Source organism: Pleurodeles waltl, chromosome 2_1, assembly GCF_031143425.1.
Source record: "Pleurodeles waltl isolate 20211129_DDA chromosome 2_1, aPleWal1.hap1.20221129, whole genome shotgun sequence".
Lineage (NCBI taxonomy): Eukaryota > Metazoa > Chordata > Amphibia > Caudata > Salamandridae > Pleurodeles > Pleurodeles waltl.
The window spans coordinates 173070296-173214474 of NC_090438.1; the positions used below are offsets into that span (position 1 = coordinate 173070296).

At 46.4% G+C, this 144179-nt stretch overlaps 1 protein-coding gene across 4 annotated transcripts; it reads left to right on the top strand.

Moving 5' to 3' along the window:
- Positions 1 to 74444: 74444 nt before the first annotated feature.
- On the top strand, positions 74445 to 109408 carry LOC138262184 (uncharacterized). 4 transcript variants are annotated; one of them, XR_011199211.1, is made up of 3 exons: positions 74445 to 74666; positions 74877 to 74975; positions 75394 to 77637. XR_011199211.1 is itself a non-coding variant. In XM_069212008.1 (2 exons), the coding sequence occupies exons 1-2, from the start codon at positions 74624 to 74626 to the stop codon at positions 82714 to 82716; spliced, it is 804 nt and encodes a 267-aa protein (XP_069068109.1). In that variant the 5' UTR covers positions 74445 to 74623; the 3' UTR covers positions 82717 to 83016. The 4 variants fall into 4 exon arrangements, 1 of the variants encoding a protein (XP_069068109.1); XR_011199212.1 differs by having other exon boundaries at positions 75427 to 77637; XR_011199213.1 differs by lacking the exons at positions 74877 to 74975; positions 75394 to 77637 and adding an exon at positions 109162 to 109408.
- The last annotated feature ends 34771 nt before the right edge of the window (positions 109409 to 144179 follow it).

The window sequence follows — 144179 nt, forward strand, 5'->3', positions numbered from 1 at the left end:
GAGCTCGAAAACATATGTAGATAAATTTGCATACTTTTCTGGGCATGACACTACAATGCAGAGTTATATTATTTCAAATTATCACCATCCAAATGTGGACAATTTTGCTACCTGACACCAAATTAATCTATTCAGATTCCTTTGTTTCCTGTCTTGCTGTTGAAGGTTATGAACACTGGATGTCTGGGGAACACAAGATTGGCTAATTCAGAGTAAGGAAGCTTTGTTTAGATCATGCCTTATTCCTGTCCAAATTACAGTTTTAAATGACACGGTTAAACAGACATCCTGCCTAGGGTTAGCAAAAATATAGGAAATGAAAGTGCCCAGTATCCCCACACCAGCCAAATTCATCAATTTGCAATTATTCTTAAATGTCACAGAGGACGACCTAAATGCTTGGGTTCAGGATGGTCTCCATAATTCTACACTTTCAAGTCCCACAGGGTTGTTATTGTGGCCAATATACACAAATGGGTGTCTGGTGCATTTTGTTAAATTCCTCAAGGGGTTCAAGATTAGTCGGCCAGAACCTGGCTATGTCTCGGGTCAACACTCGGGCATTATTACCACATACAGTGTAGGTAAACTGGGCCAACAATGGTTATGCACTAACACCTCAGCATCAGTTAAAGAACATCTAAATCTCAAATCAGAGGAAGTAGACTTGCAGGATTTCTGGGGAGGTCCACGAAAACCCCACTCTAAACAGTTTCTGCATGCCATATCCAATGAAATATGAAAGCTTTTGCAAATGGAAGCAGCTGCACGTTTAAGGCAGATAGATAAGGAACATTTGCAAAATACTTTAGCTGTTGTTGATAATCACATGAATACTATATCTAGCAGAATATACACCCTTAATAACATAGGCCCTCATTATGACTTTGGCAGTCTCAAAGCGAGACTGCTAAAGCCATGGGTGCCAGAAGACTGCCAGTGCTGGCGGTCTTCCTCCCGCCATAATATGGATACTGACAGATTTCCACCACATTTAGGGTGTTGTGTGTGGGTGTGTGGTATCTGTGTGTGTATGAATGTGTGTGTGCATGTGTGTATGCGTCTGTAAGTGTTGTGGTGTATGCGAGTGAGTATGTGTGAGTGAATGCGTGTATGGAAGTGGTGGTGCATGAGTGCATGCATGGTGCTTGTGGGTGTATGTGTGCCTGATTGTGGGGAAGGGGGTGGAGGTGAAGGGGTGCTGTGATTCTGGGGGGCTAGAGGGTGCTGTGATTCTAGGTGGGTGGGTGGTGGGGGTGTTAGGTGATTTCTGTGGGGCCTTCTACCGGTGACAGGGAAGGAATTCCCTGTCTCCGGTAGCCCTACTGCCATGGTTTTTATGGCTGTGGTACTGCCGTGGAAAGCATGGCGGTAGGCCGGCTCATAATACCGCTGGCGATCATGTGTGGACCACCGGGTCGGAGATGCACATCTCCGGCCCGGCGGTTCATACCGTCATGGCGGTATGAGTGGAGATGTGGCAAGCTGGCTGCGGCATACATGCCAGCCTGTTGGCGGTGATACCCCCACTTTATCCCTGGCGGTCAAGAGACCACCAAGGTCAAAATGAGGGCCATAGTGTCTTCTGCATTTGATATCATACAGAATGACATGTCCCATTACACCATGGACAAATTCAGGTGCTTTCCATCATGCAATTAGGTTGGACATTACAGATTCACCGTAGCAGAGACATCATCAACAGTATGGCTGATACATGGTGTTATTAATCTGCCAATTTCCACCTTTTGTTTCACGAAATATTTGAAACATTTTCTTGTGGGCAGATATGAGCAGATAGGTGATAGCTATATTAAAGAAGAGTGGGAGTTGCCTTTTTAGTTCAAATGTCTTAACAGCGAAACAGAGGGCTTTTTGAGCATAAGCCAATGAGAGCCTACTGTTAGGTATTCAGTGATCTGAAAACAAATGGCTTTTGCAATGCCCGGGTCACAAACTTTCCATGCTTTCTGAAGGGTACTCCCATCCCTTTGATTTGTCCAGCATTTCATATAGTTTCTAATGGAGGTTACGTGGTTCTGAATGATGAGAGCTGCTGCAGAATGAGACCAGGAACTGCCTATGCAATTTCAGTCTCTCAAATTGTAACTTGTTGTGGACATGTTCTACCCCCCAAGAAATAAGAGTAGCAGAAATGTGGCCTCACATTGATACTACTAATGTAAATTATGACGAGCTGAACAGACTAAAGGAGCTACTGTTCCAAAAACAAGTGGCGTTGACATTGGCCAGAGAGAAGTATGTTCTCCAGATAGAAAGATCATCAGCCAAGATACAATCCCTATTAAAAACCAACTTCCGCAAGCACTTTGGAGCGCTGGTTTCCAGAATATTCATTGCCTTGGCAACTACTGAGATCATGCACTTCTTTAAGGCTGTTGGGTCTGAATTTGTTTCCATCTTCTAGACTGTCTTCGGAGTCATCCCATCAGCTATTCATTCACTCTATTCAAGAGTGTTTGGCGGCTTTCCTGTGACTTTGGCACTGATTGGCGGGATACTGCTGCTGCTATTCCTACTACACAGTGGTTTTGCCTTCTCAGCCAAGCAGAGAGATGGAGCTACTACCACATGCCAAGCTTTTCCATGACCGCATGGTACAGTTCTTTTGTACTTCGTTGCTGGAAGAATTGGAGCATGATTGGTCACTGTCATTGCGACCGGTCCTGAGGTGCATGCAACCTGTCTTTCATTACACCTGGTGCCTCTTCGAGTGTCTACCATCGGTGTGTTTTGCTGTTCTGCCAGTGCCTCCTGTGAACAAGGAACTGCTGATGTTCCCATTGAGGGTTCATTCATGGTCGTGCCCCATGAGACAGAGGCTGATTCATGAGGCCATTTATGAGCCACCACTGGTGAACTATTTGGCTCCACCAGGCACCATGTATGATGCTGCCTTTGCCGGTGATGCTGCGCTTGAGGCTTCTGCGCACTTCTGCTCCATGGATCCGTCTGCCAATCCCATAATCGATCTGACATCTGATGATGTGGAGTAATTCCTGGGTGCACTCCCATTCGATGACTTTGGAGAAATTTTTCAAGATAACGATTATTGTTAAATGATTTGACCATTGGCCGTATTCAAAAGTTTAAAAGTTCGTGCCAAATTGCCTTTTTTATCTCTTTGTACATTTTTAGCTTGGTTTTAATTAGTTTTAACCTGTTTTAGCTCAGAGCATTTTAGCCTGGACTCATGCACCTTCTATAGCATATTAGCATCCTTGTTCTGGCAATGGGGAGGGTGTAGTGAATCTCATTTAGCTTTTATTGAGACTCAGGGGGTTAGCTTAGGCTTTTGCCTTGCAGGCCTGTGCCACGTCACCTAGTGACTTTAAACCTACTTAGCTTGCTGTTTTAGTCCATTTATTTTACGATTTCTTATAGGATGGATGGTATTGTTTATAGTCAGAGAATGTTTTGGTTTACATTATTAGTGCAACTCTCAATGGCATCACTATCTGCGTCATAATCAAGTGATGTACAAAGGTATTCACATCATGGTGGTCATTAAAACCCCAGCGGTCTTTTTACAGGACCGCCGAGGGACCGCCGTGCGGAAGACCGCCAGTAGTGGCGGTTTGCCGCTCGGCGTATTATGACTGTTGGCTGCTCTCCGTCCTTTTTTACGCCATACTGGCGGGCGGCGGGGAAGTGGAGGTTGCTCCACCTCCACCGCCACGCCAACAGAAAACCGCCCAGCGAATCACGTCCTGTGATTCGGCGCGGCGGTGTTCTGTTGGCGGTGTGGTGTCGGCAGAGCAGCCCCCATGGCTCCCGTCCCCTCCCGGAGGATCGACGGACAAGGTAAGTCGATCGTCCGTTAGGGGAGGGGGTGGGGGGGCGTTGTGTGGGTGCATGGGGGTGTGCATCTGTGTATGTAGAGGGGGGGTGTGAGTGCGTGTATGCTTGCGGGTGTGTTGCGTGTGTTGGGAATGAGTGCGTGTATGTCTGTATGTATGTCTGTATGGATGTGTGCGTGTATGTCTGTATATGGGTGTGCGTGTCTGACTGAGTGTGTGGATGTAGACATGTATGTTGGTGTGTGTGCGTGTATGTGTGTTGGTGGTGCCTGCATGCGTGTCGTGCGTGTGTGAGTTATGTGATGTTGGGGGTCGGGGTGGGGAGGGGGGCCCTGCCACCTTTGGGGGGTGGCAGGGGTGGTGGGGGTGAGGGGAGGGAGTCAGGGTGGGGGTGGGGGAGACCCCTATCAGTGCCAGGGAATGAGTTCCCTGGCACTGATAGGGCTTACTGCCATGGATTTCATGGCGGTTCCTACCGCTGGAAATCCACGGCGGTAAGCCGGGTCAAAATACCGGCGGCGGTATTGTGACGGCCGCCGGGCTGGAGACCCAGGTCTCCAGCCCAGCGGGCGGAACGGTGAAGCGGCGGATGACCATGGCGGTAACCGCCATGGTCATAATACTCAAAAAAAGACCGCCAGCCTGTTTGCGGTCTTACCGCCGCTTTAACACCGTCCGCCAGGGTTGTAATGACCCCCCATGTCTCTTTCTCACTTACATGTGCCAGGAACATAATGTACACTTGTTGGGGATTATTTACATAATTGCTGCCACAAGTCTGCCTCCTTATCCATTGTTTGGGAACATACCTGTGTCAGGGATCCTACATAATCTGTATAAATACATCTCACACAGACAAGGTTATCAGAGGGATTACTTCCAGATGCCATCTCTGCTGCACGCCACCTTGCTGCAGGACTCAGCCTTCGTGTCACCACGGAGCCTGACCTAGAGACCTTATTCCAAGGTAACAAGGGTTGGGGGCGCTTCTCATTGACATGGTATTGACAGATTAGTTTTATCACACCTAGGTCTCATTAAGCTAGGGATTAAGTTCTCTATGCAAGGGAATTTTTCATCTCATGTTTATAGCAAGATGGTGGGGAGTTTTGTATTCACAACTCCCATTTTCCTAATTATGCTTCTTTTATTGTTCGTTATCCTAATTATTGAGACTCATTCATTTTAACGTAGATTGCAGTCTTTTCAAAAAACCTATTGAAAACTTTCCTGCATCTCCTTCATTGCATCTGTGTGACTGAGACTTATTGCTAAAATAAGAAAAGGGTAACTTCTGTCCACCACAACTCCCCTGAGATGTCACACTCTAGAATCCATGCGTAAAGGCTGGCAGAAATAACTTTTTTTTTTTGGTAAGGTACTGCTTGTGAGCTTGGAGGGTTGAGCCAACAATTGCGAACTTGTTGTAGGATTGGCTTGGTCACCTACAAACAAAAGTGCTGTCATCCTTAAACCAGCAGTCTCGCCTAGGAGTAAGAGTCCCCCCGGACACCAATATCCATTCTGGATTGGAAGGTCAGACATTTTTGTTGTCTACTTCTTTTTGTGTCCTGTTTTCCCCTTATACATGAAAAACATCATTATTTATTTTACATGGCACTGGATACTATTTTGAAGCGCACACATCCTGAAGTCATGGATTTCAAGTTTCACTTATATGTGATAGTGGAGGTAGAGGGGGCAAAATGAAAAACATTATTTGACTAGGATCGTACATTTTGGTAAAGTTGAGAAGCTGGGATGATCCTGACCTTTACTGGTTTCACATTGTGCTATTTCACCACCAGATTAATATGTTTCACTTCCTCTACACCCACCTTACCAGCTTTAACACCCCTCCACAAAAGCAACTCTGCTGAAAGCAGAGCAGCCCTCATACACATAAATGACCATTTATTTTGGGCCCCTGGAGTTTGTTAGCAAGTGTCCATGTTATGGTTTTTCACGTCAGCTGATCCCACTCCTCTTCATAAGAGCCTACGGGTCTGATTTAGAGTTGGGTGCAAGGGTTACTCAGTCACAAACATGATGGAGATACAATTCACTGTATTATGATCTCCTTTGGCTACAATCGGATCGTAATATGGCGGACCGGATATTCATCACATTTGTGACAGAGTAACCCACTCTGCCAAACTTTAAATCATGCCCTATATGAGCAAATAGGTAAGCACTATACTCACGCACTTGAACATTTTGAGTCATCCTTTCATTGGACAACATGTAATGAAGTGGCATATTGTTGTGAGCCATGGGTAACCATATGGAGATGAGAGACAACAGTGATATTAGCCACAACCACATAGAGCTGACATTTTGGCCACTTTTTAGGAGCATGAACATTTGGTAAATTAATTATTAAGTGTACTTACCAGGGTCCCGCATCCACCCAGTGTGTAGTGCCAGACCAAATGCAGCAGCGATCGCTGTGGGCTTTGGTATCTTGGACAACGTCACAAGACTTACAATGATATGTGTGTTTTCAGTTCACATTCTAGTTGACACATGTGATGTACAACATTACGTAGTTTAGTTTGAAAGTTTGGGACTGTTGATGGATTCTATGTAATAAATGAATGGGTTGTCTAATCACAATGTAAGAGTTTTGATCCTCTCCTGGCCATATTTATGCACCAGTTTGTGCTGGTGGTATGGGTTTCATATGTCCCATGATGATTCCTCCCTGCTGGTGAAGGCACCTCTGCTTAATGGGTGACTGTACTCTGGCTGTATGTGGGAATAAATGGAAAAAGTCACCAGACATAACCAAGGTTGAATATATGCAACTTGTCACATATTTACACCCTTGCATCTACATGCCAACAGTAATGGTGAGTGAATGTGACACAAAATGTATTACCATTTACCAATGATATATACCAGCAGTGATAGGCCACTGGTTTGAACTGAAGAATTTGAAGTTGCCATTTACATCTCAAAGGACCCTTCGACGTGTAGTGCAATGGTCTAAATGAGACACATGAGAGTCTGACTCACCAGGCAATTTACACATTTTTGAGACAGAAACCATGGTCACAATTGTAGTGTGTTGCAGATATTTGACATTTGGGGCCGTATTTATACTTTTTGACGCAAAACTGCGCTAACGCAGTTTTGCGTCAAAAAAATTAGCGCCGGCTAACGCCATTCTGAAGCGCCATGCGGGCGCCGTATTTATTGAATGGCGTTAGCCGGCGCTAGCAGACCGGCGCTGCCTGGTGTGCGTGGAAAAAAACCACGTACACCAGACAGCGCCGGCGTAGGGGGAAAATGGCGTATGGGCGTCTTAAAATGGGGCAAGTCAGGTTGCGTCGAAAAAATCGTCGTAACCCGACTTGCGCCATTTTTTTTCGACGCCCATCCCCCATCAACATGACTCCTATCATTGTAAAGATAGGAGTCATGCCCCCTTGCCCAATGGCCATGCCCAGGGGACTTATGTCCCCTGGGCATGGCCATTGGGCATAGTGGCATGTAGGGGGGCACAAATCAGGCCCCCCTATGCCACAAAAAATAAAAATAAAAATACTTACCTGAACTTACCTTAATGTCCATGGGATGGGTCCCTCCGTCCTTGGGTGTCCTCCTGGGGTGGGCAAGGGTGGCAGGGGGGGTCCCTGGGGGCAGGGGAGGGCACTCTGGGCTCATTTTGAGCCCACTTGTCCCTTAACGCCATCCCTGACCCAGGCGTTAAAAAGCGGCGCAAATGCGCCGTTTTTGGCCACGCCCACTCCCGGGCGTCTCTTTTGCCCGGGAGTATAAATACCACGTAAAGGCCTGGGAGTCATTTTTTAAGACGGGAACGCCTCCCTTGCATATCATTAACGCAAGGAAGGGGTTCACGCTAAAAAATGACGCACACTCCGGGCACTTTGGCGCCCGAAGCGTCTAACGCCAGAGTATAAATATGGCGTTAGTTGGCGTTAGTTCTGCGTCGAATTTGCGTCGAAAAAAACGACGCAAATTCGGCGCAACCAGAGTATAAATATGGCCCTCGATGTCATTGTTAGATTCATCACATATTTCCTGGCAACATGTTGCAGTCATCACTCACAGGCAGCCCATGGAGCAGGTGGGGTGTCTATGATGGAGAGGACATCCCTCTCAAGTGTGGCGAGCTGGAGTCGGACTCCAGTTGGTCCAGCAGTGAGAGCTCTGGCCACCTCTATCCTGCTGTACTTCTCCTTCACCCACCCCTGAGCATTCTGCCACTTCTTCTTGAGGTCTGTGACTGCACGGACATCCTCCCTCAATGCTGTGACTGAGGTAGCCAAATGCTGCCATAGGGCTGTGTGGCACTGGTGCCGTAAGGGGGAAGACCATGTAGTCGTTTGTAGTGCCTCACTATGTACTTGAGTAACATGGTGGTCTCCTCCTCAGTATAATCTTTCTTTCTCCTCAAAGTCAGCATGTTTTCCAGTATTTCCAGGCACAGCGCAGGCAGGCACAGTGTCAGTGTGGAAAGACCAGAGCCTTGGATGTGTGCTGCTTTTATGTGGTTTGGTTAGTGCAGGGTTGCAGGCAATGTTAATAGTCTGTAGGTGTGTGAAATTGCAATAACTCCTCCCAGAGGGTGGAGATTCTGCTCCAAGTGCAGAGACTCCTACCCGAGTATGGATTCTCCACCCGAGTGCGGAGAATCTGCAAGAGTATAGAGAATCCGCCCCCCGAGTGCAGACATAAAGATACTACTCGTAGAGCCCTTTGTGAATTCTGAAAGTCATAAACTTAGACTTTAGGTCTAACTTTATACCAAAAGTCTAAGCTTACCTTTGTGAATCAGGCCTGAGATCTCTACCTGTTCCCAATCAAAAGTTATCATGTAATAAGGCACCTCAATGCAAGTCTATGGGAGAGGTAGACCTTATAGTGGTGAAAAACAAACTTAGAAGTTTTTCGCTTCCAGGACATATAAAACTTAACCCCACATATTCTTGGAGCTTACCACCTGCTCTCCATAAAGAAGGTTGATGAGTGGAAAATGGCTTTTTAGACACACTTTGAGACCTATGAATAATGTATCATCGTCTTCAGCTTTATCAATGCTCCAGCAGCTTACCAGAGATTCATTAATAGCATATTCTCTGACATCCTGAACCAGTTTATTGATTTGTATGTGGTTTGGATCCTGGTCTTCTCTGCTTCCCTTCCTAAATATCAAGTCCATGTTCCTTTCAATCTCCTATATCTCAGGAAAAACATCTATCCTCTAAAATTTAGAATTATGAGTTTGAAAGAACAGAAGTGGAGTATTTGGGCCATGGCCTCTCAGATAGTGGATTTTCTATGGACACTCTTAAGATGTCTGCAATATTGGACTGGACAACGCCTAAGTCTATCAAGGAGTGCCAGAGTTTTAAGGACAATCTAACTTTTAAATACAATTCATAAAGCACTTTGTCAAGTAGGCATATATATATATAGTGAATAGGTATATATATCTTCCACTTTAAAGGAGGAGAACCTAAAAAGGGATTCTCTTGGATCCCTAAAGCACAGTAGGCATTTCTCAAGAAAGCGTCACCCACACTTCTCAGACACACTGATCTGTCTAGGCAATTTATAGTGGTTAATGATGCTTTAATTTTGCTGTTGGTATTTCAGCTCCAGGAGGATTAACTAAAACATCCTCTTATGTATTTTTCCTGCGTTCTGAATTTAAATGGTCAATGGTATTCATTTCTGGAATGCAAGCTCTTGGCCTTTAAGCATGCTTGTATGGAACGGCAACATGTTTGAAGGAGCAGTCAACATTTTAAAGGTTTGAATGGACATTGAAAACTCCAATCTCTGCAGTGCTTGCAATGTGGAAACAGTAGGTAAGCTGGGTGTGCCTACATCATTACTCAATATGTTTACTATGTTGCTCACATCCCTGGCACTCAGAACATTTGTGCCTATGTTTTGTCTAGGTCAGACAGTTTGGTTGAGAATTCTGAGACATCTGTCCTTTTCTGTCAATCAAAGTTCTTTTTACTGTGTGAAAGAGACACCCTTTTCCGGAAGACGTTGATGTTCTACAGAGTCAAATACCCTTGCCCTCCTTCTATAATCCATACTATTCCTAGCAGACCTTTTTCATTCTAACTAAGAGTATTCAAACAGAGAGTCTGGAAGCATTTCATGACTCACCAGTAGCAGGCCATTTTCAAGTGAAATAAGCCTTACAACTTGCCTGGCATCCCTTCTGAGCGCTATGATCTAGAATTTTGTGTTAAATCCTGTTCTTCTCATGCTTAATCAAATGCAGTCCACAACCACAATAAGCTCTTTGCCTTTCTCCAGCCTTTGCCTGTCCCTCCTCATCAATGGAACACAATTCCCACTGTCTCCATTGTGGATTTATGACCTTCGGCAGATAATGGAGTGATTGCGTTTTTATAGGCCTCTTTTCCAAAATGTCTCAATTTTCTTTGTTCTGAAAGCTTGTGTATGGCCAACATGATGGTAATGAAATATCTGGCTTTTATTTTCCACCTGCATGGGATCCCCAAGGCTATAATCTCAGACAGAGGCTCTAGATACATTTTTCAAGGTTCTGGCACTAAATTAGCTCTACCTTAGATATCCTTCAAACTCCATACTCAGGTTATCATTTGCAATCTAATGGAAATCTTGTACAACAACTCTGTTCACTCTAATACCAAGATCTGTATCCAGAGTTGCCATCTCCTCAATTGTTTACTTCTCTTGGCTGTTGCTACTTATTTCCTAGACACACTTGACTCTAAAAGAAAGTGATTTCCCATAATTTTCAAGATTCTCTAATTGCTATTAAGTGTAGAACCAGTAGATTAGGAAGATCAGTCCCAAAAGTCAAGGTGGGGAAAAGGTCTAGCTGTCTTCCAGGTTTTGCCCTCTCGAACATTGATGTCTGGTGTTGTCCTTGATTTTTTGGTCACTTTGTAATAACTAAATAAATAAATCCTAATACTTTTATTTTCTGACTTCCTAACTCTTTAAAGGTTCATAATAACTTGTATGCCTTTTGTACAAGCCCCTTTGCATTGTAGTGCTCCATTTCTACCTCTTATGGTAGATCAGGAAACAGAATATGATGTAGCAAGATCTGTGATTCCCATACTTTCAGAAGTCAATTACCGTTTTAGTTTTTCATTCACTGGAAAAACTATCCTGTAGTGAGCATTCTTGAGGCCCTGTCCCTTTTGTCCATTCCCACGATTGGTCCATCCATTTTTAATGTGTTTTGTGACAAACATGGGGGCTCAGAAGGAATGTATGCTGCTGCATTTGCTGCATCCTGAGAACCACAGCACCTTGTGTGGTCCTGCGGTTCCTGGGGCCCAGAAGGCAACAGCTGAAGCCAGAAGCTGCAAACATTGCGTCTCACCTAGGGCTGCCTTCCCTCGTGCTTCTAGGCTCCTAGCTGATGTTTCTTGTTCCTCCAGCCCCAAAATGGCAATCACCTGCCTCAGGATTTGCAGTGGCCTTTTAAAGCTAGTCCACAGCTATTCAAGTTCACGTTGCTCCACATCTAAGCCAGTTAATGTTTTCATTCTCTTTTCTTTTCGTTTTTCATAATGGCTGTTTCCTCCTTGATTCTTTTTTGGTTTTCCCAATCTTTTGTGGTTTGTCGGGTGATGTTTGATTGGTGTGTTTAGATGGTGAGTCACAACAAAGCTCTGTTCCTTCCTTTGTTTCTTAGATCCCTACACTTGCTCCTGAATAATTCCACTATTAGATTACAGCCTCCTGGTTTTCTTCAACCATCTGAAGTCTTATTGCAGCAAGGAGTTTTTATATGCCTTGTTTACGCTGGATTCAGTCACTTATCACTTGTCCATCAGACAACACATGACCAGGAACACCTCTCTTGCTCTAAAGTGTACAATGCCTCCCTAAAGCTGGCTGTAATATACTGTGTGGTGCATATCCTTATAATGAAAGAGCTTCATCATTGGGAATAAATCACAAATGAAGGCTGGATTAATAGGTGTTATTCTTTTCTTACAAAAGTTGTTTTGATAATAAAGGGCAGGCCTAACTCTAAATTTGCTGTTTCCGTGTAATTTACAATAACATGAATACAGTTAAATTAACGTGACATCAGTTTGTAAGGCTTAATTGTGTAGCTTCATTAATGTTCCTAGAGTACATATTGTACATAGTTACAAACTACTATAGTTGTTATATAACATTCTTTCAATGCAGGATATCATGCATGTGCAATGGTGTGCAACAGGATTCACCTTTGCATCCAGTATATGGAACCTTCCACTGTTGAGGCTGCAGTGCAAAGAAAAGAGATGTACTTCTTTAACTGTAAATAAAGAGTCAACAATTCTGAACTGCTTGTGAAGCAGTCAAATGATGTCAGTGTATCTCAAAACATTGTGACTGTCTCTCAAAAGCCCAATTGTGATTAAATCGTAATGATTTATGCTGGTTTTATATGCATGGGAGTGTTCCATTGTGAATGCCAACTAAGTAACATTTAGGGCTTTAGGTTTTCAGCAGCACTGGAGAAAGCAACTGTGCATCATCTGGGCAGTTAAAAGTTATTTATACTCAATATATGTTTTAGTGTATTGAGAGTGAAACGTTTGTCCTATATGTGTCTTATATGGCATTACAATGTGATTGTGAACACAAAAATATATTCTTCTTATATATTCATATGTTGCAGTGTATGTATAAGTGCATGTATTGAATACGCCACTTTCTACTTATATCTTGCATACCATTTCTGAATTTAACCATTAGTCACATAAACAATGATGAAAAACAAATTAACATCTCATATATCATTTCATTTTCCCTTTCTGCCTTATCACCATCTATGCCATATTAATTCATCTCTACTTGACATTTAGTAGTTTGCAATAAAGCTTGATGTAGAAAGGAGTTGTGTGCATTAGCCGTATGGTACATATATCAAATGTAGTCAGAACTGTGATACTTTTTATAATTTTTTACTTTTGATAGTTTGCATTATTCATAGTGTTTCTATTACAGTATTACTGTGAGAGACGTTCAATAATACATTACACAATCTCAATGAAATGACTGTATTTTAGAGAAAAGTATTTTGTCAAAGATGTTGACTATTTAGGGACTTTAATTTAATTATATGAAACAAATAATATACTTGTTGTATATCAATGTAGAATTTAATTTGAAATGAGTCCATAAATATTAAATGTTAAATATCTAAGTTTTGCCTCTTAACGTATATCATTGATATTCCTCAAGTGGTTACTCCAATATACAAGTATGTTTAAGGTCAATAGCCGAATATGCTAAATACAAATCAGTGAATAAGTATTGCAAACTCATCTATGAACATAGATCACATTGCTATTGAGGCCTTCTACCAAAGACCCAGACTTAGAATCTTGCTACTGATTTTCAAAGCTTCTAAAACCTCATGCCTTCATCTACCTTTCACATAACCTAAGCCATTCCAAACTTGCTATAACAGAAGAACAAATTGCATTCATAATAATCTCATGCAACAGTCAAGTGCATTAAATGTAGGGGTTTGCTATATTCTAGTTTCTCCATGTCTCATGAAGCACTCTGAATATATTCTTTACTCGTACGTGTCATATAGAGTAGATCCAGCAGGGAAGGAGTAGTCCATCATTTAATTCAATTATTATTAGGTTGTTCAAATTGTTCATTTCATTGAGTTCAAAGTATGTTTGTGCAATTTATGTACTCATATGTGTTCTTTCTCCAATAGTTGATCATCTAGCCCTCCACCATGGTCATTTATTTTGGCCTTCTGTAAGACAGCTGAGATCTAATTGAAAATGCTCATGAAGAGTGGCAATATTTTTTTTAATCCACTTTTTATCGGTGATGGATAATGCCTCTCATTCTATTTTCCCTATATATAATAGGTCATTGGGGAATCAGAAAACATATAAGGCATTTTCGTTCTTCAGTGGCTAAATGTCACTTGTCTCTTCTCTATTACTCTGTGTACCAAGATCTTTCTAATTTCATGAATGTTCAGATACTGACGTTATGATTGGGGAGGACATCATGCTTTTGCAATGGTCTAGCTTACTTTTCATTTAGGTATCTGTGTCCATACCTAAGATTATTAATTTTATTACCTTTATTGAAAGGAAATACTGTTCAATGCGGTTCAATGCCTCTAGTAAGTTATTGAAGAGCTAGGTTAATTTGAAGACAATGTTGGATTCAGGGTGAGAAGAATTTAAGAGAACATTGAAATGGGTAGGAAAGAGCATAACAGTCTTAGATTGAGAGACAATAGTAAATTGTCCATTGCCTGGTCCTAGAAAACTGAATACAGTTGTCAGTGAGGCAGGCAAATAGGAAGAACAGATTTTGGCTGAGTACAAATAAATATAAAAGTGAAATTTTAGGATGTGTGACTGGGTTTGAACATTAGATTAAAATGTTTACATGTAGTTAGAAATGTATCTCTAAGTATTAAGAGATAGCTGCTAATTTGGGGGGCAATTGTCTAAAGATAAAGGAACAGAGCATGTCACCTTCTGTGACACACTCATCTGGTCCCAACCCCAGGGACGACACTGGAGCTGATGCTGGACAGCCACTCCCTCTCAGGATGATGTAGGACTCAGGGACAGTACTCCTAGTTACTGCACCATCCTGAAGGGGAAAGGGGGAAAGGACAGAGTGAAAAATAAACTTGTGGTACAGGATCTGCTCAGTGATGGTACTACTCTGTTTAACAGAATGTATCGCTTCTGAGAACTGCTTGGTATGTGAAGGTGGATGTTTACTGGACCAGTATCTCTGGTTTTGTGAAGACGCCATAGACAATTACTTCAAAATCATGCCATAAGATTGGAAGAATAAGATTATTGAATGGGAATCTTCCGAGAATCTCAAGGAAGGCTTGAAATACTTATTGAGCCTCTGACAGTCCTGGGGTGAACTCGAAACATAGATTAGAGTTACTGGCACTCCCAAGGTTACCCTCAATACATGGATTGGAGTTAGGGACACTCCCAAGGTATACTAGAAACAAGGGTACTCTCAGTACATAGGTTAGAGTTTAGTGAAACTCCAAAGGTGTGCTAGAGACAAGGTTGCACTCGGAATTAGGTTATACTCAAAACAAGGTTGGAGTTACTGACACCCCCAGGATTTTACTCAAATCATGAGTTAGAGTTACTGGCACTCCCAAGGTTACACTAGGTACATAGGTTGGAGTTATGGACACTACCAAGGTTGCACTCAGTACGTAGTTTGGTGTTACTGACACAAGAAGCACCACATAAGCCAGGGTCACAGAATCATCAGGAAGGCTTGGAAGACTAAAGTCAGGAGTTCAGTAAAGAGACAAAGCATATGCAGAACTGGAATGCTGGAAGATCTGGACGACCGAGGGGGTGAGTTCAGGGACGATGCTTGCACAAGACGGGGACAAGGCCAAGCCCCGATGCAGGTTCATAGGTGGTATTTAAAATCAAAGAAAAGAGTGTTCCAGAAAGGCACTTGTCTCGCATAGCAGCATGGATTCTGCCAATGAACCTGGGAAAAAGTAATGTGTTTCATACAACAGATCGGAGGCCTGGCAGGTGCAAACAGTAAAAGGAAACAATTAACAAATAGAACAGAACCCTAGTGCATATTGGGACAGTTCAGTGAGTCACCAAGGAAGCATATTCACACTAAAAAGTCATGTGATAATCTGCAGGTGCAAAACAGACTAAACGTGCATAGCAACAGAACAGGAGGGTCCATGGTGCAGGCTTCCTGGGAGGGGAATCATGGGGTGCTCAAGACTGGAAGGTGCCACAAGGGAATCATAACTTGCAGTACTTGGGTAGGGAGGCCCCACAAGGGTGAGCTGGCATGAGCTCAGAGACTAAAACCCACCTCACATAGGGCACAAAATAGAGTTGTGACACCTTCTTTCAATGGGTTGTTGAATGATGGCTTAAGGTGGACTATCACCAAATACCTTTATCTTTTGAGTTGAGGTCAATGGCATCTTTTGTTATGGCATTTGGCAAATACTAATCTCTATGAATGTTGCTTGGCCTTGGTCGACAGTTTGTGTTTCAAAAGTGAATGTTAAGAGCTATATTTAAATTACATAATATACTTGCTTTCAAGAGCTATATTTTGATAAATGCAAAACAGTAAGGAAGAGCATAATTTCCCTATGGAAATCTCTCTTACGATATCACATTAAGGAAAGGATTGTACACTTTTCCCCAAGTGTGTTGAATATATGCATTATCGTTTACACCTGACAGGATCAAGCTGAGGTAAAATTCGAGATCCTTATTTGATGTATGCATACTGCACATAATCAATATCTTTGGTTCCTTCTATGTTTACAAAAACTTTGTCCATGCTTTCCTATTGGATTTGGTGTCATGCCAACCAGTTAAACATCTTGTGTGCAAAAGGATGGCATTTAGATTGTGTAATATAGAGGTCAATTATTTTACTCACATAAAACAACACATTCTCCATAAAACAGCTCTCAAACCTTATGCTTCTGTCCTTCAACGTATTTCTGCTTGTTTTGTATGTGATAACAGTATTAAAATTTTTGCTCCGTGAACACATTTCTTAATACTAGTGGGATTAAATACCTTATTTTTCCTCTTTATAGTCCACAATATATCATTTCAATGTCCTATAAGGTGCATCCTACTACAGGTTTTTCACCTTTCTGGTTATTCAAAGGAGTCAACCCTGTGACCGAGGTGGTTCCTAGGTGGCTTTAACAACAGAGTGGTTCAAATTACAATTCGATTGTTTTTAATACAGTGGGAATCTAAATATGCAAAAGAAGATTACTTATATTTCCTGAAACACATCTGTATTAGTAGAAGACAGCCTAAGAATGTGGGCTGTCATATTCTTGAAATCAGTAAGCTTAGTTGTTAACTGACCTCTAATATTCTTATTCCCCACTTGTCATAGCTGGACTCGTGTTCATTCAAATGTTTGCATTTTGGGAATTGGGAATGTTAGAAGGCCTTTTTGACATAGAAGTAAACATCATTACTCTGTGCCACGGAGGTGTTTCCGTGGGTGTTCCAAAGCCACATCCATGGATTTGACACATTCCCAGATTTACAAGAACTTGTAAACCTGGGAATGCGTCAAAAAGATACACCTCCCCAGGGGAGGCATAGCGAGGAGAAAAATCCTTATTTCTCCTCATTTTTATCATTCTTCAGCACACATGGAGTATATTTGTGGAGTCCTGAAGTGGAGAAGTGTGGCACAATGGTTAGAGTGGCAGACCCTGATGCAGAGATCTGGTCTAGTACCAGTGTTGAATTCCCATCTCAGTGGGTCTTGGGCTCAATAGTTCCCTTGGTCCAGATAATTCTCGCCTCAGTCCCTAATCTAGTTAATGGGTCCCACTCTGTAACTCTGGGCAATAGCTTGCTTAATCTCCACAACAGCCCTGCCACTACTTGGATGCCTTGCTTCACCCTGGGGCTGTCCAGGAGTGGGTGCTTCACAGGGAAAAGCCAGGAGGGGTTCCACAGTGGTATGTGTACAGTACCTTGAGACCCTAATGGGTGAGTAGTGTGCTATACAAGTGCGAAGTTTACAGTTTATTTATGAGCCGTTGCACTACCGATGTGTCACTTTTTGTGATGGAACGGCAACTCAAACCTTGAATTTGTTGCTGGCCTTGAATGGCCTCATAGATATGGAGTAAGAAAGGCAGTGCAAATTGCTGTGTTGCCTTGCTCTGCGCAAAGGAAGCATTCCATGGGCATTGCAGTGGGTGTTTCCATGCAAATCCCATGGATTTTGATGCATCCCCAGATTTACAGGACCTTGCAATCCAGGGAATGTGCCAAAACCTCATGCCTCCCTAGGGGAGGGGCAAAGAGGAGAAATATCTTTATTTATTTCTCCTAGTTTTTTCCTCTTTCTAGAGGAAAAAGCCTCCCAGGACTGTTTTTGTGCAGGAAAGTGTCCCTTCCTTCACAAACACAATCCTGCATGCAACACAGGCACTGTTGCACTGTGGTGCAAGGTATCTGTGTTGACGCTATGCTGCCAGAAGTGTACCAGCTCAGAGGTAAAGGACAGGAATGTGCTGTATTTGATAAATATGGCACATTCCTGTCCTTTCCCTGTGACAAAAGGTGGCGCAGCAAGGTGACTTGATGGGCTGACCTGAGCCACAAAGCCCATAAATATGAGGCTCGGTTGAGGCTCGGTTTCTCAGCGAGGAAAATAACAGATGCTACTGTTAGGCAATGTATGGTTTTCATTTTACTTCCCTTCGACCTTCGGAAGGTTAATAGTCGCCCTTGCCAGGATCCAAACTGAGGCATCCTCCATTTATTACAAATTATTGGCTAAGCTTCATGTTTACACCGGAGATATAGAACAATATTTAAATTTCATATGTCACAAATGTGGATTGTTCTATGTTTCATGAAAAATTCTGTGCAATGAAAGTCAACAATATTGTCTACTCCTGCTCCTAATCATACATTTACCAAATAAGAAAGGCTCAGGTAATAATGAGACTGCAAAATACCATGGGGGTCATTACAACCCTGGCGGACGGTGTTAAAGTGGCGGTAAGACCGCAAACAGGCCGGCGGAAAAAAAAGGGAATTATGACCGTGGCGGAAACCGCCAACAAAGACAGCCACTTTAACACTCCGACCGCTACGGCGGTACAGACAAGCAGCGCGGCGGTCACCGCCAACAGACAGGCGGGAGACAAAGTACCGCTAACAGTATCACAACCTACCAATCCGCCACCTTTTCCGGGGCGGATTCACCGTGGATAAAAACACGGCGGAAACAGCCATTTCAAAGGGAAAACGCTCACCTCAAACACTCCACGAGGAAGGAGGGCACCATGGAGCCGGAACTCCAAATACTCCCTGCGATAGTCTTCCTGCTTCTGTACGATGACCATCAACGGCGGCGCCGAAGACAACGGTGAGTACTGCACCTATGACATAGGGGAGGGGGGAGGCAAAAGTCAGGGACACACACACGCAACACCCCTACCCCCACCCTCACCCACTACAACACACACACCAATGCATATCCAAACAACACAGTAACAACAATCAACCCCCCCGTAAGAATGCAAAGACAAAAGGAAATGAGTGCAACCATTGTAATGTATAAAAATACAGTAAGCTAATATATACAGATATATATACACATTCTACAAAATATACATCACTATTAGTAGTGCAGGTATGCACCATTCAATGTCCGTGGACCACTGGCCCCAAAATGCATGGGCGAGGCCCACACTAGATCCCTGAGCAAAACGGAGAGAACACTGCTGGGGCATCAGATAGAAATATAACAGGCACCTCAGGGGGAAGAGTATGGGGGGCACCTCAGCCGGATGACATCACCACGCCAGATCCACGAGGGGGCTCCATGCCCATTGAAGTATCCTGGGGAGTGCAAAGCCACAGTCTCACAAGTCTTTTCAGTGGGTGGTTTGCCCACTGTACCATCCTCGGGAGTGCAAAGCCACGTTCTCTCAAGTCGATAACAGGCTCCACTGGTTCTGGAGGGGGCTTGGTGCCCAGAGTGCTTCATCCTGTTAAGGACAGACGGAGTGGATGCATGTCTCCACTGGTTCTGGAGGGGGACTGGTGCCCAGAGTGCATCACTGTCCCCGTGACGGTCCCTGTTCCGTCACTGCCCCTGCCGCACATGGGCTAGCGGTGCTTGAGTTGGCGGTGCTTGCCCTGTTCAGCGGTGCTTGCCATGGCGGTCTTTGCCCTGTTCAGCGGTACTGGACTTTGCAGTTTCTGACCTGTTCAGCGGTGCTTGCCATGGCAGTCTTTGCCCTGTTCAGCGGTGCTTGCCCTGTTCAGCGGTGCTTGCCATGGCGGTCTTTGCCCTGTTCAGCGGTGCTTGCCCTGTTCAGCGGTGCTTGACTTTGCTGTCTCTGACCTGTGCAGCGGTGCTTGCCATGGCGGTCTTTGTCCTGTTCAGCGGTGCTTGACTTTGCAGTTTCTGACCTGTGCAGCGGTGTTTGCCATGGCGGTCCCTCATTGCCCAGGAGGGCTGTGGCTGCCGGGGCCCTTCTGGGCACTGACTCTGGCGGTGGTCTCCGGACCAGTGACGATGGGACTGCCCTCATGGGCACTGACTCTGGCGGTGGTCTCCTGACCACTGACGATGGGACTGCCCTCCTGGGCACTGACTCTGGTGGTGGTCTCCTGACCAGTGACCATGGGACTGCCCTCCTGGGCACTGACTCTGGCGGTGGTCTCCTGACCAGTGACGATGGGAATGCCCTTCTGGGCACTGACTCTGGCGGTGGTCTCCTGACCAGTGACGATGGGGCTGGCGGAGGCCTCCTGGGCAGCGGGGATGATGGCGGCCTTCTCTGCCGTGCTGCTCTTCCCAGACTTTGGCACTTTCTTCTGCCCCTTCCCCATCTTGGGAGGAGTCACAGCTGAGTCGACACTCCCCCCGGGACCCTTGTGAGCGGCTTTGTCGGCTGGAGTTTTCCCCCTATCCCATCGGGCACTGTCCAACTTCTGGTGCTTCACAGCGAGGGGACTGGCTGTGCTTTGGCTCCGTGTCACACTGCCTGCCCTGGTGCCCGGTGCACTCCACATACCTCTAACAGGCACCATTGGTACCGGAGATTTTTTGGCTGAGGTGCTAGTACGGGACCTATGAATCGGAGGGGGGGGTGGTGGGAAAGAGGTCAACGTTGCTCAGGAAAAGTTTCTGACGAACACTTGGACGGGTAGCTGGAGGGGGTCTGGGAGTGGAGAAAGAGGAGGTGGTTGTAGGAGGTGTAACTTTGGGTGATTTGGGTGCAGGTGCATGTTCTGGAGGCTGTCGTGAGGTGGATGGATGTTGGGTGTGTGTGTGCCCGCGTTTGTGTACTTTGGGAGGGGGCGTCACAGACACACTGGGAGAGGACACAGGGGACGTGTAAATGGTAGTGGGGTGGTGAGTGCAGGTGAGCCGGTTGTGCTGGTGGGTGTGCTGGTGCGAGTCCTAGTGGCTGTAGTGGTAGTGCATGCAGGTGACAGTGTAGACGACACTGGGAGGGAGGAGGGAGACGAGGAGGAGGGGGACACAGTGGAGGCAGTGGATGTTGCTGTGTCTGTATGTGGGTGATGCTTGTGTGAGTGCCTGTGGGATGTGTGGTGCCTATGTTTGCCTGAGCTTCCCTTGTGTGTTGACGTGTGTGCAGGCTGGTCTGATGGTGTGCTTGGGATAGGCAGAGGTACAGGGGATTGGGTCTGGTCTGGGTGGAGGAAGTTGGAGGGGGAGGCTAGACACAGGGACAATGGCTGCCATCAGTGCTGAGGCCAGAGATTGCAGGGTTCGATGATGGGCAGCCTGACCAGAATGAATGCCCTCCAGGAATGCATTAGTGTGTTGCAACTCCCTTTCTACACCCTGGATGGCATTCACAATGGTACACTGCCCAACAGTGAGTGACCTGAGGAGGTCAATGGCCTCCTCACTGAGGGCAGCAGAGGTGACAGGGGCAGGGGCTGAGGTGCCTGGGGCGAAGGTGATGCCCACCCTCCTGGGTAAGCGGGCACGGGGCACACGCTGAGGGGCTGCTGGGAGGGCGGTGCTGGTAGGGGGGGTGGCGGCTGTACCTGTAGAAGTGGGGGACACAGATGTTGCCGCCACCACAAGGGAGCTCCCATCGGAGGACGAGTCCGTGTCACTGGTTGCTGATCCGGTGACCGACGTGAAGCTCCCCTCGCCCTCCGTCCCACTGGTGTATGCGGAGTCCGTGGTGTGGCCCTCCATGGCCATGTGGGATGCAGCCCCCTCGTGCACCGGTGCCACTGTACCTCCGCCTGATGATGCTGATGCACAAAAGAACAGGGAGAGCACAAAAAGGGGGGGGACAGAAGAAAGACAGGTTGAGTGCATGGCTTACCGCAGCCCCCTGCACTACGCCGCCCTGTTGGGCTCTACAAATGCAGTTCCTGGAATATGGCCTACATGGCTATGGTGGACATCTGCACACATAGATGACACAGGGGCATGTATACCTGTACTTGGCACTCTACAGAGGTGGGGTGGAGTGGCACATGGCCTGCATTACGGAGGGGCCTAGCCTACGGAACTCGCCCTGGCCTAGGGACACCCACAGCCCTCCTCCCCCACCCAGACCCCTCCACTGCGCGCAGAGTCAGCTGAATGAGAGTGTACTCACCCCCTTGTGTCTGCTGTGATGCCCTCAAGCGCCCATCCAACTCAGGGTCGGCCACCGCCAGGATCCGGAACATCAGGGGGGTCATGGTGCGACGGGCACCCCTCCCACGTTGGGAGGCCATCCCCAGCTGAGCCTCCGCTGTCTTTTTGCTCCAGCGGCAAATGTCCTCCCATCTTTTACGGCAGTGGGTGCTCCGTCTCTGGTGGACCCCCAGGGTCCGGACGTCCTTGGCGATGGCACGCCAAATATCCTTCTTCTGGTGGGCGCTGACCTACATGACATGGACAGGGAAAGAAGAGAAGTCATTACCAACTGCACCGTCGAAATTAGTGGCCCACATCCCTGCCCTTGCCATGTGGCACATGCATTCACAGTCCTTCATGTTCCCAGAACTCTGCCCCCTTCCTTCTTACGACCAGCCCTCTCCAGCCAGGCATAGCCCATACAACTTGCACCCTATGTACTCACCTGTTGGTCTGGAGGACCGTAGAGTAGCGTGTACTGGGGGAGGACCCCGTCCACGAGCTTCTCCAACTCCTGTGCAGTGAAGGCAGGGGCCCTTTCCCCAGATGCACGTGCCATTGTCTCTTCCAGACCGAGGTCACAGCAGCACTTGCAGTATAGGTCCTCTCGTGTCGAAGATCAGGTATCGAGTGATTCAACAGATAGAAAATGGCTGTCACATCCGCGGCGGTCACGTCCGCGGCGGTGCGTATCATCACCGCCGGCGCACTTCGTCATTGGCTCCTGGGACCAATAGGATCCAATGTTAACCAATGCAGCATTGCAACGCAGTCTTCGACCGCCTGCCGCGACGGTGTACAACGCCAGCGCAGTTACCTCACATCCCATTGTCCCACTTTAGAGGTCAGGCAGCCGCCATTTCAGGTGCCCACATGGCTTCATTTTCAACTGTGTCACACATACCTAGGCCTGGACTCAACACTCCTACAGACAACTTTTTAGATTATGTTTCGTGTTCTGTGTAGCTGTGGGTACATACCTCTGAGTTGCTTGACTCTGTGGTCGCTTTTGTCCTTCCTAGGCACCGTCAGCTGGGACATGTGAGGAGATGGCGGAATCCTCCGGTGTACCGACCGCTGGTGGACCTGTTGACAATGGAGGAGCGACATTTAATCATCACCTACAGGTTTGACCATGCCACAATCCAGGAACTGTGTACCCAGTTGGAGCCAGACCTGATGTCAGCAATCCACCATCCCACAGGAATCCCCCCTCAAGTGCAGGTGCTATCAGTGCTCCATTTCCTTGCAAGTGGGTCATTTCAGACAACAGTGGCCATGGCATCAGGGATGTCCCAGCCTATATTTTCCAAGGTGTTGTCCAGAGTGTTGTCTGCCCAGCTGAAACACATGAGGAGCTACATCGTTTTCCCTCAGGTGGAGGATTTGGCTACAGTTAAAGGTGACTTCTATGCCCTTGGACATATCCCCAACATCATAGGTGCCATTGATGGGACCCATGTAGCTCTGGTCCCCCCCCACAGGAGTGAACAGGTGTACAGGAACCGGAAGAGTTATCATTCGATGAATGTACAGATGGTATGTTTGGCAGACCAGTACATCTCCCAGGTAAATGCTATGTTCCCTGGCTCTGTGCATGACGCCTACATCCTGCGGACCAGCAGCATCCCTTATGTGATGGGTCAACTCCAGAGGCACCGGGTGTGGCTATTAGGGGACTCTGGTTACCCCAACCTGTCATGGCTACTGACCCCAGTGAGGAATCCCAGGACCAGGGCAGAGGAACGCTACAATGAGGCCCATGGGCGGACTAGGAGGGTGATCGAACGCACCTTCGGCCTCCTGAAGGCCAGGTTCAGGTGCCTCCACATGACAGGTGGTTCCCTATTCTACTCACCAAGGAAGGTGTGCCAGATCATCATCGCCTGCTGTATGCTTCACAATCTTGTTTTGCGACGCCAGGTGCCTTTTCTGCAGGAGGATGGTCCAGATGATGGTGTTGTGGCAGCTGTGGAGCCTGTGGACAGTGATGAGGAGGAAGCAGAGGAAGAAGACATTGACAACAGGGACTCAGTCATACAGCAATATTTCCAGTGACACACAGGTGAGAACACTTTCTTGACTACTGCAAGTACTTTCACACTTCTACCTCTATCCTGTCTGTCAATTTCAAGCAGTATTTGGTAACTGAGTTGTACATTTCCGTTACGGTTTCACAGGTGTGGTTACCAACGTGTGTCATCTGCTTGCATCTTTTATGGACTTGTGATGTGTGACATAGGTATGTTGACATTACTATTGAGAACGGATTTTGTCACTGTAATTGCTAATACACATTTTATAAATCACAGACTGACTCCAGATTGTTTTGTGGTTCAAGGGTGTTTATTGAAGTGCTAAATATTGGAGGGGGTGGTAATATGGTGAGGGGTGATGGTGGAGGAATGTCCATGGCAGAGTCCAGTCTATTACTCTCACAGGTGCATTGCCCATATGGGCATAGGAAGTGGAGCTGGGGCAGTTCCAATATGGACAGGGTTATAAAGTGGGACAGTGGGATGACAATCAGGGTGGTCTCATTTCTTGGCGAGGTTCTTGCCATCGTGCTCTGTCCTGTTCCTGGATCTCAGGGACCGCTTGCGGGGTGGTTCTCCGTCTGCAGGGGGTGGGGTGCTGGTGTGGTGGTCCTGTGGCGGGGCGTCCTGTCCACTAGCGCCGGCGGAGGTGGTGGGCAGTTCATCGTCCATGCTAGTGTCATGGGCCCCTTGGAGTGCCCCTCATGGTGTTTATTATGGCCTTCAGCACCCCTATGATGGTGCCCAGGGTGGAGCTGATGGTTCCTCCCTGAAGCCCAAATACTGTTCCTCGTGAATTCGTGGGTTGTGATAGCATGGGCGTGTTTCTGTTGGCGTGACGGTGTCGGTTTTGTTTTCGCCAGTTTATCACTGACCTTTGGTGTGGCGGACTTGTGTGGGTGTCTGAATTTCGGCGGATTCTGAGATGTGGGTCATAATAGCTGTGGCGGATTTCCGCGGCCGCGGCAGTGTGTTGGCGGTCTTCTGCACGGCGGTAAGCGGCTTTTACCGCCAATGTTGTAATGAGGGCCCATATCCGGTACTATTGCAAATTGCAGGTGCGCTATTATAAAAACTGTCTTGGAAAGGAATCTAAATATTTTGGGCTCATTCTGTTGTGGGGTATGTACATTAATCCTACTTTCCATCATCCAAAATGAAATTCATAAACCTCTGGCAGGAGATCTCCCCCTCTGCTTTTCTTTTCTGCTTTCCTGTATGGAGATCTTTTCCCCGGGTGGTGAAGATTCCCACCGACAGAATACTTCGGTCCCACATTCAGTCATAGGAAGCACCACCAATTCATTTCATGGGGTAGTGGCTCGTATGTCTACATCTAGGTGTAAATCTACAAATGAAAATGGCGGATTCCATCTAATTAGATTTATACCTGGATGTAGATCTACATGTGTGGAGATCTCTACAACAAACTTACTTTTGTTGATAGGGGGCTTAGTATTTAAATTATTTTTTTCCATTCATAAATGAAAGGAAAGAGAAAAGTTAAGACAAATACACACCATTTTAATACTAATTGTGATGTTTGTGTCAATAAAAATGTAATCAGTAAATTAAGAAGAACGTGATATGAGCATGGCGGAAAATGTAATGCATTAATATTAATAGGTGACTCAATCAACATCGTCATGTTAAGATTTTTTATGAACATTGCTGGATACTTTTATTAACTATAATTTGTTTTTAATGATTCTATCTCCATGAAAAGGAACCACACAAACATTGCATTCGAATTGCTCTGTTATTGCTTTGTGAATAGGGAATTTGCAAATAAGTAAACAAACAAAAGCACGAAAAGTTCGATGAAAAAAGTTGTATTTCTCATCCACTTCTTTTTGTTTGACTTTCCTGGATGGGCATGTCAAGCTATCGCAGTAATTTGCTTCCAATACACATTTTAATTAAAAATCTGCATATTCTAATGTGGTTTAGAAATGAACGGGTACGCGAGCAACACATCAAAATACAGGAGATTTATAAAATTCATTAATTTCGCATTTACATTGAAAATAGCAGAGGATCATTCTTATCTGTGTAGGAGCTCATCTAGGTTATAAGAACAGTGATATTGAAAATAAATGAAATTAGCATATGTTTATTAACAGTGTATTTGTAAAGAAGACTATTTTTCCATAGCCCAGGTGAGCACTATCTCAAAAGAATACTAAACATGTGTGTTACAAATTTGGATTTTCGGGATAACTTAGCACTGCACATTCGCTGTATTTATTTATTTATTTATTTATTTATTTATTTATTTATCTATTGATGTAGTTATTATTTATTTATGTCTTTTGTATCTAGTTGATGTTTTGTTTAGCATTGTTTACCACATACAAGGTCCAGAAGGCATCAGAGTGATTAATCAACATAAGATATTTCTGGTGTTTGGAAGAAACGCAGTTTTCCATTGTACCACACCATGTATTTGCAGTGCCCATCCGTTTACCTTTTAGATGTAGGTAGAGATAGCTTTAGGTGTTCCCAGAGTTTATGCCATCAACACCAGTGCCTACACAGGGAGGCGCTTTGGGTCAGCCTTCTTTTGTTACTGGCTCATTTTGGCAAGCCCTCTTTAGGCATTAATTTAAAATTTGTCAATAAAAAATGTCAGTCATATCTTGGATCAGACGAGAGTGGAAATTCAGTCTCGCATTTAGTTATTGGTTAGTGGGTTTTCATAATTCACCTTCCTAAACCATGTTTCCAGTTGCAGTGCATGAATAGTGAAGCAAAGCAGGTATGGTTTTCAATGACGAGGCTCCATAGTCATCTTGATGTTCCACGAGAAGTGATTTTACATCTAAGCATTACTTAGCACCTATTTGTAAGGGTGCTAAGTAAGAAGGGCGGTGGTATCATATTTAAAAGTAAAATCACATTCTAGGGCAAACTCACGTTTAGGTGCAACATTTCCATTGGAACCACAGCAGTAGCAGTATGCAATCATTTCCAGCAGCACAAATGCCATTTAGGAACAAAACACATTTAGCTGCAGTCTCATATTTAGATGCAAAAAATACGTTTAAAATCATCCTTCATGCAACATGACATGGATTGTCCTCTTCTAATGTTTTTTCAAACTCATGCTGATGTTGCATCAGGGGTAATCTGAACATGCTGGCAACTAAGTGGCATAGTTGTGACTCTTCCTTGCATTCGTTTTTACTTTCGTTTTTGTGGCACAAAAGCAGTGCATTCCTTGCAACAATGCCTATGATGGCATGCAAAGCTACTTTGTGTGGCTTTGAATAGCCTCATAGATATGGAGTAAGATATGGAAGCATAAATCGATGCATTGCCTTACTCTGCTCAAAGGTGGCGTTCCACAGACGTTCCGGTGGGTGTTCCCACGCAATACCCATGGATTTTTGATGCATTCCCAGATTTACCAACGCTGGTAAACCTGAGCATGCACTAAGACCTTACACCTCTCCAGGTGAGGAACAACAAGAAAAAATATCTTTATTTCTCCTCGTTTTATCCTCTTTCTATGTGTGCTGCAAAGACAGGAATGCACAATATTTCTTAAATACGAATCATTCCTGGCCTTTCCAAGTGACATAGTGCAGAGCAGCAAAGTGACTGGCTGAGCTGCACAGTGCCACTTTTTCGTAATTCTAGCCCTTGATGTGTTGTCATATTGTTCCCCATCTGTTATAACTAATGTGCCATCCTTCTTACTCTGCACCACAAGTACTTTTTACATCCAAATGTGATTTTGAACATAAATGTTACTTGTCCAATTGTTTTCCGCACCAATGAAGATGGTGCACCAAGTGTGATTTTGAGTCTCAGTCGGCTAGCCTACAATTGTTTTTACAGGTTTTACGCATTATGTGCCATTTTATTGCGACTATATTTTTTCACTGTACTGAGTGGTACATTAAGGCCCTCATTACAACCCTGGCGGTCGGTGTTAAAGCAGCGGTAATAACGCCAACAGGCTGGCGGTAAAAAAAATGGAATCACGACCATGATGGAAACTGCCAACACAGACAGCCACTTTAACACTCCGATCGCCACGGCGGTAGCAACAAACACCGCAGCGGTAACCGCCAACAGACAGGTGGAAGACAATATACCGCCCACTCGATCACAACCTGCCAATCCGCCAGCTTTTCCGGGGTTACAGACACACTGGGAGAGGACACAGGGGACTTGTGCATGGATGTAGGGGTGGTGACTGCCCATGAGGGGTGTGTTGTGATTGGCGTGCTGATGATGGAGGTAGTGGATGAAGATGTAGTGCATGCAGGTGTGAGTGGAGACACTACTGGGAGGGAGGTGGGTGATGAGGAGGAGGGGGACACAGTGGAGACAGTGGATGTTGGTGTGTCTGCATGGGGATGGTGCTTGTGTGAGTGCCTGTGAGATGAAGTGTGGAGCTTTTGTTTGCCTGAGCCACTTTTTAGTGGTGATTTGGCTGAATGCTGGTCTCAAGGAGAGCTTGGGATAGGCTGGGGTTGAGGGGATTGGGTCTGGGTAGAGGAAGTTGGAGGGGGGAGGCTGGAGACAGGTACAAGTGCTGCCATCAGGGAGCTGGCCAGAGCCTGAAATGCTCTCTGTTGGGCCGCCACGCCAGAGTGAATGCCCTCCAGGTATGTATTTGTTTGTTGCAAATGCCTCTCGACACCCTGGATGGCATTCAGTATGGTTGACTGCCCAACAGTGAGGGATCTCAGGAGGTCAATAGCCTCCTCACTGAGGGCAGCAGGGCTGACTGGAGCAGGGCCTGAGGTGCCTGGGGCAAAGGAGATGCCCACCCTCCTGTGTGAGCGGGCACGGGAAACACACTGAGGGGCTGCTGGGAGGGCGGTTCTGGTGGGGGGGTGGGTATACCTGTTGTTGGGGTGGGCACAGAGGTGCCCACCACTGCCAGGTTAGCTTCCATTGGAGGAGGAGTCACTTTCTGTGGTCTCCCGTCCTGTCCCTGTTGTGATGCTCCCCTCTCCCTCCGTCTCACTGGTGCCCTCACCCTCAGTGGATTCGGCCTCCAGGCCCATGTGGGATGCAGCTCCATCCATTGCCGGTGCCTCTGCTCTTCCACCAGATAATGCTAATGCACATTAGGACAGGGTGACAAAACAAAAAGGGGGGGAGAGACAAAGGATACCCTTGGTCAATGGCGGCAACAACACCACCGTTGGCAGACACGACACACACACACACACACAGGGAACAGCCATACGCACTAGGCAATGCACTAACAGTCACAATGCTGGTCACCAGCCCATGGACAGGGATACCTAACGCCAATTGCAGCATACCTGAGACCCACAGACCTCTATCCAGTAGTGGATCCCTACTACCTTGGTTGGAGGAGGTTTACATCAGACCCTGCCCAACATGGGACCTGCCCTGAAATGTCCAACCTGGCCTACGGGCACCCACAGGCCCACATCCCCCACCAGGATGCCAACCCACCACGCGCAAGTGGTATATTGGGGTACTGTACTCACCCCCTTGTGGCTGCTGTGATGCCCATAAGTGCCCATCCAGCTCCAGATAGGCCACAGCCAGTATGCGGGCCATCAGGGGAGGTCAGGGTTTGACGGGTACCCCTTCCTCGGTGGGAAGCCATCCCCAGCTGGGCCTCCGCCATCTTCCGTACCCAGCGTCTCAGGTCCTCACACCGTTTGTGACAGTGGGTGCTCCGCCTGCCATAGACCCCCAGGGTCTGCACATCCTTGGCAATGTCACGCCATATACCCTTTTTTTGATGGACACTGACCTGCAGAGAAATACACATAAGAAAAGGCATCAGTCAGACCGTCCTGCCTGCTACACTCATGGCCCACCATAGCCCTCACATTCCTTCATGCACAGACATTGCCCACCATACATGCACCACACTGCCCAGGGCCCTTTCACCAACCCCCCCACATGAGGCCCTCACACACAGCACTCCATGCATTCATGCCCCATGCATCGTGCTCACAGTGTACTCACCTGGTGGTCTGGAGGCCTATACAGCATTCGGTAAAGGGGTAGGACCCCATCCACCAGTCTCTCCAACTCTGCAGCAGTGAAGACAGGGGCCCTTTCCCCAGTGACACGAGCCATCGTCGGTTTCAGACACAGGTCACAGCAGCACTTGCAGTGTAGGTCCTCTCCTGTTGAAGGTCAGGCAGCAACTGAGTGAACAGATAGAAAATGGCAGTCACGTCAGCGGCGGTGCGTACCGTCACCGCCAGCGTACATCACCATTGGCCACTGTAACCCATAGGGCCCCATGGTATCCAATGAGGAGTTGCACAGCGGTTCTCGACCGCCTCCCGCAACAGCGCACAACAACAGCAGAATTACCTCATTTCCACATGTCCCTCTATACAGGACAGGCAGACGCCATTTCAGGGGGGAACAGACCCTTGCACCTAACTGCGTCACAGCACACATAGGCACCGTTTGGGCCTATCCAACAATATACTGTTACAGTCACAACATGCAATGCAGTGTAGTGTTTGTAAATATGGAATACTGACCAGCTGCTCACTGTTTTGCCCCTGAGATTGCAACCGCTGTGGATGAATAAGAGATGGAGACATACCCTGTGTACAGACCCCTGGTGGACTTGGCTGGAGGAGAGGCACATTACCCTCACCTATAGACTGGACAGGGCCACAATAACAGAGCTGTGTCCCCAATTGGAGCCTGACCTGATATCTGCTCTCCCTCAGCCCACCGGGATCCCCTCTCTTGTGCAAGTCCTATCTGTGCTCCATTTCCTGGCAACAACTGTCTCCTTCCAAGTGACAGTGGGCATGGCAGCAGGAATGTCTCAGCCAATGATCTCAATAGTGCTGACCAGAGTGTTGCCTCCCCTGATTAAACACATGCACAGCTACATCGTTTTCCCCCCAGTTGGAGGATTTGGCCAGAGTGAAAGCTGATTTCTATGCAGTGGGACATACCCCCAACATTATTGGGGCTATTGATGGTACACATATTGCATTTGTGCCCCCCCCAGAGAATTGAACAGGTGTTCAGAAATCGAAAGAGCTTTCACTCCATGAATGTGCAGATAGTGTGCAAGGCGGACCAGTACATCTCCCATGTCAATGCAAAGTATCCTGGGTCTGTGCATGATGCCTTTATCCTGAGGAATAGCAGCATACCATATGTGACGGCTCAATTCCAGAGGCACCGGGTGTGGCTAATAGGTGAGCCCTGGGGCCCACCCAGTAGTGTTGGTGTATGGGTCTGGTGTGGGCCCTAAGGTTTAGTATGGTGCTAACAGTTGTCCCTCAATATTTGCAGGTGACTCTGGTTACCCCAACCTCTCATGGCTACTAACAGGGGCAGAGGAATGTTACAATGAGGCACATGGGCAAACAAGAAGAATCATAGAGGGGACATTCGGCCTCCTGAAGGCTAGGTTTCGTTGCCTCCATCTAACAGGTGGATCCCTGTACTACTCATCCAAGAGGGTGTGCCAGATCATCATGACATGCTGTATGTTGCACGACCATGCTTTAATTCGCCAGGTGCCGTTTCTGCAGGAGGATGAGGCTGGAGATGGCCAGGTGGCAGCAGTGGACCCTCTGGACAGTGAAGATAAGGAGGCAGAGAATGAGGATGAGGACAACAGAAGTGCAATAATACGACAATACTTCCAATGACACACAGGCAAGACACTGTAACTTCACTTTTCATTGACAGTTTGGTGTTTGACATTGTCACTTGCAGGCTGATTTTCCCACTTCTATGTCTGCCAGCATCACTGCAATGGTGACCAGGGTGGTGTTGATGTCCTTCAAGTCCTCCCTGATCCCCAGATACTGTCCCTCCTGCAGCCGCTGGGTCTCCTGCAACTTGTCCAGTATCTGGCCCATCGTCTCCTTGGAATGGTGGTATGCTCCCAGGACCTTGGTCAGTGCCTCCTGGAGAGTCGGTTCCCTGGGCCTGTCCTTCCCATGTCTCACAGCAGTCCTCCCAGCTTCCCTGTGTCCTGTGCCTCTGTCCCCTGAACCGTGTGCCCACTGCTACTGACCCCAGGTCCCTGATCGTCCTGTGTTTGTGGGGTGGCCTTGGGTCTTTGTAGTGGTGGACACACTGCTGATTGACGTGTCCTGGGGACAGGGGTATGGGCCCGCTGGCAGGGTACTGTGCTGGTGTTTCCTGAGGGGGAGTCTCTGTGGTGGTATGAGACTGTGCCTGGGTAACCGACTATCCAGAGGTCCCTGATGGGCCAGGTTGGTCATCCAGATCCAGGCGTGCAAAGCTGCTTCACTGTTGGCCTCTTCTAGGGGGTGACTGGATGTCGCTGGCACCTCTTCTCCGGTGACGCTGGGTGGGGGACCTGTAGGGATGTAAATGCAGTGTTATTGTTTCTGCGTGTGACATCTTGTGCTTGGGTGTGTTGCCCTCTAAGGTTGTTATTGCCCGGGCAGCTTTGCCTTGTGTGAGTACCTATTTGTTGGGCTAGGTGATTCTCGACAGTGTGCATGCAGTGGTGATAAGTGTCCATGCAGGTCTGTGAAGGGTGTCCATGCATTGGTGTTACATGCAGGTATTGGGATGAGTGGGTGGTGATGGTGGGGTATGTGGGAGGTGGTGAAGTGATGGGAGCGAGGGCGAGGGTGGGGGATGGTGATGGCATGCAGGTAGGGTGGGTTATAGTAATAGAGATTTGACTTCCCAGAGTCCAGTCCTCCTACTCCTGCCAGGCCCTCAGGATGCATGATTGCCAAGACTTGTTCGTCCCATGTTGTTAGTTGTGGGGGAGGAGGTGGGGGTTCACCGCCAGTCCTCTGTACAGCTAGTTGGTGTCTTCCGGCTGTGAAACACACCTTCCCCCGTAGGTCATTCCACCTCTTCCTGATGTCATCCCTTGTTCTGGGGTGCTGTCCCACAGCGTTGACCCTGTCCACGATTCTCCACCACAGCTCCATCTTCCTTGCAATGGATGTCTGCTGCACCTGTGATCCGAATAGCTGTTGCTCTACTCGGATGATTTCCTCCACCATGACCCCTAGCTCCTCCTCTGAAAACCTGGGGTGCCATGGGTGTAGTGTGAGTGGTGTAGGTGAGGGTGTGTGGTGTGATGTGTTAGGGTGTGTGATGTAAGGTGCGTGGATGATGTATAGGTGATGGTGGTGAGTGGCTGTGGTCTTGTCTGTGGTCTTGCTATCTCTCTAGTGGAAATAGTTTTTAGTCGTAAAGGGCTGTGGGTAATGTGGGTGGGTGTTTTATAGTGATGTGGGTGTGTGGGTGTGGTGTGTGTATTGGTGTCAGGTGTGTGTTATTCAAATTGTCCAAAGTGGTGTACTTTTGTATGTGTGTGTGTATTTTGGGCATGGCGGTATGTAGCGCCAATGGTTTACCGCCATTGAATGTCCGCTGCAGTGATTCGTGGGTCATAATGCTGTGGGTGTAGTTCTGTTGGCGCAATGATGTGGGTTTAGCTACCGCAGTTTATCAGTGACCTTTGGACTTGCAGACTTGTGTGTGTGGCTGTATAGTGACGGCTTGCTATGTATGTGTAATAATATGGGTAGCGGAAATCCGCTGCGGGGGCGGTATGTTGGCGGCAGTCAGCATGGCGGTAAGCAGTACTTACCGCCAATGTCATAATGAGGGTCCTAATGCTTAAATGGTTTAGCGTATCTTATAGTTCAAAATTCCAAACCATTATCCCTGTCCTTATTCTGTTCCTATCCTGATGTTGGTGCCTGATGTAGATGTCCCACTGACGAAGTAGATGTTGTTGATGATTACTGACGTATTTTGGTAATGTACATCTGCAAATTGGTATTTGTCTTTTGTTTTCCAGGTACCAGCAATTGCTTATTTATTGCTGCATATTTTTGATAAACTTCAGCTAAATTTGTGTTACTAAACATTTTACATGAAGCCCAACATGATAATGGTGATTAGTGGTTGGGGAGGGAGGCATTTCTCACATCCTCATGATTCGTCTTTGATATTTTATTTTGTCTTATCGTTATTCAGATATATTCAATTTCTCTTGCTCAGATTCTATTTCTATGGTTTTGTGTTATAACAATTGAGATAATTTGTCTTGTTGCATTGATTACACTCAGATATATACGGCGCTCCAATCAGCTTTTGTTGTTTCTCTATATGTATCATTTGTGTTTGAGAATTATTTTTGTGACTTTAGCATTGTTAATATAGGGAAATAAATTATGAACTTCTTAATAAACTGGTTATTGAGGTTAAACTGTTTCCATATGTTATTTATGATGTTTATGAACTATTCCGAATGACATCCCCTCAAAACAAATTCAGTTCGGTTTATCGACCTAGTATGTGAAATCCACTATTCAGTCTTAAATATAGCTAGGATTTCTCTGCGTTAACACTTGCAATTTTTGAGTTATGCAAATCGCAAATTGCAAATTGCAAAACAAAATGTACAACGGTGCCTCAGACACTGTTTGCAATTAGTAAATGGATCACAAGGGACTTGCCTCATTAATAATCTTGAGGCAGGTTGCAAGTTGTGACCTATTTGGGAATGGCCACACTCACAGGGATGGTGGCCTGCTGGGGTCAGCAAACCACCATGCTTGTGAATGCTTTTTAAATAAAGCACTTTTTTTTTTTTTATGCAGCGGTTTTCCTTAAAGGAAAATGGGATGCATTTCAAAAATAAAAGTGAAACATTTCCGTTCAATTTTTTCAGAGTAGGCAGTGGTCCGTGGGATCACTGCCTGCTCTGAAAAAATGTTTCCAGCCCCCTTTCACTAAGGGGAAGGGGTTTCAGGGGAACCTCTTCCCCGTTGCTAATGGGTTACCACCAATTTGAAATTGGTCACAAAACAATCACCCATGGGCCTGCGAGTTGCTATTAGAAAGGGTCGCCCTGGGAATGCCCCTTCCTAACAGCGAGTCGCAATCCCTATTTTGCAAGTTGGTAACAGGTTACCAACTCTCAAAATAGGGATAGTACATCCTACAAGGACATTTTGCAGTCACAAAATGAAATTTTTGAAAATGCAAAATCATGTACATCTGTCCCAAGATGTCTTCCATGCATATCCTTCCTTTCATTCTCTTGCTGGACTGACAGTGAGGATTTAAAAACTGAGGCTACTTTATATTGTGTACCACTCCCATGGAGAAGGAAGAGACACAGGACATGACAGATTTGGACCAAATGCTTGCATTAGTAAATATTTCCAAATAACATTGTTTCATGATGGCTGGAAGGGTTTGGTAAGCTACGGTTGATAATATATTGTTTTGGGGCTCATTCTGCATCATTGCTTGCATTTCACATAATGGATTATACATACTTTCATTATCCTTTTGATAACTTAAGCCCAGCCTCTCTCTGTACTTTTGAGACTAGTTAGTTTTACTTTCTGAGACTAATCCTCAAATTCTTTTCATTTTCTTATCAACACTTCAGGTCTATCTCTTTCAGCTGAAATAACCTTGAAACCTTGCCAATAACCAGAAGAATACTATTGCCTAGTGTTGGAGGAAGCACGTTCTGGTTGGCTGAGCGAGGCACTAGCCGGGCAGAACCTGCCACTCTCATCAGGCTTGGGTTATTATACTCACTGTATAACCTGTGCACACCCTTGGGTAGCTTGGCAAAGAGAAGTCAGTGTTATCACAGAGGCAGTGTATAAGCCATTGGCGCAGTATGTCCACACAATAAGTACATTGAGTGTCACAAACAAGACTTCACACGAGGTGTATGTAAAATAATTTTGTATTCAGCACACACATGAATTAACACCACATGAACATCAAGTAAATATGGGCATAAATCAGTCAGAAAGATCACTAGTATTACAAGGGCCTATCAGTGTTATAACGATGTCAACAGTATGTACAAGTGAGAAAAACAATACTTTTCCTCCCTGCACCCACATGTGGTACTTCTGCATTGGCTTCAAGAGACCCATCCCAGCAATCACTCCAATTCAATATAAAATAGTCATAGGATGCATTCCTGTTCCCAACTATAGTAGCAATGTATACATACAGAGAACTATGACACTTTTGAAATAACTCCACCGCCTAGGCTGCACCAATAAACGTCAATGCCAACCGCTATTGTAAACAACATGAATGGCAATGCTGTCGTGCAGTGAAGTCAAGCATAGACACCCGCTCTCACACTCTCACCCCACACCGCTACGTGGTGCCACAGATATCATTCATGCTAGAATACACACACTCGTACACACTACCTTCCAGCACCCTAATGTGGTGCTCTGACAGCCAGAAGGTGAGGTGTAAATGAGTTTGCAGACCCCTCTTACATCAAAACATTCCTCTGCCCTCCTGCCCACTCATAGTTGAAAGGAAGCAACCTTTCCCCAGATACTAGGCTTCTCGCAGCTGGTGGTTACGCTTAGTCAGGATTCCAGGGCAAAGGTACAGGGAAAGAAAAAGAGACTGGCTGATCAGGCAACAGTTGGCAAATGGAGGTGTGATCTCCACTCAGGAATTTCACTCAGGGGTTTCCACACTGGCCTTCCGACGTGGGCCCAGGACTGCAAAGCACAGGGAGAAGGTTGCCTTGGGACATGCTGTTCACAGTGGCACCCAGCCAAGCCAGACCCTCCATTTCACAGAGAGTTACCAACCCAGCGCCTCCCAGGACAAGAAGCACCACACCTGGGGCACAAGGACTTGCACCGCCCCAGGCATTCCGGTTGCACACAAAAAGTTTACCAAATTCCATGCCCTCATGGTATGGGCATAAGGCCTGGTGCGCGATGACCTGAGACACACCAGACACTTCCGAATGCACATGCAAAGTGCTCAATGCAAGGCCTCCCAGGGATGAAGCACAACGTCTGGAGTGCAATGGCTTGAGTTGCACCAGACAATTCTGCTTGTACACAGAAGTTCACCTAGGCCGCACCAGTAACCATCAATGCCAACTGTTATTGTAAATAATGTGCACAGCAAAACTGCCATATGGTGAAATCAAGCTGAAACACATGATCCCACGCTCTCACTCCACACCACTACACGGTGCCACAGATATCAGGCACGCTGGCATACATGCACTCGGACACACTCACTTTCAGCACTCTAATGCAGTGCTCTGACAGCTGGCAGGTGACATGTAAATGAGTTCACAGACCTCTCTTGGACCCAAACCTTCCTCTACCCTCCAACCTATTCTCGCCCCATTAGCGTTAGAAATGAAGCAACCTTTCGCCGGATACTAGACCACTGGCAGATGGTGGTTACACTTAGTCAGGATTCCGGGGAAAAGTTACAGGGGAAGAAAGAGAGAATGGCTGATCAGGCAACAGTCGGCAAATGGAGGTTTGGTCCCCACTCGGGAAGTTCACTCAGGGGTCTCCACACCAGCCTTCTGGCGCGGGCCTCAGTCTGCAAAGCACAGGGGGAGTGTCAGCTTAAGACACGCTTTTCACAGTGGCACAGTGGCACCCAGCCAAGCCAGACACTCCACTTTACAGGAAGTTGCCAATCCAACATCTCCCAGGACAGAAGGCACAAGGTCTGAGGTGCGATGACTTGCACCACCCCAGGTGTCCCATGTGCCCTCTTGGTATGGGCGCAAGATCTGGTGCACGATGACCTGAGTCATACCTTACACTTCTGAATGCACACGCAAATTACTCAATGTAGGACCACCCAGGGATGAGGCCCAATGCCTTGCCTCTCTGGAAATAGGCACAATGTGTGCTGATCAATGATTTGAGTTGCACCAGACAATCCTGCTTGCACATCGCACATGAAAATGTACCATTGCAGTGCCTCCCTGGAATGAGGCCCAAAATCTGGTGCTCCATTATTTGAGTCACACTAGACAATCTCACTTGCACATGAAAGATTACCAATGCAATGCCTCCCTGGAATAAGGCACAATGCCTGATGCACAATGGCTTGAGTTGCACCAGTCAATCTGGTCACACACACGAAGACGCAAGTTCAGGAGTACTGCACAAGGTAGATTGCGGCACTGCTCCAGGTACATCTCCCACACCCAAGGGTCTCAACCAGTGACAAGGGCACTGCATGCAATGACCATGCAGTTGGGTAGCTCACAAGAGAAATGCAGCACACTCAACAACAACTGGCCACGCGGAGTCTGGCAACGAAATGATTATGCATGATGTTTTCCCACGATGAAGGGCCACACACCTTAAATGCAGACAGTACTTTGCAGGATCCACACCAGGCAAATCCAGTCTCCAGAAACTATTCTTAGTTCTACGCTCACACCGCTGCTACCAAGTACAATCCAGCAGATGATGTAGACATGTAGGAGGGCACCGTTCTCCTGATGACACAGTAGAAGGTGTAGGTCCCTCGCAGGAGATCTTTGATGTCCCTACAACCTCCACAAAGAACAGGAGGCAATCCAACAAGCTTTTGAGAGCACACTTCAGAGTGTCACACTGCAGAGAGCAGTGTATCCTGGCCTGCCACAATGCAGTGAGGGTATGCAATCCTCTCCCAGGACTGCACTCCTGCAAATGCATCTCTAAGTTGCTGAATTATGGTACTCATAGTTATACTCAAGTGTGCCTTTGAAGTTGGGGTTTGTTCAAAGGGGTCACAATTGAAGCACAGGTGTCTCCCCTAAATTTCGGTCCTGTCTGCCAGGGGGCCGTGGAATGCAGATCTTTATCTTTAGTGGTGCCATGATCTGGCTCTGATACCTCCAATCTATCAAGCCAGGACCTCATTCCCATTGCTAAGTGTTACAGCTGGCACTTGGCAATGCACAGATGTGTTTTCTCCGAGGCCCCAGTGGAATAGAGCGTGAATTAAAAAGGCACACAAAAGGGATTTTAGAACAAGGAGATGCCCACTATCTAGAGGTGTCATTTCCAAGTTATTACTGACAAAACCACCTTTAAGATGGAAAGGGTTTGTGTTAGAAATGGGGTCCTTGGTTGGCAGTCAGGTTACCCACTGTCCAAGCACGGACCCTCACTCTAGTCAGGGTAAGTCACACACAATCCAAATGATCCTGTGCCCACCCTCTGGTAGCTTGGCACTGAGCAGCCAGGCTTAACTTAGAAGGCAATGTGTAAAGTATTTGTGCAATAAATCATGCAATAACACAGTAGAAACCCACAAAAATACACCACACAGTGTTTAGAAAAATATATGATATTTATCTGGATAAATGCATGTCAAAATGATTAAGATGCAATCAGTATATGTTGAAAATATTACTGTAGAAATGATATAAAGTGTCTTTAGTCTCGTAAAAGGTTTGCATTCACAATCTCCGCAAGGAACAGCAGAGGAGGAAATGCACGGAAAACAGGGAGGTGTGCGTCGATTTCTCGGGCCGCACACAGCGATGCGTAATTTATTTTCCACACAGGGAAGGCTTTGCGTCGATTTCTGGCACCTGGTCCTGGATCCTCTTTAGGTTGCGGGGTTTTCAGAGACCCTCGGGGATAATGCGTTGAATCCGGTCCTGGCAGGACAAAGTCACAGGGGCTGCGTCGATCCGGTGGGCGTTGCATGGAAATTTTAATTGCACTGCAGGCGTTGTGTCGATTCCTCTCAGGAAGTCGGTCTGTGCCGTTCCAGCTCGGCTGTGCGTCGATCCAGTGGTCCGTGCGTCAAATTTCAGGTTGCTACGCTGGCGCTACGTCAATCTTCTTCTTGCGAAGTCGGGCTGCGTCATTCTGATTCGCGTGCGGTGATTTTCTCACCGCAGTGCAGGCTGTGCACCATTTCTCGCAGGATGTGCATCAATTTTCACAACAGCAGGACTCTTCTTGCAAGAATGAAGTCTGAACCTAGCCAGACGTGGATTGTAAGGCACAGAAGGATTTAATTTAAGTGCAGAGAAATGCTCACTTTCTAAAAGTGCCATTTCTAAAGTATTAATATTAAATCCAACTTCACCGTCAGCAGGATTTTGTATTACCTTTCTGGCCATACTAAATATGACCTTCCTACTCCTTTCAGATCAGCAGCTACCACTCAAACAGTATATGAGGGCAGCCCTAATGTTAGCCTATAAAAGGAGCAGGCCTCACAGCAGTGCAAAATGAATTTAGGAGTGTACACTACCAGGGCATGTAAACTACACAGGTACATGCCGTGCCTTTTGTCTACACAGAACCCTGCCCTATGGGTGACCTAGGGCCTACCTTAGAAGTGACATATATGTAGAAAAAGGGGAGTTTTAGGTTTGGTAAGTACTTTTAAATGCCAAGTCGAATTGGTAGTGAAACTGCACACACAGGCCTTGCCATGGCAGGCCTGAGACATGGTAAAGGGGCTACTTAAGTGGGTGGCACAATCAGTGCTACAGGCCCACTAGTAGCATTTAATCTACACGCCCTGGGCACATATAGTGCACTTTATTAGGGACTTACAAGAAGATTAAATAATCCAATTGAGTATGATCCAATGTCATCATGTTTAAAGGGAGAGAACATATGCACTTTAGCACTGGTTAGCAGTGGTAAAGTGTGCAGAGTCCTAAAACCAGAAAAAACAGTGTTCAAAAAGTAGAGGGAGGGAGGCAAAAAGTTAGGGGTGGCCACCTTAAGCCTGTCAGGTCTAACACGTGTCCCTTCCAGCTGAAAGTGGGGAGAGCTACCCAACCTCCTGGGAGCTCTCATCGCTAAGACAGAAGTATCTGAAGAGACCATATGCATTAGCGTGGTCAATCCCCGTGCTATGCTCCACCAAAAGTTCATCCCCTACAGGGAAATGGACCACCTCAAAAGTTTAGGATTCTCCCCCCTCATCTGCATGAGCCATCTGAGGGGCCTGTGGTCCATCTGAACCCGAAAGTGAGTCCCAAACATGTAATGTTTCGGCTTCTTCAGTGCCCAGACCTCAGCAAATGCTTCTCTCTCAATAGCACTCCACCTCTGTTCCTGTGTCAATAGTCTTCTGCTAATGAAGACTCCGGGTTGGTCTAGGCCCTCCTCATTTAGCTGTGCTAGAACAGCCCCTATGCCATGCTCTGAAGCGTCCATCTGCACAATAAATTCCTGGGAGTAGTCAGGGGCCTTAAGCAGGGTGGCCGTGCACATGGCTTCCTTCAGGGATTCAAAGGCTTTCTGACAAGCCTCTGTCCAATTCACCAACCTAGGTTGCATTTTGGAAGTTAGTTCTGTCAAGGGTGACACAATGGATCCATAGCCCTTGACAAATCTATGGTAGTATCCGGTGAGGCCTAAGAACGCTCTCACCTCTGTCTGTGTTCTAGGTAGTTGCCAGGCCTAGATAGTTTCGATCTTGGGTTGGAGTGGCTGCACCTTGCCACCACCTACTTGGAGTCCCAAGTACACCACGGAACCCTGACCAATCTGGTATTTACCTACCTTGATTGTCAGGCCTTCCTGTTGCAGGGCCTGAAGCACCTCCTTGAGGTGGAGCAGGTGTTCCTCCCAGCTGGAAGTATAGACGGCTATGTCATCTAGGTAGGCTGCGCAGAAGGCATCCTTGCCAGCTAGGACCCTGTTAACTGACCGTTGGAAGGTAGAGGGGGCATTTTTCAACCCAAAGGGCATCACTCGGAATTGGTAATGGCCCTCAGGTGTGGAAAATGCAGCTCTCTCTTTAGTCCCCTCAGTCAAGGCGATCTGCCAGTACCCTGATGTGAGATCAAAAGTACTGAGGAATTTGGCAGAGACTAGTCTGTCTACAAGCTCATCAGCTCAGGCGATGTATGTAGTGATAGGCTTGTAGGAAGAGAATGGAATGTGAGTAGATGAGCATTCTAGATTGGATAGAGAAGGGGTAAATGGACCGGAGGCTGGAGAGTGAAGAGCAAGCTGGGAGTTATTACATTACCACTGCGGTACAAGAACATATAACTGGAATAAAGGATTTCCAATCTTTATTTGCATGCGGATTTACTACATATTTTGCGATGAGGGACTCTGCGCAGGGGGCTCAATAACTCCCAACCCCTGGATCGGATGTGAGTAGCAAAAGAAAAAAAAAGAGAAGAAAAGGAGAAAAAAACAAGAAAGAACATAAGGAATGGAAAAAAAAAACTAGTGGTAAAGAAGACTCGAATCCTGGTAACCGTGAGTTCACTGTATATGTGCGATGCCGGATTGAATAGACATTACAGTAATTCTTAAGGATCGTTTTCCTTTTCATCTTCGCTTTCCTTCAATGAATTATATGGTAATTATTGAAAGTGCCAAATTGAAATGGACTTTGACTTCATTTAATCAGTCTGCACGTCAATCAGGGGCGCGCAACGCATCTTGAAAATAAACAATAAAGGAACAGTCTGTTTCTGACGTGTGCCAAAGGGTTCAATGGCTGCTCGCAGCTCTCATACAGACGCACTCTGAAAACAATAAAAAACAAGCTGATCGCGTGTACTGTGCACGCGAGGCGCGCGTGCATAGAGGCGCGCTGAAAACAAGACACAAAACAAGCTGATTGCGTGTACTGCGCACGCAAGGCGCATTGAAAACAATATAAGCATTTGGAAACATGGCATTTGGAAAGACGGCAAGGGCAAAGGAAAAAAAAAATCAATATATGCGCTTACATTTCTACAGAAGGAGGCACTGACAACTGGCTGAGCATTCATGTGGAGTTGTTTCACCGTCAGTATTACAGTCGATTGAAGTAGAGGAAGGACTAATAGAAACACTGGCTACAATAGAAACAAACAGAGGACTACAACATGGTTTATTTAATACCTGTGTGAACTATAGAAGGCTACAAAGGATTATTATTTTAGATAGTTATTTTAGATTGTTGTTTTAGCTGTTTATTTTTTATTATTAATTTAGATTGTTATTTTAGTATTTTTTGATAGTTTGTTATTTTATACTTTTATTGCAGGTATGGCTGAACAGAGCATTTCTGCACTACCATGCTTCTTACCTTTACCTGGTGAGCCAACAATCACGTGGAAGAACATTTTTACTACATACTTATTGGCAATTGGTGGGGACAAGTATAGTCCTGTCAGAAAACAGGCAAATGTATTACGTCACTTAGGTACAGAAGGAAGGAGGATCTATGATGATTTGCCTGAGGTATCCTTAGGTATGGGTGAAGGACAACCCATGAATTTGTATGAGATGTCCTTACAGATGCTGGAGAGACATTTTACACTAAAAATAAACATTGTGTTTGAACAAAATAAGTTCTTTTCTCATTTTCCTGGTCAGGATGAGGATTTAATGACTTATGTCACAGCATTAAGAGGATTAGCAGTAACGTGTGATTTCCGTGATCTAAGTGACTCTCTCATATGTGATCAAATTGTGCGCTGAACATACAATAAGAGGGTGAAGGAGAAATTATTATCTATTGATCCTTCGTTACAGGAGTCCATACAAATAGCGAGGATTATGGAACATACTGAAACATGGATAAAAGAAATTGAGGCCAAGGTTTATATGAAGCAGTCAGACAAAGAAAATACAGTTGAGGTGAGAGAATTAAAAACAAAGAAACAAGAGAAGGCTGTTGGAAGTAATGGAGTGAAGGTCATGGAGAAGAAAAGTTTAAATATCTTATGTTATAGGTGTGGGTGTCCGGGACACATCGCTTCAAGTGTTATGTGTGCTGCACATACTTTAATATGTAGGATGTGTGGAAGAAGAGGTCATATGCCCAAAGTATGTAGGTCAAAAGGAAAAATTTTAAATAATAGTATTAAGTCTGTGAATAATATACATGAGGGGCATGAAGAGATTGTACTAACTGTTAATGGCATGTTGGAAACTAACCAGCAAAACGTGGAGTCAAAAAACGATAAAACCTTGAAGAAGGAGAGCTCATGTATATCTGGAGAAGCCTCATTGTGACATAACGCTTGAGTTTGAGACTGTAAGCATATTAGTAGATTCTGGTAGTTTATTTACTCTAATATCCAAGGACATATATGAAAAAGTTCTGAAAGGGAAAATTGGAGATTTACAATGTGCAGATGTGAAAGCAGTTAGATATGGAGGGAAGAGAATCAACATTTTGGAATGAGATGGATTGACAATTTATTCAAGGGCAATGGTGTACGTGGGAAGGTGTACGTAACTCGTGAAGGATCGAATTTATTAGGATGGAGACATCAGAAGGACTTAAATATTGTATTAGATCCGAATGCAACTGAACCAGTTATGATTGTGGAGAGAATGAATGTAGGATATATGGGGACTCAAGAGACAGAGATAGAATGGTGTGAGAGATTAATGGAAAAGTTCCCGAAAGTCTTTACTGAAAAGTTAGGTAAATTGAAGAAGTTTACACACCGCATAATTTTAAAGGAAAATGCAATTCCAGTTGTCCACAAGGTAAGGCCAATACCATTTTTGATGAAGAGACCACTTAAGCAAGAGCTTGACAGATTATTGGAGGAAAAAATAATCGAACCAATAGAATCTTCGAAATGGTTGGCGCCTATTGTCTTGGCACCTAAAGACGGAAACAAGATTTGTTTGTGTATTGACTTAAGAGACCTTAACAAGAACATTTGCGTGGATATAGAGCCTTTGCCAAACATCACGGAAATGCTGAGCATGATGGGGGGGTGGCAAGGTATTTAGCATTTTAGACATGTATGTAGCCTACCATCTGGTTAACCTGCATCCGGACTCGTGTCCGTTGACTTCTTTAGTCACTCCTTTGGGTGCGTATCGTTACTATAGAATGCCTTTTGGGCTAGCGTCCGCATCAGCTGTATTTCAACGGATAATGCAGAATGTTTTTGATGGTTTGGAAAATGTGTTGTGTTTCCAAGATGACATTATAGTGGTGGGGAAGTCTTTGAAAGAACATGATAAGCTAATAGAAAGAGTGTTAGAGAGAATCGAAGCTCATGGTTTGACTGTGAAGAGTGAGAAGTGTCAGTTGAGGAAGGATCAAGTGAATTATTTGGGTCAGGAGGTGTCTGCTGAGGGGATAAAACCCCAAAAGAGCATTGTGAGGGCAATTAGTGAAGCTCCGGGGCCATGTAACAAGGACCAACTAAAATCATTTCTGGGGTTAGCAGAGTATTGTTCGAAGCTTGTGCATGATTTTACTGAGGTTGTTAAACCCATGAGGATATTATTAAAAAAAAGGGGCAGTGTTTGAGTGGGGAACGGAGTGTGAGACAGCATTTAGGAAGATTTAGAGTTCTATTGTCAGTGCTCCTACACTAGGACATTTTGATGTGAGTAAGAAAACAATCTTAATGACTGATGCTAGTAGTGTAGGGCTGGGAGGGGTTCTCATACAGATGGTGAACAATGAAGAAAGAGTCATTAGGTTTGTGTCTCGTTGATTACAGGGGGTAGAACGATCATATTCTGCCATTGAGAAGGAAGCATTGGCTTGTTGTTGGGGTATTAATCATTACAGGTACTATTTGTGGGGGTTGCCTTTTGTACTTCGTACAGAACATAAACCTCTGCTACAGGTTTTCAAATGTGGTCGGGGTTTGGAAGGAACTATGACACCGAGGATTTCAAGATGGTTGATTAATGTTATAGACTTCAATTTTGTTGTGGAATTTGTAAGAGGCAAGAAAAACATTGTGGCTGACTGTCTGTCGCGCATGCCAATTGAGGAGTGTCCTGAGGAGGTCTCACTGATGTGTGAGATGGAGGTGGAGGCGTTCTCAATAGATGGGGAACTGACTTTAAGACAAAAAGAATGGGAGGATGCCATGGTGGGTGATAAGGAGTATGATGAATTAAAGAAGTTCATAAGTGGTCCACATCAAGATGAAGTTGACTTACATGAAAGTTTGAAACAATACATAGAAGAGACAATGAGCTAAGGGCCATATTTATACTTTTTGACGCAAAACTGCGCTAACGCAGTTTTGCGTCAAAAAATTTAACGCGGGCTAACCCCATTCCAACGCGCCAGCCGGGCGTCATATTTATGGAATTACGCTAGCCGGCGCTGCTGCCTGGTGAGCGTAAAAAAAATGACGCGAACCGGGCAGCGCTGGCGTAGGGAATAATGGGGGTTGTGCGTCAAAAAATGGTGCAAGTCAGGTTAGAGTCAACCTGACTCGCGTCATTTTATGACGCACAACCACCATGGAAATGACTCCTGTCTTAGCAAAGACAGGAGTTCATGCCCCACTGCCCAGGGGACTTCTGCCTGGGCATGGCCATTGGGCACAGTGGCATGTAGGGGGGCCCAAGTTAGGCCCCCCTATGCCACTTAATTTTTTTTTTTTTAAATACTTACCTGTACTTACCTGTACTTACCTGAGATGGGTCCCCCCATCCATGGGTGTCCTCCAGGGGTGGGCGAGGGTGGCAGGGGGTGTCCCTGGGGGCATGGGAGGGCACCTCTGGGCTCCTTCCGAGCCCACAGATCCCTTAACGCCTGCCCTGACCAGGCGTTAAAAAATGACACAAATGCGGCTGCGCGTCATTTTTTAAGGCCAGCCCCCTCCCGTGCGTCATTTTTGCACGGGAGTTTAAATAAGGCGCAAAGGCCTTTGAGTCATTTTTAGCGAGGAAACGCCTACCCTTCATCTCATTAACGCAAGGTAGGTGTCCACGCTAAAAAATGATGCAAACTCCAAGAATTTTGACGCTAGACGGGTCTAGCGTCAAAGTATAAATATGGAGTTAGCTTTGCGTCGGATTTGCGTAAAAAAAAACGACGCAAATCCAGCGCAAACAGAGTATAAATATGCCCCTAAGTGTTTATGGAGAAAGGGTACTGAGACGTGGGGAAGTTGTTCCTCCTAGGAAGTTGACGATGAGGTTGATAAAGATAGTACATGAAGGTCATCTAGGGAGAAGTTTGACTAAGAGGAGATTAAGATAATTTTATTGGTGGCCTGGGATGCATAGAGATGTGGAGCGGATAGTGAGTGAATGTGTAGTGTGTGGAAATAGTGATAAAGACAGAACTATCAGACAGCCACATTTGGGTTGTGTACAATTTCCAGCAGGACCATGGGAGAAGTTGGCTTTGGACTTTATAGGTCCGGTGGATAAACTTGGTAGGAGAAATCGGTTTCTCATAGTCTTAGTAGATTACCATAGTAAATGGTTTGTAGTTAAGACTATGGAGCATATCACAACGAGCCATGTTATAGAGTTTCTCAAGGAAGCATTTGTGGAGGAAAGTGTGCCAAAGAGTCTGGTTACAGATGATGGTGTGCAAATAGTGTCAGAAAATATGAGGGAGTTTCTCACTGGATTGGGAATTAAGCATGAGAAAGTTGCATTGTTCCGTCCACAGGCTAATGGGTTGGTGGAGAGAGTGAATCAAATTATTATAGAGAATATTCAACTCTCTTTAGCAAGTGGACTAAATTGGAGAGAGGACTTCAACGATGTTGTGGGCACATAGAGTAACACCGCATTCGGTAACAGGAGTGTCACCATTTGTTGCTCTTAAAGGAAGAGAACCAGCGACAAAGGAATCCCCCTGGTGGTTGTGTGAAAAGAGACAAGTGTGGGTGGATCATGAAAGAATGAGAGCAAGAGTGTTGGATTTTCAGGAGCGTAACCAGCTGAGTTATGATACTAGGAAAAAGGTGAAGGACACTGGTGTAGAAGTAGGTGATTGGGTGGCAGTGAAAAGTTTTGGTGTAGTAAAGAAAGGTGAGAGCAAGTTTTCTAAACCACAAAAAGTAGTAAAGGTATCTAATATGGTGGTTAAGTTGGATGATGGGAGAGACAGGAGTATGGCAAATTTGTGCAAAGTTAAGTAGGTGGATGAATTTGATTATTGAGGAATTTGCAAATTGTAAATAGTATATGTTTTAGATTCGTATGCGTTTATTAATTGTTAGGATGTGTAATGGGGATATGTGTCGTGATAGGTGTGTAGGAAGAGAATGGAATGTGAGGAGATGAGCATTCTAGATTGGATAGAGAAGGGGTAAATGGAGTGGAGGCAGGAGAGTGAAGAGCAAGCTGGGAGTTATTACGTTACCACTGCTGTACAAGAACATATAACTGGAATAAAGGATCTCCAATCTTTATTTGCCTGCGGAATTACTACAGTGGGGTGAGAGTCAGTCTGTGTTACTGAGTTGAGACCCCGGTAGTCCACGCAGAACCGGAGTTCTGGCTTGGCTCCGGATGCAGCAGTATTAAGTGCCAGCAACACAGGGATGGCCCAGGGACTACTGGGCTTCTTAATAAACCCTTGGGCCAGCATCTTGGCAAATTTCTCCTTGATGCTGGCGTTCACCTTGTTTGATAACCTGTAAATTTAGTTCTTTACAGGGGGGCTGTCTCCCATGTCAATATCATGGACACACAAGTGTGTGAGTCCAGGAGAGAGGGAAAACAGAAAAGAGAACTGCTCCAATAATTCATAGCAGTCTCTTCTCTGTTCTGGAGTCAGGAAGTCAGAGAGATGAACCCCCTCCACTGACCCATCACTTTCTTTGGCAGAAAGGAGGTCAGGGAGAGGGTCACTCTCCTCTTCCATGCCCTCATCTGTCACAAGGAGCATACTGACCTCAGACCTCTCAAAATGAGTCTTCAACCTGTTATTGTGGAAAACCATCAGGGGGTTTCTAGGGGTTGTGATGTCCACCAGGTAGGTGGCCTCCCCTTTCCACTCCTTAATTTCAAATGGGCCAGTCCATCAGTCCTGGCGACCTCTAGGCTCTACTGGCTCCATTACCCAAACTTTTCATCACCTCTTTACTGGCCTCAAGGTTACTCTTGGCCAGCTTCCAGAAGCACTGTGTCTGGTTGCGGAAGGCCAGCATGTAACTGACCACCATCTGGGAAGGAGTCTTGGGAGCTTTCTCCCAGTCCTCTTTCACTATGCTTAGCGGTCCCCTGACAGAGTGACCACAGAGAAATTCAAAGGGGCAGAACCCCACCTCTTTCTGGGGCACCTCCCTATTAAGCAAGGAGAAGTCATGGCAAGAGGATGTCCCACTTACGCCTCAGGTAGTCCAGTGATCATGCCTTTTAGGGTCTTGTTGAATCTCTCAACAAGCCCATTGGATTGAGGATGGTAAGGGGTGGTAAACCGGTAAGTTACCCCACACTCATCCCACATGGACTTCATGTATGCCTCTGTCAGACACAACCTCCTTTGGGAACCCCCACAGGTAAATATTCCCATCAGGGCTCTGGTCACCACTGGTGCAGTCACTGTTCTCAGAGGGATTGCCTCTGGGTAGCAGGTGGCATGGTCCACCAAAACCAGGATAAACCTGTTGCCTAAGGCAGTTTTGCAGTCCAAGGGACCAATGACGTGATGCCCACCATTTCATAGGGGGTGCCAACGACGTGGAGTGGGATCCGCCTTTTCCCTGTCTGCCCACTGACCTGGCAGGTGGGGCAGGCCCTGCAGAAATTATCTGAGGCTACCTGCATTCTAGGCCAATGGAAGTGGGTTACAAGCCTGGCAAATGTCTTGATTTGGCCCAAATGTCCTGCCAGGGGGATGTTGTGAGCTAGGCCCAGTAGTAAGGCGCGGTAACACTGGGGAACCACCAGCACACGTGCTGCCCCAATGGCGGGAGCCTTAGGTTCACCGTAGAGGAGATCATTCTCCCAGTATATATGATGATCGCCAGAGGCTTCACCTGCTGCTTGGGCTGCGGCCTGTTGCCTCAGACCCTTAAGAGTGGGGCACTCTTTCTTTGCTTTGCAGAATTCCTCCCTGGTTGGCCCACACTCTACTTGCCAGCCAGTAAGTTCAAGCAGGTTACCCAGGTCAGTAATATTCTCTCCAGTTGGCTCAGAGGCCTACTCCTCTGGGACCCCATCCACCACCGTGGGATATCTGAGGTGGGTTTCCCGCCCCTTTTGCCCTTCCTCTGTGCAGCTCTCTGGGTCATTGTTTCAGGCTCCAGATGCCCTTGACTCCCATCCCCAGCAGCCATGGACCTTGTAGTCATGCAGACCCACTAAGGCAAACCTAACATCTCGAGGTGGGATCTGAGCTCTACCTCTTTCCAGGCAGTATGCTCAAGATCATTGCCAAACAGCTAATCTACAGGCATGGCAGGACTCACAGCTACCTTTAGAGTACCAGAGACCCCCCCCCACTCAAAGGGAACCTGAGCCACCAGTAGGTAACTCTCACGATTGTCAGCGACTATGACCTGGTGGACTGTAGTAGGGATTATCTGCTCTGCTGACACCAGCTGACTCTTGACAGTAGTCATACTGGCTCCTGTGTCACACAGAGCCTCCACCCTTTTCCAATCAATGGTGACCCACTGCTTATACTTGGAAGTATTGGCAGGCATGTGGGTTTTTGACACCATTTCTTTATCTCCCAGGGATACTAGGGACACCTCTATCTGCTCCCCAAAACTAACTGGGTCTGCCTCTCCCTGAGCGCTACACCAGCCATCCCAGGTGTCTGCCCTCCAGTGGTGGGCTGTGCCCTCTTGGGACACTGGGAGTCGACCTTAGAGTGTTCATACTAGTAGCACCTTAAGCATTTGGGGATAAACTTCCCTAACTTTTTATCAAAGTACCCTGGTTTCTTCACAAATTTTGGCGGGGACTGGTTACCGCCCCCCCCCCCCTTTTTTAATTGTTTTGAGGGCCTTTTGAGAGTTCCTTTTCTTTAACTTTTTCTCCCCCTCTCTCTTCTGTTGGGAACCCTGACCACCTTTGTGGGTGTCCCCCCCAGCTACCTTTTTGGACACTCTGGTGCTATCCTAGAGGTCCACCTCCTCAGCAAGATTTCTGGGATCAGTCAGATTACTGTTTACTAAGTGCTGGCGCAACTCTGTAAAACAAATGCTGAGCATATGCTCTCTCAGAATCAAATCATATAATCCTTTGTAATCATTTACTTTGCTGCCCACACTCATCCATTCAGTGCCTTATTGGAGAAATCAAAACAGTCTACCCAAGTTTGTGTGGAAAATTTGGTGCTGTCTCTGAACCTCTGATGGTATTTCTGAGGAGTCAGCCCAAAGTTGGCCAGTAAAGTGGCTTTCATGGGTGCATATACATTTTGATCCTGTGGATCTAGTGTAAGAAGTGTGTCCCTCCCCACTACTGGTACATAAAATCAGAAGGCTGCCCCCCATTGCTCCCCAGAGACCACATGAGCCCTTAGTGCAACTTCATAGGCAGACAGCCACGTATCAATGTCATCCCTCACCACATAACTTGGCACCACACATTTGGGTATACAAACCTTCTTTTCCCCAACAGATCCTGCATGTATGCTGCCACCATCACTGCTGGACTCAGACTGTCTTGCCTTGTTATCCAGCTCCTTGAGACTCAGTTCATGAGCCAACAAAAGTTTATTTTCAGCCAGGGCTCTCTCAGCTGCAGCTTCAGCTCTCTCAGCCTCTTGGACTTCTCTCTCTGCCCTCCTCTCCTACTGTTGAGCTTCAATTTTTAACCTTACCATTTGTAATTGGAGTTCTCTCTCCTCTCTCCTTTCCTCTGCGGCCAGGCCCTGATCAGAGACACTACTCCCTGGTTTGGTAGGGGGCACAATCACAGTGGTAACATCCTCCACTAATGGCAAAAAACCCTATGAGGGACCATCCACTGGACCCTCCTTTCAACATTCTCATAAAAATGGGCTTCTACACAGGCCCTTAGCGCCAATTTGGAATTCCTTCTTTCTGGAGGTCTTTTGGGTAGGTACTCCCATATCCCTGCAGAACCCTTTCAGCTGTTTGACAGTATATGTCTACAGCATGGCTAGGTCAAATTCTTCATCTCCAGCTTGAGACCCAGTCATAGACATGTTGAATGAGGATTTTAGTTAGAAATGTCAGGTAGAAAACAAAATTGCTGAAATAGATAAAAAATCAAGTTGACCTTCAACTGTGGGTAGGTTGTGATGACTTAGCTATTGTATTTCACTGCACAAATACAAGTCCTACCCTCACTGCTGATCACCAGTGTTAGAAATGGGGTCTTTGTGTGGCAGTCAGGTTACCCCCTGTCCAAGAAAGGACACTCACTCTAGTCAGGGTAAGTCACACACAATCCAAATTATCCTGTGCCCACCCTCTGGTAGCTTGGCACTGAGCAGTCAGGCTTAACTTAGAAGACAATGTGTAAAGTATTTGTGCAATAAATCATGCAATAACACAGTAGAACGCCACAAAAAATATATAATATTTATCTGGATAAATGCAGGTCAAAACCATTAATATGCAATAGGTATGTGTTGAAAATATCACTGTAGAAATGATAGAAAGTGTCTTTAGTCTCTTAAAAGCAACAAATGTGTCTTACAAGCACAAAGTACCTTGTTTCCGTTCAAAATCTCCGCAAGGAAGTGCAGAGGAGGAGATGTGTGGAAAACAGGGAGGTGTGCGTTGATTTCTCAGGCCACACACGGTGATGCGTAGTTTATTTTCCATGCAGGGAAATATTTGCGTCGATTTCCGCTCGGTCCTGGATCCTGTTCGGGTTGTGGGGTTTTCAGACACCCCGGGGACGATCCATTGAAATCCAGCCCTGCAGGACAAAGTCACAAGGGCTGCGTCGGACCGGTGGGTGTTGCATGGAAAATTGTACCGCACGGCAGGTGCTGCATTGATTCCTCTCAGGAAGTCAGGCTGCGTCGTTCCAGCTCAGCTGTGCGTCATTCCAGTGGGTCATGTGTCAAATTTCCGTTCGCTACACTGGCGCTGCGTCAATCTTCTCCTTGCAAAGTCAGGCTGCATCATTTTGGTTCAGTGTGCAGTGATTTTCTCACAGCAGTGCAGGCGGTGCGTCATTTCTGGCAGTCTGTGTGTCAATTTTCACCGCACCGGGATTCTTCTTGCAGGAATTATGTTTTTTTGGTCCTGAGACTTCAGGGAACAGGAGGCAAGCTCTATCCAAGCCCTTGGAGAGCACTTCTCAGCACAGCCAGAGAGCAGCAAGGCAGCAGGGCAACAGCAAGGCAGCAGTCCCTCTTAGAAAGCAGTCAGGTGAGTCCTCTGGGCAGCCAGGCAGTTTTTCTTGGCAGGTTGCAGCTTCAGGTTCTCTTCTCCATGAAGTGTCTCTGTTAGTAGGGGCAGAGGCCATGTTTAAATACCCAAAGGTGCCTTTGAATTGGGGGAGACTTCAAAGAGTGGCTTAGAAGTGCACAAGGTCCCCTTTCAATTCAATGCTGTCTGCCAGGGTCCTTGTAGAGGGTTTGGCAGTCCTTTGTGTGAGGGCAGGATACTGTCCTTTGACATGTAGGTGTCAGGCCCTCCACCCTCCCAGCCCAGGAAGACCCATTCAATATGCAGATGTATGAAAGTGAGGCTGAGCATCCTGCATTTGGGGTTTGTCTGAGTGAATGCACAAGGGAGCTGTAAACTGAACCTAGCCAGACGTGGATTGTACGGCACAGAACGATTTAAGTGCAGAGAAATGCTCACTTTCTAAAAGTGGCATTTCTAAAATATTTTTTATTAAATCCAACTTCACTAGGCAGCAGGATTTTTCAGATCAGCAGATACCACTCATACAGTATATGAGGGCAGCCCTAATGTTAGCCTATGAAAGGAGCAGGCCTCACTGCTGTGCAAGACGAATTTGGAGTTTTACACTACCAGGACGCGTAAACTACACAGGCACATGTCCTGCTTTTGTCTACACAGCATCCTTCCTTAGGGTTTACCTAGGGCATACCTTAGAGGTGGCCTATATATAGAAAAAGGGGAGTTTAAGGATTGGCAAGTACTTTTAAATGCCAAGTCAAATTGGCAGTCAAACTGCACTCACAGGTAGGCCTGATACATGGTTAAGGGGCTACTTAAGTGGGTGGCACAATCAGTGCTGCAGGCCCACTAGTAGCATTTAATCTGCAGGCCCATGGCACATATAGTGCACTTTATTATGGACTTAGAAGTATATTAAATAATCCAATTGGGTATGATCCAATGTCATCATGTTTAAAGGGAGAGGGCATATGCACTTTAGCACTGGTTAACAGTGGTAAAGTGTGCAGAGTCCTAAAACCAGCAAAAACAGTGTTAAAAAAGTAGAGGGAGGCAGGCAAAAAGTTAGGGGTAACCACCCTAATGCTGTAAGGTCTAACACTGGGTCCTCCCTATTTTACATCTTTGAAGCCATATGTAACACACTGATTACAGAACATGGGAGTGTGGGGACTGAAGTTATTTTTGCTTGTAATGACTGAACAGATCTGATGGGCTCATAAAATTGGTGAATGTTGTGTTTGTCTGTTTCACCTTTCTCTAATTCCCCATCCATCCATTTATAAAACATCTCACCATCTTCTCCCACCCCCATATTGTGTGTTAGGTTGTATTAATTTCCACTATCAATAAATCTCACATTTGGTGGGGCAACTGTTACAAGAGGAGATCAGTAGTACCAAAATGGATATTTGCCTCTCCCTTCTCCCCTAACTAGGCATAAAGGAGGCATCATAGTGCAGAGACACAATTACAGCAATGTATGTCCAAGGATATATAATGTGATAGTGTGGAATATTACACCCCATGTATTTGTAATCTACTGAAGTAACCTTCTACTGAGTCCTCCTGCCTCCTCCTGAGACATGAGGCTTCATTATGCTTATTTTAGTAAGTAACAACATTATGGCCCTCATCATGACACTGGTGGTAAATCCTGCTTACCGCCACGCTGACGGCCGCCAACTTACCGCCGCGCTGGCAGATATCCGTTCACCATATTATGACACACACACACCAATCCGACAGAATACAGCCTCATACACAAATCCACCAGACCAAAGGTCAGTGATAAACTGAAAGTCCCAGAAACCACACTGTTATGCCAACAGAACAACGGCCATCACATTATGACCCATGAATCACCACAGCGGACATTCAACAGCGGTAAACCATTTGGCGGTGCATAACGCTGCGTTCACAATGGACACCCACAGACAAAACAACACCCCGTTGGACAATTCAAACAACACACACCTAACACCCATACACACACCACACCCACACCACTATAAAACACACACCCACATTACCCACAACCCCTTACGAATACACGTCATTGGCTCGAGACTGACACCAAGACTACTGCGACAACAAAAGCCACGTATCACTCACACCAATACACACCTCACGCACTCCATGTCACACACCCCAACACATTACCCAACACACCCTCACCAACACAAATCACATAACACCCATGGCACCTCAAAGGCACCCCTGTTTCACTGAGGAGGAGTTAGGGGTCATGGTGGAGGAAATCGTCAGGGTAGAGCCACAGCTATTTGGAACACAGGTGCACCAAATATCAATAGCAAGGAAGATGGAGCTATGGCAGAGAATTGTGGAGAGGGTCAACGCCGTGGGACAGCACCCTTGAACAAGGGATGGCATCAGGAAGAGGTGGAACGATCTACGGAGGAAGGTACGTTCCATAGCAGCAAGACACCAGCTTGCTATACAGAGAACTGGCGGTGGACCCCACCTCCTCCCCCACAACTCACAGCAGGGGAGGAGCAGGTATTGGCAATACTGCATCCTGAGGGCCTGGCCGGAGTTGGAGGAGGACTGGACTCTGGTAAGTCAACTTTCAACAATTATCACCCCCATTACCTGCATGCCATCACACACCCAACCCTCACTCCCATCACTCCACTCCATCCCACACACTCCACCATCATATCGCACTAATCCTAATGCCAAGCCCTGCATGCTGTACAATGCATGGACACCCCTCACAGCCCTGCATGGACACTCATCACTAAAGCATACACAGCATAGGGAAACTAATAATCCCACCATACACCAACATACACAAGTAAAAGCTGGAAGGGCAACACCAACCATAGAGGGAAAGCCAGGGATGTACAATATGTCATACACATGAAGCATAATACATCACTTACATCTCCACAGGTACCTCTGCCAATGTCACTGGAGAGGAGGTTCCATCACTATCCAGTCTCCCAACTGAAGAGGCCCACAGTGATGACAGTATCCCTGGTCTTCAAGATCTGGACGATCTACTTGGCCCATCAGGAACCACTGGACAGCCGGTTACCCAAGCCCAGTCACAGACCACCACAGAGCCTCCCCCAACATTACAGCACCCACCCAGCGTCCCCAAACCTCTGTTCCCAGGACACCTCAATCAGCAGTGTGCCCACCTGTACATGGGCCTCAGGCTACATCTCATACATAAGACAATCAGAGACCTGGGGTCAGTGGCAGTGGGCACACAGTTCAGGGGACAGAGGCACAGGCCAACATGTACACTGGGAGGACTGCTGTGCACCAGGGGGAGGACAAGAGCAGGGAACCAACTCTCCAGGAGGCACTTTCCGAGATCCTGGGAGCCTATCTACATTCCCAGGACACGATGGGCCAGATCCTAAACAACGTGCAGGAGAACAGGTGGCTGCAGGTGGGACAGTATCAGGGGATCAGGGAGGACTTGAAGAGCATCAACAACACACTGATCTCCATAGCAGGGGTGCTGGCAGACATGGCCAACATTATGAGGGAGGCAGTGTCACAACAGCGGGCCCCTGACACTATCAAGTAATCTGAACAGCCCTCCATTTCCGCTGCAGCTAGTGGCCAGGAGGCCCCACAACAGGACCAACAGGCCACCAGCACCTCTCCCCCTGCAGAATGTGAACCACCCCGCAAATGTTCCCTGCAAACCAGACAGAAGCCAGAGTCACCTGCCAAGACCACCGAAAGGAAATGAGACTCTCCTGATTGTCCCCCTTGTGTCTCACTCAGTCACCTTGTCCACCTTGAACTGCCATTGCTTCCCTTCCTAGGTCCCCTTGGACAATGCACCTGTGCTACGAACAGACTGGAACAATAACCTGGACTTTCCTCCATCATCACCCCATCCCATTGCACTTTCCTCTCTATATATTACCACTACAATAAACAACCTTTGATCAAATTCGACTTTGAGTATGCCATGGTTTTCAAATATGTATTGATTGAAACAGCTACAACCATTGCAAATGAACTGTACATAGAATGAACATTGAAATAATGACCTGTAGCTGACTGTTGTGATCGCACCAGGAGTAATTGTCAAATCACCAACATCTGCAAAATGAATATGAAGAGGTAACAGTAAGTGGGCAAAGAAGTGTGAAATACCAGCAGGCCAATGCCACATAGAATACAACCAATGTAATTGAAATGTAACGTTGCACTGTCTCACTTGTGCGTCATTGGAAGTACTGACGGATCACAGATGTTCTGTTGTCAACATCCTCATCCTCTGCCTCCTCATCCTCACTGTCCACAGGGTCCACTGCTGCCACAGGGGCATCTCCAGTCTCCTCCTGCAGAAAAGGTACAATGTGTCTGAGGGCCAGGGTGTGCAACATGCAGCAGGCCCCTACTATCTGGCAGACCTTCTTGGGTGCGTTGTACAGGTATCCATCTGTCAGATGGAGGTACCGGAACCTGGCCTTCAAGAGGCCAAAGGTCCTTTCAATGATCCTTCTGGTTCACCTTGTGCCTCATTATAACGTGCTTCTGCTCTTGTCCTGGCATTCCTCACAGAGGTCAGCAGCCATGATAGGTTTGGATAACCAGAGTCACCTGCAAATATTGAGGGACAACATTTAGCCACACACTATCCTATATGGCCAACACCATAGCCATACACCAACATATACTGGGTGGGAACCAGTTCTCACCAATTAGCCACACCCGTGCCTCTGTAGTTTGGCCATCACATTTTGGATACTGCTATTCCTCAGGACAAAGGCGTCATGCACCAACCCAGGATACTTAGCATTGACATGGGAGATGTACTGGTCCGCCAAGCACACCATCTGCACATTCATGGAGTGGAAACTCTTATGATTCCTGAACACCTGTTTATTCTGGTGGGGGGGTACAAATGCAATATGCGTTTCAGCAATCGCACCAATTATTTTGGGGTATGTCCCATTGCTTAGAATCCAGCCAAATTCTCAACCTGGGGGAATGCAATGTAGCTGCCCATGTGTTTTATCAGGGCAGACAACACACTTGTCAATACAATTGAGAACATTGGCTGTGACATTCCTCCTGCCAAGCCCACTGTCACTTGGAAAGAACCAGTTGCCAGGAAATGGAGAACTGAAGAGGGGGGATCTCAGTGGGGTAATGGATAGCAGATGTCAGGTCAGGCTCCAATTGGGCACACAGCTAGGTGATTGTGGCCCTGTCCAGTCTATAGGTGAGGATAATGTGCCTGTCCTCCAGTGTAGCCAAGTTCACCAGGGATCTGTATGAGGGGGTATGTCTCCATCTCCTATTCATCTGCATAGGTAGGTATCTAAGGGACAAAAGAGTGAGAAGGCTGTCACAAACTGAACAATGGAGCCACAACAGCAGTTCGCAATCTGCAAATATCTTATGGGATAGTGTAATTTGTGAAGTATGTGCCTATTTATCCTGTGACGCAGCATTAATCCATAGGCCTGTTCCCTCCCTGAAATGGCGTCCGCTTGTCCTTTGTGGAGGGACAGGTGGAAGTGAGGGAATGCCGCTGTCGTTGTGCGCCGTGGCGGTAGGCGGTAGGGAACCGCCATGAAAATCCTCATTGGTTATAATTGGGCCCTATGAGGTACAATGGCCAATGGTGATTTACGCCAGCAGTGATGGTATGCACCGCCGCAGACGTGACTGCCCTTTTCTATCATATTCATCACTTGTTTCCTGGCCTTCCATAGGAGAGGACCTACACTGCACATGGTGCTGTGACCTGTGTCTTGAACTTACCATGGCCCGTCTGACCAGGGAGAGGGCCCCAGCCTTCACTTCTGAGGAGTTGGGGTGACTGCTGGATGGGGTCCTACCCCAGTACGGACTGCTGTATGGGCCTCTAGACCAACAGGTGAGTACACTGTGGGCACAATGCAGGTGGCATGAATGTGTGGAGTTGTGTGTGTGAAGGCCTCGTGTAAGGGGGTGGGTGGATGTCCTTTTTGCCGTATACACGTTGTGTGCTGGGCTATGTGTGTGCCAATGGTGATGAAAATGGGTATGGTGGGCAATTTGTGTTATTGACTGGACTGTTTGTCTAATGGTGTTCTCCTGTCTGTATTGCCTCTGCAGGTCAGCGCCCATCAAAAAAAGGGTATATGGCATGCCATCGCCAAGTATGTGAGGACCCTGGGGGTCTATGGCAGGTGGAGCACCCACTGTTGCAAACGGTGGGAGGACCTGAGACGCTGGGCATGGAAGACCATGGAGGCTCAGCTGGGGATGGCCTCTCAATGAGGGAGGGGTGCCCGTCGGACCCTGAAACCCCTGATGGCCCGCATACTGGTGGTGGCCTATCCTGAGCTGGATGGGCGCTTGAGGGCATCACAGCAGCCACAGGGGGGTGAGTACAGTGGCCATCATTGAAGCTCACAATGGGAGGGGTGGTATCTGGGTTTTGGTTGTGTGTCAGTGGGTGCCCTTAGGCCAAGTCTGACATATCAGCGTAGGTCCTCTGGTGGCTAAGGGTCTGAAGGGGAAATACTGTTTACCTAGCTTCTTAGTATTTACTACTGGTCAGGGCTGCGTGGGTCCCAGGTGTGCTGCAGTTGGCGGTGTGTACCCCTCCACATTCTTTGTTGAGTAGCCATTTCACTGGTGGTGCAATGCACAGTGTGTAGGCCTGTTCCCTGTGTGTAAGGGTGCTGTATACGCCAACGGTGGTGTTGGTGCAGTCATTGACCCTGTGTATCCTTTGCCTCTCTCCCCCCTTTCTTGTTTTGTCACCCTGTCCTCAAGCAGAGGCACTGGCAACAGAGGGACCTGCATCCCACAGGACCCTGGAGGCAGAGTCCACCGACGCTGAGGGCACCAGTTGGACGAAGGGCGAGTGGAGCACCACAGCAGGGACTGGAGGAGACAACACAGACTCTGATACCTCCTCTGATGGGAGCTCCCTGGTGGTGGAGGACACTTCTGTGACAACCCCAGCTACAAGTACAGCCGCCACCCTCGTACCAGCACCGCCCTCCGAGTAGCCCCTCAGCGAGTTGCCGGTGCCTGCTCACCCAAGAGGGTGAGCATCTCCTTCACCCCAGGCACCTCAGGCCCTGTCCCAGTGAGCCTTGCTGCCCTGACTGAGGAGGCTATTGACCTCCTGAGACCCATCTCTGTAGGGCAGTCAACCATTGTGAATGCCATCCAGGGGCTGACAGCCCAGATGCAGCAATCTAATGCATTCCCGGACGGCATTCATGGTGAATTGGCGCCCCAACAGAGACTGATTCAGGTTCTGGCCTCGTCTCTGATGGCAGCCATTGTCCCTGTTTCTACCGTCCCCCCTCCAACTTGCACTTCCCAGTCCCATTTTTCTCAACTCCAACCTATCCCAAGCACACAGTCAGACGAGCATGCACACAAGACAACACCCAAGAATGTCACAGGCAAACACAAGCACCACACTTCATCCTGGAGGCACTCACACAAACAACATTCATTTGCAGACACAACAACATCCACTATTTCCTCTATCTCCCCCTCCTCCTCCTCCACCTCCCACCCAGTTACGTCCACCCTCACACCTGCATACACTACATCATCATCCACTACCAGCATCATCACCACTCAGAGCACACACCTCACTGGCAGACACCTCCACAACATCCATGCACACGTCCCGTGTGTCCTCTCTTACTATGTCTGTCCCCCCAAAGTACACAAACGCAAGCACTCAGACACCCACAGCCACCCGCCTTACAACAGCACACAACCCATGCACCTGCACCCAAATCTAGTAGACAAACACCTCCAACAACCACTCCCTCATCCTCCACTCCGATTAATCCTCCCTCTTCCTGCCCCAACGTCCCAAAAAGATTTTCCTTTCCCAGATTGACCTCTTCCCTACCCCTCCACCCCGTCCTGCACATATGAGCAGGGTAGCAAGGACCCATCCAAGCACCTCAGCCAAACAGTCCACAGTCCACAGGCCCAGTGGTAGCAGCACCTACTTGTGGTGGAAAGGATTCCAGGCCAACAATACTGAAGGGGAAGGAGCCTCCACCAGCCACAAAGAAGGGGAAAGAGCCTGCATCAGCCACAAAGAAGGGAAAGGAGCCTGCAGCAGCTGCAAAAAAGGGGAAGGAGCCTGCACCAGCAGCTGTCACAGAGCCCCCAACACTAGCCGTGGTTGTGCAGCCATCAGAGAGTGCAGGGGCTGAGCTGGAGCCTCCCATATCCACCACCACAGTGCAACCATCGGAGGGTTCAGGGGCTGAGCAGGAGCCTCCCACAACCACCACCACAGTGCAGCCATCGGAGGGTGAAGGGGCTGGGCAGGAGGCTCCCACAACCACCACCACAGTGCAGCCGTCACCACCGGCAGATGCCATATAGTCCAGCCTCCAAGGGCTGCTGTGCAGCCTGCCCCCTCCAGGACCAGTGGGCAAGTCACACACTCCAGAGACTGTGGCCTTGCACTCCCCAGGACCAAGCACAGGGCATGCTGCCCCCTCCAGAACCAGTGGGCAAGTCACCCACTCGAGAGACTGTGGCCTTGCACTTCCCAGGACCAAGCACAGAGCATGTTGCCCCCTCCAGAACCAGTAGGCAAGTCACCCATTTCAGAGACCTTGCACTCCCAAGCTAAGGATTATGGGCATTTTGCCCCCCTCCAGAACCAGTGGGCAAGTCACCCAGTCCAGAGACTGTGGCCTTGAACTCCCCAGGACCAAGCACAGAGCATGTTGCCCCCTCCAGAACCAGTGGGCAAGTCACCCACTCCAGAGACTGTGGCCTTGCACTCCCCAGCAAAGGATTATGGGCATGTTGCCCACTCCAGAACCAGTGGGCAATTCACCCACTCCAGAGATTGTGGCCTTGCACTCCCCAGGACCAAGCACAGGACATTTTGCCCCCTCCAGAACCAGTGGGCAAGTCACCAATCCAGAGAATGTGGCCTTGCACTGCCCAGCAAAGGATTATGGGCATAATGCCCCCTCCAAAACCAGTGGGCAAGTCACCTACTCGAGAGACAGTGTCCTTGCACTCCCCAGGACCAAGCACAGGACATGATGCCCCCTCCAGAACCAGTGGGCAAGTCACCCACTCCAGAGACTGTGGCTTGCACTCCCCAGGACCAATCACAGGGCATGTTGCCCCCTCCAGAACCAGTGGGCAAGTCACCCACTCGAGAGACTGTGGCCTTGCACTCCCCAGGACCAAGCACAGGGCATGTTGCCCCCTCCAGAACCAGTGGGCAAGTCACCCACTCCAGAGACCTTGCACTCCCAAGCAAAGGATTATGGGCATGTTGCCCCCCTCCAGAACCAGTGGGCAAGTCACCCACTCCAGAGACTGTGGCCTTGAACTCCCCAGGACCAAGCACAGAGTATGTTGCCCCCTCCAGAACCAGTGGGCAAGTCACCCACTCCAGAGACTGTGGCCTTGCACTCCCCAGCAAAGGATTATGGGCATAATGCCCCCTCCAGAACCAGTGGGCAAGTCACCTACTCAAGAGACGGTGGCCGTGCACTCCCCAGGACCAAGCACAGGACATGATGCCCCCTCCAGAACCAGTGGGCAAGTCACCCCCTACAGAGACTGTGGCCTTGCACTCCCCAGGACCAAGCACAGGGCATGTTGCCCCCTCCAGAACCAGTGGGCAAGTCACCCACTCCAGAGACTGTGGCCTTGCATTCCCCAGGACCAAGCACAGGACATTTTGCCCCCTCCAGAACTAGTGGGCAAGTCACCCACTACAGAGACTGTGTCCTTGCACTCCCCAGGACCAAGCACAGGGCATGTTGCCCCCTCCAGAACCAGTGGGCAAGTCACTCACTTGAGAGACTGTGGCCTTGCAATCCCCAGGACCAAGCACAGGACATTTTGCCCCCTCCAGAACTAGTGGGCAAGTCACCAATCCAGAGACTGTGGCCTTGAACTAACCAGCAAAGGATTATGGGCATAATGCCCCCTCCAGAACCAGTGGGCAAGTCACCTACTTGAGAGATGGTGGCCTTGCACTCCCCAGGACCAAGCACAGGACATGATGCCCCCTCCTGAACCAGTGGGCAAGTCACCCACTCCAGAGACTGTGGCCTTGCACTCCCCAGGACCAAGCACAGGGCATGTTGCCCCTTCCAGAACCAGTGGGCAAGTCACCCACTCGAGAGACTGTGGCCTTGCACTCCCCAGGACCACACACGGGCCATGTTACCCCCTCCAGAACCAGTGGGGAAGTCACCCACTCGAGAGACTGTGGCCTTGCACTCCCCAGGACCAAGCACGGGCATGTTGCCCCATCCAGAACCAGTGGGGAAGTCACCCACTCAAGAGACTGTGGCCTTGCACTCTCCAGCAAAGGATTATGGGCATGTTGCCCCCTCCAGAACCAGCGGGGGAAGTCACCCCTTTGAGAGGCTGTCGCCTTGCACTCCCCAAGACCAAGCACAGGGCATGTTGCCCCCTCCAGAACCAGTGGGCAAGTCACCCACTCCAGAGACTGTGGCCTTGCACTCCCCAGCAAAGGATTATGGGCATGTTTCCCCCTCCAGAACCAGTGGGCAAGTCACCCACTCCAGAGACTGTGGCCTTGCACTCCCCAGGACCACGCACAGGGCATGTTGCCCCCTCTAGAACTAGTGGGCTTGTTTCCGCATCTGGCTGAGGTGCCCCCCCTCACCCTGAGGTGCCTGCCTATTTGCCAACTGATGCCCCTGCAGTGTTCCCTTTGTATTGGGGCAGGATTCAAGTGGGGCCTTGTACTTTGCCCTGTGGCCATGTAGGCCCTGTGAACTATGGACTGGGCAGTGTCCCTTGTTTTACAGATCTGTTTAATGTGTAAATTGGATTGTTGTATTTATTGTTGGACTGATTGCATTCATTTTCGTGAATTCCTGTTGCCTTTGCATTATTTTGCAGATTTTCGTGATCAAATTGTTTTTGCAATGCATATGGTTGTGTGTATGGTTTGTGTGTGTCGGGTGTGTGTTGTGCTTGTGTGTGTGTCACTCTCTGTTTCCTCCCCTCTCCCTTGTGTGCTAGGCGGCTGTACTCACCGTCGTCGTCTTAGCCGGCGTTGGTGTTCCAGGTGGAGCATAACGTAGAAGATCATCAGGAAAACTTGCAGTTCGCGTTCCATGGCAGCGTGGTCCTTCCCTGTGTCTCCAATGGTGAGTCCTTTGACTTTTGTGCTCTGTTTCCACCAGGCTTTTGATGGCGTTGGTACCGCCCCTTGAAAGGTGGCGGATTGCAGGGTCAAAATATGGTGGGTGGTACTTTGTCTTCCGCCTGGCTGTAGGCGGCTACCACCGTGGTGCCTGTTGTTTCCGCCCTGGCAGTCGGTGTGGTACATTGGCTGTCTGTCGGAAATATCACAGCCATGGTCATAATTTGACGGTAGTTACCGCCAGCCTGTTGGTGGTATTACCACCACTTTATCACCGACCGCCAGGGTCGTAATGAGGGCCTATGTTGCTAATGTTGTCTCAGTCTTGGATTTTCCACTTATATTGTTTCCCTTTAGTCTAGTTGGTGGCTGTTATGGACTAGTGCACCTCACCAGGTTCACTTACTATGTCCTTCAATCGCCTTGATGGAGTGCCCGCAAGCACTGTTGGTCCACTGTCACTAGCATTAAGAAGGCTGTTTGCAAAGCCTTTCATCAAGGTATAGATCAATTATAGGAATGGAAGCAAACATCACTTTCATAAATTCACATAGGAAATGAAGCTCTCTGGAAGTACGGATTGCTGTTTTTACTACACATTGAACAACTCCATTAGCTGTCACTAATTATAGAGGGGAGGGCATTGGCAGATAAGTAGTATATACATATATTATTGATACAGAGAGTGGATGCTTCTCACCGCAAGAAGCAAGGCTTGGAAGGTTTTGTATGGTCAGGGCACACATATTCTGTTTTACAACACTGTGGGCCTGATTACAAACTTGGCGGATGGGATACTCTGTCACAAATGTGATGGATATACCGTCCGTCGTTTCACAAACTCCATAGGATGTAAAGGAACTTGTAATATGGCAGATGGGATAACTGTTACATTTGTGACGAGGTATTCCATCCCCCAAGGTCGTAATCAACCCCTGTGTGTGGAGGGGTACTAGACCAGATGAGGTAAGGTAAGTAGAGTAATTAATAACACATGGAAAGATACAAATATTAAAAACTTGAAGGGGAAAGTTTATGGACACAGTGGGATAATTGGTTTGCAATGGGACAGGTGAGGAGAAGAACAGCCTCCATTGTGTTCCTCTTTAACTGTGTGTGAGGCTACTCTAACTAATGTAAAGACATGTACTCATGATAAACAATATCCCATTGATTTGATTTAACAAAAATAAAATATATACAAGTTACACACTCTCCTTTCACAACAGGCCCATCCCCTTACCGAAGCCTAAACATTCCCCAAAAACACCTTGTCCCCCCACTGTCCCTCTAATACTCTTTCACACAAGAAGCTCACCCCCTCACCCAAACCCAACGTACCCCCAAAACACCCAACCCCAACTGTCCTTCCCACCTTCACCTCCCACAACGAGCCCTACCCCTCATAGAAAATAGGCCTCCACAGTCTCCCCTTGTGCAAATGTTTCCGCTGGCCGTAGCTGATCTCCCCTAGGTCCCACATGATTTTCTGGAGGACAACAGTGTCAACGGTGATGGTCAAGAGGTTTGGCTTGGGTGCATGGGGACCTCCAACAAGGAGTGGACCTTTGGGGCAAATGTAGCTAGATGGAAAAAAACATAAATTGTAGCACTCAACCCATTGTACAGTACCCACAACAGTGCTATTACCCGAAGGCAATTGGAAGTTTTCTGATTTGATTTTAGACCCCATTTTTCGCAACCATTCTTTCTACAATGCAGTAGCAGTGTGTGATATGAATTAATCCATGATCACCACCATAATCAACAAAATAATTTTTTTAACCGAAAAAGGATTGAAGCTTTCTTTAAAAAAAAAAAGAAAATAGCTGCTGCCATTTTATACATATATATTACCTACTGGCGGTCACCAGTAGGAAGAAATAGTTTGGTCTGCTTTTCCATTGGTGGAACATTTTTAGGTTTGCTAATAACTTTGACACTGTTTGATGAATCTTCACAAATGTTCCCCAAAAAAGTTCATCCACCCCAGCTCCTTCCCAGAAACATTTTGGGATGATCATTCAAGCGGGGGCCAAGAAAAAAGGATGATCACAAAATGTAAAATCCCAATGCATTTTCCATGGACTTCTTGAAACACGGCGCAAAAATTGCTGAATGGAATTACAACAAATTCGACAGAAAGCTAGAGTTTGGTCCGCAGACTGTGATTTTTGTGATTTGGTATAATTCCATTTCACTGTTTTTGAGAAATTAAGAGAAAAATATAATTGTATATTTGGACAGTTGGGCTCGCAAGAGTCCCACAAACCTCCCACGAGTATACAAATTTAAAAATAGAGGCCTGTGATAGGTTGAGAGGCTCAATTTTCCTGTGAGCCTTTACACTCTTGCAAGAGCAAGAGGCACTGGAGAGTCTTGCAAGAGCAAGCACTTTGATTGGCTTGCTGCTGGAATGTTAGAAATGAAATGGCGGCCATTACAGTTTACAGTGAAAAATTTGAGGTGTTGTGGAAATGAAGTAAAAAACCATATAAGGAGGATGCAGAAGGCATGATGTCCCCCTAGATCTAGAGTGGAGATGTCTAAGGTATAACTATGGTGATAAAAATAAATGTATATTGTTTTTAACTAATATTTGCGATCTCGGGCGACTCTGACTAGATAATGGAAAGTAAAAATGCACATTTTGGTCATTGTTTTTAAGAGGAAGAGTGTAAGAGCTAAGTATTGTGATGAGTAGATGGGTAATTCCTATTTTCCAAGAAAGTTACGATCACACAAGACTCTTGTGGGATTGTAAACAGTAGAAAGGAGTAGGTGATCTTTGAAAAAACTGTAGTATGCATACTTGCTACTGGAGGAAGGAGTATTACTGGAGATGATATTTGTCAGAATGTACTATTTAATCATATCAGCTTTGTAAGAATTGTGAATAGGGTATAGTCCCTTCCCATACTCTACTATGCACACCCATTATCAGAGAGATGGGTATTAGCAGGGAGGACAGTCCCTGGACAGAGCATACTATGCACAAATGTAATCAAAGAGAAAGTTCTCAGCAGAGAGGCCAGTCTTTCTCCACACGGACACCCTACTACACACACATGTCATCTGAGAGAGAGATCTGGAAGGAGAGGCTAGTCCATGTACATACCCTACTATGCACAGCCATCATCTGTGACAGAGGTCTAACAGAAGAGACCAGTCCATCTACACACCCTACTATGCAGAGTCATTATCTGAGACAGAGGTCTGACAGAAGAGGCTAGTCCATGCATACACCCTACTATGCACACTTGTCATCTGAAACAGAGGTCTTCCTGGAGATGCCATTCTTCTCCACACAGCCTACTATGCACATCCATCATCAGCGTGAGAGGTCTGTAAGGAGGGGGTGGGCCATGTATACACCCGTTATTTGAGGGAGAGGACTAAGTGGAGAGGTAGTCTCTCTCCATACACACTACTATGTAAACCAGTCACCTGAGAGAGAAGTCTAGAAGGGGAGCGCAGTCCATGTACGCACCTTACCACGCACTCTTGTTATCTGAGAAAGAGGTGTAGAAAGAGAGGGCAGTCCATGCAGCCACCCTACTACACAAACTTCTCATGTAAGAGAGAGGTCTGACGGAAGAGGCCGGTCTCTCCTCACACCCTACTCTACACACCCATCATCCAAGAGAGAGGTTTCAGTGGAAAGGCCAGTCCTGATATACATACTACTAGGTACACCTGTCATCTCAGACAGAGGTATGTGTGGAGACGCCAGTTGTTTCCCACACCCTACTACACACCCCTGTCATTTAAGAGATAGGTCTCAGTGGGGAGGATACTCCATCCTACATGCTACTATTTACCTACAATGTTGTTGCAATTCCACAAGACTCTAGGATTCTAAGGTTTTTAACAATCCTGCGAGCCTCTCGCAATACCCACATGGAAATTTTCTGGGCCTACCACAAAGTGTTTTACGATCCTGTGAGAGCCTCACATGATCAAAAATGAGTAGATGAGTTCATACTACATTTTATTAGTAGGAATGTATATTGTGGTGCTTGTTTTTGAGAGATAGTGCGTACGTGATAACTACTGTGATGAGCAGAAGGTTAATTTTTTTTTTTTTAAATGTTACAATTTCGCGAGTGCCTTGTGAGACTAGCATGGAAAATTACCGGGTCTGCCATGTGATTTTTTATAATCCCATGAAAATCTTGCGAGATCGTAGGAGGAGAAGTAAAAAAAAAAAGGCCAAGTCTCAACCAATAGTTACCATTTTTAATACATGGTTAAAGAAATGCCGTGATGTGATTGGGTGCAGAACCAGAAGTAGCTCAGGTAATTTGAAGGAGAAGATAGGCTCTTAATATGTTTAATAAAGTGTGTCATGAGGTGTCAGTAAGAGTACTAATGTTGATAAACCTTGTGTACACTGAGGGGCATATTTGCAAAATTGACACACTGCACTTGCTGTGCTACACTGAGTAACAGCGAAAGGGCAGAAATGCACTTTATTTAAGTCAATGCAGCATATTCTTGCCTTTTCACCGTGCTGGTGCCCTTTTGGCAGCCTAGCACCAATGCAGGCACCTTCGCACAATGGAATATTGAAAGTTGTCTGTTCCAACTGCCCCTAATGAACTCTTTTTTGCATATGTTACAAATTACATATTTGGCAGACACTTTCTTCCCACCAGGCCACATCTGAAAAAAATGCTAGATCAAAGACTGCCTGGGTGTCTGAGGTGGCTGACTTGCAGGAACAGGATTAGGGCTCTCATTTGACTCAGATGATGACATTCTGATCACAGAAGATCAGCAACGTCAGAGAGGTAGCCACAAAACTCAGGAGGGAAATAATGCAACAAGGAAGGAATCTTTCTTAGCTATATAAAGAAATTCATATGAACCAATCACAATCCTTCCTTGGGATGTCTTTCCTCTCCCAGGTGCCTCGCAGGTGTCTCGCGAGAGGCCAGCAAGATAGTAAAAAAACAACAATATATTAACAGTTTTTCTACTTTAAACAAAACTTCTCATGTCTTATTATCTTCAAAATAACAAAAATACACTAACAAAAACAAACAAAAACAAAATAACAAAAAGGCACAGAGGAAAGTACGCAACACCACATTGACCAGTTCAAATAAACCAAACCTGATAATCATACACACACCACGGACACCTGACCACGCCACCATATGACTCCCCCACCCACCCACCTACAATCCCTTGTGTCCGATACGAGCAGCCACAGCCAAAGACGTGAAGAAGAATACCCCAAACACAGCTAACAAACATCACACAGCACAGGTTGCACAAATTAACACTGCAGCCCACCAGCACCTACATCCAAATATCCCCACATCACCACATACCCCATACTGCACCCAACAGGCACTACACATACCCACCCCCCAAGATGTCACGCCAGAAGCACCCACGCTTTACCAACAATGAGTAGCAGGTCATGGTGGATGAGATCATCAGAGTAGAGCCACAGCTCATGTGAGTCCAGGTTCAACAGATATCAATAGCCAAAAAGATGGCAATATGGCAGAGGATTGTCGACAGGGTCAACGCAGTCAGCACATACCAAGAACAAGGGAGGACATCTGAAAGAGGTGGAACAACCTCAGGGGGAAGGTCCGGTCCATGGCTTCCAGGCAGAGGATAGCCAGTAATAAGACTGGCGGTGGGCACCCACCTCCTCCCCTCCAGCTGACAACCTGGGAGGAAAAGGTCCTGGACATCTTGCATCCTGTGGTCCTGTCTGGCATCAGCTGAGTGCTCAACACTGGTAAGTCAGCAATATCCCCCAAGCACCAACCACCCATGCCTAGCATGCCTCCCCACCATTCACCAAACCACTGCAACTCACCCCACTAACCCAGTGCCTAACACCCCACGCCCCTCCTCTGGCTCTGGCCTCCTCATTGATGGCAGCCAGCGCCCCTTCTTCTTCAGTCCCCCCTCCAGCTACCTGTTCCCAATCCCTCATCCCTCTCCCCTCACCCATCCAAGGCACACTTACTGACCCACATGCATCCACATCAAGAGACACAGGGCCTGATTCTAACTTTGGAGGACGGTGTTAAACCGTCCCAAAAGTGGCGGATATACCACCTACTGTATTACGAGTTCCATAGGATATAATGGACTCGTAATACGGTAGGTGGTATATCCGCCACTTTTGGGACGGTTTAACACCGTCCTCCAAAGTTAGAATCAGGCCCACAGTGTGCAAGGACAAACTTAAGCACCGCAGACGCCACCACCACCATGCATACACTCAACCCACCCATGCAGACATGTCAATATCCACACCCTGCACTGCCTCCCCAACCACCTTCCCCCACAGTCAACACTACACTCCCACCTGCAGTCAACATCACATCAGTCACTGTTCCTGCCACATGTGCCCTCACTGCCACTGTCACCACATCTTCTGACCCCCCATTAATGCACCCCATAATCCGCTGGTGCAGACACCACATCTATCAACACACCCACATGCAGCACATCCACCCTATCTTCAGACACCACCTCAACATTTACTCACACTTCCCTCCTGCCATCTCCCTGCATCTCCTCCTCACATCCCCCCAGTACATCTAGATGCACACACTCACCCACCCAACCGGCCCCCAAGCACACACATTTCTTACACCCACTCACCTGCACCCATGGCGCACCTAAGTACACACCTCACAATCATGCCCACTCCCTCTGCTCCCAAACGTCTTTCCAGTGACCTCCCATGTGTTCCCAAAAAACATTTCCTGCACGGGTTTTCCCTGTTACCCACATCTGACTCAGTCCCTGTTCCTCCCAAGTGCCCTGCTACCCTTGCTCTGGCCCATCCTTCTGCATCCCAGTCTGCCATTGCCCCTGCCCATGCCCCTCCGCCACCTGCCACTTCCGCCACCATGACAGCCACTACTCCTGCTTCCAAACCCAAGCCCACTCCGTCCTCTTCCAAGGCCAAAACCACTCCTTCCACCTCCAAGGCCAAGCCTATGCCCACCACCATTCTACACCCCCGCCATCCAAGGGCAAGCCCAAACCGCAGCCCCTTGCTAAGCCACCACCATCCAGGGACAATTTTAGGGACCCCCAATTTAAGGGCACACCGAAGGGCCCCCCTCCAGGCCCAGACTGAAGGACCACCCCACCAAGCCCAAAGACCCCCCCAACCCCACCCCCCCTCCCCTGAGGTGCCTGCATTCCCTGGAGATGCCCCTGCAATGTGGAGGTCTGCACTATGGTTTTTGGACTGGCCCTTGGGCCTGTATGTACATACGTTTTATCAAATATTTAATATATGGTTATCATGCAGCACTACACCATTGGTGTCATTGTTACCTACCTAGTCCTGGCTTTCATTTTTCATTTATGTGTGGTGGTTGTGGGTATAGGTGTGTGTGTGTGTTGGTACTGGTGTTCGTTTGCATGTGTGTGTGGGCATGGTTTCCCATTTTAATTTTATGTGTGTGGTGTGAGTGTGTGTACTAACGTTGTTCCCTCAAGGGTGTGCTAGGTCTGGGAGTTGCAGGGACAGGTAGAGGATTGTAAGGAGATGGATTTCACATGCCATAGCGCCTACAGATGTGCCTGTGTTCCTCAAGGTGGGTGTTCCCTTCATCTTGTTAGTTTCCTCCATGGTTTAGGTGGCGGTAGTTCCACCCCAGAAATCATGGCGGTGTGCAACCTTGTAATATAGTCATGGGATGCTACCTGGCATGCCAGCAGTTTCGCTGTGACGGCCTGGACGATAACTTGTCTGTGTTCTGCAGGTACTTTTCCGGGACTTGTAATATGGCATTCTTCACCTCCGGGGCCCGCGGCGGTCCCGCCACCAACTCCACTGCGGTGGTATGCTGACCGCAAGACTCGTAATCAGGGCCAAAGTTTGCTTTCAGCAGGCAGGAGCTTTAAAAATGCTCTCACCAGTTGGGAGCAGACTTGTATTCTTTTTCCCTGCCCACACTGATGTGGGTAGGGAAACAGAACAACATACTGCTCACACATGGAGAAAACAGCATAAATAGCTTCTCCCTCCGGGTGGTAGCAGTGCCAGCTCCCACAGAATTCAGGGAGCCATCTGGGGCCACAGGGTACCTGGGACTTCCCCAAGGCCCCCAGTGTGTGCTTGGTAGGTGCCCCAGTTGGGCACTGGGGCACCCACCTATTTAAAGCGGAGACCTTGTACCTGAATGTGATGAGATTTAGATTTCCCTGTTTCTATACATTGCCTAAAATTCATAAAGATTTGCCTTTCCCCCCAGGTAGACCTATTATTTCAGGTATAGGCGGCCCAACTGAAAAACTATCTGAATATGTGGATATATTTTTTAAACCTATAGTACAACAATTACCATCGTACATTAAGGATACAATGCATATTTTAAGTATCCTTAGTGATGTGGAATGGGAGGACAGTATGTTATTGGTCACCCTAGACTTGGTTTCCTTATACACATGTATTTAACATAATATGGGTCTGGAAGCCACAGAGTGGTTTTTAAATAAGCAACCTGTGAATAGGTGGCAACATACGAGGATGCTGTTGGAAATGATTGCAATGATTCTGCAAAATAATTTCTTTATCTTTGAGCATGATTGGTTTCGACAAAAACAAGGGGTGGCCATGGGCTCCAGATTCCCCCCCTCGTATGCAGGACTCTTTATGGGCCGGTATGAGGAGAGGTGGGTCTGGGGCCCAGGGGCGGCCCAGTGGCAGACTCATATCCTCTATTGGGGACGTTATATTGACGATTGTATCATGTTGTGGACAGGAGGTGTCAATCAATTACTGAATTTTGTTGATATTTGAACTCAAATGATATGAATGTTAAGTTTACGTGCAAGTATAGCACGACCTGTATAGGATTTCTGGATGTAGAACTGTACATAGATAATGGTCGTATTGAGAGTAAATTATTTCGGAAATCTACTGCCTGCAACTCAGTATTACATGCGGCAAGTGCACATCCTAAACATCACATAGAGTCAATCCCTTATGGTGAGATGGTTAGGGCACGGAGGAACTGTAGTAATGACAGGGAATTTGAGAAGAGTATTGAAGACATGGGGAATCGTTTTAGAAGTAGAGGTTATAGTGATAGTATTATTATCAAGGTACAGAACAGAATAAGACATGTGCCGCAACACGTAACGTTGACATCAAGAAATCATAAGGCACAGGTACACAAGGGAGAGAAAGTGAGACTAGTCACAGACTTTACAGATAGTACAGGGATTTTTAAGAAATATACCACCAAACATTGGCATATTTTACTTCGAGATGAAACAATGACTGACTTCCTAACTAGCAAACCCATCTTAACTTTTCGAAGGGGGAGGTCATTAAAAGAGATTCTTAGCCCAAGCTTTCCCAAAACTATCCCCAAGACCAATTGGTTACGAACACAGAGAGTGGGTTTTTATAAATGTGGAGATTGTGGACTTTGCAAATGGGCCTGCCATGGGCAGAAATAATTTTCCAATTTATTGGGAGAAACATTTCCCATCAGGTCAAGCATGAACCGTAATACTCCTTTTGTGGTCTATGTCTTGGTTTGTAAATGTAAGAGATATTATGTGGGTAGGACAATCCGACCATTAAAAGTAAGAATTGGAGAACATGCGAGAGCCTTGGCTCAGCAGGATACTAGATACCCAGTGGTGGCGCATATGATTAATTGCGAATCACAAAATACTAGAATCGGTTTCACTTTCTTTGGCTGGGAACAGGTACTAAAAGATCAGAGAGGTGGTAATAGGGAATTAACGTTACGAAAAAGAGAAGCAATGTGGATAATGCGGTTAAGGGCAGTAGAAGACGGTTTGAACTCTGACAGGGAATTGGAATATTTTCTGGGGGCTTAAACACATCAACCTACACAAGTTTGGGTTACAATTCTAGAGGTAGCATTTATAAAGAAGGTATTATACTATGTTGTGAGTTGTTTAGGATATGGCACATATGATGATGCCTTTGAATGACTTGTTCAAAAATGAACTATAAATTGTTAATCATCTTGTTAAGTAAAGGGACGGAATGAAATGTAAAAATACTCTTGTATAACCCCAACACTTTTCGGTGTGCATAACAGATTTATTTTCATTTTTATTTGTATTTTCTTTAATGTTTCTATAATGTTTCTATAATGATCAAACACTCTTTTTTAATTTTTCATTCTTTTAAATAACGGCTTGTTGTCATAGTATAAATGGGTGGGCGGTGTAGTACAGGATTACTTACTCTATATGATTATATGATAGTATGGTTATATTAACCTAAAATAACGAGTTATATAGGATATTGCCAGTAATAAATTTTATTTTAAATTTAACGTTTGAGAAGGAACAGGGAGGTACAATCCCGAATTTATGCAAAATGATGGATCAATAGTCCTTCGTTTGTTGTGTTGGAGCAGTGTACACTTGGGAAGTTATATTTGTAGTTTTAGTCCTTTGTTTATGTCTTAGAGAATACCAGGGGAATGGTCCGTTGTTTATTTCATTGTAGGCTGCTGCCTCATTAGCGGTTTAAGGACACGCCGTTTTCGGCGTCTTCGTGCTTTGTAGGCAACAATACACGGTTCGTGTTTATCGGTGTAGGATCTGCGTTTTGTTGTCGGGAATCAGTTAGGTTGTTAGGTAATTTCGGAGGCGGACTTGTGGTATGCTACACTTCCCTCGGCGTAACGTTGGAGGAATACGTGAAGGTACGATTAATTTAGTAAGTTTTAGAACTAGGTGGGCATAATAAATAAGGGAAACAGGAGTTTCTTTATGGATGCGGTTTTGAAACAATTCAGAGGAATGAAATGGGGAAGTGGTTTATGCATTTACTCTTTGCTGATTTGAAGCATCATGAGGAGTATGCTAAACGATGGGCAAGCTAATGAAGGCTTATAAATATCCTTTCCTTACAGGATAGGTCGAGTGGAAAGAGCATTGGTAGTATAACTTTGACAACGGAAGCGTTAATTGTTTGGATAACCACACAGGCTTTATTTTTGGAGTATTTGGAGGTAATTTTCGATTGGTCTTAATCTTCAGTGTTACTTTTGACTTTCTTGGTCACACTCGCCTGTCTATTTATAACGTGACAACAAATGGGCTATAATTTAACCTTAATTCTGATTTTGCCTCTGATGGTTCCTCAATTAAATGATATTATACAGTGCATGAATACTGCTTACTTTCTTCACTTTCTGACACCGTGATTTGGAGTGCACGATAAGGGGAGTCACTTTCTGGGTGTTCTCACGATTCAATATTTGATTATTTCTGATTGATTTGGACAAGTGGATACTAATATACCCACAAAATTTCTTCTGGGTATTGGCCTTCACAATGACACTAGCATTCCACATATTTGTTAATGAACTCATTACAATCAAATTGATTATATATTTTATGCTTTACATGATGACTCTTGGGGTCCAGAAAAACTTACTAAGAGAAGCAACTATATTCCAGCCCTGAGGAAGTCAAGGGACGAAACACGTGTTGGCTGTGAGGTCGTTGCAAGGAATGTGGACAATGCGACTCACTATGGATCTCTACTCGATCTAGAGGTGATAAATAGGAGTACAGGAACATCTGACTTGGAATTAAATGGACTTTGGAAAGCAATGGAACAACTTTAGTTTATCCAGTTTACTTTGAAGGAGATGGAATGATGAATTTGGACTTTTGCAATTATCAATTGACATATAGGGGACATTTTGATTATGGGATTGAATATTAAAATTGAAATAATAGAAATTTTAGATTCATGATAATTTTATGATGTGAATACTGAAAGATTACTAACTTAAATGATTGGTTGCTCCATGCACAATTTAAGCGTTACACTTAGCAATAGGAACAAGAGTCCTTACTTCAGGGAGTTTTTACTCTAGGTCAACGGGTGCCACAGTTTGTACATAGTTAGTTTGACTGTTTATCAGTCAGCATTTGGGGTTAGGGTGTATTCCCCATAGAAGTGCACCGTTGTAGACAGTTTGGTTATTTTCTAATTGGAAATATTTTCCTTGGTGCATCGCATCTCCCCTCTAAATACACCTCCTTTATGTACAAAAAGCACTGGGAATGAAGTCCTTGGGTCAAAACAAGCAAAATACAATACAATACAAAAGACTGCTTTCCACAGTTTACTGGCAACTGCATAGAGTTTACTCTGTTGTAAGTGCCATCTGAGCCCCCAACAAATCACTGGCTCCTCATTCTGTGTATCAGCAACTGCCATTTGTGGGTGAAGAGCACATGTTTTGCACTTGAAGCTTTCATCAGAGTGGAAAATGTATGAACAATCGCCCCCACAACAATGTCAGTGTTTCATTGTGTATACAGTTGCATGTCCTCCTTCACTAATCATGTCCTTTACTTAGAATACATTAAAAGAAGCATAACAAATGTCTTTCGCAGCGCAGGCTGCAATACACCAACGCAAACCAATACTAAACTAAGGTCCCCTTTCTTAGTTTGGTGCAATTTCTGCTGGTGAGATTTCCGTAGAAAAATGGCAAGTTACTGTGGGCCTGAATCCTACTTTAATGGTGCCGTCAGGAAACATCATGGAATAACGCGTTTCCACCCACCTAGGAACATGGGCCTAAGAGTCAGGTGCCATGAGCTGGTCCAGCCTACCTCATTATAAATCCTTAAATGGATAATGTTGTGGCTTTTTTGTGCAGTGTTTTGTTAGCAGAGATAAATACATGCAATATGACTAGAGAGCTTTGCCAATCTTTGTAACTTCTATATTTTAATGCCCTGCAGTAACATTTGGAAAATAATGATGCATTATGAATGCAAAGTTTGTAAACAAGACAAGAATATCTGGGGAATTCAGACTTTTCCCATATATAGCAGCAACTCGCTCACCCTGTACTGCTTGCACGTATGTAACACCTTGCCCCAGCAATATTTGTGAATTCTGAAGCTTCACCATACATTTATTCTGCAACAGATAATAAACAGAGTTTTAATTAGTGAGATTTTTTAAAAATAAATAGGATTCCCTCCATTTAAATTAAGTGTAGCGTTTATTCGATTTCCTTTGCTAAAAAAACAATACTGCTTTTATAGTACCTTCAAGAAAACATTGAAGTAAACAGTGACTTTAGTTATCAAGGAGGAGGTTGTAAAATGGTATATTTTGCGTTTATATTCTTTGCTTGGATAGCGATTGAAAATTTGTATATAAAAACTACCTGTACGATTTCAATAACAAAGATCACATCAGTTATGTCTAAAAGATGTCATTTGTAGGTTTTTTTTCAGGAAATTGCACTACCAGTCACATATGATTAAGTTCACCGTGGTGTGAGTTTAAATTAAAATTTCACTGTTCTAGTTCAGGCCTTCCTAATCTTAGAAAATGTCTAAAGGAAAAGAAATATCTCAAGTAAAGAGAAAAACACTCCATGAAATGCATATAAATTTGCTAAAATATTATTTTCGAAATAAATCTATTTTCTTTGCAATAAAAAGCGTTATGTATACGAGATTACAAATACTCCAAATATTTACACTTTTCATTATATCAAACTGGCACAATTGTAAATTTTGAAAGTCCCCACATTTCTTGTGCATTTAGATGTTTCCAGTTCACAAGTCTTACAAACCCCGAGGTACTTCTTAGCATATACGAAGTACTCTGACATCACAGCAACAGTCCTCATATGTCAGGTTCATTTGAATAATAAAACCTGGGAACACATGTAATGAAAAGCACGACGTCTTTATTAGTTTAAAAGAAAGACCTAGGCTTAGCCAGGGTATAATGCTTTTGCAGTTAAGTGATAAATGTTGTGGTGTGCCTCCTGTATACACTTCAGATTTCCAAAGGCAAAATCTTGCAAGGCTGTACAGACTCTAAGAAGGATGATGTCGGTGATGTCAGAAAGCACTATTTGACTCCATGCTGAATGAGGATGTGATATGGCAATATGATGCTAACCTCAGTGGCAGTGAGGCACACGGTGACACATGAGCATAAATCATATTAAAGGGCATCCATACCACTATGTGCATGTGCTCTGTCTGGGTGTTAACAAATGGATATGTAAAAAGCCCTGAACGTCCGCGTAGTCATTCAAAATAACACGGGCCGATTTAACAAGGTTTCACGAAATGCAGCAAGAGACCTTGCTACACTGCGAATCGTGTAAGGGAGAGGTCTGGAATGTATCATTTTTAACATTATTTGGCGCATGCCTGTCCTTTCCTTGAGTCCTTGGTGCAACAGAGTCTGCGTTGTAAGCAGGGTTATGTTGATGCAGGAAGGGACACTTCCTGCAGAATACCATCATCACAGGCATTTTGCTCTTTCTAAGTGTGCAGCATTTCTCCTCGTTGTGTCTCTTATCGGAAGGCGTACAATTCTGACGCTTCCCCAGGTCTACCAGTGTTGATAAATGAGGGAATGCATCAGCATACATGGGTAGATGTGTGGGAACACCCACACTCCACCCATGTAACTCCCCCACCATGCAGTGTAACCCAAGTCAGTCACCTGGGCTGCTTTGTATTGCACCTGATTTACCAAGCCACTCAGGGTACTCTTGTGTGGCTTGGTAAATCTGACTCTAGGCTTTGCATTGCCCTGCGTAGCGCAAGGGAGAAGCAAAACGTTAATTTGTCACTCACTGCTCCTGTCATCATTGGCAAAAAGAGAAACAGAGAAAGGTAAAGAAAAGTGCTACAAATCTGATCTGAAAAGCACCCTCCTCAGTTTCTCTGAATAATCATTGAAACAAAAAAATGGCCGATATCACATGAATTGATCATGGAAAATCGACATGGTACGGTAAATACCACACGGTTTTGACACCTTTGACCTGCTGAAATGTAATGATAGTCGAGTCATTTATCGCTTCCAACTCTTTGGTAAACAGGGGTTTATGTCGGGGTTAACGGCCCGACACGTAATCAGGCCCTTGGTGTTATATAGGGCCATATTTATACTTTTTGACGCAAAACTGCGCCAACGCAATTTTGCGTCAAAAAAATTAGCGCCGTCTAACACCATTTTGAAGTGCCGTGCGGGCGTCAACTTTATACTTTGACGTACGGCGGCGCAACCAACAGGTGGGAGTCATTATTTCGTGACGCACACAGCGTCGATCTGTCGTAAAGGAAACCCACGTAAAGGCGACGCACATCACTGTGGGTCGATTTACGACAGCGCAATTGTGAAAACGCTGGTTTTTTTCACGCTATTGCGTTACATTTTTGCGCGAAAACTGCCCTTTCAGCAGAGGAGAGCCAAAATGGATCCCAGATGCCCCAACAGACCCCAGGAGGATGAGAGCAGACCAGGAACCAGCCAGGAGGATCCATACAGGAACCAGGACATTTTTAAAAAGAAAAGAAAGTGTTGCTTCAGTGAAGAGGAGCAGGAAATCCTGGTGAAAGAGGTGACGGAACACCAGCACCAACTTTTCATCTCCTCAAAATTGCCACTCAGTAGGAGAGAGGCCATATGGAAACAAATAGTGGACAAGATCAACAGTGTGGCTGAAGAACGCTGCACAGTCACTGAGTGTAAGAAACGCTGGCATGACTGCAAACGTAGAACAAAAGAGAAAATGGCCAGGAACAGGAAGGCAGCAATGCAGACTGGAGGGGGGAGTCCAGCACAACAGGAGGCCCTGGACCACATGGAGGAGATGGTCGCAGCCGTCATCCCGGAGGAGATCGTCACAGGGATTCAAGGACTGGACAGCGCAGACTACCACGACACAACGCACATGCAGGGTAAGTCGCCTGGGGAATTAAAATGCAATAATGGGGACTGTAAGCAGGGGGGGGATACCTACTACACAATGCATGTAAGTCAGCACATATATGAAGTGGCATGGGTAAAGGGGCACAGCAGGGGGGCATGTTCAGCACTGACCGAAGCTGGGGCACGACAAAATACAGCAACAACAACAGTCCCATGGGTACATCCTGTAATGACAACAATAGAGCCAAGGGAAAGCAGTGACAGGTGGGAAGGCCACTACCTCAAATCCACATCCAGGCACTTGTATTGCAAAATCTATTCTACATCAACTAGGTCCCTATCTGTAATGCAGTAGCAAAAACAACAACTGCAATGTAACTGCCACAACAGTTGACAATAACACCTCTCATCTTTGTGCAGCTATAGTACCAAATGGCAGGAACCTCCCCCTGGAACATATATACCTAAATTAGGGGGTGAGGATGACATCCGCAACTACTCCTAGAAATAAGACAAAGGCACCAGTACACTCAAATGCCGAATGTCCATACCTGACACATACATAAGCCTAAGTAAACAGCAATAGGAGCCACACAGCACTGAGGACACACACATGCTGCATACATGTCCCTCACGTGCCTGGCTAACAAGGCTACATCACTAATGTCATACTGCTCAGACAACAACATTGAGGAGGGGACACAGGCAACTGGTCACTGAAACACACCTGCAAAGTTGGACAAACAAATAGGACATTCATACGATAAACAGGCCAATCCAGTAAGACACACATGACCCAACATCATCTTCAAACATCAACAATGTTTACATCCATACCACATCCTAACATTGACATGCATAGGTAATGCCACGTAACATGTACAGTTCATGCAATGTGAATAAAAACTGTATGGGGCAGGGCCTGAGAGGCAAGTGTGCTGGCAGGGCAGTCACAACACCCACAGTCAGTCAAAGTGTATTGTGGCAAGTGTAACGTATACTTTGCGCATTAGCCTCAGGCTGGAGCCCTTTGTGCATCTTACCCTGAATGTACTTAGAATCATTTGCTCACATCTAAGAGCCTCAGAGCACTTTGCACTAAATGATTATCATTGCCCTTCCTATCAGTTAATGTAGCAAATAGCCAGTCCTAAGGTGTTGTCAATTAGTCAAATCACACTGTTTTGCCTACTTCTGCACTGGAGTTTGCCAGAACATATTCACTCCGTGCCCCAGTCAAGGATACAGTCTGGTACGTTGATGATAGATGTGGTAGGGGTTAAGGTTTGGCATTCCTGCGTAGGGAAACTTTGTCATCACGATAACATATGACTTATAAAATCACTTCCTTGTCCCAAGACACGCAAGAGGGAGTTTCCAAACAGAGAATCACAACTAGATGCTGCCTTCCTTGCTGCTGATGCACAACCAGATCACAGCCCATTCCTCTGATATGAGGGATGAAGTCTCCACTGTGATTCAGACAGGCAAGCTCCAAACTTAACATGCTGTGCTATACATAGAACAAGCAGAGGGAGAGTAGAAACTGTTAGGCACCATGATAGCTGTGTACTAATGTATTACTCTCCTGCGGACTATTTCAATTCTAACAGTGTGTATTGTTTGGGTTACTGGGGCTCACACCTAAATTTCTACAAGTCAGTTGTATAATTAAACCTCATATTAAACAAATACTGTCTTTGTCATTTGTGTATGGGAACATACCGGAAAAGACATAATTGTGTAGGATCTGAGTGACCACGACTTCCCTGAGAAGTTCCAAAGATGTCATGCGCTCGGATGTCTAAACATTCCTTTGATGTGGGAGACCAGAGGCACTGCTAGTTAGTCTGAGCAAAATGAAATATCAGGGTGACAGAGTTATTTACAAGTGGGTCAGACTTACTCCCCCACACCATTAGCTATCCTGCTGCCTAGAAAGCCAAGAATCACATGTAGGATAATGAGAGCCCACCCAACAAAATGTCCCTCCATAACAATAGTTAAACACCGAGGGAGGAGTAGGACAAAAACACGCCTATTCCTAAATAATTACAAAGCAACACCTAGAGGCGACCTGGAAGACATGTCTGATAGCTCAATATCATACATGTGACACACAGGTGGGCCATAGGCCGACAACAATGCCCTATGACGGACAGCAGATACCAAGACAAACACAGAGCACAAAGTTAAGGCATCCAAAGGCTTGTATCTTAGTGCAAAATTGTCACAACACAGACACACTAATTGTACCCTGTTTCATTGCAGAGGAACACGGATATCCTGCCGATATGCCTGTCCATGAGTTCCCTGATGACATGGATGACGAGCCCATAAACCTCCCACAAGAGACCATTCAAATGGTCCTTGAAAGCCTCCAAACCCCACCTTCAGTCACAAGGAGGAGCACAGAAGAAGCAGCCACCACAGGAGAACCACCCGCCACCCCAATTGTAAGACCTGCCAGCTCCAACACAGCTGAGGACTCTGACGACACTGGCACCAGCTTTAAAAGAACTGTCGTTGGGGTCCAGCGGGAGCTGGCCAAGGAGGTGCGGGTGGGGATGCAAACTATGGCAGCCAGCCTTGAGGGGGTGCGTTCGTGCATGTTGTCAACTGCTGATCAGGCAGCTGCAATGCAAGCCCGAACATCACTCTTGGAGGAACTTTTAAAAACACAGAAGGAAATCTGCACAGCTGTCATCCAGTTGACACAACAACTCCAACTCCAAGCCAGTCAACGTGTGCACGAATGCAACATAGAACCCCTCAGGGCCGACCTGGCTGCCTACCATCGTGATGTGGCTGCCATTCTGAAAAACCAGCAGGCCCTCCTTGCTGCAGTACTGCCCTTCATTACTCGACAGGGAGCAGCCCCCGGGATGTCTGCCTCCATGTCTTCTAACACTGAGGTGTGTGTTGCCCCTTCACAACCAACAACAACAAGGACACACCAGGCAACACACACATCAGAAGAAGAAGACATGGAACAGATAACATTCACACGCAAGAGTACCCGGAAGCCCTAGTCCCTGCACCATGGCCTACTCTGACCAACGTCCTACGTTTTGACAAATGCCAGTTTCACTACAACTACACTCATTGACTGTTTGGCAATCCACTGTAAGACTTGTCCCCATTGCCAGTGAATGTCACTCTCCTACTATTTGGCAATTCCTGTTCCTCTGCACTGTCTATGACATCACCCCAGCATGTCAGGAGCATCATCCACACCCCTTCTGTAGGATCACCATGTAATTATGCACCAGAACGGACTCAGCAAACATGGTGAATGGACATTTTGCACTACAGCACCTAAAAATAAATATCACTTGCACACCTATTGTGTCTCTGTGTTATTTCACACTTCAACTGTGCAGTACATAACTCCAAAGTGGCTGTGTGGCAACCATGTATATTCTCTATACTACTGTCCTGATTTCATGTATACAGAAACATCTGTGCAGTGGCCAGGATTGCATCATAGCTTTACTATACTGAGGAAAATAACTGATGAAGGGACTAAGCACACACAATCATGCTGTGTTGGACAGAATGATGCACCATCTATGGCTATTCTAGACAACTAATGGTGGCTGAGAAATGTAGGCACCATGCAATACTAAAATTCGAAATAATGCTGTAAAATGTAAGGAATCATAAACAAATTACACTGCATCAATCACCCTTACGGAGTATACTTCCATGAAGGAAAGTCATGCTGAATCAGTACACACATGATGTAGGTCAGCAATGACAGCAACAAGACAAGAGTGTGACCAAATCCTCATCTACAAAGATCTCCCTGAACTTCACACTGCTGTCCGACCTATCAATTTACCTACAATAACAAGTCTGGAAGCACTCTTTGTGAAGTAGGATACATGCCAACCCAAAACCTTGATGATCAATGCACACTACCAATGGTGGGTCTCCCACATGGTGGATACTTACCAAGTTAGCACACGGGTAGCTGGCATGTTAAACCTCAATAGCCTGGGGATAGCGAGCATAGGACACAAATGTCATACAAAAACATTCTGCTACACTGATGTCAAGGCCATGATAATGTAGCACCTAACGCATCATGTAAAGGGTTAACTAAATTTTTATTTCAAAGAAGTAATAAAACAGGCAACTAAGGGAAAGGTAAACCTACACTAATCTAACCTGACTACTACTAACCCACAACTGTCCCTAACTAACCTAAGCTAAACTTACTCTACACATGTAACGAAACAATCTAAACATCAACCCCCCACCCACCATGATGAGACAAGACACATGCAGGACAACACTTACTAACCTGCACACATACTATACTATCCTAAACAAACATATATTTTTTTGGTAATATTTTTTATAATCATTTTTTTATTTTTTTTGCTTTTTTATTTTTTTAAACAGGAAACCCAACATTGCCCCCCACCCACACACCCACACAAATATATAAGATAGAAAGAATAAGGACCCCCCACCCTCTTCCCTAACACTAACTAAGCTAATTACCTATACTTATCCTATAACTAACCCCCAAAACCCAACTAACAGTATAAAATAGGAAAGAGGTGAGAGGGGAGGGGTAAAAGTTCGGGAGGGCAAAAGTACTACAGATTTGCCCTCCGTAGTGTGCGCCTGATGAAGCGCACCTTCTTTTCAACCTCATTCATGTCCTCCCTCAGGTTGTCCACCTTTCTCATCAACTTGTCCAATTTTCGGGACAATGCCTGGAAGGCAGCTGTGTCGACAGGAGGGTCAGTGCTGGTTTGCGTGCCGGTGGAGGTGGATGTTGTGGCAGGAGTTGTGTGGCCACGGGACAGTCCTGCTACCACCACACGGCTGGGTCCAGGTCTGGAGGAAGATGCTTGGTCCGTTGCTGGGTCCACTTGGGCAGACCTGGTGGATGTAGTGTCGGTGGTTGTTGGTGGCACTGTTGGGGGAGCCTGTGGTGTGGCCCACCACGCCCCGGAGGCCCGATCTGAATGGTACTTGCGGGCCATCCTCCGATACCCACACTGCACCTGCAGGATGTGCCTGTATCTCATTGCACGGCGCTCAAAATGGTTGCGATCTGCGGCACTCAGGTTTGCAGCTGTGAAGATAAAAGGCAATTATTTAGCTTTGGATTTGCAGTGGGTGGAATACCACAATGGGTCATTTGTCCATTACTATAAATGTATTGGTTGCAGCAATTGTTACAACATAGTTCACGGAAAGGCTCAGAGGAAGTACATGTGAAACATGCATACATAAGGGCATATCACACCTAGCATATCCATGTCTCTACATGATGGATGACATCACCCTAAACTACTCATCCAAATCATACCTAAGGCATTTGACATCATGGCAGCACCTCTTCCGCATACTGACTTCACTACATATGTCATTCTATGTGATAACAATCACACTCCTCACTCAATGGCATTTGGAATTAGTTGTGTGCCACGATTGAACCCATGGGCCAGAATCAAATGTCAACACTAGGGGCCAGATGTAGGAATTTGGAAAATGCAACTAGCAATTTGCAATGCAGAACGGTGTCTCTGACACCGTCAGCGAGTCGCTATGGGGTCGCTAAGACCCACCTCATGAACATCAATGATGTGGGTTCCAAGTTGCGCCACCTTAGCGAATATGGGCACTCACGAGGATGGAGGCCTGCTGGGAAAAGCAGACCTCCATGGACGTGACTGCTTTTAAATAAAGCAGGTTATGTTTTCCCCAAGTGTAGGCAGTTTACCTGAAAGGAAAATGAGCTGCAATTAGTAAACAAACTCAACAACTTCAATCTTGGATTATTTCTCGGTAATAAGTGGTCCCTTAGACCAATGGCTGTTTTGTACAGGATCATTACGGTCCACTCACAAAGGTGAAGGGTTACAATGGGGACCCCTTCCAGTTAGCAAGTGGGTTATCATCCACTTCAAGTGGATGATAACTGCGACTCACTTTGCAACCACGTACTCGGTTGCTAATGGGATTGCCTACCACTGTGAGTTGCAAGTAGGTCTGGAAAACCCTGTGATATTTTGCATTTTGAAAAGCATTTTGCTAATATGTTCATGACCACAAAATACATTTCGGAATAGGAAACAGACGTTTGCAACTCACAAACATAAATTTATGCCATTTGCAACGTGTAGACATTTTGCTACATCTTGCCCTAGGTACTCACTCAAGTCACAAAAGGTGTCAAGTACGTGTAACATACTGGTTGCTACAGTCCTAGGTACCCTGTTTCACAGTAACATCCCAGTCTTTGTGGGTGGTGTGGGAAGAACAACCAACAATCCCATGTTCAATGCACACCCAGGAGTGTATAGAAAGTTCAACAAGTATGTGCCTTCACACACAACACCTATGAAGGGCTAGCAACACGTTGTAGTCAGCCAAACATTGTCACATCCCAGGTCCACACATGTCAAAATGATATGACTTAGGCCAACATGACATACTATCAGTGAGGCATGTTTTATAACACACACAGAGGAGGTAGAACACCCATTCTCATGATTCGACAGAACACCTAGGCCATTGCACTCAAGTCACACACACACTTCTAGTTCACCTTGTGGAAGTACATGCCCCCGGAAGATCCGACCTACAGTGTACACAGTCCATCCTCAACTAGGAAGAAGCACTTGTCATCAAAGCCATGTGCCTAAGCTATCTGGGAGACTGTCAGTCTGATATGCAGACTCAGTTCATGGCAAGTCCCTGACCAAGTCTAACATTGACCAGTGTATTCCAAATGAGTCATACCATTCCCCATTGCCGCCCAACTTGAATGACCTACAGCCCCTCAATCTGAGAGATGGCTAGGTATTGCTTTACAGAAACATAAGTCCTATTTGATATCACACTAAAACAACAATGCCAATGAACGGCGAGCGCATCAAATCATGAATTCTCTTGAACACACAGTAATCCATCATGCTTCATTACCAAACAATGAAAATAGCACTCAGGCGACACTCACTGTAGGTATCGGGGTCGTCAAAATGTGCCACCTCTCCCACGGTGTACGGGGCTGGTCCACCTGTAAAGCATGAAAGGAAGAATATACTCAGACTGGGTGAACTGACAAATAATTTCAGTTACAATGACACTGTGTGAATATGACATGGTAATGATAGACTTTCACACATGCTCATACTGCATGGATGACTTTGTATTCAACATTATCATTGGATGAGTCTCCTGCTACAGTGACACACCCTACTACACACATGCAGTGGCCGGGACAGTCATGTGTCGTCCAAGTTAATCCTCCATTAGTATGCCCCAACAATAATGTTATCCATACATCTCAGCATGTGCATCCCAGTGAGACATTCCAAAACTGGTTCCATGAGGACTGCATGACCACTCACAATCAAACAGGCTAGGTGGACATGTTCAACACACAACAACCACACACACATGTGACATATGTGTGGACAACATAACTAACTTCAGGTGACGTGAAGGCAACACACGTATAGCATCATCATGTGTTTCTAATTTTCTGTCTAGCTATGGCGTCTACATATGTAGGTATGTTGTTTCTACATGACTTACTCACTGGCCATTATGACCAGTAGAGTACAAATAGAGCCGTTCACATGTTGCTTTTCAGACACAAATGCAACACTACATCACATACAGCTACAGGCATCTGGTATGTGTTGCAAAAATGAGCCATCGGACTGGTATCATTGGTCTTCATACACATTCTGCAACAAATACACATTAGGACACATATGTATACCTTTGTAGCGCATCATTTGCTTCATTTTGTGACGCAGAGAGGGGGCTACTTAGCAAAATACAGATAGATGTTGCAATTTTCTGCTGTTATTGCGTGAAAATGTGTTGCAAAAATGGGGATATATGTGTATAACCATGGGCCTAGGTTTCCCTAGCATTACACACAGTCAGCTACTTATTTAGCAGATTTGCTAACAATCATCACATGTTCCCACACAGATTTCTATTATTCCCATGTAATTGATTTGTACTCACCAACATGGCCACCAATCCGGAGTACCAGGTGGTCCAGCAGGTCCTGTTCCCTGGTGATCAGATCTGCCCAGCGGTGCTTCAGTTGATGGACATTTCGCATGCTCCCGTAGACCCGGACCAGGTGATGGCGCGCCTTCTCCCACCGGATTTTCCTAGCCTCCGTGTGATACCCCTGTATCACACGGCCCCCAGCCTCCAGCATCAGTGGGAGTAAATGGCTAACTAGCCATATAAATCCCCCCAATTCATCTTCACCCATCCTGGACAGGCGAGGCCTACCTGACATATTGACAGCTCTAAAAATGGACAAATGAAAAATGAAAGTAAAAGTGGGAAATGGGGAAAGGTAGAGGTGTGAAAGAAAATGAAAAAGTAGAAAAATAGCCCAACTAACCCCCCAAACTATGCTACCCACAACAGACTCCCACAGACAATACAAACAATCACAGGAATAGACAAAACAAGACTAAACAGACTGAGACAATGTTATACAACAAGAATAGATTGACAAAAAGACAAAATACAAGGGACACAGGACACTAAAGCAGTAAAACACAGGACAACACCTTTCACACAACCACACAGTCTAGATAAATCTGAGACTGCAAAGTGAAAGTGAAAGTTAACTCCCAGTACAGATTTGGTAAACAGGATATCCTATTACATCACTTCCTGCATAAAATGGGCGCCGTTTTTATTTTCCCGTTATGCGTCATATTTTCACGCATACACAATTGTGCGTAATTTTTTTGGGACGCATTACATTGCACATGATGCCGAGTCAAATATGATATGATTATTAATAATTTTTAATGTACATGAGATGACCAAAATATTGTCCATGTAGCGTCAATTTTACCACGCATACATCATGGGCGTCATTTTTTTCCACGTACAGTAGTGCACATGATGCTGAGTCAAAAAATATGATATGAATATTAATAATTTTTAATGTACATGAGATGACCAACATTTTGTCCATGTAGTGTCAATTTTACCACGCAGACATCATGGGCGTCATTTTTTTCCACGTACAGTAGTGCACATGATGCTGAGTCGAAAAATATGATATGAATATTAATAATTTTTAATGTACATGAGATGACCAACATTTTGTCCAGGTAGCGTCAATTTTACCACGCATACATCATGGGCGTCATTTTTTTCCACGTACAGTAGTGCACATGATGCTGAGTCAAAAAAGATGTATGATGTTAATTAGACTTTGATGGCTAAATATGTGACACTTTTGGATACATTTCTATTTGACTCTGCACTCTGTGCACTCATGTACGTGAACAAATTATGACGCCCATGCTGTATGCGTAGGATTTGGAGCAAATTTTTCCTTATGTCTTCATGTTTTTACCTTTGGAAAGGTGATTTTTCATGGTCAAACGGTGCTATGTGATACACATTTGTGTTTGTATATGACACATGTCCGTTGTTGTATGTATAGTAGGCATTCACACTGTAATGTTTTGGATACGTTAACTAATGTATTGACCATATTTGTCAACATATTTGGGTTAATTTCAGATGGCTATTTTGAAATGATGGATGGGATACCATGATGTATTCCTTCTCCAAAATGTGTCCACAATTATGATGGTGATGCTTTTATCTGTAGTCCTAACAGGGAGTGGAAGAGTCACTTACAGTTTTTATGGGGCTAACCATGTCCCATTATGATTTTGTGTTTCAGATTTGTGTTAGACTTATGACATGTAGCCCACACATGTGCCTTATGCATGTGTTTAGTTCACAAGTACAAGATTCTTGTATGTTTTGGGGGCGGTAGAGGTGGACTTAGGTCCCCAGCACCCTAGGATTTGACCATCCAGAATAGCTACTGTATCCATGGAGTATATTTATTATATAATGGCAAACCTGCAGCAGCAGGCTAATGTAAGGCCATATGGTATGAATGACTGTTGACCATTCATTCATCTCATTAGCCCATTTGACGTTTGCAGTAATGATGAATTGGAGCTAATTTGCATACCATTTTCCAATTACTATGTTTGCAAGACTCGCACAGTTCCCGATGTGATAATGAGAATTATTTTGTTGTTGTCTGTGTCCCTTTCTGCATAAACTGGTTTAGTGGCATGTTACATTCTTCCTGCTAGGTTCAAACTGGGACACAACTGTGATGGTCTACTTTCAAATATTAGGTTTATTGTCTGACATATGTGTACATGTGTGTTGGAATGTGGATCCACTATCACCTGTCTGGGTGTATGTTGTCACTGTGACTTCAAGGTCTCCTCCTGAGTTAGTGGCAGCTGATGTTGTTCCAATTGTGTAGCGCTCATATCACACACTTGAGAGAAGCCATTGATGACATGGTCACGTACACATGGATGGTCCCACCCTGTCTCTGAACACGTGTGATGTGACTTTCAAATGATCTAAAATTTTGGGCTGGATGAGAGACTGTTTCAGTTGTTTGGAACCGGCATGTGTAATTGCCACATTTGTACTCCTGTTGGGCTCTGTGTATGGTAATGTATCATGTCACATCCTACCCTCTGTGCATACATTTGTGATGTTTTTTTTTGGTGTGATGAATGTTATAGCATTCTTGCTCAATGAGACGACATTCTTCTTCAGCAATTTCAAACTAAAGGTGGTCAGAAATGCATAGGCCAAAGCATGATGTGGTGTTGGTTATCTGTGTTTATTTACAATTGTGGAATACAAGTTATTATAATAAATTAAGAAAAAAATTATTGACTAGCTGTTGGCGCCTACGCACTCCTGCTGCCGTGTTAGGTTGTTCCCCCTCCTGTTGCAGGCCAGCATCCTCCTCTTCGTCATCCTCAGGCATATCTGGGTCCAGGTCAAGTAGGGGAATATTCCTTTTTACACAAATATTGTGTAATATGGCACAAGTGAGTATGATCTTACAGACCATCTCTGGGGAATAGAGTAGGCTACCGCCAGTTATGTCAAGGCAGCGGAACCTTGACTTTAGGATCCCAAAGGTCCGCTCCACAATGCTGCGTGTCCTCTTGTGGGCGTCATTGTATGCCCGCTCAGCAGCAGTATTTGGGTTCCCATATGGTGTCATTATCCAAGGCTGGATGCCATACCCCTGATCAGCTGAAAGAGAAACACAGAATGGTATCAATTAGATGTAGGAGGCACTGTTGTACGTATCTTTGATGGCAGTAGTTGTGTTGTGTTGTCTGTGACTATTTTGAGTGCTAATGTGACAACCTATGGTTGTTGGTGAAAACTTTGGCATTTTTTTTTTCCTTTGCTGAGCAAGTGTTTGTTGGCTAACTGTTTGTCAGCAGGATGTATTGGTTTCTCCAGTACAGTGTGCCCTCCCTTGCATTGTGACTTGTGATACAGGTGTCCGTGTGTCCTCACTGGGGGTGTGATGATAGTTCCATGCAGAGTTGAAACATGACAGTGTATTTGAAACGTTCATATGAACATACCCAGGCCATCCCATACCTTTAAACTTATGCATTGTATTAGTGTACAGGTTATTGTGAGCCTTCCAATTTGCAAGGTGACATTTAGGCAACCACAGTCATTATTGTCTTCACACTAAGCTGTAGAGTAAATTCAAATGTGTGAGAGGTTCAATGGTGACTTCAGAAACATGGCTAGTGATGTGAGTACCTCAGTGTGTTCCTGTCTAGGTGTTGCTATTGTGGTGTATGTGTTGTTTATCCTACAGGGTTTCTGAGCAGTGTGTATATGAGTTTGTTTTTTGTCCTTACCAACAAGTAGTCCATTGCCATACCGTCCATCCTGGAAGTGTTGGTTGATGGTGGAGTGACGGAAGATGAATGCGTCATGTACACTCCCAGGATATTTAGCCACAATGTTGCTGATCAGTCCTTGGTGATCGACTATGGCCTGCACGTTGATTGAATGTGTGTGCTTCCTGTTGCGGTAGAGGTGTTCACTCGCAGCAGGTGGCACAAGGCGTACGTGTGTGCAGTCGATTGCACCAAGGACGTGCGGAAAGCCACTGATGGCGTAGAACCCCTGTTTTGTTTCCTGCTGCTTCTGCAGTGTGTTAGGGAAGCAGATGTGGCGGGGTGTCAGGCGAATGATGGCATCCAGTACTTTAGGCAGGAATGCGGAGAAAGATGGTTGTGATATTCCACCAACCAGGGCACCAGTTGTCTGAAACGAGCCACTTGCCAGCATGTGAAGTACGGCAAGCAGCTTTGTTTCTGTTGGGATAGTGCGTGGAGTCACTAAAATGGGGGCCAACTGCGGTTCAATATTTGTCAGCAGCTGCTGAATGGCCTGCCAGTTCAACCGGTACCTCTGGATGATGTCTCGTTCCCTGAGGCCATGCAGGGTTGTTCTTGGGCGGAATATCCTCTCCTGCCTTCTGCGCTGTCTTTGGGGTCCCTGCTGTTGTTGTAGTGGCTGCTGTTGTTGCTGCAGGGCTCTGCGTCTCCGTGCACGCTGAAGAAAAAGCACCTCCATGTCTCCCTGTTGCTGCTCTGCTGCTCTGCTGCTCTGTTATTTGTTCTGTGTGTTCTGATTAAGTACAGGTGTGTTTGCCCCATTTTAACGCCTGCCCTGACCCAGGCGTTAAAATTTCACGATATTCGTGCTTTGTGCCATTTTTTTGCGCCGCCTGCCGCGCAGGAGTGATTTTTGCCCGGAAGCATAAATACGACGCACCGCTGTGTGCGTCGGTTTTTGGACGGGAACGCCTACCCTGCATGTCATTAACGCAGGGCGGGGTGCCGCTTCCAAAAACTGGCGCACATAGCGCCATTTTCCTTGTGCGCCGGCTCGGGCGTCAGGGTATAAATATGGGGCAACGTTTGCGCTGAATGTGCGTCAAAATATTTGACGCACATTCGGCGCAAACGGAGTATAAATATGCCCCATAATGTGGTAGCTCCACGGCAGGAGGATGTATCATATTTAGCAGTTGTAAGCATGTCTGCACCAAGAACAGCTATAAATACCACCAAGGTGCCGTGGTATCGCAGAATAAACTGTTTTGTGGTCTGTCCTGGAGCTCAGGTTTACAGAACTGAACTTGTAGAAGCAATGCTTCAACAAAACTGTATAATGATTCAGATTTTTTTTAAAATCTATACATCAGAAATGTAAATCTACAATTTGTACATTTTCAGTGATTCGAGGAAACCTCAGAAATCGGTATTATCGTACGTCACTGCAGTAAATTGTCAGCACGACTGACAATCTACTTGATTAATCATACACAAAAGCACATTTGTTTACATGTTTCGTTTTTCTTCAGTGAGGGAACTTTTCGATGAAAGCAAACCTATTTTTCCTCACAAAGGAAAGTGGCTCACACCGATTGTTCTCTTGAGTTATTTTCCAGAATGGACAGAAGCTGGTAAGGTTTATGAGTACAAAAAAACTGACAAGTTTGTGGAAGTTCACGTGTTGCTGGGCGATCCTCTTTTGGGTCCATGATTGGAGATTTGCTCTAACCGACAATTGTTCAAAGGGTAAATGCAAATGGCAAGTTGAAATATCTACTTATCCTCATTCTATGAATACGGACAAGACATTTCTGACAACATATAACGTAGTCGGCAGGTAAGTTTCACTTGCATTTGTAAAACAGATTTCAAAATGGACCCATGCCAATCTTCACTATGGAACACAAATCTTGAAAACAGCAGTGGAATGCATACCTAACACATGAATGCATGTGTTTAAACCTATTGCAGGACTACAAACGAGAGACCAAAACAGCAATGATGCTCAACGTAATAGACCTACCTGCAAATTGGAAATGCGAATTGTCCTGAAGAGGAGTATTATTTTGGGAGAGGGTTGCCCAAATAACTTACTAAAACAATATGTAGGTTACAACAAGGCGCACTGAGAAAACTCTCAACAACGTTTGGTGACTACAGGACAAACAGGTGGCTATTACTCAGAGAACTGAATGATAGGTGTTAGACCGGACAATTTTAGGATGGCCTTCCCCCAATTATTTGCCTACCTCCTCCATTTTTGTGCCCCTGCTTTTGTTGGTAATAGGACTCTGTGCTCTTTACCACTACTAAACAGTAATAAAGTTTTTGTGCGATCTCTCCTAAACATGGTAATATTTGCTTAGCCCCAATTGACACATTCAATTTACATATTAGTCCTTAGTAAAGTGCAATACATGTGCCAGGGCCTGTAAACTAAAAGCTACTTGTGGGCCTGCAGCACTGATTTTGTCACCCACTTGAGGAGCCCTCCAACCATGTCTCAGACCTGCCATCACAGAGCCTGTGGGTGAAGTTTTACACTGTCATGGCGACCTGGCCTAATCACCCTTTTCCCAGGCCCTAACCTTCCCTTTTCATACATAATGAGGGTCTATGTTGCTAATGTTGTCTCAGTCTTGGATTTTCCACTTATATTGTTTCCCTTTAGTCTAGTTGGTGGCTGTTATGGACTAGTGCACCTCACCAGGTTCACTTACTATGTCCTGCAATAGCCTTGATGGAGTCCCCGCAAGCACTGTTGGTCCACTGTCACTAGCATTAAGAAGGCTTTTTGCAAAGCCCTGCATTAAGATATAGATCAATTATAGGAATGGAAGCAAACATCACTTTATAAATTCACATAGGAAACTAAGCTCTCTGGAAGGAGGGATTGCTGTTTTTACTACACATTGAACAACTCCATTAGCTGTCACTAATTATAGAGGGGAGGGCATTGGCAGATAAGTAGTATACACATATATTATTGATACAGAGAGTGGATGCTTCTCACTTCAAGAAGCAAGGCTGGGAAGGTTTTGTATGGTCAGGGCACACACATTCTGTTTTACAACACTGTGGGCCTGATTACAACCTTGGCGGATGGGATACTCTGTCACAAATGTGATGGATATACCGTCCGTCGTTTCACAAGCTCCATAGGATGTAATGAGACTTGTAATATGGCAGATGGGATAACTGTCACATTTGTGACTAAGTATCCCATCCACCAAGGTCGTAACAACCCCTGTGTGTGGAGGGGTACTAGACCAGATGAGGTAAGGTAAGTAGAGTAATTAATAACACATGGAAAGATAAAAATATTAAAAACTTGAAGGGGAAAGTTTATGGACACAGTGGGATAATTGGTTTGCAATGGGACAGGTAAGGAGAAGAACAGCCTCCATTATGTTCCTCTTTAACTGTGTGTGAGGCTACTCTAACTAATGTAAAGACATATACTCATGATAAACAAAATCTCATTGATTTAATTTAACAAAAATAAAATATATATAAGTTACACACTCTCCTTTCACAACAGGCCCATCCCCTTACCGAAACCAAACATTCCCCAAAACACCTTGTCCCCCCACTGTCCCTCCCACCCTCTTTCACACAATATGTTCACCCCTCACCCAAACCCAACGTACCCCCAAAACACCCTACCCCCAACTGTCCTTCCCACCTTCACCTCCCACAACAAGCCCTACCCCTCATAATAAAAAGGCCTCTGCAGTCTCCCCTTGTGCAAATGTTTCCGCTGGCTGTACCTGATCTCCCCTAGGTCCCACATGATTTTCTGGAGGACAACAGTGTCAACGGTGGTGGTGATGGTCAAGAGGTTTGGCTTGGGTGCATGGAGACCTCCAACAAGGAGTGGACCTTTGGGGCAAATGTAGCTAGATGGAAAAAAACATAAATTGTAGCACTCAACCCATTGTACAGTACCCACAACAGTGCTATTACCCCAAGGCAATTGGAAGTTTTCTGATTTGATTTTAGACCACGTTTTTCCGAACCATTCTTTCTACAATGCAGTAGCTGTGTGTGATATGAATTATTCCATGATCACCACCATAATCAACAAAATACATTTTTTAACCGAAAAAGGATTGAAGCTTTAAAAAAAATAAAAAATAGAAAATAGCTGCTGCCATTTTATACATATATATTACCTACTGGCGGTCACCAGTAGGAAGTTATAGTGTGGTCTGCTTTTCCATAGGTGGAGCGTTTTTAGGTTTGCTAATAACTTTGACACTGTTTGATGAATCTTCACAAAATATTCCCCAAAAAAGTTCATCCACCTCAGCTCCTTCCCAGAAACATTTTGGGGTGATCATTCAAGCGGGGGCCAAGAAAAAAGGATGATCCCAAAATGTAAAATCCCAATGCATTTTCCATGGACTTCTTGAAACACGGCTACAGCAAAAATTGCTGAATGGAATTACAACAAATTCAACAGAAAGCTAGAGTTTGATCCGCAGACTGTGATTTTTGTGATTTGGTATAATTCCATTTCACTGTTTTTGAGAAATTAAGAGTAAAATATAATTGTATATTTGGACAGTTGGGCTCACAAGAGTCCCACAAACCTCCCACGAGTATACAAATTTAAAAATGGAGGCCTGTGATAGGTTGAGAGGCTCAATTTTCCTGTGAGCCTTTACACTCTTGCAAGAGCAAGAGGGTCTGGAGAGTCTTGCAAGAGCAAGCGCTTTGATTGGCTTGCTGCTGGAATGTTAGAAATGAAATGGCCGCCATTACAGTTTACAGTGAAACATTTGAGGTGTTGTGGAAATGAAGTAAAAAACCATATAAGGAGGATGCAAAAGGCATGCTGTCCCATTAGATCTAGAGTGGAGATGTCTAAGGCATAACTATAGTGATGAAAATGTATATTGTTTTTAACTAATATTTGCGATCTTGGGGGACTCTGACTAGATAATGAAAAGCAAAAATGCACATTTTGGTCATTGTTTTTAAGAGGAAGAGTGTAAGAACTAAGTATTGTGATGAGTAGATGGGTAATTCCTATTTTCCAAGAAAGTTACGATCTCACAAGACTCTTGTGGGATTGTAAACAGTAGAAAGGAGTAGGTGATCTTTGAAAAAACTGTAGTATGCATACTTGCCACTGGAGGAAGGAGTATTACTGGAGATGATATTTGTCAGAGTGTACTATTTAATCATATCAGCTTTGTAAGAATTGTGAATAGGGTATAGTCACTTCCCATACCCTACTATGCACACCCATTATCAGAGAGATTGGTGTTAGCAGGGAGGGCAGTCCCTGGACAGAGCATACTATACACAAATGTAATCAAAGAGAAAGGTCTCAGCAGAGAGGCCAGTCTTTCTCCACACCAACTCCCTACTACACACACGTCATCTGAGAGAGTGATCTGGAAGGAGAGGCTAGTCCATGTACATACTCCACTATGCACAGTCATCATCTGTGACAGAGGTCTAACAGAAGAGACCAGTCCATCTACATATCCCTACTATGCAGAGTCATTATCTGAGACTGTGGTCTGACAGAAGAGGCTAGTCCATGCATACACCCTACTATGCACACGTGTCATCTGAAACAGAGGTCTTACTGGCGATGCCATTCTTCTCCACACAGCCTACTATGCACACCCAACATCAGCGTGAGAGGTCTGTAAGGAGAGGGTAGTCCATGTATACACCCGTTATTTGAGGGAGAGGACTAAGTGGAGAGGTAGTCTCTCTCCATACACACTACTATGTAAACCAGTCACCTGAGAGAGAATTCTAGAAGGGGAGCGCAGTCCATGTACCTTACCATGCACTCTTGTTATCTGAGAAAGAGGTGTAGAAAGAGAGGGCAGTCCATGCAGCCACCCTACTACACAAACTTCTCATATAAGTGAGAGGTCTGAGGGAAGAGGCCAGTCTCTCCTCACACCCTACTCTACACACCCATCATCCAAGAGAGAGGTTTCAGTGGAAAGGCCAGTCCTGAGATACATGCTACTGGTACACCTGTCATCTCAGACAGAAGTATGTGTGGAGACACCAGTTGTTTCCCACACCCTATTACACACCCATGTCATTTAAGAGATAGGTCTCAGTGGGGAGGATACTCCATCCTACATGTTACTATTTACCTACAATTTTGTTGCAATACCAAAAGACTCTCACAAGGTTTTTAACAATCCTGCGAGCCTCTCGCGATAACCACATGGAAACTTTCTGGGCCTACCACAAAGTGTTTTACGATCCTGTGAGAGCCTCACAGGATCAAAAATGAGTAGATGAGTTCATACTACATTTTATTAATAGGAATGTATATTGTGGTGCTTGTTTTTGAGAGATAGTGTGTAAGTGATAACTACTGTGATGAGCAGAAGGTTAATTATTATTTTTAAAAATGTTACAATTTCACGAGTGCCTCGTGAGACTAGCATGGAAAATTACTCGGTCTGCCATTTGATTTTTTACAATCCCATGAAAATCTTGTGAGATCGTAGGAGGAGAAGTAAAAAAAAAAAGGCCAAGTCTCAACCAATAGTTACCATTTTTAATACATGGTTAAAGAAATGCCGTGATGTGATTGGGTGCAGAACCAGAAGTAGCTCAGTTCTGGTAATTTGATGGAGAAGATAGGCTCTTAATATATTTCATAAAGTGTGTCATGAAGTGTCAGTAAGAGTTGACACCCTGCAACACAGCAAGTCACCTTGCTGTGCTACACTGAGTAACGGCAAAAGGGCAGAAATGCACTGTATTTAAGTCAATGCAGCACATTCTTGCATTTTCACCGTGCTAGTGCCCTTTTGGAAGCCTAGCACCAATGCAGGCACATTCGCACCATGGAATATTGAAAGTTGTCCATTCCAACTGCCCCTGATGAACTCTTTTTTGCATATGTCACAAATTACATATTTGGCAGACACTTTCTTCCCACCAGGCCACATCTGAAAAAAATGCTAGATCAAATACTGCCTGGGTGTCTGAGGTGGCTGACTTGCAGGAACAGGAGTAGGGCTCTCATTTGACTCAGATGATGTCATTCTGATCACAGAAGATCAGCAACATCAGAGAGGTAGCCAAAAAACTCAAGAGGGAAATAATGCAACAAGGAAGGAATCTTTCTTTGCTATATAAAGACATTCATATGAACCAATCACAATCCTTCCTTGGGATGTCTTTCCTCTCCCAGGTGCCTCGCTGGTGTCTCGCGAGAGGCCAGCAAGATAGTAAAAAAACAACAATACATTAACAGTTTTTCTACTTTAAACAAAACTTCTCATGTCTTATTATCTTCAAAATAACAAAAATACACTAACAAAAACAAACAAAAACAAAATAACAAAAAGGCACAGAGGAAAGTACGCAACACCACATTGACCAGTTCAAATAAACCAAACCTGATAATCATACACACACCACGGACACCTGACCACGCCACCATATGACTCCCCCACCCACCCACCTACAATCCCTTGTGTCCGATACGAGCAGCCACAGCCAAAGACGTGAAGAAGAATACCCCAAACACAGCTAACAAACATCACACAGCACAGGTTGCACAAATTAACACCGCAGCCCACCAGCACCTACATCCAAATACCCCCACATCACCACATACCCCATACTGCACCCAACAGGCACTACACATACCCACCCCCCAAGATGTCACGCCAGAAGCACCCACGCTTTACCAACAATGAGTAGCAGGTCATGGTGGATGAGATCATCAGAGTAGAGCCACAGCTCATGTGAGTCCAGGTTCAACAGATATCAATAGCCAAAAAGATGGCAATATGGCAGAGGATTGTCGACAGGGTCAACGCAGTCAGCACATACCAAGCACAAGGGAGGACATCAGAAAGAGGTGGAACAACCTCAGGGGGAAGGTGCGGTCCATGGCTTCCAGGCAGAGGATAGCCAGTAATAAGACTGGCGGTGGGCACCCACCTCCTCCCCTCCAGCTGACAACCTGGGAGGAAAAGCTCCTGGACATCTTGCATCCTGAGGTCCTGCCTGGCATCAGCGATGGGCTCAACACTGGTAAGTCAGCAATATCCCCCAAGCACCAACCACCCATGCCAAGCATGCCTCCCCACCATTCACCAAACCACTGCAACCTGCCCCACTAACCCAGTGCCTAACACCACACGCCCCTCCTCTGGCTCTGGCCTCCTCGTTGATGGCAGCCAGTGCCCCTTCTTATTCCGTCCCCCCTCCAGCTACCTGTTACCAATCCCTCATCCCTCTCCCCTCACCCATCCAAGGCACACTTACTGACCCACATGCATCTACATCAACAGACACGGTATGCAAGGACAAACTTAAGCACCGCAGACGCCACCACCGCCATGCACACACTCAACCCACCCATGCAGACATGTCAATATCCACACCCTGCACTGCCTACCCAACCACCTTCCCCCACAGTCGACACTACACTCCCACCTGCAGTCAGCATCACATCAGTCACTGTTCCTGCCACACGTGTCCTCACTGCCACTGTCACCACATCTTCTGACCCCCCATTAATGCACCGCATAATCCGCCGGCGCAGACAGCACAGCTATCAACACACCCACATGCAGCACATCCACCCTACCTGCAGACACCACCTCAACATTCACTCACACTTCCCTCCTGCCATCTCCCTGCATCTCCTCCTCACATCCCCCCAGTACATCTAGATGCACACACTCACCCACCCAAACGGCCCCCAAGCACACACATTTCATACACCCACTCACCTGCCCCCATGGCGCACCTACTTACACCCCTCACAATCAAGCCCACTCCCTCTGCTCCCAAACGTCTTTCCAGTGACCTCCCATGTGTTCCCAAAAAACGTTTCCTGCGTGAGTTTTCCCTGTTACCCATCAGTGACTCAGTCCCTGTTCCTCCCAAGTGCCATGCTACCCTTGCTCTGGCCCATCCTTCTGCATCCCAGTCTGCCATTGCCCCTGCCCATGCCTCTCCGCCACCTGCCACTTCCGCCACCTGCCACTTCCGCCACCGTGACAGCCACTACTCCTGCTTCCAAACCCAAGCCCACTCCCTCCTCTTTCCAGGCCAAAACCACTCCTTCCACCTCCAAGGCCAAGCCCATGCCCACCCCCTTGCTACACCCCCACCATCCAAGGGCAAGCCCAAACCGCAGGCGCTTGGTAAGCCACCACCATCCAGGGACAATTTTAGGGACCCCCAACCTAAGGGCACACCGGAGGGCCCCCCTCCAGGGCCAGACTGAAGGACCACCCCTTCAAGCCCAAAGACACCCCCAACTCCACCCCCCTCCCCTGAGGTGCCTGCATTTCCTGGTGATGCCCCTGCAATGTGGAGGTCTGCACTTTGCAGTCAGGAGTCAAGATGGAGTAACATCTGATGCCCAGTGTGCTGGGAGCATTATGGTTTTGGACTGGCCCTTGGGCCTGTATGTACATACGTTTTATCAAATTTTTAATATATGGTTATCATGCAGCACTACACCATTGGTGTCATTGTTACCTACCTAGTCCTGGCTTTCATTCTCCATTTATGTGTGGTGGTTGTGGGTATAGGTGTGTATGTGTGTGGGTACTGGTGTTTGTTTGCTTGTGTTTGGGCATGGTTTCCCATTTTATGTGTGTGGTGTGAGTGTGTGTACTAAAGTTGTTCCATCCAGGGTGTGCTAGGTCTGGGAGTTGCAGGGACAGGTAGAGGATTGGAAGGAGATGCATTTCACATGCCATGGTGCCTGCAGATGTGCCTGTGTTCCTGAAGGTGGGTGTTCCCTTTATCTTGTTAGTTTCCTCCATGGTTTTGGTGGCGGTGGTTCCACCCCAGAAATCATGGCGGTGTGCAACCTCGTAATATGGTCATGGGATGCTGCCTGGCAGTCTAGCACTTTCGCAGTGGCGGCCCGGACGATAACTTGTCTGTGTTCTGCAGGTACCTTTCCGGGACTTGTAATATGGCATTCTTCACCTCCGGGCCCGCAACGGTGCGGCCACCAAATCCACAGCGGTGTTATGCTGACCACAAGACTCGTAAATGAGGGCCAAAGTTTGCTTTCAGCAGGTGGGAGCTTTAAAAATGCTTTTAAAAAGTTACAATGATGGGCAAAGCTCTCTAGTCAGACGCGTTTCCACCCACCTAGGAACATGGGCCTAAGAGTCAGGTGCCATGAGCGGGTCCAGCCTACCTCATTATAAATCCTTAAATAGATAATGATCTGGCTCTTTTGTGCAGTGTTTTGTTAGCAGAGATAAATACATGCAGTATGACTAGAGAGCTTTGCCCATCATTGGAACTTCTATATGTTAATGCCCTGCAGTAACATTTGGAAAATAATGCTGCATTATGAATGCAAAGTTTGTAAACAAGACAAGAATATCTGGGGAATTCAGACTTTTCCCACATATAGCAGCAACTCGCTCACCCCGTACTGCTTGCACGTATGTACCACCTTGCCCCAGCAATATTTGTGAATGCTGAAGCTTCACCATACATTTATTCTGCACCAGATAATAAACAGAGTTTTAATTAGTGAGATTTTTTAAAAAATAAATAGGATTCCCTACATTTAAATTAAGTGTAGCGTTTATTCGATTTCATTTTGCTAAAAAACAATACTGCTTTTATAGTACCTTCAAGAAAACATTGAAGTAAACAGTGACTTTAGTTATCAAGGAGGAGGTTGTAAAATGGTATATTTTTCTTTTATATTATTTGCTTGGATAGCGATTGAAAATTTGTATATAAAAACTACCTGTACGATTTCAATAACAAAGATCACATCAGTTGTGTCTAAAAGATGTCATTTGTAGGTTTTTTTTTTCAGGAAATTGCACTACGAGTCACATATGATTAAGTTCACAGTCGTGTGAGTTTAAGTTAAAATGTCACTGTTCTAGTTCAGGCCTTCCTAATCTTAGAAACTGTCTAAAGGAAAAGAAATATCTCAAGTAAAGAGAAAAACACTCCATGAAATGCATATCAATTTGCTAAAATATTATTTTTGAAATAAATCTATTTTGTTTGCAATAAATAGCGTTATGTATACGAGATTACAAATACTCCAAATATTTTCACTTTTCATTACATCAAACTGGCACAATTGCAAATTTTGAAAGTCCCCGCATTTCTTGTGCATTTAGATGTTTCCAGTTCACAAGTCTTACAAACCCCGAGGTACTTCTTAGCATATACGAAGTATTCTGACATCACAGGAACAGTCCTCATATGTCGGTACCACACCCACCTTTTATACCAATGGTTGTGTTCTGTCTATTGACCTGACTAGTAAATTATATAAAACCGCTTATACATTTCAGATACGTTTAATTTTCAGAAAGCTCAACGTATGACCTATAGGTTACCATTCCTGTTCCTGATATGCTCCTCGAACAAGAAAAAAACAGGTTCATTTGAATAATAAAACCTGGGAACACATGTAATGAAAAGCACGACGTCTTTATTAGTTTAAAAGAAAGACCTAGGCTTAGCCAGGGTATATTGCTTTTGCAGTTAAGTGATAAATGTTGTGGTGTGCCTCCTGTATACACTTCAGATTTCCAAAGGCAAAATCTTGCAAGGCTGTACAGACACTAAGAAGGATGATGTCGGTGATGTCAGTAAGCACTATTTGACTCCATGCTGAATGAGGATGTGATATGGCAATATGATGCTAACCTCAGTGGCAGTGAGGCACACGGTGACACATGAGCATACATCATATTAAAGGGCATCCATACCAATATGTGCATGTGCTCTGTCAGGTTGTTAACACATATATATGTAAAAAGCATTGAACGTCCGCGTAGTCATACAAAATAACACGGGGCCGATTTAATAAGGTTTCACGCAAAGCAGCAAGAGACCTTGCTGCTCTGCCAATCATGTAAGGGAGAGCTCTGGAATGCATCATTTTTAACATTATTTGGCGCATGCCTGTCCTTTCCTTGAGTCCTTGGTGCAACAGAGTCTTCGTTGTAAGCAGGGTTATGTTGGTGCAGGAAGGGACACCTTCCTGCAGAATACCATCATCACAGGCATTTTGCTCTTTCTAATTCTATGTCAGGACTGGAGGCGAGGATTATGCTTCTCTTTCCTTGCTTTAATATTCAGCAGCCAATAGGAAAAAGTTATACAACAAAACTACAAATCCCATGAACCCCAAGGGGCACAACTACAATCATAGAGACGAACCCTATAAAACCCTCATGACTCAGTGTCTCTTCCTCTTTCTTTGCTGCTGCGCACCCAGTTAAGTCGTTTTTGCCATTACGTGGCCAATTCTTGAGTTTACATGCTTATTTAATGTATTATTATTGAATTTACAACGCACGACGTACTACCGAAGGGCGGCTTGCCGCCCGCAGTACCCTGTGGAGTGGGAGCTCAATTTGGGGAGCGGGACGGCGCGACCTCGTCGCGCAGTCCCATTTCTATTTCTGGCCTCGCAGAGGGCGCGTGAGCCGACCGGCGTTTTTCCCTTCATTGCAAGGATTTTGCCGATCGACTCGCGTGCTTTCTGTCGGGCAGTAAGTGCCGGAATTCTCCCTCGGGGCTTATAAATCATCGCCCCTCACAAAGATAAGGCATTTCATGCCATAACCCGGTGCTCCCCCTGAACGCCCTGTCAGGAAATATCTACAGGGTTGTAAAAATCATAAATTCAGGTGTTCCCACCTAGAGCTTGAAGCAGGTGCTCCCTCCACATCTAAACATTTAAAACTTTAAGCATCACCTGCATTGGGGTCAGATTAGTATATATATATCCTGACATTTATATATATATATATATAGATACAGTGTTTAAGCTCCCCCATACACCAGTACTTAGTGGTTTTTTCTCCATAATATACCATGTACGAAGAAGAAATTGAGGGTGATGAGAACTACTTTTATGAGGACCCCTACCCAGGTTCCTTCGAACAAGATCTGGCCCAGGCTCTGGACGCAGGCGTGCGCCAGACTGTGAATGATGCCCTGGCCAAGGCAATCACCCCTCTAAAACACCACCTGCTAGGGTTTGCACAACAGCAGGGCTGGCTTCCCCCCAAAGGAAACATGTTGCAGGGACAGCCCACCCCTCCTGCCAAATCCATTCTCGCCGAGGCATTTGAGAAATTAACATCATCATTAATGACTGAGCACCCATATAGCATGTCAACTGACCCTCCCTCAGACCCTTCTGAGGACTCGGAAGGTAGCTCATCCCACAGCCCACCGACAGAGGATTCACAACCTCGTAAACGCAAGGCTAAATCACACCACACTTCCGTGGCTAAACAACCCAAACTATTAACTTTCGAACCGGGGGATATCATTCACCCCAGATCTTCTGCTTGGATTCCTCCCCCAGAGGTCTCCGATTACGTAAAAAACCACCTGTGCCAAGAATTTGATAAGAAAGTAAGAGCTCGCCTTCGTTCTGAATGTCCTAGACCGGACCTCCCAGACAAAATATCAGAGACTCCAGAAATAGACCCATCCATGATTACTTACCTCAAGAAGTATACGAAAGACCCTAAAAAAGGAATCGACAGGGCCTGGAAATCCTGCCAAGATAAGCTTCTGGATTTATCAGGCCCTTTGACCAAGATCCTGGAACTCGCTTACCAAGCGAAGGAATCCAATGTTCCGATAGATTCGGATACTCTCATTGGTTGGTCTCAAAGAGCAATCTGCATGCTAGGCAATACCAACTGCGCCATTTCCAATGAGCGCCGCAGATCCATCCTGATGAAAATGGACCCCAAATTAGCCGATCTGGCATCTTTAGAAGCAGGCTCAGCGGCCCAGGGTCTGTTATTTGGAGCCCCCTTCTTAAAAGAGCTCTCCAAATTCGTTGCCACCTTTTCCAGTCTAGATAAAGCTCAGGGCTCTATTGGGAAAGCTCTTCGTCCTCTTTTTTCCCGGGCCGGACGCTTCAGAGGGCGATTGTTCGGCCGGAGACTTCACAACCCCTCTGCGGATGGCTTCCAGGGCTATCAAGGCAGAGGTGGTTACCAAGACCAGCCCTCCACCTTCTACCCCTCAAGAAGGTCCTTCCGTGGCCGCTTCCGCAGAGGAAGATTCAGAGGGGCAGCTGCCGCCATTCAAGACTCCTCCTCTACAGGTGAGAATCATTCCTTGGGAGGAAGTTCCTTTGGGGGGGGCGCACTCGCATTTTTCATCACAATTGGCTAAAGATATCAAACGATCCTTGGATACTCGAGACCATTCTAGGTTTCAAGATAGAATTTTTTCAATCCCCTATTCAGGTTCTCCCCACAAACACAATGTATTTTTCCCTCTCAGATCGGTCTTTTATTCACTAAGAAATTATGTCTCTCCTGTCAAAGGAGGCGATAGAAGAATCAATCCTCCATCCCAGGGGTTTCGTAAGTCCCATCTTCTTGGTAGACAAAAAGGTAGGCGGATCAAGATTGGTCCTCAATCTGAAAGAATTCAACCAATGGATCCTCTACCGACATTTCAAAATGGAGGGGATCCATTTACTTCGAGACATTCTTCGTACAGGAGATTGGATGGTCCGTTTGGACCTCAAAGATGCTTATCTGTCCGTCCCCATCTTCCCCCCTCACAGACGTTTCCTACAATTCCGCTGGGAAGGGAGGATATTCGAATTCAAAGTCCTTCCCTTCGGCCTCTCGTCGGCTCCGTGGTGTTTCACGAAGTTGATGAGACCGGTGGTGGAATATCTGAGAGCCAGGGGTGTTCGTCTGATCATCTACCTGGACGACATCATAATCATGTCCCAATGTCCCCTGACGCTCATGCTTCATCTGGAATGGGCGATTTCTCTCCTTCAGGATCTGGGTTTTGTGATCAATGTCCAGAAATCCATCCTGTCTCCATCCCAATCGATAGAATTCCTAGGGTTCCTGGTGGATTCCCCCTCTGCTCAACTGATTCTCCCACAAGTGAAAGTAAAGAGGATCAAGAAAGAATTGAGACTTGCATTGTCCAAGACGACTGTGTCATTGAGATTCCTAGCCCATATAGTGGGTCTGTTAGCGTCTTCTATCCAGGCGATTTTTCCAGGTCCTCTGCATTACAGAGCCCTCCAACTCCTAAAGAGACTTCACTTGAACAAAGGTCTATCCTACTCCCAATTGGTTCCTCTTTCAGAGGAAGCGAGCCTCGAGATCTCTTGGTGGTTAAACCACATGGAGGCATGGAACGGCAGAGCCATTTTTCCTTGCTCTCCAGATCTGACCATAGAGGCGGATGCCAACCGGTGGGTTGGGGTGCTCGCTGCGGCCCCCTCTCCACCGGGGGTCGTTGGTCTCAGGAAGAACTTTCAATGCATATCAACTGTCTGGAACTCTTAGCGGGTTCTTTTGCCATCCGCAGTTTTTCTGCAGGCAGAGCGAAATGTTGCATCCTTCTTCGGATGGACAACGTATCAGCAGTGCGATATGTGAACAAATTGGGGGGAACCCGATCCCAGATCCTCACGGAGATAGCGAAAGATTTTTGGCACTTCTGTCTCCAGAACCAGATCTCGGTAACAGCGGAGTACCTTCCGGGTCAACGGAATGTTATAGCGGATTGGCACTCCCGCCATTTGAGGGATGCCAGAGATTGGAGATTACATCCTCGAGTCTTCAAGACGATTATGCGGATGTGGGGTCCATGTTCAATAGACCTATTTGCCTCCCGACTGAACACACAACTTCCGTCTTATTTCAGTTGGCACCCAGACCCGGTAGCAAGAGCGATAGACGCATTTCTCCAGGATTGGTCCCCCTCTCTAAATTATGCCTTTCCCCCCTTTGTGATGATACCCAGGGTCTTGGCACAGCTTCGGAGACAAGAGGCGGAAATAGTGTTAATTGTTCCTTTTTGGAGAGCACAACCTTGGTTCCCCATCATCATGGAGCTGACTTGTGCTCCCCCCCTCCTTTTACCGTGGCCTTGGGACCTCCTCCTAGACCCAGGGAGATCGCCCCATCCCTTGATCTTATCGGGCCAACTGTCTCTCCTGGCCTGGCGTCTTTCAGGCAAAATTGGAATCTCCCAGGCCTTTCGAGCGAAGCTCAGGAATTCATCAACCAGGCCTGAGCCCCCAACACTCACAAACGCTATTCCTCAGCCTGGCGGCGTTGGTGTAGTTGGTGTGCTTCACGGGGTGCAGATCCCCTTAATGCCGATTGCACCATGATCTTAAATTTTTTGGCGTCTTTAGCTGCCTCGGGTATGGCATATAACTCGATCAACAACTTTCGTTCGGCCATTTCGGCTGGACATGTGTTTGTCGAAGGTAGACCTATTGGTCAGTTGCCTATGGTTTGTAAATTGATTTGAGGTATCAGGATGTTAAATCCTCCTCGCCCCAAATATTCTCATCTTTGGGATGTTAACGTTGTTCTACAGTTTTTAGACTCCTCGCCCTCCAATAAGTATCTTTCCAGAAAACAGCTGTCTGCAAAACTTACCTTTTTACTCTGTCTGGTATCATGTAAACGAGTGTCTGATGTTAAAGCCTTAGAGTTGGCAGGGAGAAGTTTTTCTCCGGAAGGTGTTTCTTTTATAATTTCCAGAAGAACAAAATGCAATACAAGGGTAGTATCTTATCCAGCCTTTCCGGAGAACCAGAAACTCTGCGTTGTACAATGTCTGAAGGATTACGAGGTGGGTATGGCAGAATTTCATACTGACATGGCAGGTCAGTTGCTTATTTCCCTTCAAAAGCCTTTTCGTCCAGTTGCATCTGCTACCTTGGCTCGGTGGGTAAAATGGATTTTAGCAGAAGCAGGTATTGATGTTTCCAAATTTGGTGCTCACTCTGTGAGAGGTGCTATGGCATCAAAATCTTTCATTTTAGGTTCTCGTCTTGAGGACATTTTAAACGCAGCAGACTGGTCATCGGAATCCACGTTTAAGAGGTTTTATTACAAAGCCATTTTGGATGTAGCTTCTGTGGTAATGACTAAACTTTAAACTAGCATAATCAGAGCCTCCGGTCCTGACATAGAATATAAATTTTTCTAGCTTTCGCGTCTAGAATTTTCAATTCTATTAAGGACACAGAGGCGAGGATTATTCCTCCCTGGCAGAAAGATAAATAATACATAGGGGGTCATTCTGACCCTGGCGGTTAGAGACCTGCCAGGGCCAGGGTCGGCGGGAGCACCGCCGACAGACCGGCGGTGCCCCGCAGGGCATTCTGACCGCGGCGGTTCGGCCGCGGTCAGATGCGGGAAACCGGCTGCCCTGCAGAATCCTCCATGGCGGCGGAGCGCGCTCCGCCGCCATGGGGATTCTGACACCCCCTACCGCCATCCTGTTCCTGGCGGGTCTCTGCATGGCATGGGCACTGCAGGGGCCCCCGTAAGAGGGCCCCACAAAGTATTTCAGTGTCACCCGTCGCACCTTCCCACTACGCCGGCTCAATTCTGAGCCGGCGTCCTCGTGGGAAGGTTGATTTGCCCTGGGCTGGCGGGCGGCCTTTTGGCGGCCGCCCGCCAGCCCAGGGCAAATCCCAAAATACCCTCAGCGGTCTTTCGACCGCGGAGCGGTATTTTGGTGGGGGAACTTCGGCGGGCGGCCTCCGCCGCCCGCCGAAGTTAGAATCACCCCCATAGTGTATTGTGCAATGTGCTGTTTGAATTGACTTTTTGTTTCTGCCCTCCCTGAATTTCATTAAAAAAAAAAAAAAAAATGTTTGTAATATTTCTATCAGATGATAATATTGTACTGATTTGACATTCAAGACAGTTTTTATGGCTATGTGTTCTGTTCTTGTCTTAGGTCAAGAAGAAAAATGATATGACGATTTTCGTTGGGATTTTCTCCTTGGTACCCGTTCCTGCTCCTTCCTCTGTTACCTTCTGCTTCGGCCTGGTTGGATGTTTGTTCTTGATTTAAGACTTGAGTTTCGTTTATATGACTTTGAGCATCAGTGACGTAACTGTTTCTATTCGCAAAGAAAGAGGAAGAGACACTGAGTCATCAGGGTTTTATAGGGTTCGTCTCTATGATTGTAGTTGTGTCCCTTGGGGTTCATGGGATTTGTAGTTTTGTTGTATAACTTTTTCCTATTGGCTGCTGAATATTAAAGCAAGGAAAGAGAAGCATAATCCTCGCCTCCGTGTCCTTAATAGAATTGAAAATTCTAGACGCGAAAGCTAGAAATTTTTATAGTGTGCAGCATTTCTCCTCGTTGTGTCTCTGATCAGAAGGCGTGCAATTCTGACGCTTCCCCAGGTCTACCAGTGTTGATAAATGAGGGAATGCTTCAGCATACATGGGTAGATGTGTGGGAACACCCACACTCCACCCATGTAACTCCCCCATCATGCAGTGTATTTGTCAGCACGACTGACAATCTACTTGATTAATCATACACAAAAGCACATTTGTTTACATGTTTCGTTTTTCTTCAGTGAGGGAACTTTTCGATTAAAGTAAACCTATTTTTCCTCGCAAAGGAAAGTGGCTCACACCGATTGTTCTCTTGAGTTATTTTCCAGAACGGACAGAACCTGGTAAAGTTTTATGAGTATTTATTTTTATTTGAGTTCATTCGGTCTAGAGATCTAGGCCATTTTGAGTAACAAAGATAACAATCATACATGATAAAATAGTATTTGTTAAAAAAAAAAAATAAAAAAAAAAAAAACAAGACAACAATAAAAAAACAGTAATAATCAGGACAGTATAACAATAAGATCAACAAGACTAAGGCCCTCATTCTGACCCTGGCGGTCTTTGACCGCCAGGGCGGAGGACCGCGGGAGCACCGCCGACAGGCCGGCGGTGCTCCAATGGGGATTCCGACCGCGGCGGTAAAGCCGCGGTCGGACCGGCACCACTGGCGGGGTCTCGCCAGTGTACCGCGGCCCCATTGAATCCTCCGCGGCGGCGCAGCTTGCTGCACCGCCGCGGGGATTCCGACCCCCACTACCGCCATCCAGATCCCGGCGGTCGGACCGCCGAGATCCGGATGGCGGTAGGGGGGGTCGCGGGGCCCCTGGGGGCCCCTGCAGTGCCCATGCCACTGGCATGGGCATTGCAGGGCCCCCCGTAAGAGGGCCCCTACATGTATTTCACTGTCTGCTGCGCAGACAGTGAAATACGCGACGGGTGCAACTGCACCCGTCGCACAGCTTCCACTCCGCCGGCTCGATTCCGAGCCGGCTTCATCGTGGAAGCCTCTTTCCCGCTGGGCTGGCTGGCGGTCTGAAGGCGACCGCCCGCCAGCCCAGCGGGAAAGTCAGAATTACCGCCGCGGTCTTTCGACCGCGGAACGGTAACCTGACGGCGGGACTTTGGCGGGCGGCCTCCGCCGCCCGCCAAGGTCAGAATGAGGGCCTAAGTATTTGATTATAGATAAAAAGTACAATAAATAAGACATGGCTAAAATATTAAGGATAAAAAACTAGAATATAAAATTCTGTCTAACATACCAATGTGTGCAATTTTTTCCCCGTAGGACCTGGCCCTTGTCAATCCTCATATGGAGGCAAAAAAATAACAGTTGAGACTCCTTCTGTCGACTAATGTCAGGATGGCTCACATGCCCTTTGAAACAATAAGCCTACGCTGGATGTACCAGGCCTCCGCTAAAAATTTGGTAACTGTAATAGCTACCACGGAGGATGAGTCGTATGTACAGATTCTGGTGGTGTTTGCTCTATCATGTAATGACATATTTTTGCAGAGGGGAATGATCCACCTCCCTCTGGGACTTTTATACAGAGGGCAGAAAAATAGTATATGCTCTATTGTTTCTTTACAATTTTGGCAAGAGATACATCTATCATTTGAAGCGATGTTAGATGACCAGTGAGCCGTAAAACCATTAATAGGCAGTGTACCATATCTTAGTTGGAGATATAAAGCACGGGCGTACGGAGGCATGGGAAGGTTCAAGAAGTTCTCAGGCCAGGGCTCGTGCTTGAATTGGAGAAATTCCATTGTTAGCCTGCCCGCCCCTTTTTGGTGCAAGGAGTCTTCGTTAACTTTCTCCCAATATCTTTTTGTGACAAGTTTCTTTGCATTATCGGGGATTTGATCCGGATAGTTCCAGTAGGAAGGAAAACCTATTTTGACCCAGGCAGATTTCATTTCCTTCAGCCATGGGATTTTCTCCAGTGCCTGGGGGGTGGCTATGAGCTCTCTTATAGCCAGCCTATATGGTTCGAGTTCAACAGATTTCCATAAGCGAATCCAATAGGAGAGAGGCCTTAGGGCTGCTGTGGTTTTGATACTGTTTAGACCTAGGTCTAGCCTTAGAGGGGTCATTGGTGAGCCCATACCTAGCCGGGCAATCTGTCTAAGGAAATGGGATTTTCTCCAGTGCCTGGGGGGTGGCTATGAGCTCTCTTATAGCCAGCCTATATGGTTCGAGTTCAACAGATTTCCATAAGCGAATCCAATAGGAGAGAGGCCTTAGGGCTAGTGTGGTTTTGATACTGTTTAGACCCAGGTCTAGCCTTAGAGGGGTCATTGGTGAGCCCATACCTAGCCGGGCAATCTGTCTAAGGAAATGGTTTTCCTTGGTTTGCAGAGTATCAAGGTTTTTGTGGGACCCCCAAAGTTCCGCTCCATAGAGGGCCGCTGCTCTGATTTGGACATTGTAAATCTCTGCAAGTATGTTCAAGGGGGGACTCAGAGCCTTTCTCGATCTACGGACAAGGGCCCCACCTCTCTGGCTTATAATGAGAGCCCCTTTGTCAATGGCTGCCATCCATTTGCCTGTGGTCGATAGTCTGAAACCCAAGTAGTCAAACTCTTTTACTTTCTCCAATGGAATCGAGTTCATTTCTATGCTAACGCGCGAGCGTTTCTTGGAGGTACTATATATCATGAGTTTTGTTTTCTTAATGTTTACGTCCAGACCATAGTCACTACAAAAAACACAAAATTGGTTGATCAGGTTTTGGATTCCCATTGGCGATTTAGATATCAAAATTGTGTCATCTGCATATAGCAGACACGGGATTTTTTTCCCAACCAATTTAGGTGAATCATTTATACAGTTCTCTAAGTAGTGGATGCAATTATTGATATATAGCAAAAAAAGAGTGGGTGCCAGAACACATCCCTGTCTAACTCCTTTTTTAATAGCTACAGGGTCAGTCAACTCACCCCCCTGGCCACATCTAATTTGAGCGAAAGTATTTTCATGCAGTTGAGCAATGAGTTTCAGGAGACCAGATGGCACTCCCAAGTTTGATAATGTTGACCACAGCAGGTTCCTGGGGATCAAATCAAATGCGGCTCTGAGGTCTATGAAGACCACATAGAGATTACCCCTCCCCAGGTCAACATTCTTCCATTTTATTGACATGAATCTTAGGGCTTGGTCAACTGTACTCACTGCAGGTCTAAATCCTGCTTGTAGGTCAGAAAGAGCTTCGGACTCCATAATCCATTCCTCAAGATGGAGCAAAAGATGCTTTGCATAGATTTTTTGGGAGTTATCAAGGAGACTAATCGGACGATAGTTGGCAGGGATGTTCGGATTTCCTTTTTTTAAAATGGGTACTATTTCGGCCCCTTTCCAAGTGGGAGGAGCGGGGGGCCCTGCTGCAATAGCATTGCAGATAAGGTTGAGATATGGTGCCCATATATCTGGTCTTGATTTGTATAGATCGCCTGGGATCTTGTCTGGGCCAGGGGCCTTTCCCCATTTCAATGAGTCTATAGCTGCTCTTGTTTCGGTTAGAGAGAATGTGATCGGGGTAGTCTTATGGTTTATTGGGGCATCAGGGGCCCACAAAGATGCTTCAGAAGGCCCTTCATATAGTTGCCCAAAGTGCTCTACCCATGATGCTGAGAGAATTGAGGAGCCAGGTGCGGCAGGGGAGATGCTATAGTCATCAGTTATTAGTTTCCAGAACCTAGATGTGTCATTGGATTTAGCAGTCTCCAAAATAATAACCCATCTGGCCTCTTCCCAACTTCTGCGTGCCTTAGAACATTCCTTCTTATAAACTTTTCTGGCTGTTCTTAACAGCCCAACATGTCCATCTTTTATTGCTTCCAGGAGAGACAGTTGTGCTTCTCTGCAACAGTTGTCAAACCAAGGAGCTCAGTGCTTTTTGTTAGAATTATTGAGAAACTTTTTTGTGAAAAGATACTTTAAAGATTGGAACAAGTCAGTGTGGGCTGCTAAGACTCTGTCACCCTCCCCGTTCTCGTTTAGGCGGATCATACACTCCATCTGGTTGGCAAGCAAGTTGTAAATAGATGCCAGGTGTTTAGGGGAAGAATTAACAGATTCCCATTTTAGGTTGCGTCTGTTATTAGTTAGAGCCAGCTGGGAGGCATGGCTCTTGGAGTAGGGCACAGTAAACAAAGGAAAAAGTCCTCTGGTCGATAAAATCAACGGGTCATGATCACTCTCAATTTGCTTTTGGACCCTCATATCAAACATGTGGCTCCACAGTCGGATGTCAAGAAGTATATAATCAATACGACTACTGAGCCCTCCGCGCCTAAAGGTAGCTTGTAAATTTACATCCGAGCGTGAGCGACCGTTGCAGGCTCGGAGGCCATGGGCTAGTGTGATGTCGGCCAGTAAGCGCGCAGATTTATTCAGCCTTGGTCTTTTGTTGGAGACTAGCTGAGGGATGGCCCAATGGGCATCCTCTTCTTTACATATTCCTTGGACTAGAGGATTAGGTTCAAAAGTGACATTAAAATCCCCTCCAATCAAAACAAAGAAGGAAGGATTGTTTTTAAGAAAACTGTCCAAAATGGACAGGACATCAGAATCGGTGTGGGAGCTCACATTCCTGTTATAGATATTAATTAAAAGTAACGGTCTCTCTTCAGAAATCATTGTTAATAGGACTTGCAAGTCAGGGCAACCCGTATCTATTTCTTCTATCTTGCACCTAAGAGAAGTGTTGATCCACACAAGCAGCCCTCCCGATGGTCTCCCAGGAGAGGACTTGCGTGCTGGAACCCAATAGCTTTTAAAGCCTAGTCTATATTTGGGTTCTAATGCCCACGTTTCTTGGCAGAGGCAGATCAGGTGATCATCAATAAGACTGCCCCATCCTGGACTTTGTAATTTGCTTTCCAACCCTGCTATGTTCCAGCTGAGTACCTTATCGAGATCCTCTGTTTTTATGGACCCTGCTTTATTCTGGGGATATTTCCTACAGGGGGAGGAACTGCTAGGAACCATACTAATTCCCTCAGGTATATTAGGACCAGTGGCTTTCTCGCTATGTGCCATGTGAACCTCGCTGGATGTGGCCCCAGCTATACAGTATATGAATTAGGTAGGTTGGACATGCGGGTGGACACCAGAATGTATGGAACAATTGACAGGGACGGAATACATTCCTCGCTGACTTGGCTCGTGGTGCTTATGGGTGATCCCTGGTTAACAGGGGTAAATGCAAATGGCAAGTTGAAATATCTACTTATCCTCATTCTATGAATCCGGATAAGACATTTCTGATAACATATAACGTAATCTGCGGGTAAGTTTCACTTGCATTTGTAAAACACATTGCAAAATGGACTCACGCCAATCTTCACTATGGAACACAAATCTTGAAAACAGCAGTGGAATGCATACCTAACACATGAATGCATGTGTTTAAACCTATGGCAGGACTACAAACGAGAGACCAAAACAGCAATGATGCTCAATTTAATAGACCTACCTGCAAATTGGAAATGCGAATTGTCCTGAAGTGGAGTATTATTTTGGGAGAGGGTTGCCCAAATAACTTACTAAAACTATATGTAGGTTACAACAAGGCGCACTGAGAAAACTCTCATCAACTTTTGGTGACTACAGGACAAACAGGTGGCTATTACTAATTAGAAATTAATGATAGGTGTTAGACCGGACAATTTTAGGATGGCCCGGACAATTTTAGGATGGCCTTCCCCCAATTATTTGCCTGCCTCCTCCATTTTTGTGCCCCTGCTTTTGTTGGTAATAGGACTCTGTGCTCTTTACCACTACTAAACAGTACAAAAGTTTTTGTGCGATCTCTCCTAAACATGGTAATATTTGCTTAGCCCCAATTGGCACATTCAATTTACATATTAGTCCTTAGTAAAGTGCAATACATGTGCCCAGGGTCTGTAAACTAAAAGCTACTTGTGGGCCTGCAGCACTGATTTTGTCACCCACTTGAGGAGCCCCCCAACCATGTCTCAGACCTGCCATTACAGAGCCTGTGTAAGAAGTTTTACACCGCCATGGCGACCTGGCCTAATCACCCTTTTCCCAGGCCCCAACCTTCCCTTTTCATACATAATGAGGGCCTATGTTGCTAATGTTGTTTGTCTTGGATTTTCCACTTATATTGTTTCCCTTTAGTCTAGTTGGTGGCTGTTATGGACTAGTGCACCTCACCAGGTTCACTTACTATGTCCTGCAATAGCCTTGATGGAGTCCCCGCAAGCACTGTTGGTTCACTGTCACTAGCATTAAGAAGGCTTTTTGCAAAGCCCTGCATTAAGGTATAGATCAATTATAGGAATGGAAGCAAACATTACTTTATAAATTCACATAGGAAACAAAGCTCTCTGGAAGGAGGGATTGCTGTTTTCACTACACATTGAACAACTCCATTAGCTGTCACTAATTATAGAGGGGAGGGCATTGGCAGATAAGTAGTATATACATATTTTATTGATACAGAGAGTGGATGCTTCTCACCTCAAGAAGCAAGGGTGGGAAGGTTTTGTATGGTCAGGACACACACATTCTGTTTTACAACACTGTGGGCCTGATTACAACCTTGGCGGATGGGATACTCTGTCACAAATGTGATGGATATACCGTCCGTCGTTTCACAAGCTCCATAGGATGTAATGAGACTTGCAATATGGCAGATGGGATAACTGTCACATTTGTGACTAAGTATCCCATCCACCAAGGTCGTAATCAACCCCTGTGTGTGGAGGGGTACTAGACCAGATGAGGTAAGGTAAGTAGAGTAATTAATAACACATGTGTTAGAAATGGGGTTTTTAGTTGGCAGTCAGGTTACCCTCTGTCCAACCAAAAGCCCTCACTCTAGTCAGGGTAAGTCACACACTATCCAAGATTATCCTGTGCCCACCCTCTGGTAGCTTGGCACGAGCAGTCAGGCTTAACTTAGAAGGCAATGTGTAAAGTATTTGTGCAATAAATCATACAATACCACCATATAGCACCACAAAAATACACCACACAGTGTTTAGAAAAATATATAATATTTATCAGGATAATTGTAGGTCAAAAAGAATAAAGTTGCAATGGAAAATTGTAGAAATATCACAGGGAAGGGATATAAAGTGTCTTACATCTTTAGAATGTAACAAAAGTTTCTTTCAAGCACAAGTACCTGGTTAGGAGTGGAAAAATCTCCTCGGAGGGCCACAAGAGAAGAGGTGCGTGGAAAAAGGGTGTGTGCGTCGATTTCTCCCCAGCACACACGGACTTGCGTCGTTATTTTCCACGTGGGGAAGTCGGACGTTGTTTTCCGGCGCGTGGACAGTCTCTTTCTGTGGATCGCGGGGATTACCAGATGTCCCGGGTCTGTGCGTGGATTCTCCTGCTTGTTCTCCGGCTGTGCGTCGATCTGCGGGGCTGCGCGTCGAATTTACGAACTCACGGCAGGCGTCGCGTCGATTTCTCCTCTAGACTTCGATCTGCGGGGCTGCGCGTTGATATTACGATCTCACGGCAGGCGTCGCGTCGATTTCTCCTCTAGAGGTCGGGCGGCGTTGTCCTTGCGAGGCCGTGCGTCGGATCTTCGATCGTCCCAAGAGCGTCGCGTCGATCAGCGTCGGTGTGCGGCGTTTTTCTCGCCGCGAAACAAGCTGTGCGTCGAAATTTTCGGCGCACGGAGCGTCCAAGTAAAAGAGAGAAGTCTTTTTGGTCCTGAGACTTCAGGGAACAGGAGGCAAGCTCTATCCAAGCCCTTGGAGAGCACTTTCACAGCCAGACAAGAGTTCAGCAAGGCAGCAGGGCAACAGCAAGGCAGCAGTCCTTTGTAGAAAGCAGACAGGTGAGTCCTTTGAGCAGCCAGGCAGTTCTTCTTGGCAGGATGTAGTTTCTGGTTCAGGGTTCTTCTCCAGCAAGTGTCTGATGCGGTAGGGCAGAGGCCCTGTTTTATACCCAAATGTGCCTTTGAAGTGGGGGAGACTTCAAAGAGTGGCTAAGAAGTGCACCAGGTCCCCTTTCTGTTTACTCCTGTCTGCCAGGGTCCCAGTAGGGGCTGTGGCAGTCCTTTGTGTGAGAGCAGGCCCTCCACCCTCCCAGCCCAGGATGACCCATTCAAAATGCAGATGTATGCAAGTGAGGCTGAGTACCCTGTGTTTGGGGTGTGTCTGAGTGAATGCACAAGGAGCTGTCAACCAAGCCCAGCCAGACGTGGATTGTAAGGCACAGAAGGATTTGAGTGCAAAGAAATGCTCACTTTCTAAAAGTGGCATTTCTAGAATAGTAATATTAAATCCGACTTCACCAGTCAGTAGGACTTTGTATTACCATTCTGGCCATACTAAATATGACCTCCCTGCTCCTTTCAGATCAGCAGCTGCCACTTCAACAGTGTATGAGGGCAGCCCTAATGTTAGCCTATGAAGGGAGCAGGCCTCTCAGTAGTGTGAAAACGAATTTAGGAGTTTTACACTACCAGGACATATAACTACACAGGTACATGTCCTGCCTTTTACCTACACAGCACCCTGCCCTAGGGGTTACCTAGGGCACACCTTAAGGGTGACTTATATGTAGAAAAAGGGGAGTTCTAGGCTTGGCAAGTACTTTTAAATGCCAAGTCGAGGTGGCAGTGAAACTGCACACACAGGCCTTGCAATGGCAGGCCTGAGACAAGGAAAAAGGGGCTACTTAAGTGGGTGGCACAACCAGTGCTGCAGGCCCACTAGTAGCATATAATTTACCAGCCCTATGCACATAAAGTGCACCTTACTAGGGACTTATAAGTAAATTAATAGTCCAATCAGGTATGATTCCAGGTTACCATGTTTTAAGGGAGAGAGCATATGCACTTTAGCACTGGTTAGCAGTGGTAAAGTGCGCAGAGTCTATAAACCAGCAAAAACAATGTCCAAAAAAATGGAGGGAGGCAGGCAAAAAGTTAGGGGTGACTACCCTAAGGCTGTCAGGTCTAACATGTGTCCCCCCCCAGCTGAAAGTGGGGAGAGCTATCCGACCTCCTGGGAGCTCTCATCGCTAAGGCGGAAGTACCTGGAGAGACCATCAGCATTGGCGTGGTCAACCCCTGGGCGATGTTCCACCGTAAAGTCCATCCCCTGTAGGGAAATGGACCACCTCAAGAGTTTTGGATTCTCACCCCTCATCTGCATGAGCCATCTGAGGGGCCTGTGGTCTGTCTGAACCCGGAAGTGAGTCCCAAACAGGCAGGGTCTTAGCTTCTTCAGTGCCCAGACCACAGCAAAAGCTTCTCGTTCAATAGCACTCCACCTCTGTTCCCGTGGTAATAGCCTTCTGCTAATAAAGACTACCGGTTGATCTCTGCCCTCCTCATTCAGCTGTGCTAGGACTGCCCCTATACCATGCTCTGAAGCGTCTGTCTGCACGATAAATTCCTGGGAGTAGTCAGGGGCCATGAGTACGGGGGCCGTGCACATGGCTTCCTTCAGGGCGTCAAAGGCTTTCTGACAAGCCTCTGTCCAATTCACCAACCTAGGTTGCTTCTTGGAAGTGAGTTCTGTCAAGGGTGTTACAATGGTACCATAGCCCTTGACAAATCGGCGGTAGTATCCTGTGAGGCCTAGAAAGGCTCTCACCTCCGTCTGTGTTCGGGGTGGTTGCCAGGCCTTGATAGTTTCAATCTTGGCCTGGAGTGGCTGCACCTTGCCACCACCCACTAGGTGTCCTAAGTACACCACGGAACCCTGCCCAATCTGGCACTTACTGGCCTTGATGGTCAGGCCTGCCTGTTGCAGGGCCTGAAGCACCTCCTTGAGGTGAAGCAGGTGTTCCTCCCAGCTGGAACTGTAGACAGCTATGTCATCCAGGTAGGCTGCACAGAAGGCATCCTTGCCAGCTAGGACCCCGTTAACCAACCGTTGGAAGGTAGCGGGGGAATTTTTCAACCCAAACGGCATCACCCGGATCTGGTAATGGCCATCCGGGGTTGAAAATGCGGATCTTTCCTTGGCCCCCTCAGTTAGGCCGATCTGCCAGTACCCTGAAGTAAGATCAAACGTACTCAGGAACTTGGCAGCGCCTAGCCTGTCCACGAGCTCATCAGCTCGGGGGATGGGGTGAGCATCAGTCCGTGTGACTGAGTTGAGACCCCGGTAGTCCACACAGAACCGGAGTTCTGGCTTCGCACCTGGGGCAGTAGCCTTAGGGACCAATACCACTGGGCTGGCCCAGGGACTACTGGATTTCTCAATGACCCCTAGAGTCAACATCTTGGAGACCTCCTCCTTGATGCTGGCCTTCACCTTATCCGACAACCTGTAAATTTTGTTTTTCACAGGGAGACTGTCACCGGTGTCAATATCATGAACACAGAGGTGGGTCAGCCCAGGAGTAAGGGAGAACAGGGGGGAGAACTGCTCCAACAGCTCATAACAGTCTCCTTTCTGATTTAGAGTCAGGGAGTCAGACAGAATGACCCCGCTTACTGACCCATCACCTTCTTGGGCAGAGAGGAGGTCGGGGAGAGGTTCACTCTCCTCTTCCGTTCCTTCATCTGTGACCAGAAGCATGTTGATCTCCGACCTCTCAAAATGAGCTTTTAGTCGGTTCACATGGAGCACCCTTAGGGGATTCCTAGGGGTTTTGAGGTCCACTAGGTAAGTGGCCTCCCCTTTCCGCTCCTTTATTTCAAATGGGCCAGACCAGCGGTCCTGGAGAGCTCTGGGCTCTACTGGCTCCATTACCCACACTTTGTCTCCAGGTTGAAACTCTACCAGGGTGGCCTTCTGGTCATACCATTGTTTCATCACCTCTTGACTGGCCTCAAGGTTATATTGGGCTTCTTTCCAGAAGCGGGTCATCTGGTTGCGGAGAGCCAACATATAGCTGACCACATCCTGAGGGGGTGTCTTTGGAGCTTTCTCCAATCCCTCCTGGACAATGCTTAAGGGTCCCCTGACAGGGTACCCATAGAGAAGTTCAAAGGGACTGAACCCTACCCCTCTCTGGGGGACCTCTCTGTAAGCAAAGAGAAGGCATGGTAAGAGGACGTCCCACTTACGCCTCATAGCCTCAGGGAGGCCACCAATCATGCCTTTCAGGGTCTTGTTGAATCTCTCCACAAGACCATTCGACTGGGGGTGATAGGGTGTGGTGAACTTGTAAGTTACACCACACGCATCCCACAGAGACTTCATGTATGCAGACATGAAGTTAGTGCCTCTGTCAGACACTATTTCCTTGGGGAATCCCACACGGGTAAATATCCCCATCAGGGTTCTGGCCACCACCGGTGCAGTTACTGTCCTCAGAGGGATTGCCTCTGGGTAACGGGTGGCATGGTCCACCAAAACCAGGATGAACCTGTTGCCTAAGGCAGTTTTGGGGTCCAAGGGACCAACAATGTCGATGCCCACCCTTTCAAAGGGGGTGCCAACGACAGGAAGTGGAATCAGGGGGGTTTTAACCCTTTTTCCTGCTTTACCACTGGCCTGGCAGGTAGGACAGGATCTGCAGAACTTGTCTGAGTGTGTCCTCATTTTGGGCCAATAAAAGTGGGTGACAAGCCTGTTAAAGGTCTTGCCCTGCCCCAAATGTCCTGCCAGGGGAATGTCGTGAGCCAGACCCAGTAGGAAGGTTCGGTAACATTGGGGGACCACCAGCATACGTGCTGCCCCAAAGCCCGGAACCTTAGGCTCACTGTAGAGGAGATCATTCTCCCAATATAGGTGGTGATCGCCAGAGGCGTCGCCGGCTGCCTGGTTTGAGGCTTGTTTCCTCAAACCTTCTAGAGTGGGACATTCTTTCTGCGCCTTGCAGAATTCCTCCCTGGTGGGTCCACCCTCAACTTGCCAGCCAGCAAGCTCAGGTAAGTCACCTAGGGCGGCAATGTCTTCCCCAGTTGGCTCGGAAGCCTCCTCCTCAGGAGCCCCGTCAGCCACTGTGGGAACAGCTGGGGCCGGTTTCCCGCACCCCTGGTCCCTCCTCCTGGCAGCTCTCTGGGCCATCGTTCCAGGCTCCAGATGCCCTTGACTTCCCTCTCGGTCAGCCATGGACCGTGTGGTCATGCAGACCCACTCAGGTAACCCTAACATCTCCAGGTGAGACCTGAGCTCCACTTCTTTCCAAGCAGTGTGCTCAAGGTCATTGCCTAACAGACAATCTACAGGCATGGCAGGACTCACAGCTACTTTCAGAGTACCAGAGACCCCCCCCCCCCACTCAAAGGGAACCAGAGCCACCGGTAGGTGACTCTCGCGATTGTCAGCGACTCTGACCTGGTGGAATGTATTAGGTACTATCTGCTCTGCTGACACCAGCTGACTCTTGATAGTAGTCATACTGGCTCCTGTGTCACGCAGAGCCTCCACCCTCTGCCCATCAATGGTGACCCACTGCCGGTACTTGGAAGTATTTCTGGGCATGTGGCCTTGGGCACCATTTCTCCTTCTCCCAGGGACACTAGGGAAATCTCTACCTGCTCCCCAAAGCTAGTTGGGTCCATCTCCCCCCCGAGTGCTACACTAGTCAACCCAGGTGCCTGTCCGGTAGTGGACGGTGCCCTCTTGGGGCACTGTGGATCGCCTTTGTAGTGACCATATTGGTAACACTCCATGCATTTGGGGCTAGATTTTCCTGACTTGTCAAATGTCCCTGGCTTTTTCCCAAATTTGGAAAAGGAAGGGTTGCCACCCCCTCCCTGGGAATTCTTTTGGGGGCCTTTAGAGAGTTCCTTATCTGTAAGTTTATCTCCCCCCTCTTTCTTCTGTTGGGAACCCTGACCACCTTTGTGGGAGTCCCCCCCAGGTACCTTTTTGGACACTCTGGTGCTAACCCAGAGGTCCGCCTCCTCAGCAAGCTTCCTGGGATCAGTCAGCTTACTATCCACTAGGTGCTGGCGCAAATCTGTATAAGTAACATTAAGCATATGCTCTCTCAGGATCAAGTCATATAAACCTTTATAATCTGCTACTTTGTTGCCCCGCACCCATCCATTCAGTGCCTTACTAGAGAAATCAAAGAAATCTACCCATGTTTGTGTGGTTTGTTTGGTGCTGTCCCTGAACCTCTGACGGTATCCCTCAGGGGTCAGCCCAAACTTGGCAAGTAAAGTGGCTTTCTGGAGTGGGTATGTGTTTTGATCCGGTGGATCCAATGTGGGAAGTGTGTCCCTCCCCAATGGCGGCACATAACCCCACATAGCTACCCCCCATTGCCCTTCAGGAACCTCATGAGCCCTTAGTGCAACTTCATAAGCAGCTAACCATTTATCTATGTCATCTCCCACCACAAAACTGGGCACCACATTTTTGGGTATACGAACCTTCTTTTCTCCAGCAGGTCCTGTCTGTATGCTGCCACCCTTATTGCTGGATTCAGACTGTCTTGCCTTGATCTCCAGCTCCTTGAGACTCAGTTCATGAGCCAACAATAGTTTCTTTTCAGCCAAAGCTCTTTCAGCTTCCACTTGTTTGGCTGCTCTTTCAGCTTCTGCTTGTTTGGCTGCCCTTTCAGCTTCTGCTTGAATCTGTTTGGCTGTTCTTTCAGCTTCAATCTGTTTGGCTGCTCTTTCAGCCTCAGCTTGTTTGGCTTCTCTTTCTGTCCTCCTCTCCTCCTGTTGCGCCTCAATTTTCAGTTTTGCCATTTGCAATTGGAACTCCCTTTCCTCTCTCCTTTCCTCTGCGGTCAGGCTTTGCATGGAGACACTGCTCCCTGGTCTGGAAGGGTGCACAATTGCAGTGGTAACACCATCCATAGATAGTGAAAATCCTTCTGAGGGGCCATTTTCTGGCTCCCCTTCCTCATCATCCTCTAAATGGGCTTCTGCCCAGGCCCTCAGCGCCACTTGAAAGTCCTCCTTTCTGGAGGCCCCTTGGGTGGGTACCCTTAATGCCCTGCAGAATCCTCTTAGTTGTTTGACCGTGTATGTATCCAACTGGACTAGGTCAAAGTCCCCTGTCTGAGACCCAGTCAGAGACATGTTGAGTGAGGATTTAGTTTTTGAAAATTGTCAGGAAAAAACGGATTTTCAAAAAGAGATAAAAACCAAGTTGACCTTCAACTGTGGGTAGGTAGTGAAATACTTAGCTACTGTATGTCACTGCACAAATACAAGTCCTATCCTGACCGCTGATCACCAATGTTAGAAATGGGGTTTTTGGTTGGCAGTCAGGTTACCCTCAGTCCAAGCAAAAGCCCTCACTCTAGTCAGGGTAAGTCACACACTATCCAAGATTATCCTGTGCCCACCCTCTGGTAGCTTGGCACGAGCAGTCAGGCTTAACTTAGAATGCAATGTGTAAAGTATTTGTGCAATAAATCATACAATACCACCATATAGCACCACAAAAATACGCCACACAGTGTTTAGAAAAATATATAATATTTATCAGGATAATTGTAGGTCAAAAAGAATAAAGTTGCAATGGAAAATTGTAGAAATATCACAGGGAAGGGATATAAAGTGTCTTACGTCTTTAGAATGTAACAAAAGTTTCTTTCAAGCACAAGTACCTGGTTAGGAGTGGAAAAATCTCCTCGGATGGCCACAAGAGAAGAGGTGCGTGGAAAAAGGGTGTGTGCGTCGATTTCTCCCCAGCACACACGGACTTGCGTCGTTATTTTCCACGCGGGGAAGTCAGGCGTCGTTTTCCGGCGCGTGGACAGTCTCTTTCTGTGGATCGCGGGGATTACCAGATGTCCCGGGTCTGTGCGTGGATTCTCCTGCTTGTTCTCCGGCTGTGCGTCGATCTGCGGGGCTGTGCGTCGAATTTACGAACTCACGGCAGGCGTCGCGTCGATTTCTCCTCTAGACTTCGATCTGCGGGGCTGCGCGTTGAAATTACGATCTCACGGCAGGCGTCGCGTCGATTTCTCCTCTAGAGGTCGGGCGGCGTTGTCCTTGCGAGGCCGTGCGTCGGATCTTCGATCGTCCCAAGAGCCTCGCGTCGATCAGCGTCGGTGTGCGGCGTTTTTCTCGCCGCGAAACAAGCTGTGCGTCGAAATTTTCGGCGCGCGGAGCGTCCAAGTAAAAGAGAGAAGTCTTTTTGGTCCTGAGACTTCAGGGAACAGGAGGCAAGCTCTATCCAAGCCCTTGGAGAGCACTTTCACAGCCAGACAAGAGTTCAGCAAGGCAGCAGGGCAACAGCAAGGCAGCAGTCCTTTGTAGAAAGCAGACAGGTGAGTCCTTTGAGCAGCCAGGCAGTTCTTCTTGGCAGGATGTAGTTTCTGGTTCAGGGTTCTTCTCCAGCAAGTGTCTGATGAGGTAGGGCAGAGGCCCTGTTTTATACCCAAATGTGCCTTTGAAGTGGGGGAGACTTCAAAGAGTGGCTAAGAAGTGCACCAGGTCCCCTTTCTGTTTACTCCTGTCTGCCAGGGTCCCAGTAGGGGGTGTGGCAGTCCTTTGTGTGAGAGCAGGCCCTCCACCCTCCCAGCCCAGGATGACCCATTCAAAATGCAGATGTATGCAAGTGAGGCTGAGTACCCTGTGTTTGGGGTGTGTCTGAGTGAATGCACAAGGAGCTGTCAACCAAGCCCAGCCAGACGTGGATTGTAAGGCACAGAAGGATTTGAGTGCAAAGAAATGCTCACTTTCTAAAAGTGGCATTTCTAGAATAGTAATATTAAATCCGACTTCACCAGTCAGTAGGACTTTGTATTACCATTCTGGCCATACTAAATATGACCTCCCTGCTCCTTTCAGATCAGCAGCTGCCACTTCAACAGTGTATGAGGGCAGCCCTAATGTTAGCCTATGAAGGGAGCAGGCCTCTCAGTAGTGAAAACGAATTTAGGAGTTTTACACTACCAGGACATATAACTACACAGGTACATGTCCTGCCTTTTACCTACACAGCACCCTGCCCTAGGGGTTACCTAGGGCACACCTTAAGGGTGACTTATATGTAGAAAAAGGGGAGTTCTAGGCTTTTCAAGTACTTTTAAATGCCAAGTCGAGGTGGCAGTGAAACTGCACACACAGGCCTTGCAATGGCAGGCCTGAGACAAGGAAAAAGGGGCTACCTAAGTGGGTGGCACAACCAGTGCTGCAGGCCCACTAGTAGCATTTAATTTACCAGCCCTATGCACATAAAGTGCACCTTACTAGGGACTTATAAGTAAATTAATAGTCCAATCAGGTATGATTCCAGGTTACCATGTTTTAAGGGAGAGAGCATATGCACTTTAGCACTGGTTAGCAGTGGTAAAGTGCGCAGAGTCTATAAACCAGCAAAAACAGTGTCCAAAAAAATGGAGGGAGGCAGGCAAAAAGTTAGGGGTGACTACCCTAAGGCTGTCAGGTCTAACAACATGGAAAGATAAAAATATTAAAAACTTGAAGGGGAAAGTTTATGGACACAGTGGGATAATTGGTTTGCAATGGGACAGGTGAGGAGAAGAACAGCCTCCATTATGTTCCTCTTTAACTTTGTGTGAGGCTACTCTAACTAATGTAAAGACATATACTCGTGATAAACAAAATCTCATTGATTTAATTTAACAAAAATAAAATATATATAAGTTACACACTCTCCTTTCACAACAGGCCCATCACATTACCGAAACCAAACATTCCCCAAAACACCTTGTCCCCCCACTGACCCTCCCACCCTCTTTCACACAATATGCTCACCTCTCACCCAAACCCAACGTACCCCCAAAACACCCTACCCCCAACTGTCCTTCCCACTTTCACCTCCCACAACAAGCCCTACCCCTCATAAAAAAAGGCCTCCACAGTCTCCCCTTGTGCAAATGTTTCCGCTGGCTGTACCTGATCTCCTCTAGGTCCCACATGATTTTCTGGAGGACAACAGTGTCAACGATGGTGGTGATGGTCAAGAGGTTTGGCTTGGGTGCATGGGGACCTCCAACCAGGAGTGGACCTTTGGGGCAAATGTAGCTAGATGGAAAAAAAACATAAATTGTAGCACTCAACCCATTGTACAGTACCCACAACAGTGCTATTACCCCAAGGCAATTGGAAGTTTTCTGATTTGATTTTAGACCACGTTTTTCCGAACCATTCTTTCTACAATGCTGTAGCTGTGTGTGATATGAATTATTCCATGATCACCACTATAATCAACAAAAGACATTTTTTAACCAAAAATGGATTGAAGCTTTAAAAAAAAAAAAAAAAAGAAAATAGCTGCTGCCTTTTTAAACATATATACTACCTACTGGCGGTCACCAGTAGGAAGTTATAGTTTGGTCTGCTTTTCCATAGGTGGAGGGTTTTTAGGTTTGCTAATAACTTTGACACTGTTTGATGAATCTTCACAAAATATTCCCCAAAAAAGTTCATCCACCTCAGCTCCTTCCCAGAAACATTTTGGGGTGATCATTCAAGCGGGGGCCAAGAAAAAAGGATGAATCCAAAATGTAAAATCCCAATGCATTTTCCATGGACTTCTTGAAACACGGCTACAGCAAAAATTGCTGAATGGAATTACAACAAATTCAACAGAAAGCTCGAGTTTGGTCCGCAGACTGTGATTTGGTATAATTCCATTTCACTGTTTTTGAGAAATTAAGAGTAAAATATAATTGGATATTTGGACAGTTGGGTCACAAGAGTCCCACAAACCTCCCACGAGTATACAAATAAAAAAATGGAGGCCTGTGATAGGTTGAGAGGCTCAATTTTCCTGTGAGCCTTTACACTCTTGCAAGAGCAAGAGGCTCTGGAGAGTCTTGCAAGAGCAAGCGCTTTGATTGGCTTGCTGCTGGAATGTTAGAAATTAAATGGCGGCCATTACAGTTTACAGTGAAAAATTTGAGGAAATGAAGTAAAAAACCATATAAGGAGGATGCAGAAGGCATGCTGTCCCCCTAGATCTAGAGTTGAGATGTCTAAGGCATAACTATGGTGATGAAAATAAATGTATATTGTTTTTAACTAATATTTGCGATCTTGGGGGACTCTGACTAGATAATGAAAAGTTAAAATGCACATTTTGGTCATTGTTTTTAAGAGGAAGAGTGTAAGAGCTAATTATTGTGATGAGTAGATGGGTAATTCCTATTTTCCAAGAAAGTTACGATCTCACAAGACTCTTGTGGGATTGTAAACAGTAGAAAGGAGTAGGTGATCTTTGAAAAAACTGTAGTATGCATACTTGCCACTCCACTGGAGGAAGGAGTATTACTGGAGATGATATTTGTCAGAGTGTACTATTTAATCATATCAGCTTTGTAAGAATTGTGAATAGGGTATAGTAACTTTCCATACCCTACTATGCACACCCATTATCAGAGAGATGGGTCTCAGCAGGGAGGACAGTCCCTGGACAGAGCGTACTATGCACAAATGTAATCAAATAGAAAGGTCTCAGCAGAGAGGCCAGTCTTTCTCCACACCAACACCCTACTACACACACATGTCATCTGAGAGAGAGATCTGGAAGTAGAGGCTAGTCCATGTACATACTCTACTATGCACAGCCATCATCTGTGACAGAGGTCTAACAGAAGAGACCAGTCCGTCTACACACCCTAATATGCAGAATAATTATCTGAGACTGAGGTCTGACAGAAGAGGCTAGTCCATGCATACACCCTACTATGCACACCTGTCATCTGAAACAGAGGTCTTAATGGCGATGCCATTCTCCTCCACACAGCCTACTATGCACACCCAACATCAGCGTGAGAGGTCTGTAAGGAGAGGTTAGTCCATGTATACACCCGTTATTTGAGGGAGAGGACTAAGTGGAGAGGTAGTCTCTCTCCATACACACTACTATGTAAACCAGTCACCTGAGAGAGAAGTCTAGAAGGGGAGCGCAGTCCATGTACGCACCTTACCATGCACTCTTGTTATCTGAGAAAGAGGTGTAGAAAGAGAGGGCAGTCCATGCAGCCACCCTACTACACAAACTTCTCATATAAGAGAGAGGTCTGAGGGAAGAGGCCGGTCTCTCCTCACACCCTACTCTACACACCCATCATAAAGAGAGAGGTTTCAGTGGAAAGGCCAGTTCTGAGATACATGCTACTGGTACACCTGTCATCTCAGACAGAGGTATGTGTGGAGACACCAGTTGTTTCCCACACCCTATTACACACCCCTGTCATTTAAGAGATAGGTCTCAGTGGGGAGGATACTCCATCCTACATGTTACTATTTACCTACAATTTTGTTGCAATACCACAAGACTCTCACAAGTTTTTTAACAATCCTGCGAGCCTCTCGCGATACCCACATGGAAACTTTCTGGGCCTACCACAAAGTGTTTTACGATCCTGTGAGTGCCTCACAGGATCAAAAATGAGTAGATGAGTTCATACTACATTTTATTAATAGGAATGTATATTGTGGTGCTTGTTTTTGAGAGATAGGGGGTCATTCTGACCCTGGCGGTCGGTGACCGCCAGGGTCACCGACCACGGGAGCACTGCCAACAGGCTGGCGGTGCCCCGTCGAGCATTCTGACCGCGGCGGTTCAGCCGCGGTCAGAAACGGAAAGTCGGCGGTCTCCCGCCGACTTTCCGCTGCTCGGGAGAATCCTCCATGGCTGCGGAGCGCGCTCCGCAGCCATGGGGATTCTGACACCCCCTACCACCATCCTGTTCCTGGTGGGTCTCCCGCCAGGATCAGGATGGCGGTAGGGGGTGCCGCGGGGCCCCTGGGGGCCCCTGCAGTGCCCATGCCAATGGCATGGGCACTGCAGGGGCCCCCGTAAGAGGGCCCCACGAAGTATTTCAGTGTCTGCAAAGCAGACACTGAAATACGCGACGGGTGCAACAGCACCCGTCGCACCTTCCCACTACGCCGGCTCCATTCGGAGCCGGCGTCCTCGTGGGAAGGTAGATTTGCCCTGGGCTGGCGGGCGGCCTTTTGGCGGCCGCCCGCCAGCCCAGGGCAAATCTCAAAATACCCTCCACGGTCTTGCGACCGCGGAGCGGTATTTTGTCGGGGGTAGACTGGTGGGCGGCCTCCGCCGCCCGCCAGTCTCGGAATCACCCCCATAGTGTGTAAGTGATAACTACTGTGATGAGCAGAAGGTTAATTATTATTTTTTTAAATGTTACAATTTCGCGAGTGCCTTGTGAGACTAGCATGGAAAATTACTGGGTCTGCCATGTGATTTTTTACAATCCCATGAAAATCTTGTGAGATCGTAGGAGGAGAAGTAAAAAAAAAAAGGCCAAGTCTCAACCAATAGTTACCATTTTTAATACATGGTTAAAGAAATGCCGTGATGTGATTGGGTGCAGAACCAGAAGTAGCTCAGTTCTGGTAATTTGATGGAGAAGATAGGCTCTTAATATATTTCATAAAGTGTGTCATGAAGTGTCAGTAAGAGTACTAATGTTGGTGAACCTTGTGTACACTGAGGGGCATATTTGCAAAATTGACACCCTGCAACACAGCAAGTCACCTTGCTGTGCTACACTGAGTAACGGCAAAAGGGCAGAAATGCACTGTATTTAAGTCAATGCAGCATATTCTTGCCTTTTCACCGTGCTGGTGCCCTTTTGGAAGCCTAGCACCAATGCAGGCACCTTCGCACCATAGAATATTGAAAGTTGTCCATTCCAACTGCCCCTACTGAACTCTTTTTTGCATATGTCACAAATTACATATTTGGCAGACACTTTCTTCCCACCAGGCCACATCTGAAACAAATGCTAGATCAAAGACTGCCTGGGTGTCTGAGGTGGCTGACTTGCAGGAACAGGAGTAGGGCTCTCATTTGACTCAGATGATGACATTCTGATCACAGAATATCAGCAACGTCAGAGAGGTAGCCAAAAAACTCAAGAGGGAAATAATGCAACAAGGAAGGAATCTTTCTTTGCTATATAAAGACATTCATATGAACCAATCACAATCCTTCCTTGGGATGTCTTTCCTCTCCCAGGTGCCTCACTGGTGTCTCGCGAGAGGCCAGCAAGATAGTAAAAAAACAACAATACATTAACAGTTTTTCTACTTTAAACAAAACTTCTCATGTCTTATTATCTTCAAAATAACAAAAATACACTAACAAAAACAAACAAAAACAAAAGAACAACAAGGCACAGAGAAAAGTATGCAACACCACATTGGCCAGTTCAAATAAACCATACCTGATAACCATACACACACCACTGACACCTGACCACGCCACCATATTACTCCCCCACCCACCCACCTACAATCCCTTGTGTCCGATCCGAGCAGCCACAGCCAAAGACGAGAAGAAGCATACCCCAAACACAGCTAACAAACATCACACAGCACAGATTGCACGAATCAACACCACAGCCCACCAGCACCTACATCCAAACACCCCCACATCACCACATACCCCGTACTGCACCCAACAGGCACTACACATACCCACCCCACAAGATGTCACGCCAGAAGCACCCACGCTTCACCAACAATGAGTCGCAGGTCATGGTGGATCAGATCATCAGAGTAGAGCCACAGCTCATGGGAGTCCAGGTTCAACAGATGTCAATAGCCAAAAAGATGGCAATATGGCAGAGGATTGTCGACAGGGTCAACGCAGTCAGGGCATACAAAGCACAAGAGAGGACATCAGAAAGAGGTGTTACAACCTCAGGGGGAAGGTGCGGTCCATGGCTTCCAGGCAGAGGATAGCCAGTAATAAGACTGGCGGTGGGCACCCACCTTCTCCCCTCCAGCTGACAACCTGGGAGGAAAAGCTCCTGGACATCTTGCATCCTGAGGTCCTGCCTGGCATCAGCAGAGGGCTCAACACTGGTAAGTCAGCAATATCCCCCAAGCACCAACCACCCATGCCCAGCATGCCTCCCCACCATTCACCAAACCACTGCAACCCACCCCACTAACCCAGTGCCTAACACCCTACGCCCCTCCTCTGGCTCTGGCCTCCTCATTGATGGCAGCCAGTGCCCCTTCTTCTTCCGTCCCCCCTCCAGCTACCTCTTCCCAATCCCTCATCCCTCTCCCCTCACCCATCCAAGGCACACTTACTGACCCACATGCATCCACATCAACAGACACGGTATGCAAGGACAAACTTAAGCACAGCAGACGCCACCACCGCCATGCACACACTCAACCCACCCATGCAGACATGTCAATATCCACACCCTGCACTGCCTACCTGCAGTCAGCATCACATCAGTCACTGTTCCTGCCACATGTGCCCTCACTGCCACTGTCACCACATCTTCTGACCCCCCATTAATGCACCCCATAATCCGCTGGCGCAGACACCACAGCTATCAACACACCCACATGCAGCACATCCACCCTACCCGCAGACACCACCTCAACATTCACTCACACTTCCCTCCTGCCATCTCCCTGCATCTCCTCCTCACATCCCCCCAGTACATCTAGATGCACACACTCACCCACCCAACCAGCCCCCAAGCACACACATTTCATACACCCACTCACCTGCACCCATGGCGCACCTATGTACACCCCTCACAATCAAGCACACTCCCTCTGCTCCCAAACGTCTTTCCAGTGACCTCCCATGTGTTCCCAAAAAACATTTCCTGCGCGAGTTTTCCCTGTTACCCACCAGTGACTCAGTCCCTGTTCCTCCCAAGCGCCATGCTACCCTTGCTCTGGCCCATCCTTCTGCATCCCAGTCTGCCATTGCCCCTGCCCCTCCGCCACCTGCCACTTCCGCCACCTGCCACTTCCGCCACCGTGACAGCCACTACTCCTGCTTCCAAACCCAAGCCCACTCCCTCCTCTTCCAAGGCCAAAACCACTCCTTCCACCTCCAAGGCCAAGCCTATGCCCACCCCCTTGCTACACCCCCACCATCCAAGGGCAAGCCCAAACCGCAGGCCCTTGGTAAGCCACCACCATCCAGGGACAATTTTAGGGACCCCCAATCTAAGGGCGCACCAAAGGGCCCCCCTCCAGGCCCAGACTGAAGGACCACCCCTCCAAGCCCAAAGACCCCCCCAACTCCACCCCCTTCCCCTGAGGTGCCTGCATTCCCTGGTGATGCCCCTGCAATGTGGAGGTCTGCACTTTACAGTCAGGAGTCAAGATGGAGTGACATCTGATGCCCAGTGTGCTGGGAGCACTCTGGTTTTGGACTGGCCCTTGGGCCTGTATGTACATACGTTTTATCAAATTTTTAATATATGGTTATCATGCAGCACTACACCATTGGTGTCATTGTTACCTACCTAGTCCTGGCTTTCATTCTCCATTTATGTGTAGTGGTTGTGGGTATAGGTGTGTATGTGTGTGGGTACTGGTGTTTGTTTGCATGTGCGTGTGGGCATGGTTTCCCATTTTATGTGTGTTGTGTGAGTGTGTGTACTAACGTTGTTCCATCCAGGGTGTGCTAGGTCTGGGAGTTGCAGGGACAGGTAGAGGATTGGAAGGAGATGCATTTCACATGCCATGGCGCCTGCAGATGTGCCTGTGTTACTGAAGGTGGGTGTTCCCTTTATCTTGTTAGTTTCCTCCATGGTTTTGGTGGCGGTAGTTCCACCCCAGAAATCATGGCGGTGTGCAACCTCGTAATATGGTCATGGGATGCTGCCTGGCAGTCTAGCACTTTCGCAGTGGCGGCCCGGATGATAACTTGTCTGTGTTCTGCAGGTACCTTTCCGGGACTTGTAATATGGCATTCTTCACCTCCGGGCCCGCAACGGTGCGGCCACCAACTCCACAGCGGTGTTATGCTGACCACAAGACTCGTAAATGAGGGCCAAAGTTTGCTATCAGCAGGTGGGAGCTTTAAAAATGCTCTCACCAATTGGGAGCAGACTTGTATTCTGTTTCCCTGCCTACACTGATGTGGGCAGGGAAACAGAACATCATACTGCTCCCACATGGAGAAAAGAGCATAAATAGCTTCTTCCTCCGGGTGGTAGCAGTGCCAGCTCCCACAGAATTCAGGGAGCCATCTGGGGCCACAGGGTACCTGGGACTTCTCCAAGGCCCCCAGTGTGTGCTTGGTGGGTGCCCCAGGTGGGCACTGGGGCACCCACCTATTTAAAAAGAGGCCCTGGGAATGAGGTCCTTGGGTCAAAAAAAGCAGGGGAGGGGAGCTAAGCCCTCCTATTTTAAAAATACTAGACGGCTCCTGGAGATGGGGTCTCCAGGCCCGAAAAAAGACTTGGGGAGGGGGTCGTGGGGCTTGGGAAGTGGGACTTCATTACATATATACAAAATGACAGCTGTGTGTATAACGCCATCATTAAAGAATGAGCACTCCCTTGCCACTCTCATCCTAACACCACTTTTCCAATACAAAAGAGTACTTTCCACAGTTTACTGGCAACTGCATAGAGTTTACTCTGTTGTAAGTGCAACCTGAGCCCCCAACAAATCACTGGCTCCTCATTCTGTGTATTAGCAACTGCCATTTGTGGGTGAAGAGCACATGTTTTGCACTTGAAGTTTTCATCGGAGTGGAAAATGTATGAACAAACGCCCCCACAACAATGTCAGTGTTTCATTGTGTATACAGTTGCATGTCCTCCTTCACTAATCATGTCCTTTACTTAGAATACTGTAAAAGAAGCATAACAAATGTCTATCGCAGCGCAGTCTGCAATACACCAATGCAAACCAATACTAAACTAAGGTCCCTTTTCTTAGTTTGGTGCACTTTCTGCTGGTGAGATTTCCGTAGAAAAATGGCAAGTTACTGTGGGCTTGATTCCTACTTTAATGGTGCCGTCAGGAAACATCATGGAATAACGCGTTTCCACCCACCTAGGAACATGGGCCTAAGTGTCAGGTGCCATGAGCGGGTCCAGCCTACCTCATTATAAATCCTTAAATAGATAATGATCTGGCTCTTTTGTGCAGTGTTTTGCTAGAAGAGATAAATACATGCAGTATGACTAGAGAGCTTTTCCCATCATTGTAACTTCTATATTTTAATGCCCTGCAGTAACATTTGGAAAATAATGCTGCATTATGAATGCGAAGTTTGTAAACAAGACAAGAATATCTGGGGAATTCTGACTTTTCCCATATATAGCAGCAACTCGCTCACCCTGTACTGCTTGCACGTATGTACCACCTTGCCCCAGCAATATTTGTGAATGCTGAAGCTTCACCATACATTTATTCTGCACCAGATAATAAACAGAGTTTTAATTAGTGAGATTTTTTTAAAAATAAATAGGATTCCCTCCATTTAAATTAAGTGTAGCGTTTATTCGATTTCATTTTGCTAAAAAACAATACTGCTTTTATAGTACCTTCAAGAAAACATTGAAGTAAACAGTGACTTTAGTTGTCAAGGAGGAGGTTGTAAAATGGTATATTTTGCTTTTATATTCTTTGTTTGGATAGCGATTGAAAATTTGTATATAAAAACTACCTGTACGATTTCAATAACAAAGATCACATCAGTTATGTCTAAAAGATGTCATTTTTAGGTTTTTTTTTCAGGAAATTGCACTACGAGTCACATATGATTAAGTTCACAGTGGTGTGAGTTTAAGTTAAAATTTCACTGTTCTAGTTCAGGCCTTCCTAATCTTAGAAACTGTCTAAAGGAAAATAAATATCTCAAGTAAAGAGAAAAACACTCCATGAAATGCATATCAATTTGCTAAAATATTATTTTTGAAATAAATCTATTTTGTTTGCAATAAAAAGCGTTATGTATACGAGATTACAAATACTCCAAATATTTACACTTTTCATTATATCAAACTGGCACAATTGCAAATTTTGAAAGTCCCCACATTTCTTGTGCATTTAGATGTTTCCAGTTCACAAGTCTTACAAACCCCGAGGTACTTCTTAGCATATACGAAGTATTCTGACATCACAGGAACAGTTCTCATATGTCGGTACCACACCCACCTTTTATACCAATGGTAGTGTTCTGTCTATTGACCTGTTTAGTAAGTATATAAAACCGCTTATACATTTCAGATACGTTTAATTTTCAGAAAGCTCAACGTATGACCTATAGGTTACCATTCCTGTTCCTGATATGCTCCTCGAACAAGAAAAAAACAGGTTCATTTGAATAATAAAACCTGGGAACACATGTAATGAAAAGCACGACGTCTTTATTAGTTTAAAAGAAAGACCTAGGCTTAGCCAGGGTATAATGCTTTTGCAGTTAAGTGATAAATGTTGTGGTGTGCCTCCTGTATACACTTCAGATTACCAAAGGCAAAATCTTGGAAGGCTGTACAGACACTAAGAAGGATGATGTCGGTGATGTCAGAAAGCACTATTTGACTCCATGCTGAATGAGGATGTGATATGGCAATATGATGCTAACCTCAGTGAGGCACAGGTGACACATGAGCATAAATCATATTAAAGGGTATCCATACCACTATGTGCATGTGCTCTGTCTGGGTGTTAACAAATGGATATGTAAAAAGCCTTGAACGTCCGCGTAGTCATTCAAAATAACACGGGGCCGATTTAACAAGGTTTCACGCAAAGCAGCAAGAGACCTTGCTGCACTGCGAATCGTGTAAGGAAGAGCTCTGGAATGCATCATTTTTAACATTATTTGGCGCATGCCTGTCCTTTCCTTGAGTCCTTGGTACAACAGAGTCTGCGTTGGAAGCAGGGTTATGTTGGTGCAGGAAGGGACACTTCCTGCAGAATACCATCATCACAGGCATTTTGCTCTTTCTAAGTGTGCAGCATTTCTCCTCGTTGTGTCTCTGATCGGAAGGCGTACAATTCTGACGCTTCCCCAGGTCTACCAGTGTTGATAAATGAGGGAATTCATCAGCATACATGGGTAGATGTGTGGGAACACCCACACTCCACCCATGTAACTCCCCCACCATGCAGTGTAACCCAAGTCCGTCACCTGGGCTGCTCTGTATTGATCAGATTTACCAAGCCACTCGGTACCCTTGTGTGGCTTGGTAAATCTGACTCTAGGCTTTGCATTGCCCTGCTACACAGGGGAGTAGCAAAACGTTATCATTTGTCACTCACTGCTCCTGTCATCATTGGCAAAAATGGAAACAGAGAAAGGTAAATAAAAGTGCTACAAATGTGATCTGAAAAGCACCCTCCTCAGTTTCTCTGAATAATCATTGAAACAAAAAATGGCCGATATCACATGAATTGATCATGGAAAATCCTAGTTTAAGACATGGTCTGCAGCATGATTTTAGACTAAAATGGACCCTGATCAGAAATATAGGTGCTATTTATCGCACTTGATAAATAACGATACTACGGCTACTTTATCGAGTTTGACAAATGGCACTTTTTAGGAGTTGTTGGGGAACAAAATGCGGATTTTGGTGTTGAATGCACCAAAAACGACATGGACATGGTAATTTACTCATAATAATACTAAAACTTTACTTATATTTCCCTATACTAATCCACCACTAATTATTGTTAGGTTCCGGAGTACTGTGCTACTTGCCGAAAAGCGCTTTGATGCCTCATCAGGGGTAGTAAGCGCTATATAAATACTATTACAATACAATACAATACAATTACACATGTGCACTACATATAGGTCAATACCTATATGTAGCTTCACATTGGTAACTCCGAATATGGCCATGTAACATGTCCAAGATCATGGAATCCCAAATCTGGTATTGGGGAGCCACATCTATGCATTCTGGGGGCTCCACCATGGACCCCCCAGTACTGCCAAACCAGCGCTCTGAAGCTTGCACTGCAGCTACAGCTGCTGCCACCTCAAAGACAGGGTTCTGCCCTCCTGGGGTCTGGGCAGCCAAGTCCCAGGAAGGCAGAACAAAGCATTTCCTCTGAGAGCAGGGTAGCCTCCTCCAGCCTCTGGAAATGCTTTGAAGGGCACAGATGGTGCCCTCCTTGCATAAACCAGTCTACACTGGTTCCGGGACCTCTTCTCCCCTGCTCTGGTGGGAAACTGGACAAAGTAAAGGGGAGTGACCACTCCCCTGTCCATCACCACCCCTGGGGTGGTGTCCAGAGCTCCTCCAGTGTGTCCCAGACTTCAGCCATCTTGCTTTGCAAGGTGTGGGGGCACTCTGGAGGCCTCTGAGTGGCCAGTGCCAGCAGGTGACATCAGAGACCCCTCCTGATAGGTCCTTAGCTGATAAGGTAGCCAATCCCCCTCTCAGGGCTACTTAGGGTGTCTCCTGTGGGTTCTCTTCAGATTCTGCTTGCAAGTTTCCTTCAGGAATCCTCTGCAACAACTTCAGCATCCTCTGACCTCTGATCAACCGCAGCCTGCTCCAAGAAGCATTGTAACTGCAACACAGTGTCTCCAAGAGACACTTTTCTTCAGCAACCTCAGCTCCAATTCAGCAACTGCAATAGTTTCCATAGTGTGCATGCTCTGGGGACTCCCTGTCTTCATCCTGCACCAGAAGGACTGAAGAAATCTCCCTTGGAGTGACAGAGTCACTCCCCTGTTCCAATCAGGGACCTTCCATGGTGACGACCGGTCCCTTGGGCCTCCTCTCACGACGATGAGCGTGCTCCTAAGGACACAGAGTGGACATCATCAACATCGACTGTCCTGAAGTCCTGCTGATGCAATTTGGAGGAGGTAAGACCTTGCCTTCCCCGAGAACAATGGTACCCTGTGTATTGTGTCTTCTTCGCCTCCTGAGGCCTCAGTGCACTCTTTGCAAAATTCCTTCATGCACAGCCTGGCCCACGTCCCCAGCACTCCACCTGTGATGCTCAACTCGCTGAGTTGTTCTCTGGCGGCATTGGACCTTTTTTTGTTGTGCTGCATTGACCACATTTTGTACCTTCTTTGAACCCAGATCCTGCAGCTTCTGGGGGTGCTGGCTGGCATCCTGGGGGCTCTCTAAAGTGCTGAGAGCCTCCCTCTTCCTCCTCACACAGAGATGAGGCCCCTAGGTCCCTCCTGGGTCCATCCACTCCATTTTGATGAAAAACGCACTTTTGCCATAGCCAAGGCTTGTTGGTGAATTCCAACACAAATTCTCATTGGCAACAATCTTCACGCCGTGGGACATCTTTTGAATCATGCAGCAACCGGCTGGCATCTTCCTAGGGTGCATTTCTGCAGTCTTCTACTAACCACAGACTCTTCTTTTGCACCCTCTTCTGGGTTGGTAGGGGCTCCTGTCTTTCCTGGACATTTTATCGACTTCTGGACTTTGTCCCCTTCCTTTGCAGGTCTTCAGGTCCAATAATCCAGCAGTTGTGCTTTGCAGACTGTACTGCTATTTGATAAAGTTTTGTTTTGACCAATGACTTTGTGTTTCACCACTGCGCATATTAGTTGCTCAATGTTCACCAGTAGCACATTGTATGTTTTGTTCAGTTGAGCCGCCTATTGGCTTTGACATGGCATTAGCCATTACTTTCTGTATTCAGTTGAGCCGCCTATGGGCTTTGACATTGCATTAGCCATTACATTCTGTATTCTGCCTATTGGCTTTGACATGCTGTATCCAGTCTAGCCGCCTATTGGCTTTGACATTGCATGCCTATTGACTTTGACATGATGTATTCAGTTTAGCTGCCTATTGACTTTGACATGCTATTAGATATTCTGCCTATTGGCTTTGACATGATATCATATATTACATTTTGTATTCAGCTCTGCTGCCTATTGGCTTTGACATGATATTAGACATCGCATTTTGTATTCAGCTCAGCTGCCTATTGGCTTTGACATGATATTATACATTGCATTTTGTATTCAGCTCAGCTGCCTATGGGCTTTGACATGATATAAGACATTGCATTTTGTATTCAGCTTAGATGCCTATTGGCTTTGACATGACACTAGACATTGCATTTGATATTTAGGTTAGCTGCCTATTGCCTTTAACATGACATTGCATTTGATATTTAGGTTAGCTGCCCATTGCCTTTAACGTGGAGTTAGACATTGCAGTTGAGAATCCAAGCTGTATTTTTCCAAGCTGTGTTTTTGCACCAGATGAACCAAGATGTTTTGCTCTCACAGTAGACTAGACCTGATAAGAGAGGGTACATGGGTGTTGTTTTTCTCTCTGCTTGAGCTTGGGAACAGGAGTAGTCTTGGAGACCTGGCCAGTCTCCAAAAGGCTTGCTCAGTTTCCCAGGTCTGAGAGGAGGGGGCACACCTTTGTAACGAATGTAACAGGCTGCAGAGAGTCAGATTCGAATCTGCCGGACCTCGTGCTGGAGCTTGGCGCCAGCTGCCAGCATCCCGTGTGGGTAGATGAAACTCTTTCTCGCGGCTGACAGGGGTCATCAGCTTGCAGACCTTAGAAAGATGTAGCTGTAAATAGTTCCTACACGGTGAAGTATTTGTTTTGCTTTGCATTCAATATCTTATAAATATAACCTGCTGTGTATATTGCAAACTGATATATTTTGTTTGATTAACGCGGACTGGAAAGCTACTAATTCGTCATTCATAAATATTAAGAATTAACAACAATAAAAGTCTTCTTTGACCTCAGAAGTGCATTTCTGTTGTGTTATGTTAGTGCTTAGAAACTAAATAAGAGGAAAGCACTACACAGACTTGGTTGGCTGCTGCAAAATCCCATAAACGAGGTGTAGTGTGTCCTAAGGAAACTTTCAGTACTTTACTCCTGCTTTTCTGGGCTCTGTAGTGGTGTAATTTACTTACCTTTACTGTATTCTTACTCTCCCAGTGAATCTGCACACACTACACTTGTCTAGGGGGGAATTTGTGATTCACATTCCACTTTTTTAGTATATGGTTTGTGTTGCCCCTAAACCTATTTTGTCCCATTGCATTCTATAGGATTTCCTACTGTTTGCATTTTTCTATGACTATTTACTTGTCTAATTTTGGTGTCTAGTGTATATATTGTGTATAATACTTACCTCCAGAGGGAGTATTGTCTCTAAGATATTTTTGGTGCCACCCAAATAAATACCTTTATTTTTGGTAACACTGAGTATTGTTTTTTACGTGTGTATAAGTACTATGTAACTATAAGTGGTATTGCAGGAGCTTTGCATGTCTTCTAGTTCAGCCTAAGCTGCTCTGCTATAGCTACCTCTATCAGCCTAAGCTGCTAGAACTGTACTACATTCACTAACAAGGGATAACTTGACCTGGTGTAAGGCGCAAGTACCCAAGGTACCCACTACAAACCAGGCCAGCCTCCTACACTTGGTCTCTGCAGAAGGGCATTATTTGGCATTGGAGCGTGAATTATTGGCAATGAAGAAGGCATAGACTGAAAGGAGACACTTATTACTAGGGGCCAGATATCCTTCTGAAATTAGAACTGACCATTAGAATTTACAAGACTTTAAGGGCATTCAGTGTCGGATTGTTGCCAAGCTCGGTGTACCTACTTCTTCTCTAGAACTTCAAATTCTAGAACCTCAAATAAAGTAGCAGATGCACTGTCTTTCCGGTACCCTGAAGAAAAGTAAGTACCACAGCAAATGATCCTATTTCCTGGCCAAGTGATTATGAGTGTAACTTCCTTCATCAAAGAGGAGTGGGCAAGTCAACAGGGACTCCCCCCCACAGGAAATATATAAATTCCTTTCAAAGATCAGGAGCGGGTTATATTTTCATGGAACTAACCTCTTTTTGATGACCCTCAAGTTACAAAAGACCATGCTTCAAATGTGTCATGACTCCAAATCCGAAGGTCACAGAGGTGGTCATTACAACATTGGCGGTAAACGCCGCTTACTGCTGTGCAGAAGACCGCCAATACACCGCCGTGGCCGCGGAAATCCACTGCAGCTATTATGACCCACAGCTAGGAATCCGCCAAAATTCAGGCACCCACACAAGTCCGCCACACCAAAGGTCAGTGATAAACTGGCGAAAACAAAACCTCCACCATCATGCCAACAAAAATACGCCCACACTATCACGTCCCACGAATCCACGTGGCGGTCTTTCAACCGCGGTATTCCATTGGCGGTACACACCGCCGCGCTCAAAATACACACACTTTTACAAAACACAGCCACATTGGACAATTCGAAACACACACACCTGATACACATACACACACCACTCCCACACACCCATTACAATATAAAACACACACCCACATTACCCACAAACCCCTACAACCACAATTACCGAGAGAAGGCCAGAGAGAGACACCACAAACAACTAACAAGCATCCACAGGCACACAATACCATCACCCACAGAACTTCCACGCACCTCACACAACACACCACTAAATAACCCCACTTATCACTACATACACCACCCCACACATCACCCACACCACCCCATGGCACGGCAAAGACACCCCAGGTTCTCTGAGGAGGAGCTCAGGGTCATGGTGGAGTAAATCGTCTGGGTAGAGCCACAGCTATTCGGATCACAGGTGCAGCACACCTCCATAGCTAGGTAGATGGAGCTATGGCGCAGAATAGTGGACAGGGTCAACGCAGTGGGACAGCACCCAAGAAATCGGGATGACATCAGGAAGAGGTGGAACGACCTACGGAGGAAGGTGCGTTCCGTGGTCTCAAGACACCATCTTGCGGTTCAGCGGACTGGCGGCGGACCACCACCTCCTCCCCCACAACTAACAACATGGGAGGAGCAGGTCTTGGCTATACTGCATCCTGAGGGCCTCGCAGGAGTAGATAGAGGAATGGACTCTGGTAAGTCAATTCTTAACTATTACATCCCCCACCCTACCTGCATGCCATCACATACCCCCACCCTCACCCCATCACTCCAACTCCTCACAAATGTCCCAACATCACAAACCACCCATCCCAACACCAAGCCCTGCATGCAACAACAAAGCATGGACACCCATCACCAAAGCATGGCCACTGCACATACCCATACACCCCCCTAAACCACCATTACACAAGGTCCCACACAGGAATGCAAGCACTGGGGTACACAGCCACCCACCTATTGCACACCATGGCACACACAGATGTAATAAACATCCTTTTATACCCCTGCAGGACCCCTACCCAACGTCACCGGACAGGAGGGTTCACACATGTCCACACCATCAACAGAAGAGGCCCACAGTGATGACAGCAGCTCTGTCCAACTGGATCTAGATGACCAGCCCGGCCCATCGGGGACCTCGTGACAGTCGGTTCCCCTCACACAGTCACAGGCCACTACAGAGCATCCCCTCTCTGGAAACACCAGCACAGCACCCACCCAGCGGGCCCATACCTCTGTCCCCAGGACACGTCAATCAGCAGTGTGTCCACCACAACAGGGAACCCAGGCTAACCCACCACCCCAACAACACCAGGGACCTGGGGGCAGTGGTAGTGGGCACACAGTCCAGGGGACAGAGGCCCAGGAACACAGGGGAACTGGGAGGGCTGCTGTGCGACGGGGGAGGACAGGCCAAGGGAACCCACTCTCCACAAGGCCCTCTCCCAACATCATGGGAGCCTACCACCACTCCCAGGAGACGATGGCAACGGTACTGGCCAAGTTTCAGGAGACCCAGCGCCTGCAGGAGGAAAAGTATTTGGGCTTCAGGGAGGAACTCAGAGCCATTAATTCCACTCTGGACACCATCGTAGGGGTGCTGAAAGAAGTACTCAACACCAGGAGGGACACTGTGGCACAATAAGGGGCCCCTGACACTAGCCTGGACGATGAACTGCCCACCACCTCCGCCGGTGCTAGTGGACAGGAGGCACCGCCACAGGACCATCACACCAGCACCCAACCCCCTGCAGAGGGAGAACCACCCCACAAGCGGTCCCTGAGATCCAGGACAAAGACAGAGAACGATGCCAAGACCCCCGCCAAGAAATGAGACCACCCTGAATGTCATCTGTCTGTCCCACTTTGTCACCCTGTCCATCCTCAAACTGCCCCAGCTCCACTTCCTATGCCCATTTGGGCAATGCACCTGTGAGACTAATAGACTGGACTCTGCCATGGACATTCCTCCACCATCACCCCTCACCATTTTACAACCCCCACCAATATTGAGCACTTAAGTAAACACCCTTGAAGCACAAAACAATCTGGAGTCAGTCTGTGATTTCGAAATAGTGTATTAGCAATTACAGTGTCAAAATGCTCTTTCATATGTAATGTCAACATACCTATGTCACACATCTCTAGTCCAGGAGGAAACAAAGCAGATGTCACACAGTGTACCCACATCTGTGAAATCGTAAGTGAAATGAACAACTCAGTGACCATACACTGGGTGAAAACGACAGACAGTAGAGAGGTAGTAATGTTAAAGTACATGTAGTAGGCAGGTTTGTATTCTTACCTGTGTCTCACTGGAAATATTGCAGGATCACCGAGTTCATGTTTTCTATGTCCTCTTCTTCTGCTTCCTCGTCTTCATTGTCCACAGGCTCCACAGCTGCAACAACACCGCCATCTGGACCATCCTCCTGCAGAAAAGGCTCCTGTCGTCGCAAAGCTAAGTTGTGAAGCATACAGCAGGCCACGATGATCTGGCACACCTTCTTTGGTGAGTAGAATAGGGATCCACCTGTCATATGGAGGCACCTGAACCTGGCCTTCAGGAGGCCAAAGGTCCGCTCTATTATCCGCCGAGTTCGCCCATGGGCCTCATTGTAGCGTTCCTCTGCCCTTGTCCTGGGATTCTTCACTGGGGTCAGTAGCCATGACAGGTTGGGGTAACCAGAGTCACCTGCAAATGGCGAGGGACAACTGTTAGACACGCACTAACCTGTAGGGATATCCCCAGACCCAGATAACCATTCACACAGACTTGCTTCCAGGTTCTCACCTAATAGCCACACACAGTGCCTCTGGAGTTGACCCATCACATAAGGGATA

Excerpts from the sequence above, each read along its gene's own strand:
- LOC138262184 (XM_069212008.1), top strand. The coding sequence starts at position 74,624 with ATGCTACACTTCCCTCGGCGTAACGTTGGAGGAATACGTGAAG. Across the intron at positions 74,667-81,955 it reads CGTTGGAGGAATACGTGAAG|AGGAACACGGATATCCTGCC; the intron begins GTACGATTAATT and ends GTTTCATTGCAG.